Source organism: Ictalurus furcatus, chromosome 5 (genome assembly GCF_023375685.1).
Source record: "Ictalurus furcatus strain D&B chromosome 5, Billie_1.0, whole genome shotgun sequence".
In the NCBI taxonomy this organism is placed as follows: Eukaryota; Metazoa; Chordata; class Actinopteri; order Siluriformes; family Ictaluridae; genus Ictalurus; species Ictalurus furcatus.
Window position 1 is genome coordinate 2,266,001 of NC_071259.1, and position 127,045 is coordinate 2,393,045.

Sequence of the window (127,045 nt, forward strand, 5' to 3'; positions counted from 1 at the left end):
ACGCTCTATTGTGGCTGAACTGCTCAGGTGGCTGGATGCATAAGCGGGTCGTACGTGTGAACGACCCGTTGCGTATCAGAATTGAGCAGAGCACAAAAGTAAGGTGTATTGGCGTTAAATGTTCTGGCCTGAACTTGTTCCTAAGTGTTTTATTCCTTTACGGATAAGTTAAGACGGTGTTACGCACTAAGAATCTACTTGTACAACATAACTAGCAACACTTTAACTTGTGAGGTCCTCGAGGGTCTGCCTTAAACAGTAGCAGCGCCCGTTAATTGTAGCAGAAAAAAAAAAATCCCAGTGCGTTATAAATCATGTCAGTCATTTTGAAAACCGGTGTAAAGTCAGCGGAGGGTTTGTGCGGCGTGGAAGTGAGCGGCTTACACCCAGTGACCCTGTTATCCTCTACGCCGGCCCTGTATGCAACCCCCTGTCCCATGCGTGTTGTTTTTGTTGGATCTCAGCACTCTGTATCGGGAGAAAATAAAATACGCACACACACACACACACACACACACACACATATATAGAGCAGACGGTCTGGCAAAAACAACACAGTGCTTCCTGCTCAGTGGGGATGGCTGAGTGCCAGGACAGAGAACCCCCACTAGTGGATGGACATGTTGACATTTACACACATACACGCACATACACACAATTTTATACACACATAAACACACACCACATGTACTCAGGTACATGAGAGTGTAAGAACTTGCCACTCACTTTTTGGTCTCTTTCTCTTTCACACACACACACACACACACACACACACACACGTAGGTGGCTTCTGGTGCTATCTAACTCCCTGCAGTGTGGAGGGGACGCCTGCTGCTCACAGGGATCCTTTGGGCAAATAAATAAATTTGCTAATTTAAAAAAAATAAAAGGAGGTCTGATAAGAAACAGATGGTCAGATTAGCCAGACGACTCTCTAACACACACACACACACACACACACACACACACACACACACACACTTACTTCCACCTTCCAGATTAAGCAGATGAATTGGAAATCTCCAAAGAGAAGCCCCTTGTTATTACACACACACACACACACACACACCACTCCTTCAGCAACACTATTTACTAAAGTACCAGAAAAGAAACTGTAACACACACCACCTCACTCACAAGTCCACTGCACAACAGACACTTCAATATGGCCGCTCTGGAGTTAAAGATCACTTACGCGCCGCCAAAACCTCGACAGCGGTGCAAAGCAATGCGGATAAACGCAAAACAAACCTCTTCGTTCATTATGATGTGGGTTCTACAGAAAATGATCAAGATACATTTTATACTGTATTTTATATTTTATACTGTACATTTTATACTGTATATATTCCATGATGCAGTTCCACTCTGTTAAAGGTGATGAAGTTTCTATAACGCTAACGGTCCATATTTGGATTCTAATATGTTAAAATACACTTTAACCTATATGACTTACTGTACAGTCAGTACAGGATTTCACTGAGTTTTTTTGTGATTGTTGCAGCCAAAAATTCTTGATTGTGCGGCGACTTTTTTGGGGCTTTTATTGTGAAAAACTACTTAAATTGGCGAAATTGTTCTGCACGCTCTTCCACAATGATGTTTGTTGGTAAATGAGGCCTTTTAGCTGTACTCGTGTACGACGCACGTGAATCTGAGAGGGCTTTGGCTGAACGCGTCACATGATGCGTCTCGGCGTTCGTTTTGAAAAAAATCGCAAGCTCCTCTGAATATCTGCCCGATTTTGCGTTACGTTAATTTCTGCAATCACAAAATCATGAAATTCTAGAGGGACTGACTGTATGTAAGGAATCAAACACTGGGGGTTGTACTGTTCTAGGGAAATAATGAGCGACAAGGTGGTGTGAGGCATCCTAGTACATAGCAGTGCAGTCATTCTTTTGGAGTTAATAATAATAATAATAATAATAATAAAAACATTTAAACAAAACTTGCAGCTTGTCTTGTTACTTGTCTTGTCTGTCTACAGCTCGTCTTGTCTGAAGATTTTACTGTGGTGGAAAACTACCTCCGACACTGGAGACTCCTTCCATAAAATGTGATATAAACTTATCAAAGTAAGTAAATAAACCATCACGGCCATCAGAAAATTCATTCTTCCTCCAGTTGCGTGTGCAATTTAATACAAATTCGTCGAGAAACTACTTTACTATGGTGCAAGTCTTCAACTATATACTGAATCTAATGGATTTGCCCTCGGAAATACGAGACGGGGGTCTTCTCGCTTCTGTGTCTCCACGTGTTTTGTCTAGTCTTTTCAAACCCCATTTCTCCAGCTCAAGTGTGTTCCACTACAAAGTGTTTGTGTGTGTCGAGTTCCTCTCCATCGTAAAGCTAAATCGGCCAGTGTGAGAGGGCTAATGGTGTTTTGTTTTTCCCCCCGCATCACTTAAGAGCCTCTATATTGAGAGTGAGACCACACAAGTGAGAGAAACTGAAGTGTGTGTATGTGTGTGTATGGGGGGTTGGGGGGGAGAGTTAGAGAGAGAGAGAGAGAGAGAGAGAGAGAGAGAGAGAGATGGGGGTGTTCAGAGCAGCTGTCTTACTTCGAAGTAATCAAAGAAGATCTACATGCTACAAAACAGTGTTGAAGTGTAATCAGTGGGTGTTATTTAGTTTGAGTGGCAGTTTGAGTTCCAGCAAGACAGTAGCACATATAAGCGCAAACACACACACACACACACACACACACACACACACGCACACGGGTTCAGGTTCGGAGTGGAGTAAACCGTATGAGTTGAGGCATGCTAGGAGTCGGGGTTAGGTGACTCGAAACGTTAAGCTGTCAGACGGAGATGATCAGCCATCGTCGCTTGAATTGTGAGATCCTGAAGACTTGAATTAGTCAGTGGCATCGGAGTGTGTGTGTGTGTGTGTTTCGTAGGTAACACCTGAGTAGGCCCGCGGTGGGGTGAGACTCGGGGCATGTACCTGAAGGATCTTGGGGTTGAAAGATGCGCTACTGACAGGGAACCTCGAGCTCAAGTGTGTGTGTGTGTGTGTGTTTGAGATGGGGGGTTGTTTTAGTCTGCGGTCACCGGCATGTGTGTGTACACTGATGTGAGAAAGATAAATTTGGCTCGTAGGTGAAATCTGCAGCCTTTATCCTACGGTTGTTTTGTTTGTTTGTTTGTTTTTATCCCATAATTGTTGCTTTTAAACAAGCATGCTTATACATGTATCATGTAGAGTAATGACATGCCAACTGAAGTTTGTTTCCCCAAAAATGTCGAAAATTTGGACTTGACTATATCACCCTACCCCCTAACCAATCAAAGTCAAAAATGTAATTACGATCCTAAATCATTGCTCCTGATACTACAAAGGCTGCTGGAATGTAACCATGACAACGACCATGAATAATGGTTCAGGCTAAGTAATAATCGCACTAATAAATCACACAAGAAAAGTACATGACACAGGATAACAGTCACAACAAGCTACAACTGGGGATGTCAAAATCTCACATTTCAATAAGGCAGCAATTTTTAACTAGAGAGGTCAAGTGCGTCTCGACCAATTCTGATGTCGGCTTGAAAAGGTTCATACGCTGGAAGATAGGTTGAAGTTGAAAGACAAAGAAAGAAAGAAAGAAAGAAAGAGACAAAGAAACAAACAGAAAGAAAGACACAAAGAGAGAAAGAAAGAAAGCAAAGGAAGATAGAAAGAGACAGAAAGAAAGAAAGAAAAAGAAAGACAGAAAGAAAGGAAAAGAGAAAGAAAGAAAGAAAGAAATAGAAAGAAAGAAAAGAGAGAGAGAAAGAGAAAAGAGAGAGAGGGAAAGAAAGAAAAAGAGAGGGAAAGAAAGAAAAAGAGAGAGGGAGAGAGAAACAGTAAGAAAGAAACAGTGAAAGAAAGACAGAGAGAAACAGAAAGAAAGAAAGAAAGAAGGAAAGAAAGAAGGAAAGAGGGAGAGACAGAAAAAAGAAGGAGACAGAAATAAAGAGAAAGAAAGAACAAAAGAAAAAAGAAAGAAAGAAACTGAAAAAGAAAGAAGCAAAGAGAGAAAGAAAGAAAGCAAAGGAAGATAGGAAGAGACAGACAGAAAGAACGAAAAAGAGAAATAGAAAGAAAGAAAAGAGGGAGAGAAAGAGAAAGAGAGAGGGAAAGAAAGAAAAAGAGAGCGGGAGAGAGAAACAGTAAGAAAGAAACAGTGAAAGAAAGACAGAAATACAAACGGAGAGAAACAGAAAGAAAGAGAAAGAAAGAAGGAAAGAAAGAAAAAGAGAGCGGGAGAGAGAAACAGTAAGAAAGAAACAGTGAAAGAAAGACAGCGAGAAACAGAACGAAAGAAGGAAAGAGGGAGAGACAGAAAAAAGAAAGAGACAGAAAGAAAGAGAAAGAAAGAACAAAAGAAAAAAGAAAGAAAGAAACTGAAAAAGAAAGAAGCAAAGAGAGAAAGAGAGAAAGCAAAGGAAGATGGGAAGAGACAGACAGAAAGAAAGAGAAAGAGAGAAATAGAAAGAAAGAAAAGAGGGAGAGAAAGAGAAAGAGAGAGGGAAAGAAAGAAAAAGAGAGCGGGAGAGAGAAACTGAAGGCATTTGCTTTTGTACAGATCCTCTACTGACGGAGAAGGCGTGTGCGTTCCACAAACCAGCTCCACGTGAACCAGTGAAAGTGCGTGATTTTGGAGTGTAATATTTAGCATAGGTTAGGGTTGATCTGCCAAAAACGTCCCTACCAAAATCTGAAGAATAAAACACGATAGGTTTCCCTCAGTCCCTTAGGAGACAGGAACTGGTGAGGACGACCCCTGATCAGGAAAGAACAGGATGTAATAAACGCAGTGTGTCGAGCTGACCTGTTTAGAACCTGACTCAGAAATGACTTCATTTCTATTTAATGCTTTGTCTGTTACTTTTAAAAGGAAACATTTGGCACATTCCCTCATCAAATTACATTATCCTAGCGACATACTGTAGCTGTTAGCTAGGTCACTGTCTAGCTAGTAGTATTGTGCGTAAGAACCTTCATTAGCTAGATTTAGGAAAGGAATGAAAACAAAAAAAAGAAGTGTGTGGTGGGGGGTTTAATCAGACTTCGAGGCTACTCTATATAACCTCCCACAAACACACACACACACACACACACACACACACACACACACGGATCACCCTCTGATTGTTAGCTTATGCGAGCAGGCTAATTCCCTGCGATTTAAAAGGCAGTGATTTGAGCTTTATGGCGATCTGGCTTCAGCTTAGCCTTAGCACACTGATAACGGTTCTTTGATGTCGTTGATCCAGATCATCTGGTTCTCTAAACGTTATCTAGAACGGCTGAAAAAATAGAGACCGCCAGTTCGTTAAATAGACGATTAACTTGCAAGTACTGAAAAGGTGATGTAATGAGCACGCTCATGGCAGTCATAGATCTATTTTTAAGCTAGTCATTTATGTAGCTGCTGCCCACAAACACGTCTTTCCTAGAAATGTTCTGGAAAATGGATTACCATCATGGATATCAAATGATACGAAGAATTGAAGTTGAACCCCAAGTGCAGTCGATCAGCCAGGACATGTTGGATATCTGATGTTAGCCTTATTAGTTTTGAACTGGAGCTACGAGGCTAACGTAGCTAGCGAGTAGAAAAAGGTTACAGCGACCGGCATTGTAGCTTCATCCAAACTACTTACTAAATCCTCACACACACACACACCTCCAAACACCTTGTTTGGATCAGTAAGGTCATTAAACTGTTGTATAAAAAAAAAAACACGTTAATTTGATCATATAGATTATATGACTATGCTAATGCAGAGTGACGCGGCGTAAAGATGGCCGCCGCAACTGGATTTAGCTCGAAAATACGCCTTTTTTTTTTTTTTTTTTTGAAGAGGGTGATACAGTCTCTAAGGAAGTGTATTCATGATTTTTTAGCACCTTTAAGTATTTTTAGGGCAGGTGTGTGATAATTTAGCTAAACAATAGCCTACATGTTGCACGTGATTTATTTATTTATATATTTTTACAGATGATTTTTTTTAAAATTAATTTATTTATTTACAATTGTCTCATTTTTCACGTGATTTATTTCACAGGATAACTTTTTTCATAAATTTTTATGTATTAATTAATTTATTTGTTTTTATTTTTATTTTTTGACATGTATTGTAGTGATCCACTACATTTGAACATAAGATGAGAAGTTGTTTAAATTTGGTCTGAACTGAACGAGCATTCACACACTACTGTAAAAACACAGCTATGTTCATGTGGAAATCTTGGCACAGTGTGTGTGTGTGTGTGTGTGTGTGTGTGTGTGTGTGTGTGTCCTGGGTATATCTGGCCTAATCAGCATGAACAATAGGAAAGTGTCAAACACAACCCAAACATCACGTATTTTGGACTCCCGTTACTGTTACTAAGGAATATACTGGTGTGTTTACGTCTTATCTGTCTTCCTCACAGGATGGCCACGAAGACAATGCGATATTCAGACTCTTGGCTTTTATTGCAGGTTTATTGTGACTCTGAGCTCTTTTTTGACCTTAATCAGGCGATGATTAAGTCATGGTCACAACTTTTGGTTTCCTCAGTTAGATTACAGTAACCTCCACTATTATTGGCACCTTTGGTAAATATGAGCAATGAATTGTCTTTATTGTTTAACCCTTTGTTAAAACAATAATAAAAATACTTTGCTCTCGTGGATATCAAACAATTGTGAACAAAACACAGGTTTAAAAAAAAAGGTGTGAAAGAATTATTGGCACCCTTTTAGTCAATACTTTGTGCTAGCTCTGTTTGCCAAGATAACAGCTCTGAGTCTTCTCCTATAACGCCTGATGAGGTTGGAGAATACATGGCGAGGGATCTGAGAGCGTTCCTCCATACAGAATCTCTCCAGATCCTTCACATTTCGAGGTCCACGCTGGTGGACTCTCCTCTTCAGTTCACCCCACAGGTTTTCTATGGGGTTCAGGTCTGGGGACTGGGATGGTCATGGCAGGACCTTGATTTTGTGGTCAGTAAACCATTTTTGTGTTGATTTTGATGATGTTTTGGATCATCGTCCTGCTGGAAGATCCAACCGCGGCCCATTTGAAGCTTTCTGGCAGAGGCAGTCAGGTTTTCATTTAATATCTGTTGATATTTGATAGAGTCCATGATGCCATGTATCCTGACAAAATGTCCAGGTCCTCTGGCAGAAAAACAGCCCCAAAACATTAAAGATCCACCTCCATATTTAACCGTGGGCATGAGGTACGTGTTCCATATGTCTACCTCTCTGTGTGCTCCAAAACCACCTCTGGTGTTTATTACCAAAAAGCTTTATTCGATTCGATTCATGTAAGAATAGAGGAGTTTTATCTTCATATCTTCAGGATTTACATGATGTACAGGTGAAGATTTTTAGGTTGAACACGTAAAAGGAAATAGCCATTTTTTCTGCTGATAAAATAGGCACATAAATCTGGCTAAATAATTGTGCTAAGTAATTGTCCATCCATCCACCTTCAACCGCTTACTCCTTTTCAGGGTCGCGGGGGAACCTGGAGCCTATCCCAGGAAGCAGCGGGCACAAGGCGGGGTACACCCTGGACAGGGTTCCAGTCCATCGCAGGGCACAATCACACACACACACACTCACACACCCATTCATACAGCTAAGTAATTGTGATTTTTCATATTGAGAACAATTATTGCTATTAAACTCAGGCTGATTTTTAATCCCGCATGCTTTCTCCGTTTTAAATTCAGCAGTAAGGTGCAGAAAACTACTATGAAAAGCAATATTTCTTTCTTTGCACCTCTTGCTTTCCTCACACGCCCCACTCTCTGTCTCTCTCATCCGTAGTGGAGTTCCTTCCTGTAGTAATGCATTGTGCGTGACCATGTGTTTGTGTTTTTCTAAGTGTGTATGTGTGTGCATGTGTTTGAAAATTCAGGAAGAAGGCAGGGGTTCACAAGGTGTTTTCCCGCTCACGCCGAGGACCCGCTGACCTCTGACCTCGCTTTTCTCTCTCCTGACCTCTCTGCTCTTTAAGTGGTCAGAGCAGCAGGATGAAGGCTTAAGACTAAACACAGCAAGACACACTTCGAGTGTGTGACTGTTTGGATAGATGATTTTTCACTCCAGCATGTTTTTAGCTTTTTAGCTTTAAAAAAAAAAATCTGTAATGTCAGTATAGGTTTACATGTCTTAGTACTCCGGCACGATGTATACAATTTAATTAGCAAGAATAATTACACTATGTTAATCATTAATGAGACTTCACATATTACAAATGACACGATCACATTATTTTAAAAAAACACTCAAAACGTTCAGTGAATATGACACTTAACGAACGAGCTGTCCAAGTGGTTAAAGGCAGCACTAACATACTTTGAGCCCCAGTTCAATCAATTTTGTTTTAGAAATTGTATGACTCATTTTCAAAAAAACAATTAGCTCCTCATGTGGGTGTGTTTGATATTCAAGAGCTAAGTCTAAAGACTAACTCTGACAAGAGAGCATCATAACTCCGTACTATTTCATCCTACGCTGTAGCTAGTTGGCCTATTAGTGGGTCACATGACCATGAAGATGTACAGTATGTAGGCTGTACGCGTGCTGGGAGCTCAATAACTCACTTGAAACACCTGAAAGCGTTGCTTCTCTGACAGGTCCTGCCCTATATGTTATTGTTCTGGTTTAAACTTGGCCAGTATCTGCTGGGATGAGTTCTACTGGTCATTTAACAGAAGGTAAAATACGGCATGATACTTCCTGGGACATATACGCGCAGTCTTTTAAAAATTTACCGACATGACACATTTGGGCTGGAATAAAATTATATTACCCAATCTCCACATGTATAAACAATCCAGTCCGAATAGGGCTTAAGCGTTATAAAGCTTGGGTTGTTTCTTAAAATGGCCGCCGTTCTTATAAGACCACTGGCTGATACAAGATTTGACTTTTTTTTTTACGTGACGGTGGATTAAAGCAGCACTACGAGAAGCACTGTTTACTCTACTGAGGGTTTCTGTAGAGCCCTGAAGGAAGGCTAGACAAAATGACAAATGAGAGGAAACAGGAGGGAAAATGTGAGACAGCAAAACACAGAAGGGGAAAAAGAGGTAGAAGATAAAGGTGATGAGAGGCTGGAACGGATAATGAGGGGGATTAGAGAGCAAGGATGGACACACACAGGAGGGATAAAGGCTGAAAGCCACCTACCTACCACCTTTTCCTGGGGGGCCAGACAGGAATTTGGTGACATCTGGACCTAAAGCCCACTGAAGACAAAAGTTCTGCCAAAGCTTTGCAACACACACACACACACACACACACACACAATCTTTGTCACAAAGTAAATATAACAGCGCTATACAGGATTCTAACCAAAAGATCATGCTATAGAACCTGCAATACATCGCAACACTCAAAAACTATCGTCCATCCTAAAGGGCTGTTTCAATACTTTATTAGTGTAGTTTGTTAGATGACTCCTAGTCAGGAGGGATGTGGAGTACAGCGCAGAATTTTATCCAGAGGGCATTTCAATCCGATACTCCTCCCTTTTAAAAAGGGTTTAAAAAAAAAAAACAAATCTAAGCACGAGCAATGACCAAATTTAGGCTCGAGGCAGTTTTAAAATGAATTAACTCTATAACAGACAGAATGGGTCTTATCTTCTAGCGCGATTGCTATCTAAATAGCTAAGCTGCTAGCAAACTAGCTATCAGAAGCCATCAAAAGTTATTTATCACACAGTAAATACAACATGCAGGGTTGATTTAAATAGCAAGATGGCGATCTAGCTTTATGTACACAACTACTCCATGTATACAGAACAAACTGGACATTAGTACTTCATTTTGCTAGGTAGCTAGCAAACATGGCAGCTATGTGACTCAGCTAGTTTGTGCATGTTAGCTAGCTAGCTAGACTTAAATTTAGGATTTAATCTGAATTCACAAACTGATGGCGGCTGACGTGAAGTAATGATTTTAATCTGCTATTATGATCGTTTGGTATCTAAGATACTTAATCTATCCACTCTATAGTTTAGATAACTAGCAAACAATTTGAGCTTCAGTGGTTTATACTGGACAGTTAATGCAGGTTTACTATTTAAGTATGCTAGCTACAATATAGCTAGTTAATGAAACTGCAAGCTGAAATGATTACGAAGTGCAGTTATAGTTTCAATTACACAATATCTAGAGTAATCGCTTGATCTGAGGAAACGACTGAGGTATTTCTGATATTTAGAGATGTACGAAGCACGGGTTGGCCATGTGGTTCAAATCACATAAGAAGGATCAGATGAGTGAAGCATTCGGAAACCGAAACACCTTGCACCCATATGGTTTAGCAAAAGAATTCAACGCTTCTCTACAGTTCTGCTCTATAAAGTGCATTAAAAGGTTTCCCAGTCTAGACCGTGTGTTAGCAGCGAACAATTTGGCAAATCTAAGCGAAGACATTGTAGTTTAATTCCCAGCTTAAATGATTTTAATGATATCTAAGCTACCGGTTACCGATACACTGCAAACTCGTCCATCTTGAAGGCTTTCCAGTATCCGAAAACTTTACCTCTGATTGTCACAAAGCACTGACACTGGAGACTCCTTCCAAAACTTCACCACATCACCGATTACATGCGTTTTTAAAATTTTTTATTTATTTATTTTTTAAATCTGTGGAGCGTCCACCGTACAAGATGTCTAGAATGAATGCGTTAATACAAACCTTGCAGCCAGAACTACTATCAGAGCTGCCCTTATAAGTTATTCAACAGCAGTACAACATATTTTACGTCAGTAAGACATTTTTTAAAAAATGAAATAAAAGAAAAACTGCCTGTTTATCAGGTCCACTTTCAAGATGGGTCACACGGCTGGTGTACAGCTACTAACTGTGGGCCCCCATGATGCTATGCACAATGTATTGGCCCCCCTCTACGACATCCATCAATGAAACAGGACCACTTTTGGACCACCAGTGATCGTATTTAACTGGTGGACCAGACAGAGACGGATAGCTATAGATACGGCAACACATAGCTCATATTAACATACCAGAGTGGTGACAGACAAGAATCCCTAAGGGAATGATGTACTTCATAACCACTGCTTATTCCCACCAAAGATTCCCTAAACTCTGTGCGTGTGCGCGCGCATATTGCTCCCACGAAGGGTCGTGTCTATTAAAAGGAAATGGTAGCTCAGGAATGTTTTTGCACTCCATCAAAACTCTGTTCACCATATGGTATACAATCGTGGCTACTAGTGTGTGTGTGTGTGTGTGTGTGTGTTTTCAGTTAGACCCCTGTTGTTAAGTTCCACTGTGAGGTGGCTTGTCTAACTGTTGCAGTGACGGGCATGTGGTCCAAAACTAAACTGTGTCAGGAGGTAAGACAACACAAAGATGCACAAATAACAGGTTCGAGAAAAATCTAGAAGCTTTAAGGGTTCTTGAGTTATCTCTCTGGGTGGAAACCACTAAAGGGTTCTCCATACAACAGAATGTTTACATATCAGAAACAGGTCCAGGTCCAAAAAAAATATAGAACTCCTTGTAGGAAGCTAAACACTTGGAGCTAGGTTTAATGTGTTATTATTATTGCACTATTATTACACAAAATAATACACACTGTAATGGCCTGAGCCACTACACTGAATCACCTCTTTAATTTAACTTTAAACGTACATCTACAGTCTTAGGAAAAATGGTTCTTCAAGAGTTTTTTTTTAAAGGGTTAATCGGGTGATTAAGGGGACTTAGCTTCCTAAAATGGTTCTAATATGAAACACTCTGTTGTAGAGTTGTCTACATATAACCTTTAAGGGGTCCCCCAGAGAGACAACCAAAAGGTCAAACTTTATGTATAAGGGGTAAAACAAACTGCTATACACTGGGTTGCCAGGTTTTATTCCCAGTTAACAAACTGGTCTGTTATCTCAGAGGTCTGTTTCAAAAGTGTGTTGTTTTTATGTTTCAGGCTATGACCAGTGCTGCAGTTTATTTGGTGGACAGTTTTATCCAAAAGACACTCAGGCGTGAGACGCAATCCAATCCCAGCACAGAGCCGAGCATTCGAGAGCCCAACTTTGATGTTCTGACAGTTGATTTGAACTCATGACCTTCTAGAGTTTGTTTTATATGAGGGGAGGAAAAGAAAAGAAAAAAAAAAAAAAAAAACCCCAAACAGGATCAGCATGGAGTAATATAGTGGCAGTATTGAATCCCACTCTTAAAAAAAAAATAAATAAATAAATAAATAAGCCAGTGTGTATGTTAACAGGTCAAACAGGACATTAAAGCCTGACCATTTGGTCGGGTTATCATGTTACACAAGCAGTACGGCGAGCTAAGTTGACATTTCCTGTGCAATTACAGTGTACAAACATTGCTAAAAAGAAACTCCTAGCAGGCACAGAATTTTAATTTCACATGTGCTTCAACAAACAGTAAAAAAAATTTAAAAAAACAGAAAGCCAAAATTCCGAGTGTGAGCTACATCATCTAAATAGTTTAGATAGCTGTCACTTCATTTCATTGAAATGAAACAGTTCATCGAAATACTTGTCTTTCATCTGGTGCCCTTTCCCCTTCAGTGACTTAGCTTTTCTTCTGAAGGTGAATTTGAATGCTGTTTAGTCTGCTTTCGCTGAAAAGAGTAGTTTTCCGGTATCACAAGGGCCCATACGTTGAAAATACTGTGGCTAAACCATATATTGTGGCATCTCTGATTCTGTCACTTAAGAGTGAGACGGTCACATGAGCCAAAACTGTAACTGAAGATGCTACTTATGCAGCGAATGTATACTGTAGCTTTCAATTATGTCTTCATTTATGATATCCGAAATTCCCAAACTCAGATAGTCAGGTTTAGTTTATTCGCAGATACCAAACATCAGCATTAACGTCTGAGGCTGGAGTATTACTATAGCTTTAAGGAAGAGTACATGTACGCAAGATGGCCGCCGTGTACTGCAAAAGGCTTAATGACCATCTACATTGGTGCAGCTGACACAGTTTCATCACCATCAAAGCCACTTCAACTCCTGCCTTCTTTTGCAAAAGGGGGTCAAAGTAGGTCTATGCCGGTGAGGAATGATTCCACGCTGGCTTGCCCCCTAGTGGATAGAGCTTGTAATCCTCCAGCTGTAAGAAAGGTATGCAGGTGAGGATGTAAACAGTGTTGCTTGAGAAGCTGCGTATGTCATTTGGGTTTTAATCATTCAAAAATCCTTTATTGGTCATGAATTTAGAAAAAGAAAAAAAAGACCCTTATACAGCTCTAGTCTGGTGGTCCATTGGCCCAGTGTGTGCGCGCGTGTGTGTGTGTGTACGTGCATGTCTGCGTGTCCGTTCAATCCCTCAGCAAGTAGCTTGAAGCTGTGAAAGCTTAAAAACTCCATCAGCACATTTTGGTGACAGCAGCTTGCCCTGTGTTTTCTTTGGCTTTGTTTCTTTACCCCCATCCTTTCCGTCCTAGTGCGTTACTTAGTGTGCTTGGTTTTCAGAAGCAGGGGATGGGGAGTCCCTCTCTGTATCTATCTACTTCTCTCAAGTGTTCTACATACATAAATAAAAAATTAAAACTTTATGTATTAATGTAGCTGTGTGTAAAACATCAACACATCAGCAATGCAGATTACAACAAGTATAAAAAAAAGGTAATAAAAACCAAACGTAACTATATATTTCTGTAAAGCTGCTTTGGGACGATGTCCACGGAAAAGCGCTATACAAATAAAACCGAACTGAATAACAGTAACAATAACAAACACTAACAACAACAATAATAGTAACATTAATGACAACAGTAGGTCTGTACAAGATTTTGTTTTTGTGATTCTTGCGGCTAAAAATGCTCGATTTTGTTGTGGGTTTTGCTGGATTTGTGATGCAACTTGCATGACAAGAATTGGCGGAATCGCAATTGCAGGAAACTGTTCTACACGCTCGTTCACAGCGTTTTTCGTTCTTAAATGAAACCTTACAGCTGCGCTCATGTTCGACGCACGTGAATCGAAGGGGACTTTAGCCGAACGCACGTCGTGACGACGTCACAGGACGCGCCTTGGCTCAAATCTGCGGAAAATCTGTGGTAATCCTGCAAATATTGCAGGGTTTACGCTAATTTCTGCGAAATCCTGGAGGGACGGATTAGCAGTAACAAGAATAGCGTTAATAACAATCCGAGTAACAATAGTGGTAATTCAAAAATAATAATACATAAAAAAAATAATGTCACTGTTGTTAGAATTTTAAAGCATAGTCGTAATATTCGTAACAGTTATTCTCTCTATTAATCTCCATCACACTCTCTGTCTGTTTCTTTCTCGCACATTACATTACACCTCTTTATGGTTCACTTAGGCCATACACACCACACCACACATGTTTGGGTCATTATGATAATGATTATTATTATTACTACACCAGAAATCCTTTAAACAGGTGCACACTGAGGAAGTGGAAAACACACTCAGTCTTCTGCAAGCCATTAGCTTTTAGTCTGTGGATTTGAAAATGAGAAATAGTGGCACAACACATTCACCCACCCACCCACCCACACACACACACACACACACACATAACGACCTGTGGCACACACTGCTCTCTGCTCATGTGGGAAAATATGTGGACAAAGCTCATAATGACTCTCTGTTGGCCTACACAAACACACACAGGTTACAATATTTCATATTTTTCCATTCTTTGACATCAAGAAACAGACGAGTTATGTATATGTGTGTGTGTGTTTGAGTGACTCGAGTCACTTTCTGACCGAGTTGATTCACTTAAACGATTCTTTCAGAGACTCATTCAGTTGCACAGCCTGTCACTGTCTAAGGCAGACAACAAACACGTAACCTTCAGCGATCACATAATGAAATAAAGAGTGTGTGTGTGTGTGTGTGTGTGTGTGTGTTTAGTCGTGTTGTGTCGGTGTCCTCGGACAGACGGACGTCAGCAGTGTGCGCTGGTTTATCAGGAGCGTTCTCGTACAAATGTTAATTAAGCGAGTAACATGCAGCAACGCGTCCGCTTTTGTAGCGACGCAGTGTGTGGGCCGGACGTTGAGAAAACGTCTACGAAGATGTTGGAACGAACGCTAACAAACCCGAGGTAAAATTTTGCGATTTAATATTCACGTTAAAAAAAAATTAAAATTAAAAATGTTAATTAGCGACTAGCTCCTTTAATTATAAGTGAAGAAATAATTTGGTTTGTAATTATTTATACTTTTACAGTAGCACCATGGGAAACAAATCACGTTCACACAACTGTCTCTCACTCGTTATTTTCCTCTCTGCAGATGTGCGTGTGTGTCTTAGGTCTGTTGAAGTTTCCTGAAGTGCCTCGGTGTGATTACCCTGAACTTCATGCTCTCTCGCCTGTAAAACTGAGGTCTTGGGGATTTAACAAAAGATGCTGCTCCACCTTTCCTTCACACACTCACACAATCCACTTCATTGCCTACACACTCACACAAAACAGCCACACATCTACAAATATACACAAGCAAATTGAAATCTCACACAACTCACTAATACATACACACGAACATATGTAAACACACTGTATACATATCCATAGATGTGACCTTTCTCACACACACACGCATGTGCGCAAACACTAGTGTACGCCTAACCATCTAGTGCACGCACACCTACACAAACACACAGTGTAATCAGTACATCTCTGGTCATTCGCACAATAGCAGGATGGGCACTGACACATGATGCTTTGTTTTGGCTAGTTGTGGGTCCGGCTGGTAATGGGGTGTGTTTGTGTGTGTGTGTGTGTGTGTGTGTGTGTAAAACTGGCAAATGCACAGAACTTAAAACAGCCTCTAGCTAAAGACTGAGGTTAACGGTTGAGCCGGCTTGCACATCGCTAATAAAGCTGACGGGCATAACACCACTTTCCTCAGGTGTGTTTATAAATTACTGAAAGTCTCTCCGGCTGAAATTCCACCATGTTGAGGAACACCGACTACTCGTGACCTCAGACCAGACAGAACCGCAGTAAATCCCAGGAGTGAGTCGTTTATATGGCAGTCTCGTAAACACTGAACACACGAGCCCTAATAAACGCAGAAATGATCCAATTCTGAGTGACAGCTGCCTTCTAAAGCTGGATACACTTCACATAGTGAGTCATACTAAACACTGACTTATGGAATCGAATCATTTGGATGACTGAATCAGAATGAATCAGAAATTCACAGTGAATCGTATTCAGCATTCAAATCATTCAATACTGAATCACTGAGTCATACTGAATAATTGAACATCAGTTCTCTTCGAATTCTGTTTCCGGTGATGATGAAATCAAAGATAACCATAGCATCGGGGAAAGAATACGAGTCTGGGATCCACCTCGCTTTAGATGTATACGAAATGAAATCGATCTAGTCAGTTGATTTTTTTGGTTAAAAAGTCACCAAGTATTTAGAACTGTGTGTTTACACTAGCATGTGTGGTGAAGGTGTGTTTATTTAAAGAGCCATTAGAGCATTTGTCTCTTTAAGGTCTTTAATTGTGCGTTTGAGTAAAGTGATCTTTAAGCGCAGCAGGTTGAGACCTGCACTCGCCCCCCCCACCATCGTCCCACCCTCAGTGGAGAGCGCGGCTCAGCCTAACCTCTGACACGCTGTTTGACTCTCTGCGAGACACGGTGCCTACAGCTTACAGGCTCATCTAAACACACACACACTAAAGGTGATGCATTCTTTCCCCCAGCGTTGACCCCTCACCTGTAGGCTAATCTGTTAATAGAGGTCAGACAGAGACAAGCCTCAGCAACACACCTGCCACACACACACACACACACACACACACACACACACACTTTGGCCTGAGCTACTCCTGAAAGGCGCCATGAACGTGTGTGTACAGAACATGATTACATGATGACAAAAGTAATGAATTAGAATGAATGAGTCCTTCCTATATACCATGACAACTGGCTATTGTCTGCTATGCAACACACACACACACACACACACACGGGGTGGGGGGTTGTTGGCGGACTTCTGCTTGACAATTCTGTCATCACACTGCATCACCTAAGCGCAAAACTAAAAGAGAGTTTAATCTTTCTGCGTTCTTTTTTTTTTTTTTGCATTCTTTATTTCAAAATAATTTCTTACTTAAAATTGGAAAAAAAAAAAAAACTTTGTTCTACGTCAAGGCTTTTATTCGGTGTGACTACAGGATCAGGAGATTCGCGTACCAAGACGTCTACAGAATCATTTCTGTAATAAAACTGAACGGATGAAGCTGCAGTCATTAGGTTTGTGTGTTCCGAGTTAAAACACGGACCTCAGGGAGGACGTTGTCAGAGCACTGGATTAGGAAGACGTCCAGCGTCCAGGATCTAATCATCTGTCTGTTGCTTTCATCATGTCATCAAATGGGACTTAAAATCCCGTCACAGGAAATAAACGCTCACCTGTCGACCTGCTCCAAAACGGTGGATCGTACCGTGGGTGTGGATCCAGACGTCGTACTGGCTGTCTCTGCTGTGATGTGAGCCAGTACAACATCTGGATCCTGTGCAAGGCCAGAGCGAGACCGCCACTGTACACTTAAATCTTCACACACACGCTCAGAGGTAATTATTTTTCAGCTGTAGTAGGCCACATGTTAGCGTGTGCAGTGCTAAGGGCACTAATAGGGGTCTTAGAGAAATCCCCAGAGACCTGTTTGTGTGTGTGTGTGTGTGTGTGTGTATGTGTGTGCGCACACAAATGAAAGAAAAATGCTGTTTCAGTAACATCAGACAAATCTGTCGTCTTTGTTCGGTTGATTACAGGCTTGTGTGTGCACATACGTGTGTGTGTGTGTGTGTGTGTGTAAGTGTATGAACTAGCGTGGCTTGCTCTGTTTCTGAACACCAGATGACTCCACTTTATGGTCAGCTGAGCACAGGGGCTTAATCACACAAACCTATAATCAAGTTCTCTCTCTCTCGCTCGCTCGCTCACACACACTGTATAGGAGCCTGTATGTAGCATGTGTGTGTAATCAGGAGGAAAGAACGAATTAAGAACGTGATGAGAATAAATACAGGCAACGCTGAGAGAGAGAGAGAGAGAGAGAGAGAGAGAGAGAGTGTGTGGGAATGCACCTGTTAGAAGTTTACACTGATCTCCACATCACACATCTTCCTCTGAGGATAAAGGATGCATCTTGAATTAAATAATTACTCAGCATCTGTGTGTGGGAAAGATGCTAACAGGAAACACCTTCTCCTGGCTCATCATTAATGCTACACACACACACACACACACACACACACACACACACACACACACTAAACTCCAGATCATGTTCAACTTCGCACCCATGGCGTTAATAAAACGACATGTCTGGCATCTCAAGTTTGCGTCTTTAATTTCTTTCTTAATACACGATACTAAATATGCTAACGAATAAGGAAAGCCTAGAGCTACCAGTTCAGCACTGTTCAAAGTTCCTCAGTAACGCAGTTACAGTTTCATAAGAGCATGCGTCTATCAGAGTTTCCACGAAGACATTCTGGTGCCGGCCAAAATGCCAGCGTGGACGAGATTTCGGCTTCTTTACACGTGAATCGACAGACGGCTCGGCCGTCAGTCAAATTCCGAGAGAACGCAAAGCTTCTCGGGGGAACACAAAAGTATAGAAATATAAATTTTCCTCCCATAAAATCCCCCCGACCATGTCCCCTTAACGGTGTCTACATGATTACTAAAGGAACTTAAACATTAGGACGAGCAAACTGCTGTTATAGAAACTTAAAACCCCATCTGACCAATCAGAATCAAGAACCCAAGAATTCCACTGTGGTTATTTTAACCTCTTGATGTGCGATTGTTTTTAGGTCCTCGAACCTAAACTCGCGACTACAAGCTCCCATGCTACCTTACAAGCTACAGCTACATGATCATCCATTATAGTAACAGGACACGCAATAAACAGGATGTTCCCACCGATTCATCGTTAACAGAGACAAAAGCATCTTCATGAAGAAGACTCCTGGCCAACGGTCACCAATTACAGCCGTTCATTACACCATGCGCAAGCTGTTTCCTTTGGTCTTCGCTTATTGTCCCGGCTCACGACACACAACTCCATCTCACTGCACGTTCGACATCCGCTCGGTCATCCTACACAATGCCACCCGGATGACCTTTGACCCCCGGGATGTTTGAGCTGCGACGGAGTTTGATGCGACCGGTAGGAATCAATATCTCCCAGGTTGGGAACGGGCACCAACTGACCGGTTAAGTTAGGAAAGGTGAAAACGTGCATCCGGCAGGAAGAGGCTTTGAAGTGTGTGACTACCTCACACCCCCCCCCCCCACCCCCCCCCACACAAACACACACTTCCCTTTGAGTGCAACATTTATATTAAACTATAGAGCCAGAAATCAGGTAACGAACTCCAAAAACAGCAGGAGATGAGAGGACGGAGTAATGAGATGAGCAGATTGACGGGAAACTCCTCGCAGGATGTTTCTCAGTAAAGCTGCCCACGCGCCGAGTGTGTGCTCTGATTAAACTCACGCTGCCGACTTAGAGGTGTTGGATTCTTTAAAAATGTGTTCGATCTGCTTATACTACTACGGAACTGCGAACTCGATAACCAGTCACTGACTGCGATACACAATTACTGACATTCATCAGATCACGTGTCACAGCTTGAGAACCTCAAGTGCTTGTGTGAAAGCAAATGGGACACCCAAACTAACGCAACGTGACACTGTTCGGTCACACTTCTTATGCACCTGCTATATGACTTTTATGCATTTCAAGCCCCGACTTATTCAAGTCCATAAAAAGTAAAAGGCATAAATAATCGCTGCACAGGCTTCTCCGCTATATGAAGTAACAGCTCGTGGTACGCTACATCACGTCATCATAAACAAGGTGAGAAGGCAAACTCGGAAAAGATGTGTATAAAGAGCCTGGGGAAATGCACTATTCCTGCTGCCCGGTGGTGAATAAATCCCTTCCTCAAACATGTAAAGTTCTCTCGCAGCAGAGTTATCGGTTATCGCGTGTGCTTGCGAGTTCGTTCCTACACGATAGCGTGTCGAGAACATTCTAGCCAGGAAGCAAGTCTGATCTCCGAGGTATGAAGATTACGTGCACGAATATACTCGCGTTACTTCAACTTTAATTACCCACAATCCTCCAGAACAGATCGAATTGCGTGCACACGTACACCGATGTAATCATCGCGCCTAAAGCGTTGGGTTAGAAAAAAAAGGTATGATACCTGGCTGAGGAAAGCTGTTAGGAAAGACAAATTTCCTCATCTGATCTTTTTCCGCTCGACTGTACGCCTTCAGCCTCGGTTCCTCCATCTGATTCTACTTAAAGCCTCGCTGCTGGATCTTGATTAACCCAAATCAGGTGTGTTTGTGTAGGGAGCGAGCCAGGGCCTTCACCGATGCCTTTTTTTCCCCCGGAAAAACGTAAAGGTGAGATCATAGAGCAAAACCTTCCTGTGACCAAGAGGTTGTTTTTTTGGTTTTTTTTAAATGCAAATAAAATTTAAAAAAAAAAAAGCCAAATGTCACACACTGGACAAACAGAGTGCGCACACACTCGTACCTTCAACTCTGGATGACCTTGATTGCAGGAGAGACCGATTAGGAGCATGCAGAGATGCTGGAGGGAGAGAAACAAAATACATCTGAGGTTTGATTAATACCGGTACTGGTACCGTATCATCGTCTCGTACTCGTAAATATGTTCCGATACCAACATCGGCTACCACGTGATACCATGCGGCGTTAGCCTAGTGCGTGCTGTCAGATTAATAGCGTCTGGTCCGAGTCCACCTTTGTCGAGTTCGAGTCGAGACCAAGTCCTTAACCAATCGAGTCAGAGTGCAAAAAGGGCAGAGTCGGACTTAAGTCGGAGTCGAGTCCAGAAAGTAATTACGTTGAGGAGAAAGAAAAAAAAAAGATTCGAAATTGCAATTGTAAAAACTCAATGAGCTGTAAAATTAACATTTTAACCTTCACAAACCAATGGCAACATGAATATAACAAAACATACCACTATTGCATCCATTGCCATTTAATATTTTTATTTCATGTCATCAGCCATCAAAAAATGGTTTCAAAGAAAAAAAAATGGATAGAGGTATATGTTGAACTTTATATTACAAGTGAATGAAAATACAAATGAAACCATTTCATTATTGTATCACACTGCATTGTGACCTCCAGTACGAGTTACACATACGTTCGTACATACATACATACACCACCCCTGCAACCCCGTCACAACCACATATATATATAAGAATAAACTACGTAACCATCGCTGGCTTTTTGTTATTGATTACTGGGTAACCAATCAGAGTTGAGCTTTGCCTTAAACACCACCCCTATCCGCGGACGGGGAAGTCCGATAGATGGGAGTAGCGACCGTCAGACAGGCGTAGCCCCGGGAGGAACAAGGGGCCGCAATGTGCGTTCGAAGTGTCGATGATCAATGTGTTGTGGTGTTTAGGGCAAAGCTCAACTCTGATTGGTTACCCACTAATCAATAATGCAACGTTCACTGGCTTTTTGTTAAGTTTATTCTAATACTTTGTTGAACGCATGTGTACATGCACAAAAAGGTAAAGTATTTTTGGGGTAAAGTACTAGCTCCTAATCCGTACATGTGTGGGCTTCACCCCAATCGTAACTCAGTGATTTTACATGAAGTTTTGAAGCATGCAGTTCAGAAACATATAACTCGTCTTAACCGAACCACATTATCCACCCCCCTTGTTATTTCTTCAAACAACTGCTCCTGTATTCATTTTCCTTTACTTTGCCATTCACCATCCTCGCAGTTTTTTTGGGATTTTGTTTTTTTTTACAGCCCCTAAAACAGGATTCGGAGACGACAACTTCACGCGAATATTCACCACAGGGTGTTTGTGTACGTGTATAACTGTTCGATCGGACAACGCGGAGGGATGTCGGGACATTGTGCCAGTCACAGGCAGCGTTTTTAAAGGCTTACGCAAACACAAATGAGGCTAAACACAGCACCGTCTGGACAAGCATTCATATCAATAGCCCCAGTGTTAATATTACTGCTAATGTAAACAGAATTAAATGGCAGCTAGTGTCCTGATGGTTTGGGAAACCGCAAACCAGACATCTGGGAACAGGGACAGTCTTAAAGGAGGTGTTTACACTGGAGTATGGAAAGACAGAAATATAACAGGAAGTGGTGATCTGCAGGGTCCAGGCACACGTTGCAAAACAGCACCACCACAAGCCAGTTTGTGACGAGTTACACAGCAACGAACATACTTTTAAAAGTTGTGTGACTGTAGCGCAGTTCTAACCCTGTGAAATGCCGGCTAAAACCTGATCGGCTAACGGTGGGGTTTGTAGTCATTACTAGAAATATACTTCTAGAAATCGGACGTGCGATTCCTGAGATTCCCGTTGGTGTAACAGTGCCGGACAAATGAAGCATCTACCCGAGTGACACACGGGTGGGGTGGGTTCATGGACGTGAACGCTGAGACGGCAGACGTGAGGACGTCGTTGCTCACCAGGACGTTCCACTGCACCGGCGTGTGTTACAGGAGACAGAGGCATTGTGATGTACGTAGACACCTGTATGAAAACAAAAACACCTGGTTTTAGAAAAGTTAAATAAATACGCATACATTTTTACAAAAAATAAATAAATAAATCAGGATCACCTGTACCCGGGACCAAAGATCACAAAGCCATTCGTTTGCGGTTTTTGTTTCGAATATCTATATGAGCGGTATCTGTAAAATCCACTCCGGTGGGCAGTAAATGCGGACAACCGATTAATCGACAGATCGTTTTTATTGATATAAACACTCAAAGTGAAATATTGCTGAACTTTAAGCACAAAATAGAGTACTGACTGCATCATGAAAATGTACTGCACTTTAAATGAAATATAAATAGCAATATATAAAAGTAAATAAAATACACACCCCAGCTGAACCAAAACATAAACACTCCAAATAACTAATACAAACAGAGACATCCAAAATGAATAAAACACTTCAAATAACAACAAAGTGGGGTTTTTTTTATATAATCACTGGCAAATTATCACCTCTCGAGGCCGCTCTCGTACTGTATAATGACAGCGGACCCTTTTCAACCGCTCCCGATGCGCGCAAACAGGGAAAACTACCGAGAATTCCAGCGATCCGTTATCGGTGACAAAAACAATTAATCGGCCAACCTCTAATCTGTACTACCCATTTGATTTGAGGTTTTTTGTTTGTTTGTTTTTTTTAAAAAGAAAGATCACTGGTACCAGTTTGTTTCTTCAATTACAGTTTAAAGTTCACCAGTAGCTGTTTGATTGTTTGCAGGTTTCATTTAAAAAGCACCAGTACCACGCTTTTGCTTGTTTAAGGATCACCCATACACGTTATACCCAGAGGTGTTTGAGGAGAATATGTACCTGTTTGTGGGCGTGGCTATGGCACAGCTCTGAACGAGTACAGGTGTGGAGGCGTTACTGGATGCCAAGGACACAGTTGCACATGAGAGTAAATTCTGCTGGTGATGTTCACGCTCGCTGATAACGACTTAAACTGACACACACACACACACACACACACACACACACACACACACACACACACACACACACACGCACACACAGGAAGTCGTCATCATCTGCAAATAAATAAAGTAAAGCAATTACAATAAGTTCTAATCTTATCACATGGATAAGACACTGTTTCCTGAACCTACAAGAAAACCAAGCTGATGGGTGCATGTACTGTATTAAGGAAGGAATAAAAACAACGGGGCGTGCCGTTATAGAAAAATAAGCAACGACTTGGAGCGGAGGGCCATTATCACCCTGAAGCTGGCTATACACAGCAATTTGCCAACGCGAAATAATTTCATTATGAACACGCAACAGTTTGTGCATTAAAATAAAAAAAGCCTAGGCTTGTCTATATTTGCAAATAAAGCATTCTTGACCTCTTATTCAAATAGCTAAGTGCCCCATTATTGAATCATTATATTATCATATTAACCACAAAAAAAAAAGACTATTCATATTCAACACTTCAGTTTACAGGTACATTAATATTTTGGGGCACAACAATAGTTCTTTTACAAATAAATAAAATAAAACAATCTGGGTCTTCTTGTATACTTGGGGTTTTTTGTTGTCTTTTTTACGCGTACGCACAGCCTTTCAAAATATACTCCGGTTGACATGTACGCGTACGCAGGAGGTCGACGCATGCGCATTACAGCTTGCACTACCGCTCTTGGCCTACAAGAGTCAGTACAGAGCAGTAAAGCAGGTCTACTGGTGTGAAGGACGACAACGAAGAAGAGTCACAACAACGCGAATAATAATGCTTGGGCAATCTCTCGTCACGATTAGCACCCGTATACAAATCATTATACACGTTAAGATTAGAATTAGACAATCGCGGGGACTTTCTAACCTGACCTTCCGTCTCTTCAGTTTTTTTCTTCAACTACCATGAGAATCAACGAACCCTAGGTCACTGTTGCCACCTTGTGGAAGAAGTAAATAGTGCATGAGAATTAAATGCGCATGTGCAACCTGTGGTTCGTAAAATCGTGCGGCGCGTGTACTGTATGCTGTTCCTGGCGTGAAAGCATACTTTCCTCTTGCACACCGCGTGGGTGTGAACACCAAAAAAAAACGCCCCGGTGTGAACAGGCCTTAAAGCATGAAGAATAAAAAAAAGTATACTACTAAACGTTTTTTTTTTTTTAAAAAGTGAAGTTATTGAATTTAGTAAAAGACACATGCAAGCCCTTCTGCTTTATATGCAAATTCTACGTAATCTCCCACATAAAATAAACAACTTGATCTTTTAAAAACAAATATCAACTACTAAATACAGATTTAAATATAATAAACGTTGTTGTTTTTAGAGGTGGCGTTCATTTGGATGTTTTTTGTTTGGATAGAAGCGTCTGCTAAACGAATAATTGTAAATGTTTTAGAGGAACAGCCAAACATACACATAGATTTGACCTGATATTAAAGTGTAAAGTTTAAACAAATAGATAAATAAAACCGTTGAGCAGTACCTTCTAACCTCCTGCAGCAAGATGGCGGCATCTCTCCAGAGGAGCAGTAAACACCATTAACACTCTTCTACCTTCATCCCCCCCCGCCCCCCAGCGCCTTCTCTTCTTATTCTGTGCTGAATTGTACATTACCGCCACCTAGGGATCAGATGTTGCAATGATGATTGACGGAAGTGCGATTCCGCTGGATCTGTACCGCGCACGCGTTAACATTTTACGGCACGCATGCGCAAACAGCATCAGGATCCTGAATAGATCAATCAACACCTTCTGACCAATCAGAAATGAGAATTCAGTAGCGCTGTAGTCTAAAATTTCATTCAGTTATTTACCTTCAATAATGGATTTACCCAATGTACCTCGAACAGGGTGTGAAAATGGCAATTTGTGCTAATCTTCTTTGACCCCTGAACGCCAAACCCAACCCCGCTCTCACTGACACCTGAAACTCAAAGCTAAGCAGACTAAAATGCCCTCTAATTTTCCACTTAGTGTATAAAACTGCAATTAACCCCGTGACCTTCTGACCCTCATCATTTCCCGCAATGAGCACAGAGGAACGCAAACACTACTTAACGCACACTCGGACAACCAAAAAAAAAAACCCCAATTACTTCAGTCTGGTTATTGTTTTTATTAAGAGCCATCTGATTGGACAATCATCTACAGAACAGCACATTTTTTCAATTAGATGTTTTTAGATGTCATTGCGAAGATTCAAATGCCACGATTATGGAGGACATGTCCTGGTTAGTCAGCATTTCTAGTCCTGAGAGGAAGTCTGTTCTATTCAGAAGGCACTATAAAAGTTTAAACGCACAACCTCCTTATACTCTCAGCAAGGTCAGTTCAGTTAGTTCGTCCCACACAGAATCTCAGGAGGCCTTCCCGAAGAAGACGATATAATAATAATAATAATAATAATAATAATAATATTGCAAATCATTAAAGGCTTAGCAATATTGCAATGAAAGTATTAACAGCATATGCTCAGTTTTGACAAAAAAAAAAAAAGTAAGAAAACTGACCCAAAGCTTTAGGAATATTTACTAAATAATGTTCAGTTTTTGAGTAGTAAATTTAGACATAAATTCTTATAATTATTTCATAAAATTGTGTATTAAAATTCTCTGGAGAAAAAAACAAAAAACCAAACATACAAACTAGTGTCACAAAGCTCCAGCTATTATATAGAAATATATATATATATAAATACAAATAAAGTAACAGCTCCCGTTTACGTGTTGTTATTATGTAAGAATGAATGTAACTGGATGTAGCTGAATGTGAACAAAACAGTCTACAAATACATTTTATTTATTTTGCAGATTTTTTTTTCCCCCCTCTCAAAGCAACTTAACGACATGAAACCAAATCCAGGACTAATTAAGTAGCAGTTGGAGGTTTTATTTAAGACTTATCCCAAAATAGATCCCGATTATCTGGATGCTACAGCTTTGAACTAAGCCCTCCTAGAAAACCGTTTAAGAAAAGCAGATGTAACCGTTTACGTTGTGCGACGTTTGCGTTTTAAATGCAGCTTGCAACGTTACAACAAAACCGTAACGCAGCGTGAAGTCCTTTCCCCGGAGACGTTGGAGACTCTGGAGACTCCTTCCGTGAATTTGAAATACCACGTCGGCGATCATACGTTTTGCTTTTGTTAAATAAGACGCGTATCGTTAGTATCCGGTGCTGTAGGTCGTCCGCCATACAATTCCCTGTGTGCGTCGTTGCTATGGAAACGATAACGTATTCGAGCGTGTTACGGAGAATCCGACGGCGGTGTGGTATAAAGTGGATCAGCAATAAAGTTCTCAGCTTGAGTCGGTTTTTTCGTTTGCGCGTAAAGTATACAGAGAGTAGATATTTCGTCGAGATTACGTTAGTGGAAAGGATGTGCCTGTTGTATAGGATTGTTGTGATTATCGTGCAGCTCTTGTAAGATGTGGTAAGGAAATCTGTGGAATACAAAACACAAAGAAGTGGTGGTTGCTCTTGGATTAAGGAAAAAAAAAAAAAGATAATAAATCTGCCAGATGAATACGAGTGTAATATAAACAAATGTTTGTGATGCCCGTGAATGAAAGTCTTTCAAAAGCGAATCTGTAGGTAGTTTCCCTTCTGAAGGCTGGAGCGAGTAAACACTCCTCAGGCACTTGAGTGTTTGTGGAGAGTGTGTAAATCTTTGGACCAAGTCTGCCCTCTAGCAGCTCACGGGTTGCTCCCTTTCTCAGATTGTTTGCAGTTACACCGGAGTAAACTATAACACGTTAAAGACTTAACGATCCTTGCTATTCAGTAGACGTGTGCCAATAATCGATTCCTCAACGCATCACACTGTTTAAAAAAAAAAAATAAAAAATTTAAATCATCAATACAGCAAAAAGATATCTTATCATGGTAAAACATGTTTGTGTGTGTGTGTGTAACAAAATTATTACCTAACTTGGAATAAAAATAAGTTGGAATGAACTGAATGTAGCATTACAGGGTCTAGCATTAGTGCCATGTTTAAATATCTGATGATTAAATATGAATTAAGAACATAGTGTATAGTCGATTAATTTAAAAAACAAAACAGCGATCGGACTGGCTCAGAATTATGAAACCAGCGTCACTTATTATTAAATATACAGTTGTGCCTAGCTTTAGTTGCTCCCTAACGATACCATACCGACTTAAAATTGGCTAAATTCGTTCAAATAACGAGAAGATATTATTATAATCGCCTACTACCTAGGCAGCGTTTTTTAATTTGTTTTTAAAGCTGAGCTTCTAAGTAATCGTCACGTTTGGAAAGTTAAGGAAAAAGTCCACAATGTCATAAATGTCAATCCTACTAAAGAGGGATTTTTTAAAAAAGTTTCGCGCTGTTCGATATAATGTACCATATACATTAGCGATGTGAAACGTGAATATTGGCACACGCCCACTGTGCAGTTCTAACCAATCCCATTAATGTACAAACATAAAATGACCAAACAGAAAATGGTTAAAATGAGGTCTCGTTTGTGTTAGAATGACCTCACATGAAACAAATAAGACAGTAACAGAAAGCAGACTCAAAAGGAAGGGCCTCAGATGTAAAGCCTTGAACGCAGAGCCTCAGACGGACCGCCCCCACACCGCAGACGTGCACAGCCGCAAACGTAGATCCTCAGAAGCAGAGCCACAGATGTACAGTCCTAGACAGACCGCCTCAGAGGGAGATCCGCGGATGTACAGCTTCGGATATACAGCCTCAGATGCAGACACTCGGACATAGAGTCACAGATGCAGAGCTTTCAGAGGTAGATCCTCAGATGAGCAGCCTCAGATGTCAGAACCTCACGTTCTGCTCTGGATTTGAGCGTTAAGAGTTGGTCCTATAGTAGTGTGACTCTCCACTTCCCATCAGATTTAGGGACACACATGTCAAAGTTCCAGGAATGTATTTTGTTTGGTCCCATAAGGCGAGTCAGAGTGTAAGTCTACGTTACTGAAGTACACTGGTGACTGTAACTCGTCTGACGCTAGGCACAATTCGTTAGCCGTTCTCTACACCATCCACTAATGGAAAGGAAAACTGATTAGACCATTAGGGTTCATTAGGGTGGCGGAGCATTCTCGGCACCGCACTGACACTCAAGATGGCAGCGTGTGAGGTGCTGAGGATACAGTATTTTTCCGGGATTTTCTCTGACTCTCCACTGACCCTTAAGTGACTTCTCGGAGTTTCTTCCTGTAGAGAATGAAATACAAGTTCGCACATTTGCAAACCCCCTCCCCGTCCCCCCCTTACAGCCAAGGCATGTTTGGTAACTGACTTTCAAGTGCAAAACTAAAGAAGCAAAAACCAGAAACCAAATCTTGGATGCCTCTGGGGTGAATTGTGTAAATTTGATTTGAAGACAAATCATTTGTTTAAGAGTGAATAAGTGTGTAAATTGTCACAGATTAAGAACCAACGTGGGTTATGCAAAAACCCTGCTCTAACTCAAATTAGCTTCTGAATGTAAAAATAATGTAAATATTTCTCCCAGCACTGCAGCACCCTGTTCCTCCAAACCACCAGGTGGCGACAGTGAGCGAGTTACAGGTACGTGTCCTCTGAGCTGTTAATGCTCTGTCTGGAGTTTTTGTAATCTGAAGCAGCAGGTGAGTCGTGGGGGGCAGGTGCGTTGGGCGTAAGCAGAGGGCTTGAGTCTGTAGATGGATCCAAAATGGTGGCCGAGTTTTCTGTATTATTAGGGAGCTCATCATGGTCAGGTTCTCTGAATTGGACAGGAGGACATTCCAGCAGGTGAGGACGCCACGCTGAAGGTGATTCGTGTACAGGAGCAGTTAGGAGGGATAGATGTTGCAGAGGGATAGAGTCCGCCGGTTTCTTATCGATGGAGGAATTTGAGGACGACTGCACGAGTCGCACTGTAGAAGTGCTCGTCTCTTTGACCTGATTTTCCTGCATTGTAGGGAGCCGTGGTGGATGCGACGGTGGATTTGGAAGCACAAGATTTAGATTTTCCTGTTTCAGAGGCTGTATTTCCAATATCGGAGTAGGTTTAGACTCGTCAGGTAGGGCGTAGGGGTTAGGAATGAGGGCTTGGTTTTTCTTCAGGCTCCCTCTCTTCTTCCTGAGGCTCGGCTCGGACTTTTCCTCGGGGATCGACGGGTACTGGACGATGATGGTGGGTTTCTGGCGGAGGTCTTGGCATGTATGAGGCTCGGTGGCCATGATGGCGCGAGCACTGTGCATTCTCTGAGGGGGTCTGCGGGCGGGCTCGCCACGCTTCTTCTTCCAGCGCTTCAGCTGCCTGCGGTGCTCGCGTTCCACGTCCCGTGCTGATACCTGCAACTCCAGAACCTACAGCAAAAATCGAGTCATAAAATTTTTTTAAAAAACGTACTGTATAGAATGGGCTTCATTACAACGTCACGTAATAGACGATGATAAATATTTACGAACGCTAATTTTGTAGAAATACGAAGGTGATGATGGAAAAAACATGCTTGATCACCATGGCATGGACTGACAGATAGTTACAGTAATGACAGGAAATGTTACAGTAGTGAGAGACTCATCATCCTCCTCCTCTCTGTTGTGTTACCTGGTGCACTAAGAAGCCCTCCTGCATGTATCTGGGCTCGATCGCTCTGAGGACCTCCATGGTCTCATACTGACCCGGACAGGCCTTGAGCTTATCCCGAGTTCCCAGCATGGACTTCAACAACACCAAGCCCACTCGGAATATAATTTTCACTCCTACACAAAGAAAGAAAGAAAATATACATTTCAGGAACAACTCAACACAGAAAGAAAAGAAGGACAAGTGTATATTTGTGTTTGTGTCTGACCGTCACACAGGAACATGTCCCACACTCGGAGGACCGAGGCCCAGGGCAGAGTCCTGGAGAAGGCGCACATGAACCACTCCATCATGTAGAGCACCGGCTCGATCTTGTGCTTGTCCAGGTGCCGATACGCCACAGGACACACTCGCTTCAACAGCACATGCAGGATCTCTCCGTCCAGCTGAACCGCCTCCTGCACACACAGAACGGTTCACGATAAGCGCTATAACTTGCTGTTAAAAACTTCAAACTGCTACTCTCTTACACAGAGAAGCCACGTTTCCAATAATACACTGTGCAGTGCAGAAATCAGGGAGGAAGGGGGAAAAAAAAAAACACGTAAAATTACACCTGAGAAATAAGATTACAAAACTAAAGCTCACACTAAAATACATAAACACACACTCACAATAATCTAAAAAATCATTAAACCTTAAAGAAAACACTAAGCCTCATGAACACAGCAACACATACACACAAACACAAGATGGCGGTGTTGAGTCGCCTCGTACAGCGGAGCAGGGTGGGGTTTGTAGCTCTGATATATAATTTCTAACAGACCTTATGATCAGTGTGGCGTTACAAAACAACTAAATTACCCAGTGCGAATGTTTCCTCTCCAACTTCAGACTAAACTGAGCTACATTCGCTTCGGTCAGATTTCAGCTTTTCACTTCCTCACACCTGCAATCCACGGATACACAACTATAGCCGTTTTTAAAAACGTGCATTCAGTCCGGTTTCTCGTTTCTACTGTACTTCTTTATTCCGATTTATTTAACCAGGCCTGTAAAAAGAGAAAAAGAAAAACAAACACTTCAATTCTACACCGTGTGCATGATTATTAGGCAAATGGAAATACTTCTCAGCGTAATTTGATTGGTGAACAAATACAGTGGTCTCGGTTGATCCTAAATGTTTCTTTCCCAACAAAATAGAAGGTTTAACAGAGAATAAAAAATGAAATTTGTCTTTCTCAGAGGAAGTTATTCGAGTGCACAGTTATTGAGCTACAGAATTTCTAAATCGTGCCCGCCGATAAAGTATTATCGAATAAACAACTAACATAAAATAACATTTAACAATGAACTATTTTGGCCCTTCAAAACTATTCAGTGATGAATATAGCCACCCTTCTTCTGTGCTGAATCGTACATTACCGGAGATGTACGACAAATATAATCTAGAATGTAAACTCAGACACATTTTTAACCAGACAACATCACAGGCTGGCAAAATGGCTGACGTGGCCAGTTTTGTCCATATCGGGGCAGACGGTTATCGTAAACATAATGCAAAGTGTGAACGAGCGAGGAAACAAAATCACTGATTTAGACCGATTTGAAAAGTTTCCAGGCTAATTTTCTAACGAGCGCGCTTGACGTGCGTCGATCTGAGACTCCCAGCCTGCTATGGTACGAACAGAGAACTGGTGTTGTTCAACTCCCAGATGTGCCAACTCAACTTATCACTAATAGACTACACTCACTAACTGACTTCGATGGCCGAACAAACCATCGTTCACTGGAGGGAGTATGATCCGTTCGGCTTCGCTTCTCCAGCTGCACTTAATAAAAGCTCTTATGAAGCCTTGGCAAGGTGAAGTCCTGCGTTGTGCAAGCATGTGGAGGAAGCAGCATGGCCGCATTCCAGGGTATACATCTCATATTTGTGTTTCAGATGGGTTTTTTGGCACGGCTTTATCACACATCTTGTTGATTTAGCTGAAAGTCAAGTAAGGGTGGATTTATTTTTTTATTTTTTGTGTGTTAATAATATTTACAGTGCTTAAAAGGGGAAACAAAGCACCTCTATAGACGACGCCATGTAAATGGCCAAATATCATGCTGGGTTTTCTGGAATATGGGATTTTCTGCCCTCGGGCAGGTGCTGTTATTTAAACAGAAATGGATGTTTTACATACGATTTGCATTAGTTGAATAGTAATACAGCATTTTATGGTGGGTATGTAAATTTGCCTATTCATTAGTGCTTTTATAGCGAATGAACTATTTCAGTAGTTCGACATGAACCTCGACCAGGCCAGGTTTATCACAATGTTCATTTAATTAAAATAAAACAATGTCTATATAATATTTGGTGGAATTAAGATGGTCAAATAAAAATTTGTCTTGACTTTTTGAAAAGTATTGGTAGAAAACGTGTGTCCGCTTCCTGCGTGAAAATAAAACGAGTGGCGGGGTCATTTTGAAACCGCCGTTCTCCTACAGAGCAAAATCCCTGCTGCTTCTCCTAGAGCTCGGACGTCACGCGCCGACTGTCCGCCGTGCTGCCGTGTTCGGTCAGCGTTCAGTCAAATTCGATTTCGATCCCGCTTGATCTTTTGAAAATAACTAGTGAGATTATCCTCACAAATGAGCACAGGGCTGTAATTTTGGGTGATGGCCCGTGCACAAGCGGAGCCATTTATAGTCGGACTCACCAAGCCTGCACTGTAGTAACCGGGAAGGTATTTCTCACAGATCTGCACAAGACCCCAAAATGCATCCTACACACACACACACACACACACACACACAAACAGAGAGAAAAACAGACACGCTAAGATGATGAAGTCGGGGGAAAAAATTCTTACAACATGAATATCAAAGAACAGACGTAGTACATGAACAATTTAAAGAATATAAAATATTCATTGGAAATCTTGATGACAAGATTCTACAGAAAGACAAAAAAAAAAGTGTAGCAAATGTCATTTTCTTGCTTTGATAAACCTACATGTGTGTATGTATGATTTATATATATATAAATAAATAGTGTGTGAATTGAGACTGACCTCAGCAGGCATGTGCATGAGTAGCACGGCAGCAATAGGAGCCTGAGCCTGACAGTAACCTTCATCAGGACTGTAGAGTGTGTATGCTTTTAGCACCCGAAACAGATCCTGCTGCCTACACAGACACACACACACACACACACAGAGGGATGTACAACCACATCAGAGAACTACATTATGAGAAATGATTACTGAGGCTCTACAATATAAGAATGGTGTTAAGCTGTACATGTCCATATTCTCACTCACACACACACGCACACTTTAACAGACTCACCCGTGTCCTCCTCGTGATACAAACATCTCATGGAAAGGGAACTGCCTGTGTAAATCTCTCTCGATCACATCTATCCACTTTGGATCACCCTCCATGCTGTCCAGCTCCTAGAACCACCACACATGTTATAGCAGTTGTATAGTGCAGCAATATAAGAGAAATAATACACTCTGAGGTGCATTCAATTTCGCATTATCATTCAGAGAGAGAGAGAAAGTGTGTGAGAGTGCATGCGTGTTGGTCCGACCTTGAATTTTTCGCTGTTTCGCTCCTTCTTTACTTTCCCTCCTGACAGGTAAAGCCAGGCTCTGCCTCTTATCGATGGAGGGATTCCTTTCTGACATCGCAGCCTCACCTGTACGTGTGTGTGTGAGGGGAAATCATTAGCCATACAATCCACATTTGTGGGCAGGCGTGTGCACGCACACACACATCTTCAAAATGGCTACGACTGTCACTCCAGGTAGTTGGCGTAGCCGTACAGGCGGAGTTCCACGTTAGAAGTGATTCAAATGAGACGAGTCAAACGAAAACCTTTTTTGTTTATTGGTTTATTGCGAACTGGCTGTTACTCAAATGTGTCATCGTCAGTGTTGGGTGTAACGCGTTACTGTCATCGAATGCCTTTTTCCTGACGACGCAGTAATGTAACTCATTACATTTCAAATGTATGTAATTTGATTACAGTCAATGACGTCAATAAAACTGTTACTTGCGTTTTTTAAAATAAATCACGTTTTGCCCCGAAGAACTCTACGCTTGGAGCGTTTGGTCACTACGTAACTGAACGTCAGTAAAAGACGGCGGTTGTGCTGTAATCTGCGGTGAACGGAGGCGAGACCAATCAGACGGGGAGACGGCGCTCAATTCTGCCAAACGCTAGATCACACAGTCAGTATGAGGGAAAATGGATACACGCCGTTTTATTTCTTTAAACCAGTAATGGCGTTGAAACCGAACCACTAACGTCCTCTGATGCGGAGTAGGATAACCAGGTGTGTAAATATCTATACGAGCAGAGCACAAGGAAAGATAATGTACTCTGCATGGCACTGTAGCAGCTAAACCCATACAACGAGTACAATTTTAAAGTAGTAATAAGTAATCTGGAGTGGATTACTTTTACTTACCCAACACTGGTCATTGTTCTATTTTGTTCTGAGTGTGTCACCGCTAAACGAGTGCTTAATGAGAAACAAACAAACAAAAAAAAGGATTATATGTCTCACGTTTAAGGTTTGCATTTGACTCGTATATTATTTTTTAAAGAGATAACTCAGGAATTGCTTACGAATTGTATAAAAGCTGTAACAGAGCCAAACAAGATCCTTTGAGGCGACTGTGTGATGATTTTTGATGATTAACCATGCAGCTTGCATGCATGCAAATATTGGGGTAACTGACTATTTGGGGTTTAGGAGGACTTTACAACCATGCGAAAATGCGTTTAAAGAAATCGACCCACGTACACACACGCACTATAATGCATATGTTAGCGATAACACAAGTGCACACAGAGTTTTAAAAGAAATGCGTAACTCGCAATGCAAAACAGGAGTTACATACGAGTTCATGCACACGCTCCGTAATGCCGTTCTTCCTAAACAATAATCATGTTTTATTCATATTTTTTTATATATATATTTTTTAAAGAGCACTTGCTTGAATATAATAAACATAATAAATCTAGTATATACAGCTATTATATTCCTCATTGCCATTGCTCTTTGAATCCGATTACAATAATAAAAAGTCCCCGTGAAAATAAAATTGAAGTTTTCTAGCTTTCCGTACGAATAGGGCAGCCTTAAGGTGATCTATAAACTAGTGTGGCTCCAAAACAATGACAAAATTCGCATTCAGAAGACGTACGCGTCCATAATTTACAGTCGATCTCTACCGCCAACACAGATCAACAACTTTGATGACCTCATTCTGCACTTCAGCTTCTCATCAGGTTTTCTGTCCAATCAAACGTGCTCTAGAATTGGAAGTGTCCCGCCTCCGGCGTTATAAATATCACCTTGAGCAACTGGCGATTTAAAAAGGATGGGAGGAGCCACTGGATATGCCCCGCCCTGACCTCCTATTTCAGTGGAAATTACTTCAACGCATCGAGCGACGCTGTGCGCTTCAAGACACTTTAAATAAATAAATAAACAAAACAAACAAACAAATAAATAAATGTTTTAAAGATGGACCGTATACCTAAAATATGAATAAGTCCGTTAATAACCGAGTACGTTAACATTATTAAATAAATAAATCGGACTTTAAAAATATGAATTATTTATCAACAAATAATTAATTATTAATCTATTAAACCAACAAATGCTTAAAAAAATAAATTAATTAATAAAAAATAAAAAAGTCATAAATACACAGGATTGGTTCGCACAAGTCCTGACTGGTGTTATGCAGTGGTCTTTTATTCTTATTTGTATCTTTAATTTTCAATTATTAATGAAAAACTTCATGTTCTACTATTTACATATACTGTGTAATATTCCACTGCTAGGAGCATCTTTCCTGATTTCAAAGCAAAGAAAAAGCAGCGACAGAGACTGCTCTATTACGCAAACACATAGTGCACTAATCTAACACACACACACACACACACACACACACACACACACACACACAACACATCTGCAATCAGGACAGTTCAGGAAAGCCTGCAGCAGAGCACGAACCCTCCTCTTTACCTGAGATTTCACCAGTCCCAGCAGAAGCTTAAGAGAGCTTAGGAGAAGAGAGAGACACACACACACACACACACACACACACACACACACAAGCTGTGTGAGGACAGTTCAATGATATGCCGTACTTGTCCAGACACAACACGACTAATGAGGCAGTGAGGCAATGTGCATGTTTCTGAGTAATTAAATTCTCCAGAACAGAGAAATTACAAGGGAGATAAAGAGATGGTGCCGAATCGAGGGGAAATTTTGAAAATGTTTACGTGCATGTCGGTGTTTCGGGTACGGAAAACAGTTATCCAAGTGTTTATTTGGGAACTTGGAAAAGCCTCCTGTGTGAAACGCCCTCATGAGTCAGGATGAGAAGATGCAGAGAATGTGCACAGCTTCACTGGGAATACTGTTAAGAGTTTGGACTCTGTTTAACACTTGTGGTCATTATTATTATTATTATTTTAAACCAGCAGACACTATTCAAAATGAAGAAAACCCCTTCTATGAGCAGGTACGAGCTGTATATTAACCCATAGTGTATGTGCTGTACGTTTACCTTCTTAAATCTCTTGTTGATCCATTTGTCCCAGTTCTTCAGCATCTCTAACCATTTCAGCTCTCTCTGCCTCAACACCTCCGGGGGAACGTCCTGAGCCCTGACGAACAAACACGGACACAAACACGGTCAGCGAGACGTTAAAAGTAAGACACGTGATCCCTACGTAATACAGGTCTAACAATAAACCGATTAAAAAAAAAGCGTGTTTATCAAAAAAAAATAATAAATCGATCAAAATGATACGCTGAAAGCGGACGTCTGTTTTGGAAGGAGTCTCCAGTTTCAGCGCAGAGGGAACGGCTGTTTGTAGTTCTCATAGAGCAAGTTTCTTTTAGTAAAGTTGTGTGCAAACGTTCGCGCAAGTCAAAGGCAAACTATACGTTTCTGCCGGATTTATAAAAGTTTCGATGTTCTTGGTACTCGTGTACGCGTGTTGTTCTCCTCTAAAGTGCAAACCGTGTTCCTGACAGAGCTCATTTCCATGTAGCAACGCCCACAAAACTCCATAAAAGGAAGTGGAAGTTATTTTGACTCACTTCCATACCTTTGGGAAAACATTTAGCAGTGTAACAAAAAAAAGGTCAAAAACATTAGAGACAAATTATCCAATAATAAAATCCAATAAGATCAATGACTGGGTTTCACAAAATTTTCTCGATGTCCCTGCAACGGTGCTTCAGGGGTTTCCTCCCCCAGTCCAAAGACATGCGTTGTAGGTGGATTGGCATTTCCAAAACTGTCCATAGTGCGTGTGTGTGCGCACGAGTGATTGTGCCGTGTGATGGGTTGGCACCCCGTCCAGGGTGTCCCCTGCCTTGTGCCACGAATTCCCTGGGATAGACTCCAGGCTCCCCACAGCCCTGTGTAGGATGGATGGATGGATGGATGGAAGTGTGCTGTGACAAGAAAAATAAAACACTGTTATTGGAACTGTGCTGTTATTGGAAAACTTCAGCAGCTAGTTTGTAGCTGTATCTCGCCAGTTACTGATGATTATTTTTCTATAACGGCACACCCCAAAACGTTTTATTTCTTCCTCACTTCCATTTATTTTTCAGATTTTTTTTTTGTTGTCGTTGTTCATTGATTGTCAAACAACCGAACTTCAAACTGTATGCTCTGCTTTAATCAAGCATTTTCCTGAGTTTGACCACAAATTGTCGACGCGAAGCTTAAGAGTTTCAGAACGATTTAGCAATGCAACAACACAACCCAATTACACAATCTTTTCAAATTCAATACATATTGTATATCTGTCTCCGGACTAATCACCGACCCGTTTTCAAGAGTGTGAAACCGACGAGCTTCCGCACACACAATACATACACGGCTCAGATGGGGATTCGCGGCGCTACGGGAGCTCCACACGCTGTTATGTGGCGTAAAGTCGTCCTGCTGGTTTAGTTTGTTCTTCTTTATACTCGTTTGTAATACACTGGAAGCCTGTAACAAGTTTCAACAAAACTCACAAAGACGAGATTTAATCTTTGTTCCTCTTCGTTCTCTTTTCCTTCGGTTGAAAGCGGCTTGTTTTTGTTTCTATTCGTCTATAATCACAATTCTTCATAAAAAAATTTTAAAAATCCAGCTTTGCCACTGGGAAGATGTTTATGAAATGACGTTATGGTTGTTCGGTCTGCGAAAACGTTTACACGCACGTCTGCTGTCGAGTTCCTGTAATTATGGCATAGATGAAGATGGGATGGACGTTTTAGTTACATCTCCTCTCCTATAAATCAACAGCTTAGAGAGAAGAAAACAAATCCTCAGCTCATAAATCTGAACATCCAAGAAAGAGAAACCCGTTACAGGTTAAGTGATTTATTCGATTATAAAGGCAATCTTTTGATGAGTGTTTCCCTGTTCCTATCCAAATTAATTTCAAATGACACATTCGATCAATTTAATACCGTAAGATACTTGGACATTTCATGATGTTTATCTTTTTCTTTTAATTTAATCTACTAATCAGTCCCTCTAGGATTTCTCGATCGCAGAAATGAACGCAAAATCATGCAAAGAGCCACCGGGGGTTTCCTCCGGGTACTCCGGTTTCCTCCCCAGTCCAAAAACAAATTTCCAAATTGTCCGTAGGGCGTGAATGGTTGTGTGAACGTGTTGGGTTGTAGTGCCCTGTGATGGGTTGGCACCCTGCCCAAGATGTCCCCCGCCTTGTGCCCCGAGTTCCCTGGGATAGGTGCCAGGCTCCACACGACCCTTTGTAGGAGGAGCGGTATGGAAAATGGATGGATGGATGGATGGAAGTTTCACCACCATCTTCTCTGGTTTTAAACAGTTAATTAATCCATGACGTTTTCAGATTAGGCTCTCCTGCCGTGAACATTTCAAACTGCAACACTGCTAGTTCTCGCAATGCTAAACTGGTAGCTATAAGCTGCCCTTACTTGCGAACTACTATAGCGTTCAAACATGAGTACACTGAGCTACAATTCTGATAATAAAACACAACTTGGCCATAAAAAAAAAAAATAGTCATAAGAATGAACAAAAAGGTTCAGTTTTTTTATGTAAAATCTTGAAACAGTGTTTTCCTATTGGAGAGGGTTCTAAGTAGACAAGAACCCCCGAGAAACCTTTTCAAGGAGCGCACATTCGCAGTAATATAGAAACTCTAAGTCTTATTTTTAATGTTGTTTCAGGAACAAGAGTAACCCTAGTGTGGCAGGTTGAAAAGTATGAAATGCAATGTAAGTAGGGAGGAGAAAGTCAAATGGAGGCCAAAGTCTGTAAAATCAGAACTCGACTAATTCAGCGAGGACAAAAGGTGTCCAAACCAACAGCTCAATTCATCACCGAGCTCGAAGGTGAAAACTATGATTTTAGAAATAAACACTATAAACTTCTGCACAATTCATATTTACAGTTTTAGCCCCAAAAAATTGTTCCAAGCACAAGATAATCACACACACACACACACACACACACAGCCTCAGTCAAATCACTTCCCTTTTACGAAGCTAAACATACCGACCGGAATACAAATTGAAGCTTATGTTAGAGGCATGAAGCAAATTAAAGATATGAAACTCGCAGTTCCCTTTTTATCAATTCCAACTAAGTTTAAAAAAAAAAAAAAAAAGAAGTTTCCTTTCCCCCACCTTTTAACCAGCAAGTCCTGCCAACAAAAGTCGATCAGGTACTGAATGTTTAAAAAGTCAGGATGGGTTTTGAACCAGAGACTCACTTCTGCTTTCGTGCAGAGACGGTGTGTGTGTGTGTGTGACCTCTGGTCTTCGGAGTGCCCGTAAACCTGAGCAAACAGGAAGCCTGGTGTCCACTCAGCATAGCACAGAGCCGCTCGCCCACAATAAGCTATTTCACACTCCAACTACAAGACGTGTATGAAACTCCAGATTTGATTATTCTGCACTTAAAGTGTGATCACACTGCCACTGGAACCAACGAGAGCACCAAGAAGTACCCAGAAGCACCAAGAAGCACCATCTATAACCTTTCAGCCGATGTTAATGTCATTTGATTAGTCTTTTTTTTTTTTCTTCCAAGATGCGAGTTGGACATTTGTACGATTCCCACCCATGGAGCTCCGCCCCCCAGGATCTACGATGGCCTGTAAAGTAGAGTGTCAATAAAATCACCGACAGGAATCGCATCCAAACACAAACAAGGCACCATGGATTCGATGATGGTCACTGGGCTACAGAGCTCTGTAAGCGTGAGAGTTTGTGTTCAAGGTTTGGATCGTGATAAAAGCGCCACATGTTTCAGTTCTTCATTTATTACTGACACACTTGGTACAACACCCCGTGTTTCTCGCTCCCGGAGGGTGAGGCCAACGTGAGGTGTAAAGCGTGATTGTCGGCTTAGAAAAACACGGCCGGGTTTCCACTTGACTTCCTGTGATGAGTCAGAAGCTCAAATGGTCATCTTTGGCCCTCGAGGGCGTGTCTAGTGCTTAAACGGTTGAAGCGCTATAAACGAGGTGTCACGCAGCCGTTTAGGTAACGGATCAGTCTCTAATAGAAAACAGGCTCGACTTGAAAAACCGCCGAACTGTTAGTGATTTACAATCCTACACAAACACCTGGAGTCAAAATGTAGCTGCACAAACATACACCACGCTATCTACTTTCCACACAATGATCTAATCCTAACAAGGAACAGATTTATAAATAAGCTGTTAATTAACAACGAAAAACCCATAGTCATCGATATGGTGATGTTTTCCACGAGGAGATGTTTCTTCAACATTTTTGGAAGGAGTCTCCAGTGTCAGTACTTAGATAAAGCTTTAACTTTAAGATTTCCAGCACAGGAAAGTCTTCAGGATGAACGCCTTTAATGTAAGAGATGACAGGATCTAATCTGGTTTGTGGGCGTCATACAACTTCATATGTAACTATTAAGAAAACATACACTATACGACAAATCATTCTTAAAGAAAGAACTGCTGACCAGTTGACGCACCATACGGTCACTGATTACTTTCTTATAACACACTTGCACCATCGGGTCTTATTCAATACTTCAAAGGTAACTCATAAGGTATGAAAAACATGATTTAAAAAATATATATATATATATCCACTGGATAAAGTCGTCACCTTTGTGACAAAAGTGTATTAAGTCGCTGAAAAAACCCGTTTGGGAAACTGACTTCAAGTCTGGAATACTTGTTTGCTTTTTGTCGTGACTCCCATAGGCCATTTTAAAGACACTCTACAGGCCACCAGTGATTCTGGGGGCGGAGCTTCGTGAAAACGGGCGGGAATCATTCAAATGCTGAACCCACCGAACTGTTAGAGACCTAAGCTGCGTCCGAATATCCCTACTACCCTACTATAGTGGGTGAAAAGCAGTATGCCAAAAGAGTAGTATGTCCACATTCTCAGTTTTCCTAAAACGGTAGGCGAGAAATGCACGTGACGTCACGGTAACCGGAACTCAACGCGGTCGCGCCCACTGAGTGGCAAAAAGACTGAGCGGCAGCGTACAGCGTGAATTCCGCGAAAACACAGGAAAAAAAAAACGCATCTAAAATTAGACAAAGCTGCTGTGCGAGTAACTGTGCTAACAGACTCAACAAAAATTCAGAGCTATCTTTTACAGAGTCCCAAAAAACCATTCACTTCTTTTTTACTAAGTCAAGCAGTGTAAGTGAGAGTTTAAACGCTGCCTATTTCCATTGATGAATAATGGGGGCTCGTTCATTCTCTGACTGCATTTTATCTTCACAAATATATAACATTATAAGTGGAAGCAGTGTTAGCTACAAACAAACTAGGACTAGCTAGCTAGCTAGCTTACGGGTTACCAGATAAAATTGTATAGTAAAATATAAATATTTGTACATACAACCAGAATGTTTACTGGCATTCTTGTGACTTTAATTTCTCCAACAACTTGAAGTAGGACCAAGCGTCAAGGCTTTGCTTAGTGTATTTCCCCGGCATCGAAATCGGGTGCATGTAAACCGATTTCTGGCCACATGCCAATATCTATGGACCACAGGTTCTTGGGCAAGTTGTAAGGGTCACTGTCGAGTCCAACTGCCTTTAATTTAAGCTGATAGTCGTTAGTTATACTAGCCTTTTCGCAACTTCCCCTATTAAAACCAGCCATTTTGCTGTATGTTTTGCCACTCAGTCCGGCCGAGGGGGCGTGTTCCGACAGGAAATTGACGTCAATGCATACCCTCTATACCCGGACGACCTACTGCTTCCGCCGAGATTCTGCACTATGGAACCACTAGACACTGCGCTATCCCGTAAGGCAACGGGACTGGCGTGGAAGAGCTGTCAGAATCCAAAATAGCGGAAGGCAGTGCGTCAGCTCTTTTGTTGTGTAAGTGCTATAGGTATTAAACGTTGTCCCTTGTGGTAAACCGTACTTGTTTAACAACACCTGAGTAAACTGTTAAGTTGGTGAAGGTTGGTGGACTCTTAAGTTTTTAAAAAAAAAAAAAACACCCTACATTTATCACACCTTCAAACCCATAAAATTTGAATCAAGTGCCAGCGTTTAGAACCTTTGAAAAACTACAGCTTGCCAATGAGCATATAGGCAAAGGCCTTTTGGAAAATGTGTTCAGGACTGAGGAATGAAAGATAGAGTTGTTTGTCCACAGTAACAGCAGACATGTTTGGCGCAGTCCAAAGACAGCTTTTCAGGAGAAGCACCTCATACCAACTGTGAAGCACAGTGGTGGAAATGTTATGGTTTGGGGTTGGTTCTCTGCCTCAGGGACCGGACAGGTTGCATTCATTGATTCAACTATGAATATTCTAAATCAGAATATTAAATTGTTAGAAATTTACACTTTGTATTAGTATGTTAACAGAAGAAAAATACACATAGTTTATCTTTTTTAACCCCATAGAAAATGTGGAAGCAGCTCCAGCTAGTCTGTTTTGATGTAACTATGAAAAAACTGTGAAGCTGTAATAAAGCGCAGTAATATACCTATTAACTTACATGTAACCTGAGCAGTTGAAATAACGATGGTGTTAATCCCCACACCGCTGAAGTGACACTAAATACACAAGCGGTCAACAGACAGTCAGCGGCGTGTGTAGAGAAAGCAGGCATAACCACAACATCCGGCTCATGAAGAGAGAGAATGACCCGTAGTTGGTCTCCTGGGTGTTTCTGCACTTATCTCTGACTGCATGACTGCAATCTGTAAGCAACCAGCTCTCTCCCCCCCCCCCTTTTCTTCCTCCAGACCACACAGACATACAAAGGCCTGTGTTCATAATCATATCCTGATGAGAGTGTACTGTGATATTCAACTCCCTCCATAGTGTTACTGTGGAAAAGTTAACCACAACCCTGTGCCAAGCTCCATTTTGAGAACGCCTGATTACGTTTCCACCAAGAATTTCACATATTTCTTATCGCTTTCGCATTTTCTTGCTTGACTTCTCCGTCACTGATAAGGAAGATAAATACAGAGCAGATAAAAAGCAACCGTCAGCGAATCATGTTGGCCGGCTCCTTCTCATTCTGCTGTCTCGGCTAATCTCCACAGTGACCAACATCCAAAGACGACGGGGCAGGAATGAAGCAACTGACTGCAAGAAACCTCCTAGCAATTTTCTAGAACTCTAACAGGTCAACATCTTCAGGTAATGTTCACAAAAACCATCAGAATGAGGAAAAAAAATTAGATCTCAGTGATTGTCTGTGTAAGATGAGCTGGTCTGAGTATTTCTAGAACTGCTGATCTTCTGGGATTTCATGCACAACAGTCTCTAGAGTTTACTCAGAAGGGTGCAATAAAGAAAACACATCCAGTGAGCGGCAGTTCTGAGGACAGAAACGCCATGTGGATGCGAGAGGTCCAACGGAGGATGGTCAGACTGGTTCGAGCTGACAGAAAGGCTACAGTGACTCATAACTACTTACAATTGCGGTGAGCAGAAAAACATCTCGGAATGCACACCACGTCGAACCTTGAGGCAGACGGGCTACAACAGCAGAAGACCACGTCGGGTTCCACTTCGATCACCCGAGAACAGAAAGCTGACTCTGCAGTGGACACAGGCTCAGAAAGACACCGGCTCAGAAAAACACAGATGGCAGGGTCAGAATTTGGCACCAACTGCATGAATCCATGGGCCCAACCTAACTTGTGTCAACAGTCCAGGCTGGTGGAGGCGGTGTAATGGTGTGGGGAATTTTCTTAATTCATTAATAACAATCAATCATGGCTTGAATGCCACGGCCTATCTGAGTATTGTTGGATCACTTCATGGCCACAATTTACCCATCTTCTAATGACTACTTCCAGTATGATAATGCACCAAATCACAAAGCAAAACATGACCACGAGTTCAGTCTGCTTCAGTGGTCTTCCCAGTCACCGGATCTGAAGCCGATAGAGCTCCTTCAGGATGTGGTAGAACGGGAGATGTTTTGAGAACAAACGGAGGCTCTACCCAGTATCAGTAGTGAGTGTATGTGTTTACATTCCTACAAGTCACTTCCATTGTTTAACTTGGCTGACTAAATCAGAGAAGCAGCTACGCAACTTGCTATCTAGTAATGAAAATCAAAAATCTGGTGCAAATTGTATCTTAGCTGAGCAATTGAAAGTAAAAGAAAAAGCTGATGGTGACACGAGACAGAAACAGGAAATGTTTAGTAAATGTTTTCCATAATAATAGTGATTATCATAAACTAAGAAAAATCTGTGAAAATGTCTACAGAGTAAAAGTAATCAGATATTAAACACAGATATTCCTTAAGATAGTTTAAGATTTAAGTAATTTCACAAACATCACTACACAACCCCTGAGTTAGTGCATCAGTGCATCACTACACAACCACTGAATGCACGATTATTTGATAAGGAAACGAAAGCAAAGAGGGGAACAAGTTCCATTCGATTTGGTTTGACAGTTAAGTGAGAAATCCCAACTTGACTTGATATTTACAAATGACTACGTGTTCAGATTACACACAATCGTGTGATTTGTTTATTATAGATCGGATTGATATTGGAAAGGAAATGACATTTTTTTCATTCTGATCCACTGGTATGTCTTATGCAGAGAATGCATGGTATGTTGACTGACAACACACAACAGATCAGTATCGAGTATCGGGGATCCTCACAGCTACATTAATGCATGTTAAAATCAAGCGAACCGATTAATATTGATGAATGAACTGAATCATATCAGCGCTGAAACGAGTCATGTCGGGGCTGAACCGAATCATACTGGTGCTTAATTGAATCATATTGGTGCTGAAGTGAATCATATGTGCTGAATCAAACTGTATGTGATCAGTAGTGAGTTGAAGTATATCGAGTCATTACTACATATCGAGATGTGTATCGTATCATCTGAAAGGGGGAGATTTACACCCCTAACTACTTTGTGTCAAATTAAGAGACCACTTCTATTAATTGTTAATTCCACCACCAATATGACTGCAGATGTGCGAGAGGAACTTAAACATAAACACGTTTTCTCGGACGGTTTAAAAATAGCCGTGCTAGCACATCTCAATAAAAGGATATTAACTGGCCTTCCAAGACAGGATGCTAAAAAGAAAAGAAAAGATCTGGGCAAGTTGATGTGGAAAATCCCAAAGGCCTTCTGCATCTGATAAACAACACCTAAAGGTCATTTCCTCAAGGGGAAGAAACAAGCTTAGATAGGGGGGAAAAAAACATTAAGCATAACATGATTGAAAGCCTTTTGAGTCTAAATTTGAGATTTATGGACGAGAGAGCTTCTGGGACACTCACACTGAGATGAGTGCGAAAGTTTGCACACCCTGAGGGCAAAACTCAAAGAAACCAAACTGCATTTTGTCCCAAACAAGATGTTCATCACGCTTCAGTTGTGAGAAGAGAATAAACGAGCGTATGAAGGAATATTAATCGCTAAAATGATCAGTTTAGATGTTCTGAAAGCGATTTTCTGGACAGCTTTTTGGATAAACTGTTTTGTTTGTTACTGATTTGCTCAACGGCTCGCCAGAGGATGTGTCAAACTTTTCATCCATCAGTGCTTTTCAAATAACGTTCAAATTTGGGTTCAAATAATGTTATCTCTGCTGTGTGCATCAGATTAGATTAGATTGGGATGTAACGTCAATTCCGATCAAACCCGATCTGACGCTCGCTCAGTGATGCCCGTAACCCATATCAGACCGTACCGAGACTCCCATCTGTGGATGTGACGTGGTAGATATTTACTCACTATTCAGGTAAATACTTCTGCGTGGTTGAGCGGAAAAAGGCTCCAAGCCTCCAGGTGACATCTCATACTCACGATTCGGCCGAATACTTCTGCGCTCCTCCGATAAAGCCGTACTTGTCCGTCTCTCTGGAGCCTGGGAAGCCATTGAGCTCGGAGTCGGAGCCTAGAGAGCTTTCTTCATCATCTCCAAAATGACTGCCCACTGTCTGCAAACTCACAGTGTCCAAGCTCTGATCACCGTTCTCAACATCAGCCATCGTTACGCTCATCGTTTAGGCCATTAACAACTTCTTTTGGAGAAAAATTAACAGCAGTTTGAAACCCCAGAGACTGAATAAACCGCAAAACCCATGCTATGCGTACAGGAACATGGCTGATGTCCACCGCTTGCATGTGTTTACTGTGAAGAAATCACAGTGACAGTTTATTTCTTAATTACTTAGTACTTTATTTATAATAATATTTTTAACAATTATATTTAAATTAATTTAATTTTTTTTTTATGAAGCTACACTTGGAAAAGTCCACAACTTTGTCTCCTTTTTTTTTTTTTTTAAACTGTAGACTATTTTAGAAACCAGATTTACACTAATAACGTATATTAAACTAAATATATCAAAAAAGTCTCTGGTAAAAAGGAATGTCCAAACCAAAAGCCTTAATATTTTCACCCTTTAAAAGTTGAACACGAGGTTAAATACTACATAGCGACAGTTGAAGTTTAATTTAAACTTTTTCTTGTCACTTTTAGCAACTAGCTAACCAGACAAACTAGCATAGCGACGTGTCATTCAATGCAACGTTAACGTTAGCCAGCTAGCTAAGATGATTTCATTAGACAGCTACAGAATTATCATTTAAATACTATATAGATATATATATAACGCTGTAAATATTCAGCATGCAATATTTCCCCAGATATAAAAGCTATTTAAGTTGTCATGCTGTTATTTCCTGATATCTGGACACAGCTCTAGCTCGCGAGCTAACTTTAACTAGATGTTGAGCTCGATAACTTAGCCTGCTAACTAGTTTCATTCAACTATGAAAACTCAAACGGCGTCACCTCATCTCCAGACAAACACTTTTAGCGACCGAAAGTTGTTGTGCGACGCGAGAGTTTACTTTAATGTTCCCGTGGTGAGTATAAAATAAATCCCCAATTGGATTCCGTTAAGAGAATATACACCCGAAATGTCATATTCGCGATATACCACAACAAGACTTATTTTCTTCCCACCCACATTATGTAATAATCCCACCTCCTGCTTTAAGATTGGCCAGTGCGTTCCAGAGTTCTGGGTGCTGATTGGTTAACAACAAATGCGCTTTAACAAGACGGCAATCGGACAGTTCGCAAGCACCAATGCGAGGAGAAGAAGGCGGGACTTTCGGAATGTGGGTGGCAAACATAACCGTGCCAACAAATCCACAAGTATTTGACAGATCTGCGCATGCGTACTGCGTTGCTGCTTCCGTTAGTGGGTTGAATTGGGTGGAGGATGTTTTTATGGTATTCTTTTATTTTTTCATACACATTTTTTTTAAAATACTGAATAGACAAGTTCACAGTAGCTCAGATGTGTTCAGAAAATATTAAACCATCAGAAGTTGATATAAATCTGACTCACAGTTAATGTAATTGACTTGGCGGTCACGTGCTGCCATCTAGTGAATAGCAGAAAGCTTTCCATCCATCTTCTACTGTTTACTCCTTGTTCAGTGTCGCGGGGAACCTGGAGCCTGTCCCAGGGAGCATGGGGCACAAGGCGGGGTACACCCTGGACAAGGTGCCAGTCCATCGCAGGGCACAATCACATACACACTCACACACCCATTCATACACTACGGACAGTTTAGACATGCCAATCAGCCTACCATGCATGTCTTTGGACTGGGGGAGGAAACCAGAGTACCCGGAGGAAACCCCCGCAGCACGGGGAGAACATGCAAACTCCGCACACACATGGGAATCGAACCCCGGACCCGTGAGGCGAACGTGCTAACCACTAAGCCACCGTGCACCCCGCAGAAAGCTTTATGAAGATTAAAAGCGAAAATTTACATTATTCCCCTCTTCATAAATAATAACCCATCTATTGTGAGTTTAGTGTCCAAATTCCAGATATTTCTCCTTTATTTTTGCACTGGAAGTTCGAGGTTAAGTAATGGCACCAGTCATATTATCACTCTTTTATTAACACGCTTCAAACAACATTGTTTGATTCCCAAAACTATCATAAAAAGTATGTTTACACTTTTAAGAACATAAATCAAAACAAATTTAAACGGTTATTCTGCATTTTAGGCACAATGCATACAAAAATTCTAATATTTACTCAAAACTAGATGCCATTTAGTGTAACCAGTCCACCTACTGGTATGTGGGATGAGTAGGATGAAACCAGTGAAATTCAGTGTAAGAACAAAGCCTTTGAGTGCAACATTGCTTTTATACAACAGTTCTGTAAACAAGAAATGAATATCAAGACGACGGACATTTCTCAATAACTGAGAAGCAACTGGATAGCTCACAATGATTGGTACGTTCCTGTTAAAGGCGCTTCTGGTGAAATTGGCTTCCCTTCTTCCTTTTCATTTTCATTTGACAAGCTTTCATATTTTAAGTCGAAAGTTATATTCATGAAAATTGTATCGTCCAATGAGAATGTCACTAACACTACTGTAGTAACCTTTTCGAACTAGGAAGGGGAATTTTATATGGCGAACACAGACATGCGGAGTGATACACGCAGTGAAACGTTCCAGTGCCGTTATACTAAATATAAGCAGCTCAACCGATCAAACTAGTGGACCGGAACTAACTGTTGTACGATAAGGTATAACCACAAATGATTCACTCTGAAAAAGATGAAATCATCAGAAAGTACACGACTATATGTGTTTTGCATAAACGTTTATTGACAGAATACAACAACTGCCCTTAGACTTCCATTATAATTGAGTTTTGACCGAACTAGTGTTCTGCTCTTTTCTCAGTACGGGAAAACATCATGAAATTCTTGTCTGTAGTGATTATTGCATATAAACTACAGATGGGGTAGATAAAGTCGGAGTATTCCTTTAATGCTGATTATTATAATTGAAATACACCCCTCCACATACACACACACACACACACACAGATTTACAGTCTAATCTAAATTCACTTTTTTTTTTAAACCAATAATTTGTATCCAACAGCCAGTTCAACCTGTTCAAGTTATTTGCTTATTTTTTTTTAAATTTACGATTCCTCTTTCTCATCCCCGTGTGTGATAATATAACAAAGAGATTTGTAGTCGATATTCCCAGACACGTCGATCGGGGCCAAGGAAAAAGCCTGCTCCACCTGGACAAGACATGAAGAAGCACAAAAGGCATTATTTACTGTAATTCTATAGTAAAGTAGATACATCAATAATCCAAAATACCTCATTGAGTGTCTCTCCAGTCATGCTCTCTTTATATCTAGACTCTCTTTTGACCTTTTTAAACGTAAACCATTAGGCATCAAAGACACTTGCCATCTCAAGGTAAAGTTACTAGGCAAACTGGGACTTCAAGCATAAAGCCAGCAATTTAGCTAGCTACCATTGGCTACCGCAGCTGAGGAATCTTAAATTCTACCTTGTAAAAGCATAGCAACAGTGTAAACAAGGCAAACTTGTTAGGAATGTCTACTTTTCCCTCAGATATGCTGCTAAATCACATCAGGCAAAATAATATTAACGCTAGGGCCGACCTCGTCGAGATCCAAATGAGCTAGCGAGCTACGTGTCGACGTATGCACACAATTTGGGGTCGTAAAGATTGTTTTCACAGTAATTCACCAACATCTGAGGAAAACATCAATGTTCTCATGGGTTTTGTCTTATTTCACCCATCACTCTCTGTTTACATTTACTTAATGGCTTTGTGCTAGTCAAATTTTTTTCCACAGTTACAAACTTGCCATCGGGATCAACTTGGGGTTCAGTGTCTTGCCCAAGGACACGTTGGTATGTGGAGTCACGTGGGCCGGGAATCGAACCGCCAACCCTACGATTAGTTGACAACCCACTCTACCACCTGGTCCATAGCCGCCCCGCTATATACCATAATGTCTCAGTTGCCTAGCAACAGTGCTCTTGTAGCTTTAACCACTTAAGTGTTACGTGTCAAATGAACAATTGTCACTATGGATTCAATACTACAATGTCGTTAAACTTGTAACGTTGTCTGAATATTAGGACAGCCCGAAAGTGTGCTATGAAACCATGATCGTGACGTAACAAACCTCTTCTGCTGAGAACTTGTCTGCCTGGTTCATCAGAAGCCTTCTGAACCTGAGGTGGGGGAAATGATACCTTATGAAATCTTCACTTCAAAACTTTTTTTTTTTTTTAAAAAAACAAACAAAACAAAACCCCCTTCAAGTAGAAATAAAAACATCTATGCTTTGCACACTCACTCATCCTTATTGACAAAGCCAGTGCTATTGGGGTCGAATAGTTTGAATGCGTTGAGAATGGTGTCCTCTGGGTCGGTACCTGTACAGAGAAATGTTGGTTCAGGTTTAGACGAATTCTAATGGTAAATTATATACCAGAATAATCAACACTTCTAATGATCACTACTACATGGAGTTACATTCAGAGCAAAGTCATTTGTTGGTAGCTTTTGTGTTACTGAGGTAAAAAAAAACAGTGTCGCTGGTATAAAATATCTTGTACCACAGTACGGTTTCGAATCAAATCTGATTGTTCAGAAAGCATGCATTATTTATACTTATTTAAATTTATACTTAAAGCACGGCTCTAACGTAGTTCCGGCTGTAACCTGAACAATAGGTTCATATTAATGCGCTCGTTCTAATATGTTATTGTTTCTATAGTAACAGCTCGTACATAGGTGGATTCTCGATATAAACTAAAACTTTTAAACAACATGTTTTAAAAAAAAAAAATCTGTTTATTATTAAAGTAAAACATATAATTACTGATGTGGTGATGTGCTTTGTGAAGTTTATCAGCACGGGAAAGTCTTCAGGACGGAGGAGTTTACATATTCCAGTTTCTTGCTAAAATGACACGCTGCATTTTTAGAGCGAGAGCGCTGATTGAGTGAGCGAGAGAAAGCGCAAGCATGGTGAGTGAATGAGCTTTTATTGCTGCTAATGTAAATGAGAACAGGAACCGACTTGTCTCTCGGATGTTCGGCGACAATAAATCCAACTATAAACCGTTAAAATGTGGACGTTTCCTACATCACTAAATGAAACATTGTCGTCGTTGGCAGTCTGAGTGGTGTAAGTGGAAAAACACACTCCATACTGTGCTGTCATACAAAAATAATGCACTCTGTAGGAGAAGGGATGCATTAATTTTCTATAACAGCACAGTCTGGAGTGTGTTTTCCCATACTATTTTACTTTAACACCACTTTTAAATGTAATTCTCTTTGTGTATTCAGTCTAAAGTTAGCAGTTTTGTACATACCATTGAGTTTTTCTCCAAAGAGAGCGAGGAAGACCGTGAAGTTGATGGGTCCTTTACCCTCAGCCAACATGGCGTCTAGTTCCTCGTCGCTTACATTCAGTTTTCCTTAGACAGGCAGAAGAACAAGTGGGATACAAGGGGCAGGCTTATTATTGGCTAAATGATAAACCTTTTTTTTTTTTTTTAAATGATGAATCTGTCAAAAACCAGAGGTTATGTGCGTGTTGTGTGTTCAATTCATTCTTTATACTTAAAGGTGTAGTCAGTGAACGTAAAATCCAATTGCAATGGCCAGAACCCCTGAATGTGCGCTCTTAAGTTACAAAGTTCAAATATTCAGCCATTAAGAGTCTTTCTGGGGAACCTTCAAAAGTTCTAGACTGAGTCCTGCAACAGCGTGCAGTGCTTTTTTTTGTTGTTGTTGCTTTTTTATTATTATTTTTTTTTTTTTTTTTATAGAAAGTGATTCCAAACACCACTTTTTCCCCAAAGCTAATAACTCTACAAAACAACCTCTTGTAGCGCCCTTGAAGAAGCCTAAGGCCAGCTAGAGACACCTCATTGTCCTAATTGGTTGACTGTTGGTTGTTTGTTTGTTCTCCCATTTACAGAGCCTGAGGTGCCACAGAGAGCAGATATTTTATTGACAGCTGCCATAATTTGAGCTGCTTTACCAAATATTAGAAGAAGAAAAAAAAATCGACTTCAAAATCAGTGACCCCACCTTTAACAAACGCCAATGTCAAAGGTAACAATCCTAAAAAAAAAAAAAATGCAAGATTATGTAATCATACCTAATTGTGCATAAGTTTCCTTCAGGTCTGATTTCTTAATCACGCCATCTCGGTCCTGATCGATACAGCCAAACGCCTGTAAACGAACCCATGACGATATTATTATATATGATTTGTATGGCACAGTATAAAATGAATATAGTATACTATATACGTATTTATATAATTGATAGTTATCACGGTAAATATGCATCACCTCTTTGAATTCTTGAATCTGTGATTGCTCAAACATGGAGAAAACGTTAGAGGAGGCCCGCTGGGTGTTCTTTCTCTTCGCCGCTGTTTTCTTACTCGCCTGGGGAAAGAAACCAAACATTTAAAGCACGAATGTCATTCTAATTCTAATTATCATAGCTCTAGTGATCATTTTAGAACTTTGTACCACGGATTTAAATCACGGTATCTGTGTGTACAATTTCACATTTTGGAAGAGGACGATATTAAATGATGTATAAAATTATTTCGTCGGCAAAACTGCTAGTAGGCGCTTTTGAAGCTGGCTTGTTGAGAGTATCGCTTTTGGGCAGCAGTAGTTTATTAATATAATGTAGAAATGCACATTTTCTCATTTTCAGTTAGTTATCGATTCTGCTATAACACAGTTTGGGCATTTCACTGTATGCTAACCTAGTCTAAGTGAAAATGGTGCATACTCACCATGTCTGCTGGCTCCTTGTAGCTCTGTGTGTGTGAGTGTGTGTCCGGGTCAGTGGGAACTGATGGAGACTTTATGTATAGCTCACCTTATCACCGGGCTCTTTATAAAAAGAACTTGTTGCCTCTCTCTGTCCCCTAAAAAGGACCGTTAGAGGGCCCTAAAACAGGAGCGTTGATAAGGGCCTAAGTAGCTGGATTCCTGAGAGAGATTGGGAAGAGAGAGAGAAATAGAGAGAGAGAGAGAGAGAGAGAGAGAGAGAGAGAGAGAGTTAGTATTTATGTCCCACTTTATGCAATCTTTGATGCTATGTTATGAAATGAATGCGTTTTTAGTTTCTTTATTGTGTTCTAAGAAGGTGTTGATTCGTTTTCTATGACAGCAGCTTTGACAGTGGTGGCGGCTATAATTCAAATAAAAGTTTCATATTACTGCCCTCGTAATGTAATGTGGAGGGAGTCTCCAGTGTCAGCACATTGCAAGTGTCAATTTTTCGCCCCAGGTTAGCCTTCAGGAGAGAGGACATTTCCAGGATGCTTTCCAGTTTGTCTGTAACATCACAAGCTGTATTTTTCATCTTATTAACTTCAAGTAAGAGAGAAATGACGCGCTCAGGAAATGACTCTTTAAAGTATAACTATATATGGTTCAATAAAAAATGTAAAATTGTAATGGTTAGTAAATTTATTGGGTATAGGAGCTGTGTGGGTATATGTGCTGTTATTGGAAGATAATCAGCTCTGGGGTGGTAACAGAAACTCTGCTTCATGCCAGGCTGCATCATACCACACCGTCAGTGATTATTTTCCATAAGAGCATGCCCCCAATGGAACCAATGGAACCATAATGGGTCCATTGATTCATCCCATTTTGAAAAGGCTACATTTTTAGTCAAATGTTCCAAGCAGAACAGCAACTCGTTATGCGTGCGCCCATCAGTGTGACCAATCATGTGACCAATTCTGTGTAGCCTTTACCTCTTACTGTACTGTATATGTTGTCTGACCTGGTGAAGGGTTAAATATTGCTATTGTGAGATGTTATGGCCAAAGGGAAAAAAACCAAAATGTGTGATGTTGGTTCCTTTACTGGTTTCATAGTTATGAATCTCCCCTGTACTTCATGGAGATAAACCGTCATCGAGTTGGTTTCATCACATTACAAGACCCTGTGTTCCAGAGCTAAAAATAGGATTTGTTCTGGAAGACTCGATAGGTGTGGCTCAGCAGAGGAAATGGACAAACTGGGTGAAGAACTTGCTAGAACAAACCCTTCTGAAGAGAAACACATGCAGATTACAACAATCTCATGATGGAACGGGAGTGCTGGTCTTGGTTTGTTAGACCTCCTTAACCTGACCGTACAGTTGTGCTCATAAATTTACACACCCCTTGCAGAATCTGCCTAATGTTATTATTATTTTTTAATTATTAAGAGGGATCATTACAATTGCATTTATTTTTTTTATTTAGTTCTGCCCTGAATAAACGCTTTCACATGACGGACGTTAACATCTAGTCCGCAAGACACAATAATAACTGAATTTACGCAAACGATCCAGTTCAAAAGTTTACATACACTTGATTCTTAGTACTGTGTGTCGTTACCTGGATGATCAACAACTGTTTTTATGTATTGTGATAGTTGTTCATGAGTCCCTTGTTTGTCCTGAGCAGTTAAACTGCCCACTGTTCTTCAGAAAAAAATCAGAACATGCTGGAAAAGCAAATGATGTGCAGGACCTGGGGGATTTTTCTGAATTTTTCTTCAATCAGATGGGCCTGGCCAGATTTATAAATCTGGTTTAAAGCCAACTGTGAAATTTTCCACTAGAAAACTTGAAAAGAAACACCACAGCTTGTCAGAATTCTGATACTGTTATTAACTTATTTGTAAAACCTTCGATCTGGATGGAAATTCCAATTATCCATCAATTTCTTGGTTGATGCTGGTTGATGATCTGTTGTTGGTGACGGTAGAAAAAAAATTGTACACGTTTTGTTTTGGTTTTCTTCTAACCTTTCGTAAGTAAACCATAATTGGTTTCCGGACGTCACAGTTGCTCTATACGCTCACACACCCCTCCAGTGTTTTTCTTTGCCAATTTTGCCCCATTTAGCAAATCCAGCTGGCCACTTTACCCCAGGACGAGGTAAGTGTTTTCCACAAGCAGTGCGCAGATTCAAGCCTCAGCCTCGGCCGACGGGGTTGCCTAGGCGACAATAAAGGGGGCCAGGTCTGTGACGCTTTTGACAAATTCTTAGAAAAGGGTACTTTGGTGTTGGCATAGTGACTGAGGTGAAAATTTATGAATGAAACCCATTTATTTGAAGAAGTCTGATGAAAAATCGATGTCAGTAGTTACCAGCCAGATCATCAACAACAAGGATTACTGTAAATACGACGCCATGCGTGATGTAAAACGCTGATTCAACAACTGTTATTGAACTGAAATGTGTTGAGGAGTTTCTGAAGGCTGGAGCACGGGTCCTGCGCTGAAAGACGGTGTGAGAGAGGATCGACTGGAGCAGTGATGATGCACTGTTAGAAAATAGGCATAGGAAATCGCACCAAGTGGACTTTACTCTTGAATAAGAGGGACAGTAACGAGCGGGAAGTTCTCCACGTACCAGACAGCATGTTGAGTGTCACTATTTGTTGAAGATGACGACTGGAGCCAAATAACTGTCACAGTCATCACTAGACAAGTTTCAACCGTGAAACGTTTCAGTCGCCACGTGATGCATGGCTCAAAATGCACCCATGACTGTAGGGAGATGAACCTTCACACCATGGAGAAGGTAATGCAGAATTTCTCATCATGATGAATATGATCATTGAGTCGACAACAGTAGATTCACAATAATAGGCACAGTGAAGGCAGTGCTTCAATCGTAAACTCGTGTTATTGTCTGTGTGAAGTTTTGTATGTTTCACCCAGGGTTTCCTTTGCGTTCTCTGGTTTCCTCCAACCTCCCAAATACATGCCAGTATGCAGACTGGCGTTTCTAAATTGCTTCTATGGGTGCATGGTGAATTGGCATCCCATCCCGTCTGCACAGTCTGTATTTCCCACCCTATAGGATCCACCACAACCACAATGAACAAATGACCATAGATTCACTGCATGCCATATAAGTACAATGGACCAAATTATGAAGCTCAAACCTTCTAACAAGACAACAAAGCAGCTACCATAGGAAACATTTCTTTAAAAGCTTTTTTTTTTCTTTTCTGTTCTTTTTTTTTTTAAATTTGAAAACAACTTCCAAATGAAGCGAAACCCAAACCAAGCACAAAATGTTTAAAGGAGGTGGCAATGATATGCTGCGACACTGAATTCCCACCATCTGACTAGAAGCAGCTGTGAGACACTTGTAGGAAAAGAGAGTGAGACAAAACTCACTCACCTATTCACACACACATTTGTCTTACTAGACTTGCAAGAATCACTTTTAAAGAGACATGCACAATGTAAATCTTTTATATTCTCTGGTGTCTGGATGTGGACTCTCTTCATTTCAGACCACAGGTTTTTTACAAGGGTTCAAATCCAGAGACTGAGATACTGCAAATTATTTTGTTGAAAGCTACGGCCAGGTTTTGCAGCTAATATCTCATGGTACATGGCAAGTTTCAACAGTGCCCATAAACCATCAACCACAGCACATCACTAATCCATCATGAGTCAGAGCTAAGTTCTTGTCTGTATTACTTTTGGTGTTAAGTGTGAGAGCTCTGAAATATTCCCTCTTGTGTGCAGTGAAGGTGAAGCAACACAATGTTCTACTTTTGTGTCACTGAGTAATTCAGTGTCCTGATCCTGAGTCACTCCAACATTGCATAGTTATGGGTTTCCCCTGCTCTCCTTTAACACACACACGCACACACTTCACTTGAGTGTGTTCTCGGCTTATAAAACATCTCAATTAGCCGAATCTGATGACTGCTGGGACAATCGTGCAGTACATTTAAAGGAGGAGTTTAACTCAAAACATGAATTTTGCTTCTTTAGTTTGCGCTGGAGTGACTAGGCTAATGTAGCTAACAATTAAGCAGAAATTATAGCTACCAGATTACAGTACGAGTTCGTTATGGCGATTTAAGGCTTTTTCAGTGAGTCACAGGAATCGACTCGGCTCACTTACAAGAGTTGACTCTTTCAGTTCCCAAATGGCTCCGAATCTTACTCTACATTCTGATTAACACAACAACTCTACACCTTGCATTTTGAGTTATAAAATCGATTTGATTCATTTATAATTTGACCAAGGCACTCCATATTTGCATTAACAAATATACTAAGCATTCCTGTATTAACATTACTGTGCTGCTGTGTCTACGTTTAACTTCTTTTAAAGTCAAATCTGATACTGTAATATTCCCTTACCTCACTACACTACAGTACACAACACACTACACATCTTACTAGCCCTGAATCATTACACTCTGCCTGACAACTGTTAATAAGATTCACGTGATGCACTTTGGTCACTGTTTATAAATACAGAACATTTACGCAAAAGAGTCGACTCCCATAAAAGAGTCAGTTCAAGGATTCGACTCGTTTGTGAATGACGTGTCACTAATATACAGTAAATCTTTATATAATGTGTACTCTATTGAAGCAATACTCAAAATCAATTAACTTTTATTTCTTATTTACGTATATTTTATATCTCACAGTTCCACGGTTTTTTTTTGTATCCTAATTTAAAAACTAGCTGTCCTGTAAAAGTATGGCGTAATTATAATTTAAGTAGAAAATCTGACTTCTGGAACATTTCCCCAAACAATTTTCTGGTCTCTGATGTTTTGTCTCTGTAGTTTTGCACTAATTCTAAGCTCGTCTCTACTTACTGCCACGTACAAAGCGGGGGTCCGAATTTGTCCAATATTTGCAAATGAGTATTAAATTGAATAAAGCTGGGATTTAACATCTGATCCACCCCGCCATCAGCTGATCTTTTAGTTGAACAGATTTCAAATGTTCATGCGGTATGTCATCAGCCAGGCGAGCCACATGCAGGTCATGACACTACGGTCATGCTGTATTCGACTCTACCTGATATTTCAGTGGCTTTGACCTAGCAGTGAGTTCCACGGGGCTAATTATAGCTCCGTTTGTTTGTGACCCTGACCATGACACAACTATTTTTAAACATTTAGAAAAGATTAGTGCAGACGATCGTCAAGTAAATCATCACCAGAATAATTTGTGCTTGTATTGATGACACTCTCTTTCGCAACACAGGGTCACTCAGTTTACTTAGCTGTAAATGACTAGGCGAACACCAGTATATTTTTATTTAATCTGAGACAAGTACTTTAAAAAAAAAAAAAAAAAAATTATATATATTTTTTTAATAAATATAGTTGTATTGAATTTTCTTAAAATTTTATTTTCAAATTGAAGCGTTGTCTTATTGGCTATGTTATAATTAACTTGTGGTAAAATCTTTGTGTAAGTGAATATATTCAAGTAAATATATTATGCAGAATGAAACAGAAATCACGACTATAACCAAATGGAAAAGGCTCGTTTTGGATAGATTTATTTGGAAAATCATTCCGGTAGTGAGTGTCGGGTGTTTCTACGTAAAAATGTATCTTACGGATAGTTAACAACAATGTAAATGCACACTCAAGGGTGACTTTTACTGTTCAAATGATTCCCCTTAAATAAGTATCAAAGGCACACTATTCCTTTTAGTTGGCATGTGTATAACCCCAAAAACAACAGATTAGTATTTTCTACAGAAATCATGCTAAAATTATTACTTCTGTATGCTATTAGTAAAAAATAATAATAATAATAAAAATTCCAGCCAGCATATAACAGATGACATCAATATTAGCAATAGAAGTATGGCTTCAGTTTTTCATTCCAACCAAGCAAACCCGAATCCACTTCTTTAAGAAAAAATGGAATATAAATGATTATTTTTATATTACCGTGTGAATCCATTTAACATCTCGTACTTGAAACGCCCTTTTCTACGTCTCGTCCATTATAGGTTATGAAAAAAATGTAAATTTTTTTTCCCCCTAAAATATTTGGAATATCCTGAAGACCACGGGACGTTGAAAATAAACTTCTCTCGTTCTTTTTTTTCTTTCTTTAATTATTTTTTTTTTTTTAAATGATCTTGTGATATTGACTAATGAGTTCACTTTTAATTTACAACCCTCTTACCCAAATTAAATGTTGTACATACCATTTAAAAGATTTAAAAATGACGGTGAAATGTTTCTCTAGCTTGTTATTCAATATAATATAAATAAAGACTCCACTAAATAGATCTGATCTTAAAATTCTACTGATGTCCATTTAGTCATTTAGCGACCTAAAAAGGTCAGAATTTTCTGTGAAATCACATACGTTTATATAAAAAAAAAAAAAAAAAAGACCGTGTTAACATTGTTTTAAACAATTATACTAAGCAGGATGGTTCAAGATTCTCCGATTACAACATGCACTCATTCCTCTGTTGAAAATCCCAGTTTTAGCCAACTCTTATCTCTCCGATATCTTACGTTAGATGGTATGTGATTTGGACTTTAGCCTGAGTTATATTTACACCGGGGTTAGAAAAGTTGGTTCATGCAAACAAAGTTGTCTAAATTTAGGAAACTTTTGAGTTCAAGGTAACTTATTTCTAATTTTAGAACACATCCCAGAATATCTGCAAAGACTTTTTACTATAAAGTAAAGAATCAGAAGTGCAATGAGACCAAAATACAGAACATTTATATATATATATATATATACACACATAGTAAATTAATATTGAAATATTAAAGTATTAGTCATTTTGTATGTTGTCATTGGAAAAAAAAAACATAATGAACATGCATAGCAATATATATATACGTTTCCATCATATCTAAAATTAATTCTAGAGTTTAACCCTTGTGTGTCCTTATGGACCTTTTTGTCTTTATCATTTTTTAATATTTTTTTAAATCATTTTGTCTGTGTTAATGCAAACAGCATAAATTTAGCAAAAGGTGTGTATTTTTTATTGGAACTTTAATATTTCACACTAATTTGCTTTCATACATCTATTTTAAACTAGGTACACAAAACAGTTACACTCCGGACTTTAAAGACAAAACTGTCCCCCATTGAAACCCGTTCAATCTGCAATATTTAATCCCCAATATTTAATATTGAATTAAATCCCCGTGACGTTTAAGCGTGAAATCATGCGTTCCGTGTTAACAGGCTTTTATTTTGTTGGGAAGGTTTCAAAACCTCGAATTTCTTAAGAATATTCTGAAATGTGTAGTGCTTTCTCGGGTTTAGCTTGTGGGGGGGAAATAAATTTTCCTTTTGCTTTTTTCTGATCCTGCTGTATCATAGAGTGTGTGTGTACTGAGAAATTTTAGGTGTGTGTGTGTGTGTGAACAGTTTGAAAGAAAGAAATGATATTGTACTGGAAATCACGAACCGCACCCCGTATGTACGAGTCAAAGAAGATTCCTTCTTGAGCTTTTGCTTTTATGTAAAGAACCCGGCGTTTAAAGGGTTAAAATTCTGAAAATGAATGAACGCTTGGTAATTATGATCAGAACTGATTCTGGTTTAAAAAAAAAAAAAAAAAAAAGTCAGTGAAAGTGGAAAAAATATTAATATATAATATTTTTTGACATGGACATTTTTGTCCTTTATGGACCTGAGTGATAGGTTGTTTTTTTTCATTTTTTTTTTAATTTGACACTGCATAAAAAATATGAATGCATCAAAATGAATGTTGTTGTTAATCCTTGACATATCAAAGACTGTAGTGATCAAAGAAAAAAAAAATATGCTTAGCATTTAGTATATGGAAAATAATTACTGTTTTTCTTTTTTTTCATAGAGAAACATGTGCGGCATTACGTAAACAACCCGGCATTTAAAGGGTTGCAATTCTGAAAATGAATGAATGTTTGGTAATTATGATTAGAACTGATGCTGGTGAATAAAAATCAGTGAAAATGGAGAATAATATTAATATATAATCTTTTTGACAGTTTTTGGACCCTATGGACCTATGTGTAACTTTTTTCATTGACACACAAGGGTTAAAAACATTTCCAAGCCATATTCTGTGTCCTTGACTCCCAACATGATGGGTCAATGGTGTGAGTGTGTGTGTGTGTGTGTGTGTACGAGAGATGGGAGGGGTGTGTGTACACAGAGCACTAAGTACCTGGACCGCCTTTCCTTCTCTTGGGGCATAAAAAGAGTGGAGCGTCTCACTGGCCCCTCAGACACACTTTTACACGCTAAACACATTAACTCACTCGCGCACACATTTGCTGGGAAGCTTTCGCAAAGATGCCATGCCTCACTGCCGCCCGCCAACAGAGACTCAGAATGCCGAGCTCTTACAAGTCAATGGAGACGATTCACATGGTAATACTGGTTAAAGTTGTAAATGACAGCTTACAACTTTGCTACATTTTAGGCTTCATCAGTGTTAATCGGTGTACTGTATAAATTGTGTAAACCCGTTGTCTGTGTGTGTACGCAGGTGGACCAAATCCTGTCCGAGTTCCAGCTCAGTAAAGAGGAGCTGAAGGAGGTGATGAGACGGATGCAGAGGGAGATGAACCGAGGACTTCGTGTGGAAACACACGAGGAAGCCAGCGTTAAAATGCTGCCCACTTACGTCTGCTCCACTCCCGAAGGCTCTGGTCAGTGTCACAAGTTTCACTGTCGCACTGAAATTATGACAACAATAGAGCTAATAATTCCTTCAAGCCTATCTCACTCATTATTGGTTAACTGAAGCAATGTTGGGTTCTCAGTAAAGCACAATGTAATAGATGTAGTACTCTGATATTTTGAAGTTTGTGTGCAGCTTGAAAGATGCTACACTGCCTTCAATATCCAAGCTATATTTGCGTGCGTGTTCCTCCAGAGGTCGGAGACTTCCTGGCACTAGACCTAGGTGGCACTAATTTCCGCGTGATGCTGGTGGTGGTGGGCGAGGATGAGGAGAGAGGCTGGAAGATCGAGACCAAGCACCGCATGTACTCCATCCCCGAGGACGCCATGACTGGGACTGCGGAAATGGTAAATCAAAAAATATTCCCTCGTAGTTCTAATCTAAAAGGATGAGAATCTTTCCAGAAACTCTAACTTTCCTTTCCGTCCGTCCCGTTCAGCTCTTCGACTACATCTCAGAGTGCATATCCGACTTCCTGGATAAGCACAACATCAAACATAAGAAACTTCCTCTGGGATTCACGTTTTCATTTCCAGTCCGCCATGAGGACCTGGATAAGGTGAGTTCCTGCTCCCCAGACGAGTTAGAGGTGGAACTGTGTGGTAAATTTGCAATATGATAACGATCCAACACGGTTCTACGGGATTTATTTATTTATTTATTTATTTTCATGTTTGCTGATGTTTAATGATCTTTATTCACTTGTATCAGGGCATCCTACTGAACTGGACTAAAGGGTTCAAGGCCTCTGGCGCGGAAGGCAACAACGTCGTTGGTCTCCTTAGAGATGCCATAAAACGGAGAGGGGTCAGTATACACTTTGACGATTTGATGCGGAATTTTAAAAAAACGCCATCTGTAATGCCATCACTAAACCATTCTGAGCAGATTGAATATAAAGGTTACGACTTTTACTCACGAAATAATAAACAATGGGTAAATTTGTCTCTGTAGGACTTTGAGATGGACATAGTTGCGATGGTGAATGACACGGTGGCCACAATGATCTCCTGTTACTATGAGGACCGAAGCTGCGAGGTTGGCATGATAGTGGGTAAGCAGATAAAACACACACACACACACACACACACACCATTTATGACAGGAACATGGAATATTTTAATGGCTACAACAGGGGAGGGGAAACAAGTCATAAAGTCATTTCTTGCTCACTGTGTGCCTCAGGAACAGGATGCAATGTGTGCTACATGGAGGAGATGCACTCAGTGGAGCTGGTGGAAGGGGAGGAGGGGAGGATGTGCGTGAACACAGAGTGGGGAGCGTTCGGAGGGAATGGAGAGCTGGAAGACTTTCGTTTGGAATATGACCGAGTGGTGGACGAGGCATCGCTCAATCCAGGAAAACAGCTGTGAGTCACTTACTACAGATTCCCAAAGAATAGCAAATCGCACTGTACACAGAAACAGCTCAGCTACACTCGACTAATAAAACAAACGAATACAATCGCCATCCCATGAGAGAGATCCATCCATCCATCCATCCATCCACAATTATGAAATTACACACAGCAATCCAGACAGAAAGACAGACACTGAGACAGACAGACACACAGATAGACAGACACACAGATAAACAGAGAGAATGACTTACCAACACCTAAAAAAATTCAAACCCCCAGACAGAGAGAATGACGTACAGACACCCAGACGGACAGGTAGACAGACAGACCCACACATGCAGATAGACTGCTAAAAGACAGACAGTCAGACATTCAGACAGAAATACAGACAAACAGAAAGACAGACAGGTGCAGTGAGGGTTGTTGTTTTGTTGTGTTGCTGTAGACACAGACAGACAGACAAACATAAACACAGACAGACATGCAGGGAGACTATAATACTATCATTCTAGACAGTCAGACAGGTGCTATGAGGGCCATTGCTTTGGTGAAGTAGACAGAAAGACCCACAGACAAACAGACAGACAAACCCACATGGGCAGATGTGCTGTGGTGCATTAGACACACAGACAGGCAGACAGACAGACAGGTGCTGTAAGAATCCCAGCATCAAGTAGCAACCAACACAGTTTACGGTCCCTGTGATGTCGATGCAATGTGCCACGGTGTCTGTCACCATGCACCTGCCTTTATACCGTAACACAAACACAGCAGTTCCTCGAAACGCTGCAGCTCTGACGTCTGCAAGCGCGTTGTCAGGGAAAGGCTGATGCTCTTTTTTAAGAATTCCCACACTTACCTGTGTGTTACTGGATTAATCGAGACTCTCGACTTGCTCTTGACGGTTCTCCAGGTGACCGTGTTGTTTTTCTGTCAGCACTGAGACCACGTCAGAGCCAAACCATGTGCCAGGAGATTAATGGCTACCACAGCCGATCATTAGCGATGTAGCCGGCTTAATGGCTGTTTACAGTGCAGAGTTAAAATCACCTGTTATTAACTCATGCAGAGATACAGTGGATCAAACTTAACTCCTTAAGGAGTGTTAACTCATTTAACACTGACGGATTCACACACACACACACACACACACACACACACACACACGGATTTTATCCTGACTATTCTTGTGAGAACCTTCCATGCAGCAAATTAATGCTGTGCTACTCCTAAATCTAATGCTAATCTTAATCAAAAGGAAAGCTTTTGGCTCTTTTAGCTTTTTAAATAAAGTTTTCTTTGTGGGGACCAGCCAAATGTCCCCATAAGATATTCCTATCTTTGTGGGGAAATCTGGTCCCCACCAGGATATTAAAAACCTTCCCACACACACACATTACAATGACATTGTGAAGCCACACAACAACAAAAAATTCATTTACAAAATCATATTTCCAACGAACGCTGTGTTCTCTCCTTAGCTACGAGAAGCTGATCAGTGGGAAGTACATGGGCGAGCTGGTGCGTCTCGTTCTGATGAAGCTGGTGAATGAAGACTTGCTCTTCAACGGTGAAGCTTCAGACATGCTGAAGACACGGGGCAGCTTTGAGACTCGCTTTGTCTCCCAGATTGAGAGGTAGATTGAAAGATATGCATTTGAAATGATTATGGTTTAGAATCTGAGGCATCTTGAAGATATTATACCATTCCACAAAGTCACAGAACCAGAGCCACTCAGTGGTGAGGTAACAGCATAACAAGCAAGGCTACACAAGCAAAACCACAAGAAGAAAAAAAAAACAACCTAATTCCCTGAGCGAATAACCCGTATACCGACCCCATCTCTCCTATCATACGAGGAACCCAGCCAACATTTCTCTTGGTTTATAAATAATGGCATAACTCCCCACTGAGCTGTTAGCGTGTCATCCGGGTCACGGCACCACGTTGTTAGAACTTGATGTTTATGCACTTATCTGAGCGCCTTTAGATCAGATCAGTAATTTTTCAGACAGACACTACAGCCTCAGAAAGATGGTCAGTCTACACCGGTCAGTTCACCTCATTCAAGTTGCCTAGCGAAACTAGCAAGAATAATGATGAATAATGGTTTAAACTAATGATTAATGATAAATGAGCTGAACTGTTTTCAATCTAATTAGCATTGATAGCTTGAGTTAATATCGGCTATATGTGTGTGTTTTCAAGTTTTTATACGTTGAGTTCACATTCAAAGTTCAGAGTTCACGTTCGGCTGCATGTTTAGAGAAATCATTTCGCAATGAAGTAGGTTCTCGCTAACAAGAACACCGGTTATTTAGCCTGCTTGTTAAGGCAGTGAACCATCAAAATTTGTGTTTCTACACTCTGTATTTCAACATTGGCCAGTTGATGAAGATTGAAGGCAGCTAATTTAATTAAATTACAAGCTAAATTAAATTACATTTAAGTATTTACTAGCGCATTGTAATTTGTGGTTAGCCTGTACACTATACGGTTATTTTATGTTTAGCATGTTTACTACAGAGCTCATTTGTGTTTAACCTGTTTAATATAGTGCTAGCTCAAATTAGAATCAAATCCTGTTTTTCGTCCTTCAGTGACACAGGGGACAGGAAACAAATCTACAACATCCTGAGCTCACTTGGGGTACTGCCGAGCAAACTGGACTGCGACATTGTGCGTTTGGCCTGTGAGAGCGTGTCCACTCGCGCAGCGCAGATCTGTGGAGCTGGACTCGCCGGAGTGATTAACGTCATGAGAGAGCGGCGTTGCTTGGACGAGCTGAAGATCACTGTGGGAGTGGACGGCTCCGTCTACAAACTCCACCCATGGTGAGGAGAGCTGGAAAATGCTCAGAATCGTACACTACTGTTCTAAATAGTATGTCCTAGCACTGGTTTGATCACAGTATTTTGTTTAGTAGTCTGCTGTTTTGGACATACAATGTGGAAGGTTAAAACCATCCTTACATCGTAATCACAAAAGAATTTGAAATGTTTATATTTGTATTTTTATGCCAGTGTAACAGAATTAACAAGTACAAAGCTAGCAAGCTAACAGTCTGCGTGGTAATTGGATTGTTTGAAAGAAATCTGCCAGCACTTTGTATAGACAGAGTACTTCGCCTAGCTTTTAATTAAGCAGTTAATCAAGTTAAATTTATTTAAGGTTTATTAATGTAATGCTAGTTCTTAACTACCCTATTTACTATAAGGCTAGTTCTTAACTACCCTATTTACTATAATGCTAGTTCTTGATTACCATTTTTACTATAATGCTAGTTCTTAACTACCCTATTTACTATAATGCTAGTTCTTAACTACCCTTTTTTACTATAATGCTAGTTCTTAACTACCCCTTTTTACTATAATGCTAGTTCTTAACTACCCTTTTTTACTATAATGCTAGTTCTTAACTACCCCTTTTTACTATAATGTTAGTTCTTAACTACCCCTTTTTACTATAATGCTAGTTCTTAACTACCCCTTTTTACTATAATGCTAGTTCTTAACTACCCCTTTTTTAACTATAATGTTAGTTCTTAACTACCCCTTTTTACTATAATGCTAGTTCTTAACTACCCCTTTTTACTATAATGCTAGTTCTTAACTACCCCTTTTTTACTATAATGTTAGTTCTTAACTACCCCTTTTTACTATAATGCTAGTTCTTAACTACCCCTTTTTTACTCTAATGCTAGTTCTTAACTACCCCTTTTTACTATAATGCTAGTTCTTAACTACCCCTTTTTACTATAATGCTAGTTCTTAACTACCCCTTTTTTACTATAATGTTAGTTCTTAACTACCCCTTTTTACTATAATGCTAGTTCTTAACTACCCCTTTTTTACTCTAATGCTAGTTCTTAACTACCCCTTTTTACTCTAATGCTAGTTCTTAACTACCCTTTTTACTATAATGCTAGTTCTTAACTACCCCTTTTTACTATAATGCTAGTTCTTAACTACCCCTTTTTACTCTAATGCTAGTTCTTAACTACCCTTTTTACTCTAATGCTAGTTCTTAACTACCCCTTTTTACTCTAATGCTAGTTCTTAACTACCCCTTTTTACTCTAATGCTAGTTCTTAACTACCCTTTTTTACTCTAATGCTAGTTCTTAACTACCCTTTTTTACTATAATGCTAGTTCTTAACTACCCCAATTTTATCATTTGCTATTAGCTGTGGTTTTATTGAAGTTGTTCAACTCTGCTTGATTCAGTTGGAATTTCGATTCAGTTTGAAATCAGTGCAAAATATTGCTCCATGCCTAAAAATTGTTCAGTATGGTCCCACTTTTGAATAAAATAATCATGCCACTGTAGTACACGATACAGGAAGTTATCAGGACCAGACATATGGGTAGAATCAAATCTCGATGCCAAGTGCTGAGTTCATTTACCTCTCGTTCCAGGTTCAAAGAGCGGTTTCACAAAGTCGTCTGGGACATGACACCTAACTGCGACATTACCTTCATCCAGTCAGAAGAAGGCAGTGGCCGAGGAGCCGCGCTTATCTCCGCCGTGGCCAGCAAGATGGCCGCCTGCACGATAGAGCCATGATGGATGAGATCATGGACTGGCTCCTGAACTCACCTTAGCTGCAGGATCTCTGCGATGATGAAGGACGCTCATCTGGAGTGGCCTTGTAAGGCTCCGTTCGCACAGGATATCCGTTTCCCACTGTGGGATTTGTCATGCAGAGGCTATATTTTGGTCGGCCAGATCAGACCTTTATGTACATATCCAGTTGTTTTCTTATGCTTTCTGTGCAAAGAATATTAAATACACACATATTCATGCATACACATATTCACGCTAACAAGCGAATAAGATTGACCTTTGGGCGATACAGTAATCTTAACACAGACAGCAGTCTATGTAGACGTATTTAGTGTTTAATACATTGTGTGGTGGTTAGAGCATAATTCTGTTATTTGGTTTTAGCTTATTTTATTTATTTATTATTATTATAATTTTCCGTACTGTGTTTTCATTCTGTAATAAAACATGCTTAATTTAAATATGTTATACAGCTGAGGAATCAACAGTGTAAAAATGCTTCATTTATGTAAATAAAGTTCCTGAATTATACGTCACACTCTGACTATTGTGGAAAATTATTAGTTATGAACAATTCTGTTAATTAACCAATATTTATATATAAAGAATAAAACACATGGGGTAATGTAACACCCCGATGTTGATGTCGATTATTTTCCAATAACTACACATCCCCAACATGTTTCTACATCTCGTACCACGGCAGTTTGCCAACGATGGCCATTCTTAATTCGTTCATGAACGGCATGTTGTGCTTTTTATCCATTTAGAGTTGCATTTAACATAGGACCCATAAAGTGCAAACTCCTTTGTCTTGAATTGACATTCCCGTGGTAGTGTAGAAAACGTACCGACCTTTACAAAGCGCCGATATTGGAGAGTCCTTCCGTAAAAGCTCATTAAAAGTCTCCTTGCAGAAAACTTCAGCACATCAACCATTACCCATCGAAAATGAATCCACCTTCAGATTTGAGAATTGAACAGTGCAACAATGTAGTAATAATAATAATAATAACAATAATAGTTGTTCTTTTTTATTTGTTTGTTTGTTTTAAGATAGTAGGTGCCGGTTCTGCTTCTTAATTTAGAAACCCTGCCTTCTAAGACACTGTAGGCAGCAGGCAGGCAGTTCCCCTCAATTTGGGACACACCCTACTGCTCATACCTAAACCATGCCTAGTTCCACATATTGCCCCGCCTGCCGGCTCACAGGTCCCCTCTGGCACTTTGATGAAAGGCATGGCCGGTCTGTCAGAGCCTGGCGCTGTGTAAATGGAATAGAAACGTTCACACTCTTTTCCACTGCTGATGATCAGTCTGTCCTGGAGAGCGTCAGAAACCCTGCAGCATGAGAATGGAGGGGAGAAACATCACAGTGCTACAGCGTGGCAACTTCTCACAGGTACACATCCTGTACTTTTCTTAGCGATGAGCTTCAGTTTGACATAACTTCTGTGTTATTTTACTGCAGTGTTCATAAGGATATACAAATGTACTACTTACTGTATAAATGTTCCTTAGTGAGATGTTACTTTGCTGAATTCGCACTAATCACTGCAGGAAATCATAATCTCTCCATCTCTTCCATTGTTTTTTTTTTCCCCCCCTATTGATCTAATTTCCTGTTCTGCAGCATGTTTTGGAAACTCTAAGTCATGGCATACTTTCTTATCTTGGTCAAACAACCTTGCCTGGACGTGCTCTCTTATCCTCTAAGATTTTTTTGTTGTCGTTTCATATTAACCCCCTGATTTGGCAGGGTAACATTTGTTAAGTCATTAGTCTTGCTCACTCTTGCAGCCTGTTATTTCATATCGGCAGGATGATGAGGTGTTTTCTATGATGAAATCTAGCAGGGCTGCACAATTTATTGTTTGGTAATCGTATAGCGATATTAACCAGTGCGATACTGATGTATCGTGGAAAGCTGCCAAGTCCTCTGACTGATCACTTAATACCTTACAAGACGTTTCAGGTTATTCATTTGGCAGAGTAAATCGTGAGGTAGATAGCAATCCGTTGATTGAGAGTTTGAGAGGTAAGAGTCTTGCTCAAGAACTATAACCACTGAGCATATGTGGAATGGATGGATGGATAAATGGAATGGACAAATAAATAAGCATTGCCACTTCACTTATCCAGGACCCCTCGAGGTTCAACCCCGAGCTTAGGTTACTTGGGTTACCAGGATAAAGTGCTTACTGAAGACAAATGAATGATTTATAATGGAATATGGGACATAACAGATAGACTTTGTGGTCCCGTATACATGTATACATACAGTAGAATGAAATACTTTTCTGTGAATATCCTAGTTTATTAGGAGTCTGGGATCAGAGCACAGGGTGAAGCATGACAAGGCCAAGCAGACAGGGTTAAGGGCTTTTTGTTCAAGGGCCACAACTTGGTATTGTTGGGGCTTGACCTCATGACCTTCCGATCAGTAGCCCAAGGCCTTAAACAATGAGCCTCTACTGTCCAACTACAATTAAAACTATACATATTGTTCATATTTAAAACTGTAATATTTTCTTAAGCTGTTTTATGTGCGGCCAGGCAGCTCGGTTGGTAGAGCATGGAATCGATGGTTTGAGCCCCATGCTGGATGCCAACCCCAGGGCTGGCATTGGTGTACACAGGCTAGTACACTTACAGTTGCGGTCCCAAGCCCTGGTCAATGGGAAGGCTTGCATCAGGAAGGGCGTCTGGCATAAAACCTTTCCCAAATCAATATGCGGATGATGGAAGCCGATCCGCCGTGGTCCCCCTTTACAGGAGCAGCCGAAAGAACAACTCAAGTTATTTTATGAACCAGTTATTTCATGATTGTGATTTTAACAATATAGACAATTTGTTAAATAAATAAATAAATAACAATTCCTGACATAGCTGTTTAATATGTTATACACTGCTGTCTTCGGCTTTGGACCAAGAGAGTCAAGCCGTTACCCTATTACTTCTGTCAATATTTGTATTTTTCTCCTTCTTATTATTTAATTATTGTTATGTTTGTCTGTTTAATTTATGTTTTGTTGTCTTATATATTTGATTATTTACTATTACTATTATTATTGTGATTATTTTGTATATACAGTATAAATTGTAAAATAGGGATACTTTAATTCTTCTTCCGTTTAAGACTAATGACTGATGCAAACTTTTGTTCTCTACACAATGACTGATATACATATATATATATATATATATATATATATATATATATATATATATATATATATATATATATATATAAACTTTCCATTTCCAGCATTTAGCAGATCAACAGCAGATCTCCAGAGCGACTTAAGAAAGTAGAGGTAGTCTCGATCAAAAACACATCCTTATGCTAGTTCACGAGGACAGGGACTAAGAGTAGCATCAGCCTAAAAACCCTTTAGGAAGGATAGTATAGTATGACATGAAAATACAAGACTAATCCAGTGTGTTTACATCTGTTGCTAAGCTGTCGCATGTCAGAGTGTTTAGTGGTGATTAGATCGATAATGAGGTGGAGTACTGTGATGATTTAATCAGTGGGAAATCCTTTCTGTATAAACGAAATCGCAAGCAGCATTCCTTTTGTAGGACACCTTTCACCAAAACTTTAATCATGAGAGAGAGAGAGAGAGAGAGAACAACCTCCCTAAGAAAGTATGCCTGAAATGTGTTGGCATTAGTGAGCTGTACCTGGCTTAACTGGTTTTATCTGAGCTTGTTTGATTTTGTATGACTATTGAACTATTTCATCTTCTTCTATGTGTGTGTGTGTGTGTGTGTTGTCAGGTCATCCCTCCAGCCCCTGCATGGCTATCCCTTACTTCACAGAGAAACGGTAAACATTCATTAGTCTGATTTATTTTTTTTTAAATTCCCCCGTCATGATTATTCTCACTATACCTATGACTCCTCTATTCCTCTATTTCCATTCACCACATGTCCAGTTTTATTTTTGTATCAATCGTCGTTTTTATTTTCTCCGATTGTATGCATTTCTCTTGCTCCCAACATCTCCGGTAATTTATTTGAACAGGCTCGTTGGTGGCATCTCCGGCCCCGATCACCGAGAGACCCAAACGCAGTGGGATCGTACCAGGTAAAACTCATGCTCTCACCTTCAGAGTCTGCATAAAGCGACATATCTTCAACTTTCCCTGCTACCGGATCAGTGAGCAGCAGTTTCGTTGCCTCGAACAGTTTTGTTTCTACGCTGAACTGAAATGTTCCGCCGCTTTTGTATTTGTCTTGCGTAGAATTTTTGATTCTAATATGTTATGGTTTCTATAGTAACAGCTCGTTCATAGAGACTCGAATGGTGGCTGCTCCCGTTGGCTAAAAAACTAATCGTTGCTATGGTGACGTCATGTTTATTTTGCATTTATGGAAGGAGTCTCCAGTGTCAGCGCTTCGGACGTAGAGCTGCAACTTCTAAAGTCTTTAGGACAGAGGACTTTTGGGGCCTTTGCGGTTTATTGGTAACACGATAAGCTGCGATTTGTTTGTGTCTTCTTGACGCTGGACCGATAAAACTTGCGACATGTCATCCTTTAATCAATAAATAAATCGCTGTTGTACAAGAGAAGTGAAACACTTCAGATACGCTGTTACAGGACTTCCGCTTCGGCGTAGTGACAACACACCCTGTCGTGTTTTATTCCTTACATAGCATTCTAGACACAAGATGGAGTCGTGTGTGTGTGTGTGTGTGTGTGTGTGTGAGAGAGAGAGAGAGACTGCTGGGTATCAGTATGCAATCTACATATACACAGAGTCGTGTGTTTGTCATGGTTAAAAGATATTCCATCTTGCGGATTTTGCAAACGCTGATGTTTATCAGAATAAGGGATCCCATGGCAGTTCGGTTTTCATGTCATGCTAAGTGGAAAACAGTGTCATTTTAGTTGTTCTGAGACTTTTCGTGGTAATTTATGAACACATTTGAGGAAAATGTTGGTATTCTTGACCGTTTTGGCTCGTCTCCGCAGCCACCGTGTCTTCACATTGTCCAGATGAATGCATGTCTACGTGCTAGATGAGTTATTCATTAGGTAACGGATTGAGATTTGATTCTGTTTCAGCTGCAGACTTCCTCAGGGACAGAGGGGTAAATGTATATTGGCAAAAATTTCTACTTAACGAAGACAATTTCAGGTTTAACTGTTTGCAAAGTCTCAGGATCAAGTTTTTTTTTAAATAAATAAATAAATAAATAAACTTTGAATCCCATAAAATAGTTTTTTTTTTTTTTAATCCAATCTAATAAAGGTATGCAGGGAGTTTAGGCACGCAGGTTTACTGTTAATTTGTCCAGCAAAACTCTATCGATTTGTCTTTTGATGGATTTAATTTTAAACACGCTTTAACAACGTTAAGTGTTGTTTTTCCTTTCATTCTCTCCGCCTTTAAATGTTCATCGCATTTATATGGACATAATTAGAGTTACAATAAATCTATCGTGGTTTTTTTTCCCCCCCAGCTCTCTGTCGTCGTCCTTTTGTGTTTAGTGTCGTCTGTAATTCGGTGACCTCCGTCTGACCTCCAGACCTGACACTTTCCAGCTCTGATAATCATCTGCTTTTTCGTTCCCATTCTGTTGTAGCAACACACTTTTTCCTAAAGTCTTTTAGTGGTTGGTTTTGAGTGTAATATTACCAGTCTAACAGGTACCATGTATACAGTGTAACACCCATACTGGCGTTGGTTCTGATTCAGTAGCGGAGTTCATGGAGGCTTTTCCGCTGCTGTGTATTATCACCCGTCATATTGCCTTTGAAATGTTTGAATGGGATGAACAATGAAACATGAGAAGCATTTGGCTTTTCATAGTTTTGGCCTCGTGTTCTTAAGACCAGACAGCGGAATGTTTTACTCAGACATTTCTAATGAGCTCTTAGGAGCAGGATGTGGGCACAGAAGTGTAGCTGCTGGTCTTCATCAGCTGTTCCAGAAGATGACGTATCATCCATTTTCAGAGCTGGTCTGGAAGATCATAGCATCTTTCTATTTAATGAGAGAGAGAGAGAGAGAGAGAGAGAGAGAGAGGTGTATATACATGTACATCTGATGTAATAATAGTTTGCTTCGCAGAATATATTTTACACAACATTCCAGGTTATATAAAATCCTACTTTACTTCCTGCAATTAAAAAAAAAAAATAAAAGAAATCCATCACTGTTGTAGAAATATTACAGAAAACTTTCGCAGAACACACCAGAACATTCTTAAAACCAAAAGAACAGCAATGTTCATGGAATGCCCTGCTATCCTAAACTTAGCCGGTTTAAAGAGATGTAAACGTTGTTGCTAGGCAACTGGGAGATGGAGAGAAGCTAGCTAAGGATGAGACAAAACCATCAAGAATGTCAACATTTTCCTCAGAAGTGTTGGTAAATTGGGGCGCACGGTGGTTTAGTGGTTAGTACGTTCGCCTCACGCCTCCTGATTGGTGTGTCTAAAGTGTCCGTAGTGTATGAATGGGTGTGTGAGTGTGTATGTGATTGTGATGGACTGGAAGCACCCCGATGCTTCCCGGGATACGCTCCAGGTTTCGCCGTGACCCTGAAAAGGATAAGCGGTCTAGATTGTGTCAATGAAAACAAAACAAATCTGTCAAGAATATCAACATTTCCCTCAGAAGTGTTGGTAAATTATTAAATAAGCCACTAAATACTAAAGTAGCCTTTCAATTACACTTAGCATGGCCCTCGAACTGAATTTCCATGGGATTAAATAGAGCTAACACTGGGTCTCAACTTGAGAACTCTGTGATGAAGCTGTATTATAATCTCAAGTTAGTCATATTTCCTGGTGAACAGCATTTCGCTTGGTAACTGGAAAATAGGTGGCCGTAGGTGACAGGTGTTTTATTTCTATCTCTCTCACAACTTACAAGTCCCAGCAGGTTCCCAGCATCATGACTGGAATGTTTTCCCATCTTTCTTTCATGACTCGATTGTGTCACCGTGTGCTTTTTTATTGATTGATTGATTTATTTATTTATTTTTTAAGTCTAGGAGATATATTACACCTAGCATGTTGTATGTGCAACTTCTCCTTGACATGAAAAAAAAAAAAAAAAACACATCTGACATGTTACAAACTTGCATAGAAGAAAAACATCACACTGAACTTCTGTCAAGTCTGCGGAAAAAAAAAGAAAAAAAAAACCCACACATTCCCAGCAAACCTCCCCAGAGCCTGTTTCGTGTTACAGCATGTCAGGGAGTTGTGATTTTCCATCACACTTATTATGAGCAGTATAGGAATGTATGCCAAGTTTATTGTACTAAAGTATATCACTGAGCTGAACTCATTTATTAAGCTCAATACATCAGGTGGTTCTAATTTCTAATGTGATCAGATGTAGCAAGCCAACAACAACAACAACAACAACACAGTTGTGTGTCAGATCATTATCATTAAGAACAGCATTAATTCGTGTGTTTGTTCATTCCCAGGTCTCATAGCTGCAGGGATCTTTATAATGTTGCTGCTGGCTCTCTACACCGCTCTGTGGAAATGCATGGTGTCTCCACCCAAAAGGTGAAAAAAGAGAGAGACGTTTCCTTACAACTGACTTAAAATACATGTGTGTCTTAATTTGACTGATTGATTCAACGTCCTATCATCTTTTTTTTAACTCTCATCTTTGTTTCTCAGGGGAAAAAGGAAACGGATCTTAAAGGGAACCAACGCAACAGTGTGACCTCACAGGTGTCAGGCTTTTCCAGGAGCCGTCTTTTTTTTATTACGAGCAGGCGTCTTTAACGAACAGGTGTTTTAGGCGTGGCTCTTTAAAAACCCTCTGGTGACCTGCACTGTTCTGTTGGACAATAAAAGGGTTCTTTTAGACTGTATGAAGCCACTATTCTGCAGACTGTGGACTAATCGGAAAGAAGGAGAAAAAAAAAAAAAAAAGAACTGTGCTATCATGCCCACTAGTTGGCAGTACAGTGTATGTTTTGGTGGCATTCCCTGGCATCCAGGATTTAAAAAAAAACAAAACTGCATGTATAGACTTGATGAACTAAAATGAAAGCTCTTTATTTCAAGGGAAATCTGAGTAATTGTAATCACACCTTTGTTGCTTCCTCAATCAATGCCTTGAAAGTGTTTATCTTCTATATGAAGTGTCAGATCAACAGCACAACAGTTAGGGTGTGTCGAAGAGCATGGACTCTTCCTGTGTGGACTTTCCCTTGGCAGCAAAAACAATGCATTTAAATGATTTCCATGGCTAGAATCTTAATTAGTGGTATAAATGGCCTGGCAGGGATACGTACAAAAAGGTCAAAACGTCAGTGTAGTATAAGGCTTCATTTGTCGGTTGTCTCACGTTAGTCTTATTAAGCCAGTGGTTTTCAAAGTGAGGGCCGCCAGGGGGCGCCCGGGGGCCTCAACAATTTGGTGTGGAAAAATAAATAAATAAATGATTTTCTCTTTCTCACTCTCATACGACCACACACACACACACACACACACACACACACACACAATCAATTCCTAATGTAATGTAAAGATGTAAGATGTAATTATTAATTAAAATTTAAAAAAAAGGGGGGGATATATTCAGAAGTCTGTATTTTTAATGTGTTTTAAAGACATCTTGTGAAAGGGCGGCCTCGGTCAAATGATAATGCCATTTGGGGGGCCTTACACTGGAAAGGTTTGGGAACCCCTGTATTAAGCCATCGATGAGATCAACCCTAATAGCTTCATTGTTGAGCTATTGATAGATATTAGATTTTAGACATTAACTGATCAGGACCAGTTCTCACTGGTTATTGGGTATTTTGCTGTTTACGTATAAACATCTCTAAATAACACTTTATATGCTATTTTTTTTATTAAAAAAAAATAGAAATGGCATCAGATGCTTTCTGAATACGATTTGAGCTGAACTGATGAAAGTTATAAAAGTTACAGTCCCTAAGATGGTGGTGGGGATTTGACTGAGGGGAAGTCTTGTATAAGGACACAGGGGTATTTTCTCCCAAATGTCCCCTTTGGCCTGTGTGAACTTTGTACTACAAAGAGGGACATTGTGTGTGTGTGTGTGTGTGTGTGTGTGTGTGTGTGTGTGTGTCTGTGTGTGTGATCCTTCAGAATTCTTACCGGCTCAAAGTGTGTGTGCCTTAGACATGTTGAGAGGTTGGTTTTCCATTTGTATTTGATTGCATTTAATGCATTTTATTCCGCGTTAACGTCGTTTTAACGTGTGCTCACGTCACTAATAAAAACGTAGACACATGAATCACAATTATGTTGAAAAGCTTTTAATAACGAGTCAGTTTCATTAAGCGTGGCTGTCTTCCTTTCATCACATTATGCCTTGATTTACTGCTTTTCCAAATAAGCCAAACGGGTGTGTGCAATCTGATAAACCGTGTGGGGAGAGTGGGCGTGCTGTGGCTTACGCACAAGTAATAGGCACGCATTCATGTTTCCACGTCAAGTATAACGCAGCTTAAAGGTGACAAAAATAAAAAAAAACTGTTCCAAATACGATCAGAACATTAATTAATGATAATGAGTGCAGATGTGAGTCTGCACAGTGTTGAAAAGGTCAACGTAAATGAAAACCTTTTCACATGTTTATATACTGCACGTATAAATAGACTCTAATAGAAAAATTGTTGTCATGTGCTTTTGTTTACATTTATGTGCCTTTGTTTGTTTGTTTGTTTTAGCCCTGTCTCTGTTCCTGTCTTTTCACTGCATTGTTGCCCTATTGTGTTCACCTGTTCTGTGTTTAGTAATCGATTGTCTATGTCATGGGTGTCCAAGCAAAAGTCGAGCATTCGTCCAAGTTGTGCATTTTTTACTTTAGATCCAAGCCTCTGATACGTCAACGTTTCAACGTTTGTGCAGTTTGTTATTTTTTTTACTCTTGCCCGTGTCTGGATATTTGATTATGGATTACCCTTGTGTGATGTCGCCCGCCTTTGTTGTGGCACTGTCTACGGACTTGGATTAGTTTCAATTAGGTCAATGTTGATGACTTAAGATAGCAAAACATATTTATCGAGTAATTGTTTTTTTCCCCCCTTTTTCAAATGGCAGAAACAGGTTTCCACAAATTTAATACTTTCCCTTTGGTCGTATTCATTTACACACGCTGTCTCCACAATCACTTCTCCTGCTGAAGTGAATAATTTGGTTAAATTAATATTATTGGTTCAGCATTTTGTTAGATGTCGGGGGTCCGAACAAATACCTTTTATTCTTTCCTGTTTAAAGTGCGCTCACCTTTAGATTTGTGCAAGACATGTCCTTCAATTGGAGGGTTTTATTGTTTTTAAAAATACATATATTTTTGTTTAACTTTTGTTTTACTGATTAAAAATGCGAGATTTGTGAGGTTACAGTTCACAAAAACCCAATATCTATTTCACATCCACAACTGGTCCAGTCCGGTTATGTCGTTTATTGGATCTCGTTCTTAACGACTTGCAGGTATCGCTACATCGGCAGTTTGATGATTTTGCAAACACGCACACAGACGAACAAATACACCGAGTGCACTTCTTATTGCACTAATGTATCACATGACACAAACAGCAAGCACTTTTCACTGGAGTGTATGGCAGCAGTAGAGTTTCAACAAAAAGACATTGTAGGCAAATGTAATGGAATTAAATAAAATACAGTACAACGAACAAAAAAACAAATGAAAATGTTAGCCTATAACGAAGTGTGAGTGCAGGCTGACACGAGAAGGCAAGCTTCGACATTCAAGAAGACGTTAACAACTTTACAGCGGCGTAAGACAGTTTGTTTGCAGTTTGTCCCGTTCTTTAATAAGCAGAATTAGGCCTAGCGAGTTTTGTGAATAATACCAATTACTCAAGTAATACCATATTCAATTCACACTATATTCTTAACATTGACAATACATTGTATCTTGATAGTTTATTTATGGAGAAAACTGCCTTGGTGTGTAGCAGGTAATTATTTTTAGCTAAGCTAATTAGCTCCCTCTGAGTCTAAGCTATGTTTTTATGTGAGATGTAATATGTCAGATATGGGTCATTCCAGCTCAAGTGGTCCAATTATAAGTTTTTAAAATATTTTTGCGTGATTATATCTATATATCGGCATTGCAAAACCATGAGTTCTTTTTTTTTACATTTTTATTAGGTTTACATGCAACGGCCATCTTTGCTTGGCATACCACAAATTTAGGTTATATAGCTGTTTGCGGAAACCTCGATACCTCGGCTCAGGATGGGCCTAGCTCCTTGAAACAAAAACTGATCTCTAGAGCACATTACAAGATATAAATATAGAGAGAGACCACATTCTTGTTTCGTAGACTAGATAAGTCCGAATGTAATGCTCGAGATTGCTCACGGTTCCACTTATAGGCTCAGTTATAACTCACAATTTTTCAAGCAGAATGCTACTAGAGAGGACTTACTTCCGTCCAAATTTCAGGTTCGTCTCTGGTCCGCCACGGCTATTTTTGTTTTTTGTGTCTAAATGATTTACTGAGTTACTAGCCGGTAACAACTGGTAGCTCCTTTTGAATAGCTGTTATTTGTAAATAGTAAGACCAGATTTAGAAATACAGTTCAAGCGATGACTCTTTTATACAACATTCGTCATGTGTACATCTGTGCATGGAAATTTAAGCCTAATGCGTCATGTCTTGGCTGTGTGACTACTTTCGATGGTTCGTTTACAAGTTAATATATAAAAACATGTCCAGCAGGTGTTTTAACTTCTATGATCAAGCGATGTTTCCATCGCCAAGCCCAAGTTCTGCTTAGTGTGTTAGAGCAGGTAAAACACACGACTGTGTTGCTGAGGTGGAAAAAAAAAAAAAACCTTTATCCCTATAAAGCAGGTCTCCTGACCCTTATATTGCACTAGTGTGTATAATGAAAGGGTCCTATTGTTAATGAACCATCCTTTTCTCTCTCTGCCAATGATCTCGTAGCAGGAGATCAGAAGCGCAGCAGAAGAGGAAGGTCACCCCAGAACTACTGAAACGTGTTACTCTGGATATGGTTGGTGTCCTCCTCTGTACTTGGTTCTAGCGTTATCTCCTGCTCCAACTTTCCTGGGACTACTGGAGCACTGTTGTGCGGCGTTGTGGAGTTTTCGGTTTCTGAACTGATGCGATTCTCCTGCTTTGCAAAGCCATCGTTGTCGTAAACTGCTGTGCTGCGCTGCTGCATTTCCACGGCTTTTTTATTCTGCAGCTCCAGCAGCAAGGCCTTGTTTACAGATGGGCCTGAAGAAAAATGCAACAGAGGTTTCAGTGAACATGTGGAGTTTACAGAGGTACTATGTGTTTGTCCATGTCCATTTAGTTACACAGAGGCTTGCATAAGTATTCACCCCCCCGCCTTGAACTTTTCCTATATATGGTAGTGAAACAACTTAATGAAATGGACACAACCGGGATTAAAAGTCATGAATCTACACAAAGAAGCCCATAGTATTGAACCTGGGGGAAATTCATATAGATTGCAAAAAAATATTTACAGAAAAGTTGACATTAATGAACAATGTAAGTGGAAGAATTGGGTAAATGTCCATGGTAGAACAGATCATCCCGGTATACCACCACGCCAGGAATATCATCTCACCCTAAGTCTAGAGTAGCAGAGTTTAAAATCATTTTTAAAAAGCTTCCTTGAAATTAGTGATGCAAGAAAAAGAGATCGAACCGAAAGTGTGTGTGTGTGTGTGTGTCATACCAAAGTAGCTGAGCAGCACAGGCAGGAAGATGAGGCCGTGCGCCATTCCCAGCAGCGTGATGACCAGATTCAGCCGGAAGAAGAAGATCTGAATGAGCTGAGCTTTAGCAAATGCCAGCACGATGATTCCAGGCAGGTTGGTCATAGCGACGCCGGCAAACACCTATCGGACACGACACACAGTACCTGAATCAGCCAAAGCACCCTCACGCATACGTCACAGGAAGAACGCTACTTTATCACTAAACACGCCACAGATATTTCAATATAAATATAATTCATGTGTTTCAGGGTTAGGGTTAAGTTTTTCTTTAAGGCCCTATATATATATACTTATATATAAGTAAGCACTTACCGCACTGCCCATCTTAGCAGTAGCATCTTTGGCTCTCTGCACCTTAGTGGGCAAAGTGCTCAGGGCGAAAGAGCGCGTTAGATGAGACACAAATTCCACGGAAATCCCCACGGCCTGGAGAAAGAGAGACGGGAGACACCATGATGGACAAGTAATAGCACAACACCATCGTCCAGCTCAGTTCATTATCAAGGTACTGGGCCTAATGTGTAGTGTTAAAATATAATCTATAGCTACAGTGCTGTTGAAGCAATTTCTCAAATCTGACTGGTCAGAAGGTGCCGATTATTTATTTATTTATTTATTTTAAACAGCAGCAGCTCTGACAATACATTGCTGTGGTATAAGAGGAATAGAACACTTCAGGATGTGCTGTTACGGGAAAATAATCAACTTCTGTATGGTCCCAATTAAATCGGATTCGCGTCAGTCCGTATCACAGCACCATATCTTTCATTCTTTTCCTATAACAGCACACCCCAAAGTGTATCTATATATAGATAGATAATATAGATGTATAGATATATATACGTAGAGTGAATTTGATGTTCTTGATACTGTGCTATAAGCCTGCTGCAAAAGCCTTTATTTCCTTTGCACTCACCGTGACGAGGTTGATTAGCGACACGGCATTGTAGTCGATGCCCCACAGCGTCATGACACCCACCGTATCCACGGTGATCATCACTATGGTGAGGAGGTTGAGGAGACCCGAGCGCAGGTCCATACCGAGCAGGATACAGCACACCACGAAGGTGGGTAACAAACAGAGCGAGAGGTTCATCAGGCCCTCGTTCACAATGCTAATGTACTGCTCGTAGTACACGTACGTCACACTGCAGAGGAGATAAATTAATACTCAGTTCATCGTTATTTCATGATTAGTATTCATAACGATTTATTTAAAGCTGAGACGAATTCATGTACTTCATTAACCCGCAGTGAGAATTGTTGACCGTATTAAAGCCTCACAACTAAATGGTCAATATGTTCAATATGGTACCGCTAACCTACTTTATATTGTTGAATACATGTCCAGAATACAATATTTATGCGTCCGAAGGTACTACTTTTAGTCTACAGAAACGTTTTGTTTCAAATGATCCTTGCCACTTGACATAGACAAAAACGGTGCTGTTAGTAGGGGGCGATATAGTTCCAGATTCATGTTTGCCATAGTTTTTACATTTGTTCTTCACCTAGCAAATTAAACAATAAATATGACCACAGCGCTGCTGAATTCTCTGCCTCTGATTGGTCAGACGGTGTTGATTAATCTTCTGTAACAACAGCTCTGACAATCATTGATTAACTTAATGTAATACATTATCGTTTCTATACTTTAAAAATGTCGTCCTTCATAGCTACAAATTACTTCATGAAAAATGTCATCACTAACCCAATCCATGCATCTCAATACGAAAGTAATGTAATCTGATCATATTTGGATTACGTCAAGGTAACACATGTAAATAAACTCAAGAGAAAAGCAATGTGATCTACAATACTTTTATTTAGCGCTTATTTTAGAGCTTAGAAACATGTTCACTATTTGGATTTGTTTTAAGAAAATAAATGAATCAATAACTGATCCCTGTCCCTGGTGCGGATAACATTACATCACAAAAGTCGAGGTTGACCGTATCCTGGTTTTCCAAAAAGAGGACACCTGAATGCAGATGTTAATACACTGTAAAAGACACACTATTAGCACTATTAGCATCACATAACTTTATATAACTTCCTGCATTCTTTTGAATGTCCGTGGAATGAAATAAACTATTAGATGCCACGAGTTAACCTTCTGCCCCTTCTGCCATCATTTACACATTTGAAGGGCGACACAATGTTATACAATAACATGAAATTTAAAATGACCTTATATGGCCATGCAGAACAGCGCTCCGTCTTCGCGTGTCCGCTGAGAGTAGGCTAACGGTCGAGAGGCAGGAATTTGGCCAATAGTTGGTGCAAGCTTTTTATAATCGACCAGTTGGTGTGTGTGTGTGTGTGTGTGTGTGAAGGCGGGAATTACAGAACGGGGTGAAAGCAATGCAAACATGCGCACACATCATGCAGCATTAGACCATAAGCACATCATAATGAAACTAAAGCCGAATCCCGGACATTTTGTAAAATTTACGTGACTTACGGTCACCCTAACAAAGGCATTTCAGAGAACGATTTGTGTTCATTTCTACCAAATTATCTTTGCACACAATTTATGAAACGCGTGCTCCAGGAGGTTGCTCATATGAGTCACGACTGGCAAGCGAGAACCAGAACTATAATCAATCCGCTGTCTATAATTGTGTTATGTCAAAAGATTCATTTCTTTGGATTTAAATGAAAAAAAAAAATGTATCCTGGTAGTATTCCCATTTTTTTTTTTTTCTTACAAAATGTACCTGTAATCTGATTACTTTGTTTTTTGATGGATTACAGTTTTTTTGTGTCCTGATTACGTAACGGCGTTACGTTATGTATTCCGTCACTCCCCGAGCCTGCAAAGCTGTATATGAACCGAGCGGATTCTGCACACAAAAACTTTTTTTTTTTCCCCATAACTAATGCTGGTAACAGACTCGTCCTTGCATATCTTAGCTTTCTAAAATAGCTCTAGCTTATCGTTTGTATAATGCCATAATCAAATAATCATGTCATGTCTTATCACAGAGTGACTGTGTCATGGTCAGAGATATAGAGATAGAGATAGACATGCAAAAGGGTGAAAGGTAGAAATGAGTTGCTCACGTATAGGGGAAGACCTCGAAGTCAGGAGCCGTGCCTGGCACATTTCTCAAAGCCATGGTGATGTCGTGGGCGATTTCTCTCGCCATGAGTAGAGCCGCTGTAAACTCCTGCGAGTTAGTGAGCGGAGTGTGATACGCCATGAACCGAGATGCTGCAGACACATACAGAGAGAGAGAGATTTATTATTAGAGTTATCTTTATAGTTCATCACTCCATCATTATTTCTGATGCTATGGAAATGTCGTGGTACATACAGTCATGCTAAAAATTCTACACTGAACCTAAGAGAGAATGAGAGCTTGAGCGAGAAATGAGTGACATAGAAATACAGATAAAGGCTGAGAGAAAGTTTAGTTTAGTTTAATTATTGTTTCTTAATGTTAGTTCCTAGTGAGTTACTTTACAATAATGCTAGGTTTATTTATTTATTTATTTATTGCTAATCGTTTTACTCTAATGCTAATGTTTAGGTTAGTCAGTTTACTTTACTGCTATTTTTTGGGTTAATCTACTTACTCTAATGCTAATGTTAGGGGTTAGTCTGTTTACTGTAATGCTAATTCTTAGGTTAGTCTGTTTACTATAATATCAGACTTTGGGTTAGTCTGTTTACTATAATGTTAATTCTTAGGTTAGTCTGTTTACTGTAATGCTAATTCTTAGGTTAGTCTGTTTACTATAATATCAGACTTTGGGTTAGTCTGTTTACTATAATGTTAATTCTTAGGTTAGTCTGTTTACGCTAATGCTAATATTTAGGTTAGTCTGTTTACTATAATATTAGTCTTTGGGTTAGTCTGTTTACTATAATGTTAATTCTTAGGTTAGTCTGTTTACGCTAATGCTAATATTTAGGTTAGTCTGTTTAATATTAGACTTTGGGTTAGTCTGTTTACTATAATGTTAATTCTTAGGTTAGTCTGTTTACTCTAATGCTAATTTTTAGGTTAGTCTGTTTACTATAATATTAGTCTTTGGGTTAGTCTGTTTACTATAATGTTAATTCTTAGGTTAGTCTGTTTACTCTAATGCTAATTTTTAGGTTAGTCTGTTTACTCTAATGCTAATTTTTAGGTTAGTCTGTTTACTATAATATTAGTCTTTGGGTTAGTCTGTTTACTATAATGTTAATTCTTAGGTTAGTCTGTTTACTCTAATGCTAATTTTTAGGTTAGTCTGTTTACTATAATATTAGTCTTTGGGTTAGTCTGTTTACTATAATGTTAATTCTTAGGTTAGTCTGTTTACGCTAATGCTAATATTTAGGTTAGTCTGTTTAATATTAGACTTTGGGTTAGTCTGTTTACTATAATGTTAATTCTTAGGTTAGTCTGTTTACTCTAATGCTAATTTTTAGCTTAGACTGTTTAATGCTAGGTTGTTTTTTGTTTGTTTGTTTGGGGGGGGTTAGTCTGTTTATTCTAATGCTAATTTTAGCTTAGACTGTTTAATGCTAGGTTGTTTTTTGTTTGGTTGGTTTTTTTTGGGGGGGGGGGGTTAGTCTGTTTACTCTAATGCTAATTTTTAGGTTAGTCTGTTTAATGCTAGGTTGTTTTTTTTTTGTTTGTTTGTTTTTTGGGGGGGGGGGGGGTTAGTCTGTTTACTCTAATGCTAATTTTAAGGTTAGTCTGTTTAATGCTAGGTTGTTTTTTGTTTGTTTGGTTTTTTTGGGGGGGGGGTTAGTCTGTTTACTCTAATGCTAATTTTTAGGTTAGTCTGAATAAATGCTAGGTTGTTTTTTTTGTTTGTTTGGTTGTTTTTTTTTTTAGTCTGTTTACTCTAATGCTACTTTTTAGGTTAGACTGTTTAATGCTAGGGGTTTTTTTGTTTGTTTGTTTGTTTGTTTTTTTGGGGGGGGGTGTAGTCTGTTCACTGTAATGCTAATTGTTGGGATAGTCTGTTTAACCTAATCCTAGGGGTTTTTTTTTTATTAGTCTTTTCACTATAGTACTATTTTTTAAGTTAGTGTTTACTGTATACATTTAGCGCTTGGACTTAATTTATTAGGTAAGTTTTTGTCACCTCACCTAATATTTCTCCCGTCACATTGTCCCGGACCACAGATGTGTCGTAAGCCCCCAAACCACTATGAGGGGAAAAAAAACCCAACAATTATAAAATCACAAAAGCTTGGCACGAATGTTCTTTCCTAAGCATTCTCTTTAGAATCCAACCTGAGAAACAAGAAGTATGCTAATGCAGTGTTGTTCATGAAACAGAAATAAAACTAACGAGTACTTTAGCAAAGACAAAGTTAATGAATTAATGGTTTAATTTAAATCACCATTTTTATATAAAATAATAATAATAATAATAATTTGCCCTGAATGATGCTTCAAGTAGCTTACGAATAAGGGAAGCTCATAGCCAAATCATAAATCTACAGTGATACCAAAGGATGCGGTTCTGTTCAATAATGGAATAATAATTATACACATAAAAAAAATAATAATAACTACCAGAATAAATATGCAGTATTTAAATAGATTTGTATATATTTCAAACATATAAATAAAGTTGGAACTTTATTTGCATCCAAATCAGTTCTAATGTACTGAAGCACTTATAGATTTTAGCACTTCTGTGTCCTTTTGTCGATCACAAACCACATAAGCAGAACAATTTAAGACGACTCAACAACTAAACAGCGTTTGAGGCGAGTGTATGATTGTATTGTACAGAACAAATCAATGTTTTTATTCATAGATTTAGTGTTTTCAGCACCACCCACCCTTTGGGACACTGTAAGTCTGGCCGGTTGGTGAGAAAGCTGGGGAGATACTTGTTAAACTCCTCTACGGTTGGACGCAGGAGGCCATTGGATGGGGACTTCATACACTTCGACAAACACATGAGGGCACCTTGAGATAAAACAGTACAGTAACTTTATAAATTATATAGTATATCGATCAAACACCAACACTACTGCAAATCCAAATACTGTGTGTTATTCCAGTGTGTGCTGTGAGCTGATACACACTCTCACTAGAGGGACAGAATTTCCCTGCGTTGGGTCCGAAGGAGTAAATCCGACAGCATCGAGTCTGAGGATTCAGCCAGTCGATGAAATCGTCTACCCAAGAGGATGCTGGGATAGCTATGTAGGATCTGCAAAAAAAAAAAAAAAGCATTTTGTTCAACAATCAGAAAATTTAATACAAACAAATGATTGCAAATACATAATTGAGCTTTTTGAGGAAACACTGTATGAAATGAAAATCTATTTTAATATTTAAATGTCTTTTTTGTTGTTGTTGTCGTTTTTATGTCTGTTTCTGTTTTTAATTTTCGGTCAACACTTAATGTTTAATGCTTTCAGTCATTGAGAGCACGTTTTTCAGCTTTATATTAGTGAAGAATGAGTCTTGAGTCTTGGTTGAGAAATATACTTCTAACACGAACAATACATAATATAATAAATAATAATAAAAACAAATGTCATAGATAATAATAATTAAATAAATAAAAAGAAAACATAACTACATTTGAAGAAACGAGAAGAAATCTTCCAGGAAATCGACAATTACAAAGTTCTGAGGAACTATTTTACAGACTCTGTAGGTTACACTTATCTCCTTACGCAACAGCTGTTAAAATTTATTAGCTATACCTTAACAACGCTATGTTCATTGGCATCTTTCAAAAATGACCAAAGCAGCAAAAATTCCAGGTCTAAGAGCAGAAACAGGTACGTGATGAAAAACTGAAGAGAAAAACCTCACACGCTAGCTAAATGCATAAGCTTAATACGGCTACAGTAACTGACTTCGATTTCTACCGTCTTCACATCAGAACATTAAATGTAATAATACATGTCTCTGTTAATTTGGACCTTTTTTTGGCTCTTGCCCAGAGCAACATCTTTTAACACTGCTATAAATGAAGAAGATAAAGCTCCTGTCAGAAAGATAAAGTACCTTATTAAGCCCAAGGTCAGAATTATAACTTAAATGGTCAAAGGTAGAAATGTGTATCAGTGAGGATAACTTCCAAACTAGCATTAGTAAACAGGTGAATTCAGCAGTTGGCATTACGGTAACAAGAATAACCTCCAAATTAGCGTTATAGTAAACAGGTGAATTCAGCAGTTGGCATTACGGTAACGAGAATAACCTCCAAATTAGCGTTATAGTAAACAGGTGAATTCAGCAGTTGGCATTACGGTAACGAGAATAACCTCCAAATTAGCGTTATAGTAAACAGGTGAATTCAGCTGCTAGCATTACGGTAACGAGAATAACCTCCAAATTAGCGTTACAGTAAACAGGTGAATTCAGCAGTTGGCATTACGGTAACGAGAATAACCTCCAAATTAGCGTTATAGTAAACAGGTGAATTCAGCAGCTAGCATTACGGTAACGAGAATAACCTCCAAATTAGCGTTATAGTAAACAGGTGAATTCAGCAGCTAGCATTACGGTAAAGAGAATAACCTCCAAATTAGCATCATAGTAAACAGGTGAATTCAGCAGCTAGCATTACGGTAACGAGAATAACCTCCAAATTAGCATTATAGTAAACAGGTGAATTCAGCTGCTAGCATTACGGTAACGAGAATAACCTCCAAATTAGCGTTATAGTAAACAGGTGAATTCAGCTGCTAGCATTACGGTAACGAGAATAACCTCCAAATTAGCGTTACAGTAAACAGGTGAATTCAGCAGTTGGCATTACGGTAACGAGAATAACCTCCAAATTAGCGTTATAGTAAACAGGTGAATTCAGCAGCTAGCATTACGGTAACGAGAATAACCTCCAAATTAGCGTTATAGTAAACAGGTGAATTCAGCAGCTAGCATTACGGTAAAGAGAATAACCTCCAAATTAGCATCATAGTAAACAGGTGAATTCAGCAGCTAGCATTACGGTAACGAGAATAACCTCCAAATTAGCATTATAGTAAACAGGTTAAGACAACTGTTAGGACTGCTGTAAAGGGAATAACCTGCAAGCTAATATTAATCAGGGAAACCTAGAACTGGCACTGTAGTATACTGGCTAACTCTTAAATTAGCATAATAGTAAACTGTCTAATCTGACATGTAGAAATGTATTTTTAAAAAATCTATTAAAATCAACCCAAAAACACGCATCTTGCTTAAATAGAACGACCACTTTCACATTTTAATTAGGCTAAAGTGATTTAAATTTAACAAACAATATCCTGCTAGCTTGATATCCTAAATATCTCAAGAAATTGCCTGCTAGGTGCTGTTAGCTGAATGAGGGAAATTAATGGATATATCTAATCAAAGGCCTCTTTTTATCAAGGCCCTCTTTGCTTATATACTATACTACCATAGTATGAAACACTGTGGGAGCACTGCATTTAATTCAATACAAAACTATGTGATTAGCTTTATTTTCAGTCTCCCACATCCTGCTATGACTATTTTTATTTTTTTATTTGAATTATTATTCTTCTATAATACACTCGGATGAAAAGCGCTAGCCGCGTACTTATGCATGCGTGAGCTCACAGACGGCCATCGTTGGCTAGTGTTGTTGTGTTTGATAGGGGAGAGAGAGTATAGCCTCCCTGAGAGCATGGCCAATTTTGCTCTCTTGGACTCCCAACCACGGATGGCTGTGGCATCGTGATCTCCGGACTACAGTGTGCCACTCGAGAACCCCTGCTCTCTCCGTATTAAGCAAACCATGAGAAAAATTCTCAACCGAATGGAGCACGTTCAAATATTAATCGTGGTCACTCACCTGTCAGGAAACGCCGTGGCGTACTGGATCTTCTGGGTGAGGGAGAACTGGTCACAGCCGACGCTGGAACACACTGCGTTCATGCCAGTGACATTTTCGAATTTGAAGCCTCTTGTTGTGACAAAATATACGGGAACCCCCACCTCAAAGTACTTGTACAAGTATGCAAAGTATGTCAACATGTAGGAGTCCTGTGAAAGTGGACAGGGCAACAGGAATGGTGAGCTCCAGTTTCGGATATCTCATTAAGACTGGCTTCAAACTTACCGACTTGTAAGAAAAGCTAGAACAGCTAACCCCCCCACAGTCCAGCGAGCTAAATTTTTACATGAAACCGCAAGCAGTCAGCTAACAGAGAACGTTACGAAAGTATTCCACAGATTTAATGAAGGCTAGACGCCAACATTTAAACAATAAATCCCTTGGGGGATAAGTGCTCTTATAGGAAACGTCTCTTCATCACGTACACGATTGTATATACGATTTTCTTTGTTAAATAAACATCATTTGGAACGTCCACCGCACAGGTCCACGTTTAAGTTGTTACTTATTGATTTGAACTTACTGATGGCATGGCCAGCTCCTGATCCAAGCCCACCTTCACATGGAACAAAAGGAAGATGGAGGCGCAGAACATGAAGAGGAATAGAATGATCTGCACAGGGGAGCAAAGTAGAGCATGTGAACCTTATATACTATAGTATACATCAACATGTACGGCAGTGTAAGGCAATGTTTGTTCTTGTGAAGGGATTTTAACTTTAACTTAAAGGTTCAGTATGTTCCATCTACATTCGATCCATAAGCTGAAAGGGTTTTTTTTGTGTATCAGTGTAATAGGTCATACCACTACTATCCTGGAGATGGGGTGGAGCAGTACTGGGGCATAATATTTCCGCATTAGAGGGAGGAGGAAGCCCTCGTTGGGTTTGGAAGGACGTGGTTTCTTTACAGTCACACAGCAAGCTATTTCACAGCGATTGGCATCTTGTCGGCGAGCGTCGAGAGACAGCAGTGCCACGAACGCAGTCATCTGCAGCACAAAGTCCATGAGGATGGCTAAAGCAGCGTAGAGCGCAAAAGACTTCACGGCAGGCATTGTACTCAAAGCACCTGGAATCACACACACACACACACACACATGCTATTGAGTATTAGGAGAATACTGGGAGAGTGTATGTGACACGGTATATGTAACCCCTGTGTATACTTCATTATCATCTAATACGGGCACTAAAACAATATGCACGGATCATGATAACCTCCTGAGCAACAGATGTAAATCATATTACTAGTGATACTAGATCATATCAGTTGGTTGATTCTGGCTGCTGCCAGAATGGCAGAATGGTTTTGTCTGGGATTAGATTTGTGCCAAAACGTATTGAACGTAACTCTGTGGCGAAAAAAAAAAAAAAACGTAACACGATCTTCAAATAAACAGCATTCTTTGTTAAAGGTTTTCTAAGCTTCGTTTCCGCTAATCATGGTTCATGAATATGCCTTCCTGAGTTGAAGTGGGTGTGAAGGTACAGTAGTGTCCATGACCAGGGTTGAGAACCTGTGCACCTGTGTGGATTGTTTTTCACACACCGCTCATATCTCTTGGGATAACTTACCAAAAAAGAAGCAGACTGATTCTGACATGCTGCAAAGGAGCATGCTGGGAGCGACATTGCCAAGGACTCGACCAATCTGCTCCTCCCGCTGCTCTCCTGGTCGGCGTATGTCTCTCTGAAAATACAGAAGGAGATACCGCAAAATTCCCTCAGTGTCATGGGAAAGGAGATAAGGATTATAAGGTAGAGATTTTTTTAAAAAAAACTGAAAATGACTGATAATGGTGAGATAAAGCTATGCAAGGAGAAGATAAACCTGATAGTGCTCGGCTACACCGTTCAAGAAATACAAATGGACAAATCAAGCACTAAAGATCGGCAGTTACAAACTGATTTGAGAGAGATACCTGATACTCCAGAACAAAGATGAAGATGTTGTCAGCTCCAACAGCCAGGACTAGAAAGGGGACAACCTGCAGAATGACTAGCGAGGACTGGACTCCTATCCAAGCATAGAAACCCATGGAGGCCAGGACCGAGCAGCCTACTACCAATATACCCCCCAGGCCAACAAGGAACTTGGAGTCCACCTGGTAATTGGCACAAATATGACGACAAGGAAATCAGTTCAATAAAAGAAATCAAATCAGTGCTTCCCTGTACGTCATTCGAGTCCCGCTATATTTCTTCTTTAGAAGGTGTTAGGTTATTTATTAAGACATTAACCAACTGTATAACCACTTAAGCAATTTTAGTATAATCAGTGCAGTGTTATGATTAGATATGTTGGTACTTCCCATCCATTCATTATTCATTTTTCCACTTTCAGTATGTGGTTGAGACTGAGGGACTTTCCACTAAGGGGAATCTGTAACTCACACGGGGCTGTTGCATTGACAGCAATGAGTTGATGGGAATTACACCAAGTAATTGTGATTTTGTTCGACTGTTTGAAAATCAAGAGCGCTAACCTCACCCCGGGCCTCACCTTAAACGTTTAACCACAGATCCTACGAATATGAATGAATGAGAACCTGCTGACTCACCAGAATGCGTTTGAAGGATGAGTATTCCCCCAGAGCCACGGCGATGTACAAAAAGATGACTGCGTAGCTGATCATAAAGATGGGGATATCCTCTATTGTAGTTCTGTTGATTTCATCCTCTAAAGATCTCTACGGGGCGGGCAGTAAAGTATTTGGAATTAGGAAAACAAAGTATACATTGAGAGACTTGAGAAGGAGAAAGTTGGTTATCTTGGTTGGTATCTAAGTTGGGTTTTGTTTTTTTTTGTTTTTAAAGAAATGCAATGACTAAACCTTGGTTCAGTGCAAAATTCATGTTCATGAGAATTGTGTGGAGATGAATTTATAATACATTCAGCGTATAAATGCAACATTTCTAAGCTCACCTCAGCCATGTAGGCGAACGTAAAGTTTGTGCTGGGATCTTTTTGGTACGCCTGTACAATGTCTAAGAATCTGGATTCCCATTCTTGCACCACTTTGAACTTTGGGTGATCGCGTGGATAGTTATTCAGAGAAAAAGTGACGATGAACGCTTCAGCATTTGTGTAGTCTTCATCTGAAAGCAAGTCATAGCTCATAAAATCAATTACCCATTGAACGACCCATGTGACAATGACCATGTGTCTCGCTGTCTGTCTTACTATTGTATCCTCCCACAGCCAAGAAGGGAAACACAGGTCCTCCGTAGTCAGCCATGCAGCTCATGCCAAGCGCAGTGATGTCTTTAAAAGACAACGGAGAGCTGTGCAGAAGACAAATCAAGGTTAAATCCATTGGCAAGATATCGGCAACATGCAGAGTCTTCCAATACTATGTGAGACTGTTAATCAGTTGCAACCGAAATGAGACTTACTTGACGCAGTAGATGAAATGATCTCTCCAGTCAACTTCTTTAGTCACACCTAGCTCGGTCATGTTAACCTTCGCGTTCAGATTATCGATGCTGTTTTGGAAGTATTGAGGAAGACTGTTGACAGCACAGTCAGAAAGAGCGGGGTTTTCTGGATTGAGCGGAGCATAGCACACGTCCTTAAGGCTAGCGGTTTTGTTAAGATCGTCAGACCAGAACTCGATTGCCTGAATTCTCTCTTGAAGCGCCAATAGTTGAACGATGAGGTCTGGGAAAAGAGCAAGACTTTTAGTGTTACAGAATCGCTTAAAAGAGGTTTTTGTATTAATTGTATCTACTGTAAGATGTTATAGTATTAAGGTACCAGCCGTGTTTTATTTCTCTTATACATTTATTTACGTTTACATTTATTCATTTAGCGGACGCTTTTATCCAAAGCGACGTACCAACGGGGAAATACAATTATACTACAGCAATTTGTTAATATCGCACTTCCTTCGCCACTTTCTCTTTTCTCTCCGTTATGAAGTTAGTTAATACAAAAAAACTGCAGGTTGTCAAGTCCTCTGACATGATGAGTTTCCCATGGTGGAAAACTACAAAGTGCTGACACTGGTGACTCCTTCCGTAATGTTAAACAAACGTTGTTTTTTTTGTTGTTGTTGTTGTTGTTTTTTACAGAAAACTTTACATTACCGATTAAGATGGTTTTCTTTGTTAAATAACAAAACATTTTTAAAAATTGGTTTATTATTAGACTAGTCCCTGTTGATTAGCTGTTACTATGGAAATGATAACATATTAGACCGGGTGCATTGATATAAACCTGTGATTTGCATTACAGCCAGCACGACTAGCTGTTATAGGACATTTTTCAACACTTCCTGCCCAATCAGAATCAAGAACACGCCAGCGCTGTGGTATAAGTTAGATTCGAATGTTTATAGAATGTAGCGGCCCTCGGGACTGGCACTGAAAACCACTGTGTTGTGTTACTGTGATAAGTATCTCTAAGCTTCATAGCTGACATAACCAAAGCCATTTTAATTCAGCTCTGAGACGCTTGAATTGAATACTAACCTTTAGAGATGAGGCCACTGAAGTTTGTTTTGCCAAATAGCAAGGAATCGTACACATAGCCTTTTCTCCCTGGAGCTGTCAGAATCAGTTGGTTGGTACGAAAGAAGGGGGCAAAATGTCGGTCATGGAAGTCCTTCTCACGCATAGCACGGCTGTCGGGAGCCGACCAAAGCTGAACAGGATCTGTGGTCAGTTCTATGTACATCAGCCCACTTGAAAATGCAACCACTGCTACTAGACATACAATGATCACGGTCTTTGGGTATCTAGCCATTATAGTTCCCCAAATCTGAAAGTGTGAACCCAGGAATTCTTGAGTGGCCAGACTTGCACGATCGGAGCATGTGACGTCTTTGGGCTCCACTGTTTGGTTAAGGTCTACTTCATTTGCATTTTTGTCCTTGCCCAATGTTGACATCTTACTCTTGCGGGTCTGGAAAACTAACTTAGCCAGAAGGAAACCGAAGAACAGGAGGGACAAAAATATAAAGAAAAGGAGGCATATGAAGAGGATGCCATTCATTTCACCGACCATGAAGCTGGTCTCCTCAGGTATAGGTTGAGGTGGAGGAACTGAAGGGCAGGCATCCAGACAGTCCTGGCAAGAGCACTCTTCTTCCCCAGTGGGTGATGTTTCATTACAGCCTATAGCCAAGCCCGCATATGGAACCATTCCTGCTGGTACCTGTGACATCTCGCCAGGTGGTATGAGTCTAAAATCAATATCAAGTGGAGCCAGACCGTTGCTTGTGTCACCTTGGAAATCTAACCAGCGCTGAGGCGTGCACAGCTTATGACCATATCGGCCACACATGGTAGCGATAGCGTATCCACCTGTTGATGGAATACGTACATTCTGGCAGGACCTGAAGGATGCATCGGAGAACCTGGTGGAAACGTAGGCCTGGTATGCAACCACGGCATCTTTCGGCACTCCGTTAACTGTGACGTTCACAGTTTTGGTGATGTTGATTATCTGGCTTTGGTTGGGGCTGCAGGTGGTGATGCAGTGCAGGTGGGCAAAATTATAAGCACAGGATGGGCAGCGGAGCAGCAGAGCTTTGGATAGCGACAGGCTGCTTTGCAGGGCGTGCAGTTGAGTACTGGTGCAGCAGGCAAATGTTTCCCCCTCACCTCTGTCCAACATAGGACAGATTTCCTTCAATAGCTGGTAGTGTTGACCTACCACTGAACTTGCTTGCTGATAACTTTTGCAGGGTATTCTTGCAGGGATCAGGGACCCTTCTACGTTGGGGTTTAGACCACATTCGTCATACATCACACAGAAACCGGGTTGAGGCTGAGCATCACAAAGCACCTGCAACAGATGTGATGAGAAGGATTTGAAATAGGTCTAATTTTTACGCATTACGTATCGACCACTAATTGTGTGTTTGGGTGTGTGGAGGTTGTGTCAGTGTCGCGCAGCCAAACAAATCTGTTTGCACAAATTTTTACAGATTTTTACAACGACATGTAGCAAATCACTCCAATCTTTACTGATCGATAAACACCAAAGTAGAAACAAAACTTGGCAAAGCAAGGAAATATGCATATATTATTTTGTGTATACTGTATACTGTGTGTATATAGGCTAGAGGGTTTGAGATGACTTTTGCAGCTATTGAAACTTTGTTTCATGCCAACTCATTTGTTTTCCTTGTTCCGACGGGTGCTCCCTACAAGGAGTCATAAATAAGTAGCAATGATAAGATACACCAGGTCATATAATGAAATAAAACTTGTATGATGTTAAATAGATTAGCATGCAGTGAATTTCAGGGATTAGCTTTTTTTTTTTTTTGTCAATTTAAGTTGTCTTCATTTATATTTATTCCCAAAATTTCAGCATTTATAGTAAATATAGTGTCCTCTGCTAATATTTGCACCCTTGGTAAATATGAGCAAAGAAGGCTGTGAAAATTTGTTTTTATTGTTTAACCTTTTGATCTTTTGTTAAATTTTTTTTTTTTTACTCTTTTTGTGTTAATAACTTCCAGAGAGAAAAATTGCTGTGGTATAAGAGGCAACCACTTTGGGACATGTAGTTGTTCTCTCCAGATCCTTCACATCTCGAGGTCCATGCTGGTGGACTCTCCTCTTCAGTTCACCCCACAGGTTTTCACTGGGTTTCAAGTCAGTGGACTGGGATGGTCATGGCAGGACCTTTATTTTTTGTCAGTAAACCATTTTTTTGTTGATTTTGATGTATGTTTTGGATCATTGTTGTGCGGGAAGATCCACGGCCCATTTGAAGCTTTCTGGCAGAAGCAGTCAGGTTTTCATTTAATATCTGTTGATATTTGATAGAGTCCATGATGCCATGTATCCTAACAAAATGTCCAGGTCCTCTAAAGAGGCACCACCATATTTAACCGTGGGCATGAGGTACTTTTCCATATGGCTACCTCTCTGTGTGCGCCAAAACCTCCTCTACTGCCAAAAAGCTCTATTTTGGTTTCATCTGACCGTAGAACCCGATCCCATTTGAAGTTCCAGTAGTGTCTGGCACACTGAAGACGCTCGAGTTTGTTTTTGGATGAGTGTAGAGGCTTTTTTTCTTGAAACCCTTCCAAACAACTGGTGGTGATGTAGGTGACTTCAGATTGTAGTTTTGGAGACTTTCTGACCCCAAGACACGACTAATTTCTGCAATTCTCCAGCTGTGATCCTTGGAGATGTTTTATCCACTCGAACCGTCCTCTTCACAGTGCGTTGAGACGATATAGACACGCGTCCAACTCCAGGTCGATTCATAACATTTCCAGTTGACTGGAACGTCTTAATTATTGCCCTGATGGTGGAAATGGGCGTTTTCAACGCTTGTGCTATTTTCTTATAGACACGCCCCATTTTGTGAAGCTCAACAACCTTTTGCCGCACATCACAGCTATATTCCTTTGTCATACCCATTGTTATGAATGACTAAGGGAATTTGGCCTGTGTGTTACTTCATATTTATACCCCTGTGAAACAGGAAGTCATGGTTGAGCAATTTCCTGTTCGTAGTCACCCAGGTGTACAATTTTTTTTTTTTTTTTTAAATATCAATGGGAATATACTTCAAATATATTTTTCTCATATAAATTCATAGTGGTGCCAATAATTGTGGCATACCTATATTTAACAAAAAAAAGTTTTTGGATAAACCTGTGTTGTGTTTGCAATTATTTGGTATCCATGACAGCAGAGTATTCTTGTGATCAGACTCGGTAGCTGTAATAGTGACAGATAAATCAGATTGGAAATTTAAGGAGAAAAATTATGTGCTTAATACTATTTAACATTAAACAAAAAGTCTACTTAAAAATAAATAAATAAATAAATAAATAAGACAAAGAAATGTTTGCAATTAATGACTTATTAACTGTCTACTCTTCAATCCTATAGTCCATAAAAATGTATAAATGTATACTCTATTAAAGGCAGATGCAGTTTGAGAGTAAAACACTTAAGCCTGTACATAAATAGAGTAAATTTTAATTCAAACATACTACATTCTACAAATTCCAGATTAAAATGATTAACGTTTCTGCCTTTTTTTTTTTAGTAACGCTGAAATTTCCAAAACAGTCAAACGTAGCAAATATTCCCATTCACTTGTTCCTTTCATAGATTTACTTTGAATTTCCTACCACATAGCTTTAAGTTTCCCCAAAAAAGTTAACACATGGTGTTAAAATGAAAGTCTTTCACCTGCACAGTACAGACATATATATATATATTTTCAAGAAGACATACCCAATATGCAGCCAGTGTTAGAAAGATAAATCCGTCGTCCCACTTCTTTGCGAGGACCCCCATTCTGTCACGTTCTGAAAGTAAATGGAGTGTTACATCCAACAGAGAGAGAACCAACAGAGATAAGAGGGATGGGATAAACCGGTATCCACGGATACGTGATAAATTAGGAATAAATAATGAGGTGGTACTTTCAGCCCTCTTCAGTGGCGTATGAGACATCGACTATGACCTGTTTCTTATCTGGCCTGATTTGTTCAGTGCCAATCACAACGCACAAACCTAATGCACACGTTTGATAATTAACTTGTGGGTGGACACTGAAAGCCAGGCATCAGTGAAGCAAACAAAAAAACATCTGCTGTCCAAAAAAAATTGAAAAAAAGAAAAAGAGAATTCCACAACACTCGTATATTCCCCTGTTCCAGAAAAAAAAAGTTTGGTTGTTTATTTTTCTGGTGATGATGAACGCAACCCCGATACTCAAATCCTCGAAACTGATACTCAGAGCTGAAAAAGAAAATTTATGCATTTAAACGCATTTAAATACACAGTGCCTTGTTCTATCGTTTTCATTTAGAAGAAATCTTTATACCCAATAAAAAATGTTATAAGCCATAAAATTGGTTATAACCATTAAACAACAAACTAGGATATGCTGTCTCTCAGCATTTGGAAAACTGAGGGAAGACTTCCCAATAAATGATATATCATACATGCTAATAGGTGAACGGTTAATATATTATTATCATAAATTAAAATCATCATAATTTGATCATAGTTTGATTAAAATGATAAATGAATCTTTTTAAAAGTTCCAACTAGAGGCGATACCCAGGATCAGCTCAGAATAAAAAAAATAATAAATTTTTAAAAATAAAATAATAATAATAATAATAATAATAATATATCTGTCTAAATGCGAGCCCAACAGTACAGACGTAGAAAAAAAAAAAACAGATACTTTTTTATCTAATGTTTCTTTGCCTGCTAGTTTGCTTTTTTATTTGTATATTTGTGCTAATTTGTACTCTATAAAATACATATATTCTAAAATTGTAATGCAATGCCACAATCTGTATCTGTTTAGAGCTCAGATAGTTGTGTCTGTATGAAACTGAAGTGGGTGTGGCCTTTTTTTGTGTGTCTGTAAATTCATATTTTTAACCTCAGCTACATCATTCCAGTTCATAATTAGGCTCAACTAGAGATCTGTGCATAACTAACACATTTAGTTGGTTTAATTTCCCAAAATAGAAACACGGCAGTATAAATAAGGATAAATGAATGAACACTGTGAATTCATGTTAATAAACATCATCTTTGCTTGTCCTGCAAGCTTCATATCTGATCTCAAGTGTCAACCTTTCTGGACAAGGTCTGGTCGAACCTCCTATTCATATCTGTATCCGTGTCCATTCAGAACACATTGTCCACTGTTCATTCTGAATATTTCACTCGTATTCTAGAAGGCAAACATAAATATCAGAATTTCAATTTGAATCTTTGAATGAATCATGAATATCAGCCTTTAAAATGACTCAAAAAGACAACAGAGGGTGGAGATCATTTTGTTGTATAGTACCTTCTCAAAATATAACAACCATATGTTCAGTAAGGATTAAAACATGACGCGGCGTGCTGTTATACGGCGATAACGGTGGTGTGATGAAGCAGAGTTACTGTTACTACACCAAAATGTTGATTCTTTTCTGATAACTGCATGTGGTAATGCTTTGCAGCTGCACTGTTGTCAGAGCTGCTGGTATAGAAAATTACTCAGGATAGAGAATTCAACAGAAACATTGTATGAAGCTCTATAAATAATTGTAATGTTGGGGGATAGGGTTGTTTCGAGATTTATATTTATATCAAGCCAAGTCACCTTTAGTTATATAGCACGTTTAATAGACAAAGTGCTGTGCACCAATTCAAATGAAACACGAATAAAATGAAAGAAAAGAATAGAACAAAAGTAAACCAAAAGAGAAATTAAAACATTAAAAGATCAAATTAAAAGACAAGACAAAAACAGGAGACCCAAAAGGACAGACCATCAAGAAATTCAAATTCCTGCAAGAATAAATATCTTTTTAAATTGGATTTAAAAATATCGAAGATGTTCCAGAATTTTGGAGCTTCAACAGAAAAGGCCTGGTCTCTTTTGATGTTAGATGATCTTAAAGCTTTTGAGTTATTCATAACACAGACGAGGTCAAAGATTTAACTTGGTGCCAAGCTATAAGAGATTTAAAATTGAATAATAAAACTTTAAATCCATAATATACTGAATATGTGTTCTTGTCTATCGTTCTTGTTTAACAGAGCTACACTGATGATTATCCTATGAAACAAACATGTTTTCTTCACCGCGTGCTATTGGGGAATTGGGCACTGGGCCTAATTCATATTCTTCACCACACCCATCTGAACCAAAGACCATGTCCTTGAACAGTTGCACTCCTTTGCATAAACATGGCCACTATTAGGGGAAAAAAATACTAAAATAATAACCATTAATATCAATTTCTATTATTCCTTGTTTAACACTTACTGTGGTTTGTACATGATATTGGGACGAGGCACATCATCACAAGAACTAAGCTACATTACGGGTTCTTGATGTTGGGACACCAACAAGTGCTGCTTAGGAGAAATTATCAAAGATCTTATCATTCAAGGACACTTGCTGGCATAGGGAACCTTAGACTATCACCTTTGCAAAGGGTGTACTTCCACCATGCAGAAAGGTCAACTGGAGCGGATCTGGCTGAGGAAATACTGATTATGGTAGACCTGGTACTTTAAAATCCTACAGCAATTATATGTAAACAAAAATAAACAAATAAATAAAAATCTCCTGCTTATTATGAGGAGATTATAATATCCTTTCATTTTCATTGTCAAAATGGTGTTGTAGTATTGTACATTGCAGTAGGCTGCAAATCTAGTACTACGGGCGATTCATAATTTTCTTTATTATGTGTATAGATATATTTTAACATCACACATACTGTACTGTTTCCTAGTTTTCCAAGTGTCCAAACTACAAACTTTATATCTTTATTTCGCGTATCTTTGTCATCCTAGTGTCCTTCTTTCCAGCAGTTTCATATTCGTACATGGTGATCATGGTTATGGTTGAGTTCAAATTCCAGCATCACCAGACTTTAGTCCTTGACCAAAGCCCTTAACCCTTGACTGCTGAGACTTCTTGTGTCTTGTCTCAGTTATAAGTCACTAAATGAATATATATATATAAATGGTTGAAGCATTTATTTCTGTTTTTCACCTTAGAGAGTGTGTTTTAAGACAACATTGAACACATTGTATTTTGTACCCATTTGTAGTTATATTTAATGTTGTGGAACGTCCTAGAAACAAGTTATCACTTACGTTATAGCAGCTATAAACAGTCATTCCCTCAACAGCCTCTCTCTCTCTCTCTCTCTCTCTCTCTCTCTCTCTCTCTCTCTCTCCCTGGGGTGTTAGGGTTACTACACACAGCAAAGAGAAAAACTTTGGATTTTGAAAATCTTCTACAACTGAAAACACAAATACAAAGAACAAGGGACAAAACGAAGAACGCTTTAAAAAAAAAAACCCTCTTTTCTCGGAGTGGATGTAGTTTAATATTTAGCCCTTGAGTATAAAATATTTCAAATGAAAGCTGTGAAAGTAAAGATACTTTACTGTATCTTACAACTTTTTCAAGGAAGACATAATTATATAATGTATATCGATGCAGCATCATTGTGAAGCTGAAATGAGAATACTGTTTAAAGAAAACCAGGCAGAAATTTAGTTTTAGTTTTTTACCTTTACACGATTCCGTGTGGCTTCATTGTCTATAACAACACGTCGTAACATTAATTGTATAACTATTTCATTTTTCCTGTTCCTGTGTATAATTAAAGTGTACCATGTGAAGTGATACATATTTTACATTTTGTATCTGCAACAACATACACAGCTATCTCCTATCAGCATTGTTTTAACATGTCCGAGACGACTACGTCAGTGTCATTTTGTAGTATTTCAGAGTACCAGACTGAAAAGCTGAAGTATTGGGTCAGAAAGGCTGATTAGTCTCAGCCCGACAACGGAGGTGTTACTTCATGGCTATGCTTAAATAATCCAAGGCTTTGTTTCATTTTATCACCATCAAGAAAGATAAACATTGCTCTAATAACTGAAATTCTTTTGGTGAACATTGTGTTCAGAGAAAAGGAATTCACCAGCGTAGAACCGCTATATGAATTTTATGATAAGCAATATCAACTTAACTACTGGACTTACAGAACACCACTGATTGGGCAACATAAGAAAAACAAGAATACAATAATATGTTTTCATATATTTTTTGTTATGTAAACTACAGGCATTAAACCAGCTATTTTAACCTTGTGCTTATACAGTATGGTGGAAAGAAACACCAATACTTGTGTGCAGATTGATTCTTTGTATTGCCTGTTCAAATTGCCTGTAATTTGCTCAATGTTCAACCGATTTCCATGCAACTGCTTCAGTCATAATCATCTCCTTGTCACGGGTGATGCAAAAGTAAATATCGCTGTAATGTTAATATTCTGATTGAGCCTAATTGTTGAAAAGGATCATCAAAACAATGTTGCTCTGGTGTACTCCCACCTGGAAGGGGCTCTGGATCGACCATAAGTCTGACCAGAATGAAGCGGTTACTGAAGATGAATGAATAAAAATCAACAAACAAACAAATAAACTCGAATAAACAAACTTAAATGTAAAAAAAAAAATACACAAAATAAATACATCTTTGTTTTTTCTTGTCTTGAGCATAGTGATATTCCTGGATAAAATCACAGTTCGCGCGGTTAATTGAATTCAAGTCAATGAGCTCAACTTGAAAAGTTGTCCTATTCAAGATGGCGGCGCCGTTGACCTGCTTAGCTTTTGGCGCAAGATTAAACTAGGAAAGTTGCCCTATCCGACATGGCGGCGTTGGTGACGTGATCACTTTTGGGCCAATGAGAAATCGCGAATAACTTCTCACAGGATGTTACGCTAGGCTAGCTACCGACAGGACTCGCGGGCTCGTGCGCTTCTCGTTGCTTCTCGTTGCTGTGGTAACGACGTCCATCTCTCTCACATACAAGCACTATTTATATATTTTTTTTAGTTCGGGTTAATTATATTTCTAAAGATTTTCAGACGATTTTCGATGTTAGGGTGAGTAAACAAAATATTCAGAAAGTAAACAACAACAACCGTTCAGCTTTCTTTCCCATACAGAAGTACATAAAGTGTGCCATAATCTCATTTTTAAATAATAACAACAACATCATCATCATTAACAACAACAATAATAATAATAATAATTTAGGGATTTCACAGAGTTTTTTTCTATTTGTAAATAATTTTGCAAACTATATTGATTTAACCGCACTTCAGTATTATGAACTACTTTGTGTAAATTCATGACATATACGTTCATTTCAGTTTCAGGTTGTAAAATGACAAAGGTGGAAAAGTTCAGGGGGGCGAATACTTTCACAAGGCACGTAATCGTCTGTGGGGTGAAGGCTTATACAAGACACGTTATCATCTATCAACTGTACGTTATCATCCCATTCAATCTCAGATCCCTCCATTTTATATTTCCCATTCCGTACTGAGCCACTATCGTGCCTTATCATTGGCTGTTTGACTTTAATGATGCTTTGACTTCAGCAAACGCCATTTAATAGTTTCACTGCATAATCAGCGACCTGTAAATGACTGGCATTTTCTGTCCCTGAGAATCCTCTTAATTCGAATTAGGATAAATAGCAGCAGATGAGCTGATGAAGGTTGGAGGTCCCGTTTACACCCCCGGCTTGTCTCTCTGGGTGAGACGGTAAAATCTCACACGACTTTCTATAACAGTAACGTGTTCTACATGACAGATTATTAAGATCATTAAGATCCTCTAACCATAGACCTGCGATTAAAGAAAATAACTACGTTCTGCTGAACACTGACATTCTTTGTTTTTCTGAGTTTTATTTACGACGTTTGATGCATAAACAAACAGCTTCTCTTCCTCGATGATCAACATACGGATATATAAATACCCTGCCGAAAACAAACTGTAGAAACCATCACAGGAATTCTAATGGTTTCCACTACAGATACCATTACAAACCATCAGTTGTTAACTATTAAAACCATTTCCAAATGGTTTCCATTACATAGTAGGACGTATTAAGGACATGGGTCCTTAATGGTATCCACTAGACATAACATGACCCCTATAGAATGCAACAAATTACCAGTAGAGACCCCATTACAGTTTCCATTAAAACCATTACATGAGGGTTACTAATGTTTTTCTGTTTTGTTTTTTTCAGCAGTGTATACACAGCCATGCAAATGAAAGTGCAGTTATAATTTCTGTATTATTATTCTGTGCTCTCACCTGAGATCAATATACAGCAGTTCCAACGTAAACATTTTTCAAAGTGAGCTTGAGATAATAAGGATATTTTCGCTGTTTATTAGCATGTTTTGTTTCGCCATCGCCACTAGCGTGTTTGTAGCTGTTTGTAGACATCTTGTAAGATGTCCTCTTGACACGGACAGAACTTTCTCGTCGGCTGTCTTAGGTCATAATGGCACCAAATCGGCCACCGGTGAGCACGTCACATGACCACCGATCTCAACACACGCCCAAAGAATTCTTTTATGGTGTGTGATTTTTGTCTGTGACTTTTAATATTCTCAGCTGACAAAATGCATTATGTTCAAGCACAAAGATTCATGTTTTTGTTTAGCTGAACTGTTCCTGTGCCGTTACACACACACACACACACACACACACACACACACACACACACACACACCATATACCCTGATTAAATAAACACCCCTCTCGCTCTCCCTCCTGTCCAGAAACTCAAACAAAGCATGCCACACACAAACACTCGCTCTCTCTTACGCTACATTTCAAGACTTTCTTGACTCTTTTTATAGTACTGACCCCCCAAAAATACTCAAGGATACGACTCTAGCAAATGCTAAATGCTCGAACACATAGAAAAAGAGCTACGTTATCTGCAATGTATAACCTAGAAGTGCACATCTATGTCTACAGTAGGTGTCCCAGTACCCTCGTCCAGGCTGACCTCAATATTTACCTCATATTTTGCTTAGATAGAAGGCTATTAGTTAGTTCAGGGGTTCCCAAACTTTCCCAAGGCAAGCCCCCCCCCCCCCCCCCAAATGGCATTAACATTTGACTGAGGCCCCCCTTTTGCAAGATGTCTTTAAAATACATAAAAAATACAGACTTCTGAATATATCCCCCTTTTTTATTAATAATTACATCTTACATATTTACATTACATTACGTTAGGAATTGATTATGTATGTGTGTGGTTGTCTGAGAAAGAGAAAACATACTAGTGGAAGGGATGGGCACACCAAATTGTTGAGGCCCCCCGGGGCCCCCTGGTGGCCCCTACTTTGAAAACCACTGAGCTAGTTAACATCTACAATAGTGGAATCTATTCATTTTAAAAAATAAAAAAAAAACACTTTTTAATGAGTACTAGTAAGAAGCATTACTTTGGTGTGAGTAGTGTGAGCAAGATGTAGCGTTCAATTCATAAACCTACTCTAGGAGTGGGAGGAGTTGCTGTAGTTTGAATTTCCCTTCCTTCCTTCCCACCAAGGGAAGACCCAGACCTTTCAAACCAGGATGGCCATGATGATGGTCCGGTGACTTATTGGGGTAGTGATCTAGGGTGGGGTAAAATACTAATTCACACATATATAAATGCAGAAAATGACCTAAAATGGGCGCCCTGTCTGTGTACTGACTAAGTAGGATCGCTATCGGACATGAAAGGCACCCGCCTAACCAACATTTGTTTGTGGTCAAGCAGTCTACAAAGGAGTCATAGCGAACATAACGCTACAGTAGGCTACATCTTAGGAAATACACTAGTGTTACAAATTTAATATCATTAGGTAATGGTAGCTAATAAAGTACTGAAGAAATCCAGTGGTATAATTAATATCTTTAAAGCACAAATAAGTAAAAATGTTTGTTTCCAGGGAGTATTTTCCTTGTAAGTTCATGCTAGGGTGGCACTGACCACCCCTGCGCCCACCACTCTGCTTAGCTCCGCCCATGCTTCCCCCTCAATACGTTTACTCAAACCTTAAATTAAAGTGTACTCTCACAGTACGCTAGTGCTAGTTTGGGTCCTGGGTGAATATCTGAAATCGCATTTAAAAACACCCAGGTGAGTTGTTACGGGATGTTCTATCGTCTCTTAGGCAGTTATTTTAAAAGTTGGATGTACGCTGTAGACTAATGGTCACCAAGCCTCTTCCTTGAGATCTACCTTCCTGCAGGTTTCATCTCCAACCAAAATCGAACACACCTGTTTTAGTCGATCCCAAACTTCTTAAGCTAACGATTAGATGGTCAGGTGGTCAGGATTATGCTTGGAGCTAAAGTCTTCAGGAAGATAGATCTCCAGGAACAGGGTTGGTGACCACTGCGTGTAGACTGTCATAGTTCTGAGTTTGGGTTACTGCCAGTGTGTCTGCATGCGGTTTTCCTCCCACCTCAAGTGCTTTGCAATGGCCTGGCATCCCATCCAGAGCCTCACAGCCAGTGTTTCTGGGATAGGCTCCGGATCCACCATTACTAAACATGAATCATTTGATAACTGAGATCACACCACCAGACAGTGACTAAGTGCCCTACACCCACTCTGAAGCACTACAAATAACCAAGTTTATGGTCTTACCTTTATGATTTTAGGTGGGGCACGGTTATAAGCAGCTATTGGAGCGATATGTCTTATATTTGCTTGGTTGTCACATCTCCTTTTTAATTGGCTGCTAAGCAGTTTTACACAACAGTACAATTCGGAGACTTTCTGTGGTTTTCACAGTGACGGACTCGCACACAGCTTGCGTCATGACTTGAAATCACGTTTATTCAGTCTGCTCCCCCAGAGAGCACAGTGCGAGCTCTTTCAGAACCTGAGTTATGAAATCATGTCAGGCGACTGAAGTAAGTAATATGGACCAAAAAATCTAAAGTAAAATAATTATTAATCATGATACTGCGCGTAGCTTCGTCAAAAAGCCACAAGCTTCTTTTTGGAGAAATAATATAGAAAATTTCTTGCTGCTTGAATTGAGTTCAAACGTGAACACGATGACACTTTGACCACCTTTGAGGTGGGTATGGGATTGCACTGTTTAGCCTGCAGATCAAGTACAGGTTATCTGAACAGTGTGCTCCAGTACCACGCGCAAAAATGTTCCAATGAAATGATGTTGTTTTAGTTCCTGGTGGTTGTGTAATGGTTTGTATTGGTTGTGCTTCCCATAGAGGTTGATAAGTAGGCAGTGCGACACATGGGGGTGTGCTGTTATAGGAAAATAAGCCAGGACAGGGTGGTGTGATGTGGCCTGGTGCAAAGTAGAGTTACCTCTACCACTGCAAAGTTCCTATAACAGCACATCCTGAACTATTTCATTCCTCGTACACCACAGCAGTTTGCCCACGACTTCAAATTCTTTTCTTTTTATTATTATTATTGAACAGCACACTGTACATCTTACAGATGGAAGATTGTAAGAAACTCTCAGGCCAACAAAACCATTTGAAACCGTCTTGTAAGGACATATTTGAACGGGAACCATTAGGGAATAGAACTAAAGAATATCATTAAAAGTTAAATCCTAATGGATGAGGAAAATTTGATTTTCATCACCGTTACACAGTAATGAAGAACACGTCAAGGGAATCAATACAACAAAACAACAATTAATAGTTTTAATTAGGGCAATTTCCATAATGGTAACTTCTGATGGAGTAGTCCTAATTAGTTAAAGCAATTAGCATTATTAGCATATATCATTATATCATTATATCTATCATTATATATATCATTAACAAATTATGATCTATGAATGAACTCAGCATGAATCTTAAATAGAGAGAGATAGAGAGAGAGAGAGAGAGAGAGAGTTTCCTTTTCTCATTGCACAATATGACCTGGGTTCTTACGTCAGTGTGTGTAGGGCGCATGGTGGGCACGTTTAAAACTTCTGGTTAACCACTGAGTGGGCTCGCAGCATGCTGATGTTGCTCTGAGCGATTGAGGGGGAAGCAGCTAAAATCCCCTCTTTGGCTCAAATATGGCTACCAAGCTCATTAAACCCCACCACTAGATCGAGTAAACTTACACATCAGAACTGTGAATAAATAGAGACTTAACTAACAGTGTGACTAATAGCTAAATAAAGCACTGACTAATAAACCTACCTAACAGTTTGGGGACTTTTTTTGGGAAAGTAAATCATTAAGGATTACATTCAAAATGGTTATTTATGAGTATATAAAGTTTTCAGTTCAGAATTCACGAGTTGTGAAGTTTAATTTCTTAAAATGGCAGAACGAATCAATTTCAGTTAGCAGTCAATGCTAAGTGTAGTGGTATTTTGTAAATTTAGTTGTACAAGGTAAGGTTTTGATAGTAATCTACCAAGATATGTGAGGAAAATGTCGATACTTCCAAATGTTTTGTCTCGTTTCCGTGGTTACTAAACAGATAAAAATACGATTTAAGAATGAGGATTTTTCTGTAGTTATCCTACAGATGACCTAGATTGTGCTGCAGTGCAGAACAGCGTATTCTCTGACTAGAATATGCCGTAACCTTTTCTTGCACACAACGCATTTGAAGAAAATATTAAAACACGCCCAGATCAAATGTTCATCATCACAGTCTATTATTCACATTGTTGTATAATTTTTACCAGTCTATTTTATGCTACATTCAAGGAGCAACAGCAATGACACACACGTCATCATCGTCATCACTGATGAAACGTTGTGACATCACGAAAAAGCTCCAAACGGGTCTCGGGCGTTTTTCTGTCTGTTGGCTCGTCCTGGTGTGTGTGATCCCCAGTGTGAGGTTGTGCCTGCAGTGTGACCTCGCCGTCCGCCACATGCACGAGGACTTCATGGCTTCAAAGCACGAAGTGACTGTACAAGAGCAGATGGATCTGACGAAAATCATCGATCATGCCTACATCACCTACCAGGACACCAGCACACAGCTCTCCGGGGTCATCGGTGTGTATGGTTTCATATATATATACATATACATGTACCTCTTTTCAATAATTAAGCCTCTATTTCTATCATTTCAGATGTAAACATAGAAATATGCAGAATTTGGCAGGATATAGCTAAATATAGTAAGACATAACATTTGTTGTTTTTTTTAGCAAGCACACGTCACAGAGATCCGATCTTTCTCTATCTTTTAGCTAGCTATACGGCGCCAATAGAAATAATCTCAACACAATCAGCAACAAGTGACAAAAAAAGAACGAAACACAGTCTCAGCTGTAAAATCCAGTGCACAAGAAACCCGGCTGTTTCAGATGATTTTATAGACTATTTATATAGACTTTGTCAGCTTAGCTTAGCTTTAGTTAACTCCGCCTGCTTGTTTTTGTTGTTGTTTTTGTTGCGGCTTTTTCTGTTTATGTTTACCAGTAGATTCTGCTAGAAGCTCCAATTTAACAAGTTATGATTTTACATAATGTGAGAATGTGTGAACATGGGGATTGGTAGGTGGTTTGCGACTCATGCTGTGTGATTATTGTGTAATTTCAGTTTCCTTTCTGAGTAATTTACCAACACGTCTGAGGTAAATATTTTTCCAGGTAGTTTTGTCTCATTTCCTCGTCTGTATGCCTTTGCATCGTTTATATGTAAACATGCTAGTTACTGACATGCAGTTTTTGCCAGTTAGTGTTCTCAGGACATTAATAGTGATGGTGTTGTGTGTTTGGCTTCCCATTTTATAATCAGAAATTCACAAGTACCATTTGAATGAACTGTTTGTTAACTCAGCTCACTTAGCTCTGTAACCTTCATTACCTCAGAGTGTTCAGTTACTACATAACCTTCATTACCTCAGAGTGTTCAGTTACTACATAACCTTCATTACCTCAGAGTGTTCGGTTACTACATAACCTTCATTACCTCAGAGTCTTCGGTTACTACATAACCTTCATTACCTCAGAGTGTTCAGTTAGTACATAACCTTCATTACCTCAGAGTGTTCAGTTACTACATAACCTTCATTACCTCAGAGTGTTCAGTTACTACATAACCTTCATTACCTCAGAGTGTTCAGTTACTACATAACCTTCATTACCTCAGAGTCTTTGGTTACTACATAACCTTCATTACCTCACAGTGTTCGGTTACTACATAACCTTCATTACCTCAGAGTGTTCAGTTAGTACATAACCTTCATTACCTCAGAGTGTTCAGTTAGTACATAACCTTCATTACCTCAGAGTGTTCAGTTACTACATAACCTTCATTACCTCAGAGTGTTCAGTTACTACATAACCTTCATTACCTCAGAGTGTTCAGTTACTACATAACCTTCATTACCTCAGAGTGTTCAGTTACTACATAACCTTCATTACCTCAGAGTGTTCGGTTACTACATAACCTTCATTACCTCAGAGTGTTCAGTTACTACATAACCTTCATTACCTCAGAGTGTTCAGTTACTACATAACCTTCATTACCTCAGAGTGTTCAGTTACTACATAACCTTCATTACCTCAGAGTGTTCGGTTACTACATAACCTTCATTACCTCAGAGTGTTCAGTTAGTACATAACCTTCATTACCTCAGAGTGTTCAGTTAGTACATAACCTTCATTACCTCAGAGTGTTCAGTTACTACATAACCTTCATTACCTCAGAGTGTTCAGTTACTACATAACCTTCATTACCTCAGAGAGTTCAGTTACTACATAACCTTCATTACCTCAGAGTGTTCAGTTAGTACATTACTCTCCCAAAGCCATTAGGCTATTAATTTGGTGATAGTTCACATCAAAGGCTGAAGAGTGAATATTTTACAGCATGTCTCCCTTCTTTTCTGCAGATCTGACTACTTTGTACCGAGCACAAACTGAGTATGAGAGCGAGTTCAGGAGACACTGGCAGGAGTTGAGCACCGGTGAGGATCTTGTCTGTCCTGTGTGTGTGTGTGTTTGTGTGTGTGTGTGTGTACGCATTAAAGTGCTGCGTCTGCACATCTGCAAATCTGCAAATACGTGCTAGTGCTTGTTCACAGATGTGCATGCAATGTGAACGTTCACTCGGGGCAATACATGTCAAGCCAGAATTTAGAGAGGACAAAAAAATAACAAAGGAAAGCCGTCAGTTTCACCGTAGTAGAGGAAGACGCGTCGTTCCGAATGCGATTAAGAAGACTTTACTTAAAAGATTTGCGTGGTCCTGCTTTGAAAATGGTTGTATAAGGCTGCTTTCACACCAAGAGGAAGCTGTCTCTTTCACTTTTTCCAGAATTGGTTTTGTCTCAGCAGCAGAACGTTCAACAAGCAAAGTTGAAAACAGAACCCAGATCAAAAGAGAGTGACGAAACATCGAACCTGGAGCCAGTACAAACTTCGACGTTAGTGAGGGAATATAACGAGAGGAGTTGCAATTGAACTAAAAACAACTTGTGTGTATTTGGGACATTCACCAGTATGCAATTTACCTAGGACTGGTTGCTATGGTTACAGTGTGCATGTCACATGAGTCACAATTTTTTCAGATCTGACTAGGGTTTGTTTTTTTTCTGGGGGGGAAAAAAAAAAAGTGTAGCAGCACCGTAAATGCTTTGAAAATGATCCTCAGTGCTCAGTTTACGTTCCTATGTTACTTTTGTTTTGGTATTGCTTCGGTTTATTTCCAACCCCAACTCTGCTGGATACACCTTCCTTCTTAACCAATCAACATTTACCTGACACACCTTTAAGGCATCCATAGTAGAGATTTTGGAGATGTGATGTACATCTATGAGCTCTGCTTACCCACAAACCCTTTCTCAGTGTGCTGTATTGATAAAGATACGTACTGTACACACGCATTAAATCACGTACTGCCCCTTTAAAGAGCTCCCTCGCTAAGTTCTCTAAACTTATTAGCCTCACCTTTAAAGGAGCCACTTTTCTGTGAATAATTGATTTCTTCCTCCTGATTAAATAAATTCCTGAATGTATAAACTTCCTTGTTCCTTCTCGGGGCCTGTATGCAGGTTCTATCCAGTGGGATATGATAAGGATCCTGGAGAAAGGGAAGAGTATCTTGAAGAAGCATCTACAAGTTTTCGTTGCTGAAGGTTCGAGGGGAAAAGAAGAATTTAGTGATTCTAAAAAAGAAATTTTGTCTGTGTGTGTGTGTGTGTGTGTGTGTGTGTGTGTGTGTGTTCCAATGGTTCTGCCTTTATCTTTTCAGGACTGTGTCCAAATAAATGCGGTAAGGTCAAATTCAGTCTCTCTAGCTCTTATAGCTCTTTAATAGATGCCGATACTTGTTTTGAACCATTCTCATTTTGTAATTAACTGTATTTATGTGCGTGTGTGTGCGTGTGTGCGTGTGTGTGCGTGTGTGTGTGTGTTTGTGTGAGTGTGAGACAGGTTTACTCTTTCAGAGTGTAATGAACTGCTCTTCCTGCCAGTATGGGCTGCACATATGTCAATCTGATACACCCCCTAAGGATTGCGGAGGTGACAAACATTCCACACACACACACACACACACACACACACACACACACACTCATACAAACACCCACACACATACATACGCACAAAATTATTTATTTTCCTGTGTCTCTCACTCTATCTCTCTCTCTCTCTTCTCTCTCTCTCTCTCTCTCTCTCTCTCTCTCTCTCTCTCTCTCTCCCTCTCAGAGCATAAGTTGGTGGCACATGAAGGCGAGCAGACGGTGTTGGATTGTTTTCTCCCGTGGCACAGTTTGGTAGTAGGCCATGCTAAGTATCAATACTCATGGAAACGGGGAGCCACAAATGTACACACACACACACACACACTCTGACACATTTAATTCTTTTCAATAATTTGGATTTGGGCTCACAAAAAGTGGGTCCAAGACATGTACAGATGTTAAGAAAGGAATAAAACATCTGGGGTCATGCTCTTATAGGAAAATAATCAACGCTGTGTTATTGTTACTACCCCAAAGTGGTTTGTTAAATAACTGTTTACAACAGATCGAATTTTGTACAACAAACCTTTCGAGTTTTAAACGTATTACCATTGAATCAGTACAGTGAGATATTTGTGATTATCCGTGTATTATTATTATTATTATTATTATTATTCAAATTGTTATACATTGTTAGAAATGACAAACGGTTTGTCATTAACATTTGCACAATTCTGTCACGAAAACTTGGGACAATAAGAATGTAAATATTTATGCCTACAGATTTTTCCAGAAAGCCAAGTGTTTTGTGTCTGTTTAACCCGTCACACGTCACTAACGCTTCACGTCCCCGTTCGCTCCTGTTTTACACGTGGTTAGTTTTCAGCCGAGGACGAGTTTGAGGTTCTGGTGGTGACGAAGGACTCCAAAATCGTCCTGAACCAGCTGAGTGTGAGCGAGCAGGGAGTGTATCGCTGCATCCTGCTGGATCAACACGGCACTACACTCTCACACACACACTTCATCCTCACCGGTGAGAGACACAGCACTTCTGTTCCTGATAACAACTGAATTTATTTAATCACTTATGAAATATTAAAATTGAATTTAGCAAATGATATTGTTTAAACAAGATTCCATCATTTTTACTGATAGGCTATACGATATGTTAAAACTCTGTTTTCTTCTATGTGTTGCCTAATTACTCTTTATTATTTTATTTTAATGACATATTTATTTATGGTTTCTAAATTATGTTTCGAATGATTTTTTTTTCCTTCTTTTTTTGCCTTTTTTTCTCTCTAAAGCACTTTGAGTTGAATTCTTTAAATGAAAGGCTCTGTAAACAAAGTCATTTAATTAATTACTTATACATATAATAATAATAATAATAATAATAATAATAATAATAATAGAAAATGATTAAGAATAATTTAAAAAATCATAAAAAAACTGATATGGTTTAAGTCAATAAGAGTCAATGATTATTAACACTGTCTGAAATCACACCATTTTCAGGAGATAGTGTGCTACTTGGTGGGTTTTATCCTCTCATAGTCATGCGCAGAAGCATAGTGGAAAACATCTAACCCATAATGTCCCATAATGCATTGGGGATAGGGACTCGGACTCCGTTTTTGATACAGAGTTTTAAAAACTATAGATAATATTCAGATAGATTTAGTGCTGTATAAAAAATTGTGTCTCTTTTTTGTCTCTGTCTCTCTCTCTTTCTCTCTCTCTCTCTCTCTCTCTCTCTCTCTCAGTCATCCCCATGCCTACTTCACCGCCGAAACAGATCCCTACACTTCCTTCCGTCCCTGATGTCGATGCGAGACGTGTCCAGCCCCCCAAGGACATTCTGATCATTGCTGTCGCTTTTCTCACAGTCCTGAGCTTGTTTGGCAGCCTGGCCGTCGTTATGCATCTCGGGTAAGTCTGAGAGGAGTATAAGAAAACAAGGCACACTGGGAAGACTTTCCTTTGGTGGAAAACCTACTCGCTCTTACAAAGCGCTGAAACTGGAGACTCCTTCCATGAATGTCAAATGAGTGTCTCCTTACAGAAAACCTCATCATATCAGCGACTGTACTGTAGGTTTTGTCTTTGCTAAGTAACAACATTTTATTTATAGATTATGCAGGTTATTTGGAGCATCTCTCACAAATTCCTGGGAGTTAGCTGTTACTATAGCAACGATAATGTGATAGAGTGAGTGCATTGATATTAACCTGTGATTTGAGTTACAGCCAGTCAGAGCTGCTGTTAGAGAAAATTAATCAGCAGTCTCAATTAGCGGGTCACTGACATGTGATGGATGGATGGATGAATAGATGGATGGAGGGATGAATGGATGGATGGATGGATAGATAGTTAGATGAATGGATAGATGGATGGAGGGATGAATGGATGTATAGATGGATAGATGGCTGAATAGATGGATGGAGGTATGAATGGATGTATAGATGGATGGATGAATGGATGGGTGGATAGATAGATGAATGGATAGATGGATGGGTGGATGAATGGGTGTATAGATGGATGAATAGATGAATGGATGCATGAATAGATGAGTGAATGGATGGATGGATGAATAAATAGATGAATAGTTGGATGGATGAATAGATGGATGGAGGGATGAATGGACATATAGATGGATGGATGAATGGATAGATACATGGATGGATGAATAGATGGATGGATAGATGAATGGATGGATAGATGGACATGTGAATGGACGAATAGTTGGATGGCTGGATGAATAGTTAAATGGATGGATGAATGGATGGATGGATGGATTAATGGATGTATAGATGGATGGATGAATAGATGGAGGGATGGATAGATATATGAATGGATGAATATATGAATAGATATATGGATGGATGAATGGATGGATAGATGGGCATATGAATGGATGAATAGTTGAATAGATGGATGGATGGATGAATAGTTAAGTGGATGGATGGATGGATGGATGGATGAATATATGAATGGATGGATGGATGAATAGTTAAATGGATGGATGGATGGATGAATATATGAATGGATGGATGGATGGATATATGAATGGATGGATGGATAGATGGCACCCTGCACATTAGAAAAGCACGCCACTGTGGTTCCAACCTACGATGAGTAAGCTGTGAGTCAACGTTGATGCAGCAGCCACACACTGTGATAACTCTGTCACTGCTCTAATACGTGCTTCTATTTCGGGGTAATTCTCTCACAGCTCGAATGACTCGTATCTAACGCTCGCATTTCTTACACGAGTGTGACCTTCAGCATTTTAACAGACTTTATTCGTGTTTCATTATGACTTTGGTTCACTCTGTTTGTTTTCACGCCTCGCCGGCAGGATGGCGGTGAGACGGCAGAGGAAAGCCGAAGAGGAAGAAAGAGGAGAGAACCCAAGATGGAGGAGAAGAGACTAATGAAGAGGATTCTACATAATATGTGAAAAAGGCAAGAAAAGACACAAGCAGTAAAGATTTTCAGCGTTTATTCTTTTTATTAAAATTTCCTCCCTTCGTTCTATCACTGCAGATTTTATAGCACAGATATAGAACAAAATTTGAAATCCCTGAAATATTTCATTGTTATTTTATGATCAATACAAACAATATTGATGCTGAAATAAATATTTGTAAAATGGCAGGAAAGTCATATTTACTTTTAAGTTTTAACTAAAGAATAAAACGCTTCAGGCTTGTGTTGTTATAATAAAATAAGCACCGACAGGGCGGTGATGCGGCCCAACACCAAACAGAGTCACTATGAAGTGTTTTATTCTATGTTTATGTTCTATGTTCTCTGTTTTATTTTATTTGCCCAAGTTGTTGAAGACAAAATTTGCAGCATCGTAATATAATCTTTTCTGAAGATGTCCCAGTGGACTGTTACAAAAGCGCTGACACTGGAGACTCCTTCCATAAACGTTACATAAACGACTCCTTACAGAAAATCAATTACGTTACACGTTTACTTTTTAAAAAAAAAAATAGCAACACATTCTAATCTGTTTAGTATTAACCTTAGCTTTTGTGGAAAATGAATGAACACATTCTGACCAATCAGATTTGGAGAATGACATAAAGTGCTCTCCATTAATATTGGCACCCTTGGTAAATATGAGCAAAGAAGGCTGTGATAAATTTATTTTTCTTTGTCTTTATTGTTTAACTTTTTGTTTAAAAAAAAAAAATGACAAAAATACTCTGCACTCGTGGATATCAAACAATTTGATCAATCAATCAATCGATCACATTTATTTCTATAGCACATTTAAAAACACCACAAGTTGGCCAAAGAGCTTTACATACCAGGACCAAACAAATTCATACAACCTAAAAACATGAGACCAAATCCAGATCAAATACAAAAAATACTGTAAATAGGTACGACAAAGGAATATCGCTGTGATGTGCGGCAAAAGGTTGTTGAGCTTCACAAAATGGGGCGTGTCTATAAGAAACTAGCACAAGCATTGAAAATGCCCATTTCCACCATCAGGGCAATAATTAAGATTATTATGAATCAACCTGGAATTGGACGTGTGTCTATATCGTCTCAACGCACTGTGAAGAGGACGGTTCGAGTGGATAAAAAATCTCCCAGGATCACAGCTGGAGAATCGCAGATGTTAGATGCGTCTTGGGGTCAGAAAGTCTCCAAAACTACAATCTGAAGTCACCGACATCACCACAAGCTGTTTGGAAGGGTTTCAAGAAAAAAGCCTCTACTCTCATCCAAAAACAAACTCGAGCGTCTTCAGTGTGCCAGACACTACTGGAACTTCAAATGGGATCGGGTTCTACGGTCCCAAAATATGAAACCAAAATAGAGCTTTTTGGTAATAAACACCAGAGGTGGTTTTGGAGCACACAGAGAGGTAGCCGTATGGAACACGTACCTCATGCCCACGGTTAAATATGGAGGTGGATTGAAAAAGAAAACATGGCACATCAAACACGTCGGGTTTGAAATTGCTTTAAATACACTTTCTCATATCTTTAAAAAGTAAACATCCTGTAGCATGTTCCAAAACACATGAAGCACATGGCTATTTTATATTTGTGGCATTTATTCTAACATACATAGACAATATTAAAAAATGTTTTCCCCTCACACCATTAATCAGAATAAGTGAAAAACACTGGCTGATGTTTTTGGATTCACGTGCCAGGGAGTGAGTAGCAGGAACTGGAGGGTAAATTTGGTACTTTAGGTTTTTTTTGGTTTTTTTTAGAATTAGGATTCCCAGGCCCCTGGTTAATCCCGGGGATTGTCCACTCTTTAAAGCCGCTGCAGATCAAACTCTAAATCGCTTGGTTTTCCCCAGAACTCCCCCCCACACCCGCTTTTTTTTTTTGTGTGTGTGTGTGTGCAAATCAGCATACATAACCGCCAGACTGTGGCTGTAGCACTTCCTGTTTTATCACAGCCGATTTACAGAGCCAGATTAAGATCTGACTCGGTCTGATTGTTGCTGAGTTAGGGTCACGGTTTACGGACATCCGGTCTGCAGAATATTTCCTGACTGATCTGAAATCGGAACTGGACCTCCTTCTTGTCCTCATCCGACTGGAATGTGTCCTGTTGAATTAGTGCATATTTGGGCCCGTGGAATGAGGTATGAATGATTCATGAAACTGCCGAAGGACATAAAATAAAGATGACACCATTTGAGCGCAACTGATGAATCAGATTCAGCTACATGGACACACTTGCTGCCCACTAGTGCCTCATTTACATCAGATGCATTTGCATATACATTTACAGCATCTTGCGGATGCCCTTATCCAGAGCGACTTACAGAAGAGCTTTGAAAGCTCGATCAATAAATACATCCCGATACTGGTTGACTACGTCTTGGGCTAAGAGTACTTTCAGTCTAGAAACTCTGTTAGGGAAATAATATTGTAAAGAAAGCACACGGACAACACGATTTTGTTCGTTTAAGCCCTTTAGGAAGACGTAGGTCTTTAGACGTGGTTTGAAGACTGCCAGAGACTCGTCTGTTCGGACGTCTAGGGGAAGTTCGTTCCACCACCTAGGTGTCAGAACAGAGAAGAGTCTTGATGCAGGTCTTCCTTGTACCCTGAGAGATGATTTGACCAGTCGAGCAGTGCTAGAGGATCGGTGGGAGCGTGGTATGAAAAACCTCTTGTATGTAAATTCATGTGCTACAGAAATGAAGTCAATTTAGCACATGGTACTTGTTCAAACGCTTCACTGAAATGCATTTTTTCCCCTGATCTTCATTGACTTATTTCCTCGGTTCTTATTTCCGGATAACGGTCATCCACCGAATGTTCCCCTTTGATTGGCTCACTATCGCAACACTGACATAAATTTGCGGTGTGTTAATGAGATGAGATGAATATGAGGATAAACCGGGATGTGTCGTATGCATACGACCTGTAAATTAGGGATTAGTGGGTGGGAGCTTGCGTCAACGCAGCTGAAGCTGATTCGTCGTCTGCGCTCGGGTTTCACAAACCAGACGAAGGCTTGCGCGTATGTAATTCTGTGCGGTCAAATCTGACCGCTTCTACATGACTTTATTCTGTGTGACAATGAATCAGTGAAGAACTGGATGCTCTTGGAGGCCCAAAATATTTTGGTCGAGAGAGAAAGAGAGAGAGAGAGAGAGAGAGAGAGAGAGACATCCATGACTTAGAGCTAGATTTGAGCTCGGGTTACTGTCCGTGTGGAGCATGCGCGTATTGTCCACGTGTCCTCCGCTGCTTTCCTCTCCAGGTCTGAACGGTAGTGTGGGGTCCCATCCAGGGTGTATTATTCCTGCCTCACTACTCCCAGTGTTCCAGCCCAGGATAAAGCGCTTACTGAAAATGAGTGTCTGAGACAGAGCGTTTATTTAAAACGACCCTCGAACATGTCCAAATGAGTCAGGAAAGAGTGATCAACTGATTTCCGTCCTGAAAACACACACTCGCAGATTTTTCAGCCAAGATAAAGGCTCTATTTTGGGTACAGTGTAGTGACCTGTATCTGCGCCCAGTCATTTCAACTATTAATAAATTTAAAAAAAAAATAACCAAAACCCACGTATAGCTCGTTCCACACGACACGGCTATTTCAGCTACAGCTGTGAGAAAAAAGGTTTGTGAACTCTCTGGAACTATTCATATTTACTGTATGCAGATATAATCTGACACTGAGTCACGGAAGGATTATTTAGGCTTATTTGGTGTGGGCAGGGATAAACAGAAAGTTTTATTTAAGCACTCAGGGTCATTGAGAGAAGAACTTTACAAACCTCTGGGACAGGACTTCGGGAACGTTTCGGCGTTCAGAGCTGAATTTAACTAAAGAAAATGTCTGTTTCTTATATATACATGATCCATAACGTACAGATGTGTCGTCCGGTGAAAATTTAGCTTTGAGGGATTCGTTCAACGCGCAAACATGACTCTGAGTGCTTTTGATAGGATAAATGTGTGAATGGTATTTTATCACGGAATAACCCATTCAACTGGATAAAGCTGATCAATCAGATGGACTGCAGTACTGATTTGCAGTTACACCTCCCTCTTTCCTCACAACACACCAGCGAAATCCCCAGCGCAGGGGGGATTTTTCCTTTCATTTCTCCGTGTACGTGTACGTACAGTACTTGCTAAACATGACTTTGATTTTTAACTGGTTTATTGATGTAACCAGATCACCGCACGGTTATATTTTAATTATTTCTCTTTGATCTATTCAATACTAAGTGTAAGTATATGGTACATCTATTCTAAGTTATTACCTGCATCATGTTGCGTCGCCTGAAAAAAATAAATGCGATCTAAAAGGAAATACACATGAACATATACATACACATGAAGTATTGATACACGGCTGTATATCATAATCCGTACATGACTCTTATGATGATTATATTATAAAAGTGGGATCGATTAAACAGCCAATAAAATTCCGTTGTGACTCACAGCCGTACCGTGGAGCTGCTGGATTCTCAATTCTGATTGGTCAGACGATGTGGAGTAATTTAAATACATATAAATGAGTAAATATTTGTTTTATTTATTTATTTTTAACTTGATTTATACGCTAATATTAGTGAGCTGTATGGAATTCATTACGAAGTCAGAAAATACACGGGAGTATATACGACCCGAGTGTTTGTATCTTAGAAGCATAGTTTAATACGTTTTTTTTCTAAGAGTTGTGGACGTTTTATTAACTAAACCCACGATTTATTCAAGCCTAAATACAAGGGTTCGCAAACTTTCTCCCACGATACAGGAACTTTCTCTCACAAATACATTGCAGCGTGTACTCTCACTTAACCAACGCCGTATTAGCAATCTGACGTTATCTGATGTCACCTGTTGGAAAGTTCCTCTGACTATTTTAAGTGTTCCTGTGTTATCGGCTTCATAGGATGTGAGGGCACAGTGTTGCTGTAGGCCTTCAACGCTCTGTGTATGCGTGTGTGTGTGTGTATACTTTCCATCACCGGCTCAACAGGAAGTCATGAAGCTATACACTTCCTGTCATACTAACCACATGAACGGCCCACATCTCCATCGTCACATTACACCCAAACACACAGACACACACTCATCCGAAGCTACTCACCGACGCAAACGCTTACGCAAATGTATGTATGTCTCCTCACAACAGACACACCTGCTTCATCCGATCACGCACACTCTCCAGCAGCCCACACACACACACACACACGCTACAGTTATAAATGACACATATAGTCGTTTGAGTTTGAGCTTGTTGAACTTGGCTGTAATTGTGTGTGTATTCATTCACACACAAACGCAGGACATCTATGATGATGAAATGTTAGGCAGGATGTGTGTGTGTGTGTTGGTGATTATGAAGCTCAGTATTAATCCCTCACCATCATTTTTTCATGTCGAAATGACCTGTTTCGCATTCTTGCCCACAATGGTGGAAAAAAAAAAGGCAGAATAATTCAATGTCATATTTAAAGTGATGGCGTTCGGGTCAGTAAGACGGACGAGGACCCTCAGCTGTATAAGAACCTCCGGACCACCATTTCCAGCACGTGCTTCTGCAGTCGCTGTGGTCAGCAGCACAAATCTTAGAAAATCTACTCCCTATGAGTAACTCAGCGTTACTAATATGAAAGCATTATGGTTGAGCCTTATGACTATTGCGCATGAACTAGAGATGTAACCGGATGTGTATATAATATTCGAAATGAACAGATAATGTCTTCTAAATGTACATGGATATCCAGCACTATTGAGGTTGAGAGTAGACACAGGACTTCTGATTTATTCATTAGCCAAAGTATGTAGTGTCGCATATGACAAGCAAACATTAAGAGATGACGTTTTCAGGCAAAACAGTTCTACAGTTCCAACGGTTTCACACTTACAGTAGGATTCTGACATATTATCTGTACTTTCACTGAAGTAGAAGTTTTCCATTCCTGCTATTGATGATGCCGTTGTTCCCAGCTTCACAAAGGTTCAACACTTTAAGACCTTTTTTTTTTTTTTTTTTTTTTTTTAACAGCAAATATCGTGACACGAATGCCAAAAACTGAACCTTCATTATATTTTATTGTATCGCTCTTCGTAGCGCTCATCAGTTAGGCCTGCTGCGTACACCTGGTGAGTAAGGTTCATTTCTGTACTTCCCACTCAGTGCATCATCTCATCCTTTTTTCTTTTTATTTTCTTCTCACTTTTTTAAAATCACACTCACAGTAGGTGAGTGTGAATTGCATCAGTTTTTCAGCGAGCGGAGAGTTTCAGGGAAAGCACACGCCGGAGGAGGGAGTGAATGAGTGTGTCTGTCTGACGCTGAGCTCAGCTGTATCTCGCAGATGGGATGAGGGGAAAAGCACACTCCGTGGGAGGATCCTCCTCCTCCTCCTCTTCCTTGAAAAGCAGCTCTTTTTGTTTTGGTTCGTCCCTTTTACTCAGAAAGCGGATGTGATTTACAGGAGCGCGATTAAATCACTCGGGCGTTGTACGGATGATTTGGTGTTTTAAACGCAGATGACTGTGTGACAGCTCGTCCGAACGGCATCGGGTTTTCGCCTCCACGCGGTGTGGGATAGTCATCACTCTGTCCGCTATACGCTCACATGGCCTACCGTGCTTATGCATGTCACTGCCTCAGAATGACCTCAGTGTGTTTTTACAACTCGTGACCCAACAAGCCTTAGCTTCAGGTGGTTTTGAGGCCAAATATAAAGCAGAGAGAAAGAAGAACTGGGCTTCAAAAGGAAAGCTTTGTACATAATTTCCTCCTTTGTCGCAAAAAGTCGATCGACCGAGAGATGTTTAATGCCTAACGTTTGCTTCTTGAGTTCTGCACTGTTATGAGGTATGAGGCTCATAACACTCAAGATCGTTTATGTAAATGCGCAGTCGGGAACTGCTTGATGGCAGTGGCAATCGCAAAAAAATGAGCTGGATGGTGGATTTTTTTCAGGGATTCCACAGTAATGTGCCGTAAACAGTACAAATCATAACAATATATCCATCCATCTTCTATACCGCTTATCCTTTCTTCAGGGTCACGGGGAAACATGGAGCCTATCCCAGGGAGCATCGGGAACAAGGCGGGGTACACCCTGGACAGGGTGCCAGTCCATCGCAGGCCACACAATCACATACACACTCACACACTCCAGACACTTTGGACACACCAATCACCAATTTGGACTGGGGGAGGACCCGGAGGAAACCCCCGCAGCACGGGGAGAACATGCAAACTCCGCACACGCAGGGCCACGGCGGGAATCCGACCCCCGACCCTGGAGGCGTGAGGTGAACGTGCTGACCTCTAAGCCACCGTAACAGTATATTTACTTTTACAAGGTAAACGGTGGAGTCCAGAGAGCTCTGACAGCATGTAAGATGGAGGCGAAGGGGGCGGGGCTTCCAGGAAGTGTCAGTTAATATCGGCGAGCTCAAAACAGCCGCGCGAATCATTCCAGATTCGTATGTCCGTCGGCTCGTCTGGGTTTATTTTTTAATCAGGAAGAAACGGACTGCTCCTTTGGTGTGTTTTGGAGTGATAACTCATACTGGCGTACTCTTGTATTCCACTGGCAGACCAGTTTGCTTGTTTCAACCATTTATTTCCTGAAACAAGCCATTCTTCTTTAACAGTTTCATAATTATTTCCTAATAACGTTCTAATGAGTAACATTAAAAACAGTGTCTACAGTATATTTACAACGTTTGCATTCGCACAGTGGATAGAAACCATCGTTAGAAGTTTGGAGTTTGTTTGTTTTTTGACTTGGCACAACTGGTCCGGATATTAAAGCCCTACTGTGTTGCGTAACGCGTAAGCATGAGGTAACGTTGATGTTACTATAACTCATCAGTCATCAGTTTGCTGAAATGATGGTGTTTTGTTGTAATCCGGGGGTGTTTATTTGCAGCGATGACCTATCAGCCTTTCAGCCGGGCAGAGTTCCTCAAAAGTTCCTCTGCTGCAACACTCAGCATCACTTCCTTTCTTACACCTCTTCCGACCCCTAGCTCGCCTTTCCTCCCAGCCTTCAGTGCACGAGGGATCTCAAGCGTGTCCGTTTGAGCTCCTGAAGCTAAGTTACGACTCGGTGAAGAAGAGTGGCAGGGAAGTTAAACGTGACGGATATTACCCAATAAGAACATGTGAGAAAGTGAACTGAAGAACCGAACCGAAAACCTGAACGAATCCTGCATGTGCGAAGTGACGTGAAACAATCCGAGAGAGCTCTACAGCTGGACATCTGCCCTGATTTACTCGAATAGACGTGCAATATACGGTACACTTTTTAAAAAATAAATAAATAAATCATATCATAGCAAGCCATAGTATGTTAAATAAAAATAAAATAAATCATGAGATTCTGATAGAGCAGATATAAGATGACGTAAACTGTGATATGATGATGGACGCTTGATGATGGAGTGTTTTTATTTTGGAGCGTCGTTCTGTTCTCTGGGCATTTTGTGGAGTTTTGCTGAGCGAGAGTTCAGCTGGAGACCGCACGCTGGGTCATGAGTGTGACCTCAGATTATTAAACAGATTAGCCAATCCGATCTGGCTGGGTGTTTTATTCTGAACTTCCCCTGACTTGGAATGAACTTCCCCCTGGTCTGTGTGAAGAGATGAGTCACTGGCTGTATTACAACCAAAGACTAACGACCTACCTCTTCACCGAGCACTTGAAAAAGCACTTGTTTCATTTCTTTAAAAACCCCTTTCGCTCGTGTGTCCATGCTGTACTCGCCTCCCTGTAACAGGGTTTTATCTTGATGGTGTTCTTATGTTGCGTCTCAATCCGCTCGCTAGCCCAGTAGTTCGGCGCACCGATCAGGGAGGCGGCCATTTTAAGTGCTGTCTCGATCGCACGGTCTTTCCGGTGCACGGACGAAAAAACTTTCGCTCCTGAAAAAGTCCCACAGTGCACCGCATAAACCATGGAGCGTTGACGCTGAACTTGTGTACACAATGTACTGGTTCGCCAACTAGGGAGCTTGGGAGCGGTTTGAGACGCACCCTTATATAATGTGATCTAAATGTTTAATTCCTGTCATGTTTACAGCTCACAATTAAGTCGCTTTTCCGTCCCGAAACGTCCTGACTGACCTGGTGTTCGGTGTTCTCTCGAGTACAAGCCCGTGTGTGTGTGTGTGTGTGTGTGTGTGTGTGTGGACAGTGCAAGGACAATGAGGATTATTGTTGTGTAAATCCAGTAAGTCATTTTCAGCCTCATGGTTATCGAGTGAGCTGATGATTCATTCAGCTGATCTTTTTTTTTTTTTTTTTTTTTTTTACCTCCGTGCGCCTTATTCTTAGCTTTTTTTGGTGTGTGTGTGTGTGTGTTTCATTTTTCACCCCTTACAGACATTTGAAGTTCATTTCTGTGTTATTATTATTATGTCGTTATGAACACCGAGCTCATCTAAACGCTATTGATCTTATTCCTTATTCCTTTTGCTTTGTGTTATTGTTGGGTTTTTTTTTCTTCTTCTATTGTGCCCTTCTTTATTCAGCCCTCATGTTTTTACACCTGGATGGAAAGTCTCTGCATATTGCACTGTGCCCACACACACACACACACACACACATACACACACAGAGAGAAGCATGACCCATACTTGTTTGCGTCACACCTTCAAACACAGTGATTCATACGTGATCCAGGGATTTACTTACAACTTTCATTTAGTGTAGTGTGTGTGTGTGTGTGTAGTGTAGTGTAGTGTACTGTAATATGCGTGCTGAAGATTCAACAAATCGTCAGAGGTTTAAAAAGCACACGAAAAACCCGAGGGTAACCCCGGAGAGCGCGCCTAAACGCCTGTGGGAACCAGGGGAGGTCACATGCTCGCGTCAACATTCCAAATATGGAGCGCCGGTTAAAGCCGAGCGCCCAAATATGGCGTTTCCGCCCGTGACGTCGCTTCCTTCAACGGAAACAAAAAAGAGGGCGGTGCCGCAGCGGCACAAATAACAGCTTGACACTTCCGCCTCCGCTGTTACAAAACACAGCTGCTGAAGTGAGAGTACTTAAAAATAAAAAAAAAGCGCGCGCGACATGACATGAAGAAGTCAGTGTAGAGGGTTTATTACCGCAGGAACTGGAAAGGAAAGAAACTCGAGGACATTTTTATGACTTTTTTTTTTTTTTTGAGCTGCCTGATATTTTTTGTTCAAAATATAGTTAGTTTGTTTATTCTACATTTCAAATAAACTTTTTGCGCAGAATTTATTTTTATTTATTTATTGACTTTCTTACTTACTTACTTACTTAGGCTACTTATTTAGTAGTTTAGTAGTTGTATCTTTTGTAAAAAAAAAAAAATTATAAATAAATTTTTACATTTACAAATCAATAAATAAAACGTTAGGCTTGTTCGTTAATTGATTTTTTGTTTGTTTGTTTAAATTAATAATAATAATAATAATAATAATAATAATAATAATAATATAATGGGGGTTATCGGAGAGCCAGTAGAGATCTCAAGCGAAGAGCTCGTGCAGATGCTCGTGACCCCGGAGAGCAGAGGCGCGCTGCTGCTGCTGGACTGCCGGCCGTTCCTCGCCTTCTCGCGCGCGCACATCTGCCGCGCGCAGAACGCCGCGTGGAACTCGCTGCTGCGGCGCAGGTGCAGCAGGGGGGCCACGGAGTCCGGCGCGCGCCTCGACTGCCTGCTGGCCGACCGGTCCCTGCTGGCGCGCGTGCGGAGCGGCGACTTCCGCCACATCGTGGTGCTGGACGACAAGAGCCGCGCGGCCGCCGAGCTCGAGCGCGAGAGCCTGACGGGGCTGCTGCTGTGCGCGCTCCAGAGAGAGGTGCACGCGGGCACGGCGCGGATCTGCTTCCTGCAAGGTAACGCACCATCATGTGAAAAAGTCTCCAGTCTGATTCAGTCACATATTATCTAATCTAATCTAATCTAATCTAATCTAACATACACACATTAACAGCTCATTTTACATACACATCATATAATAAACTATATTCATATCATGTGTTTATATGTCACATTATATATTAATAAAACACAAGTTACAGTTGAGCAGAATCTACATTAAATATAGAGTATTAATACATGTAATGAACAATATTTATTTTTTTTATTATTTATATTAATAACAGTATTAATACATGTAATGAACAATACACTTATTAATATGCTTCATTATTATTAATTATGAGT

General features: G+C 39.9%; 7 protein-coding genes and 1 long non-coding RNA gene across 10 annotated transcripts in view; 4 read left to right on the forward strand and 4 right to left on the reverse strand.

The window, feature by feature from the left end:
- Nucleotides 1-25,697: 25,697 nt before the first annotated feature.
- Nucleotides 25,698-47,698, reverse strand: tbc1d10aa (TBC1 domain family, member 10Aa). The gene is made up of 9 exons (XM_053624139.1): nucleotides 46,510-47,698; nucleotides 36,740-36,839; nucleotides 33,732-33,839; nucleotides 33,485-33,591; nucleotides 33,208-33,322; nucleotides 32,854-32,919; nucleotides 30,414-30,603; nucleotides 30,167-30,321; nucleotides 25,698-29,922 (listed from the first exon to the last, which is right to left on the reverse strand). The coding sequence occupies exons 1-9, from the start codon at nucleotides 46,704-46,706 to the stop codon at nucleotides 29,152-29,154; spliced, it is 1,809 nt and encodes a 602-aa protein (XP_053480114.1). The 5' UTR covers nucleotides 46,707-47,698; the 3' UTR covers nucleotides 25,698-29,151.
- Nucleotides 47,699-49,339: 1,641 nt separating this feature from the next.
- Nucleotides 49,340-53,580, reverse strand: myl7 (myosin, light chain 7, regulatory). Of its 2 annotated transcripts, none has more exons than XM_053624141.1 (7): nucleotides 53,455-53,580; nucleotides 52,908-53,006; nucleotides 52,712-52,787; nucleotides 51,918-52,022; nucleotides 50,891-50,969; nucleotides 50,717-50,765; nucleotides 49,340-49,789 (listed from the first exon to the last, which is right to left on the reverse strand). In XM_053624141.1, exons 2-7 carry the CDS (start codon nucleotides 52,941-52,943, stop codon nucleotides 49,685-49,687), a joined length of 450 nt encoding a protein of 149 aa, XP_053480116.1. In that variant the 5' UTR covers nucleotides 52,944-53,006; nucleotides 53,455-53,580; the 3' UTR covers nucleotides 49,340-49,684. The 2 variants fall into 2 exon arrangements, with proteins under 2 accessions (XP_053480116.1, XP_053480115.1); XM_053624140.1 differs by having other exon boundaries at nucleotides 53,369-53,474.
- Nucleotides 53,581-61,538: 7,958 nt separating this feature from the next.
- On the forward strand, nucleotides 61,539-68,442 carry gck (glucokinase (hexokinase 4)). Its single transcript, XM_053624143.1, has 10 exons — nucleotides 61,539-61,770; nucleotides 61,889-62,051; nucleotides 62,279-62,433; nucleotides 62,526-62,645; nucleotides 62,798-62,893; nucleotides 63,041-63,140; nucleotides 63,272-63,455; nucleotides 64,928-65,083; nucleotides 66,048-66,281; nucleotides 67,866-68,442. The coding sequence occupies exons 1-10, from the start codon at nucleotides 61,693-61,695 to the stop codon at nucleotides 68,011-68,013; spliced, it is 1,434 nt and encodes a 477-aa protein (XP_053480118.1). The 5' UTR covers nucleotides 61,539-61,692; the 3' UTR covers nucleotides 68,014-68,442.
- Nucleotides 68,443-69,230: 788 nt separating this feature from the next.
- Nucleotides 69,231-72,844, reverse strand: LOC128607374 (uncharacterized). Its single transcript, XR_008385854.1, has 3 exons — nucleotides 72,126-72,844; nucleotides 70,667-70,780; nucleotides 69,231-69,354 (listed from the first exon to the last, which is right to left on the reverse strand). It is a non-coding gene; the product is annotated as an uncharacterized LOC128607374 (long non-coding RNA).
- Nucleotides 69,287-76,015, forward strand: sb:cb288 (uncharacterized). 2 transcript variants are annotated; one of them, XM_053624146.1, is made up of 5 exons: nucleotides 69,287-69,415; nucleotides 71,797-71,845; nucleotides 72,044-72,106; nucleotides 75,469-75,553; nucleotides 75,671-76,015. In XM_053624146.1, the coding sequence occupies exons 1-5, from the start codon at nucleotides 69,362-69,364 to the stop codon at nucleotides 75,714-75,716; spliced, it is 297 nt and encodes a 98-aa protein (XP_053480121.1). In that variant the 5' UTR covers nucleotides 69,287-69,361; the 3' UTR covers nucleotides 75,717-76,015. The 2 variants fall into 2 exon arrangements, with proteins under 2 accessions (XP_053480121.1, XP_053480119.1); XM_053624144.1 differs by lacking the exon at nucleotides 69,287-69,415 and having other exon boundaries at nucleotides 71,292-71,845.
- A 1,197-nt stretch (nucleotides 76,016-77,212) lies between these two features.
- Nucleotides 77,213-98,355, reverse strand: npc1l1 (NPC1-like 1). The gene is made up of 19 exons (XM_053624142.1): nucleotides 97,801-98,355; nucleotides 94,060-95,377; nucleotides 92,983-93,247; nucleotides 92,771-92,871; nucleotides 92,513-92,685; nucleotides 92,148-92,276; nucleotides 91,509-91,691; nucleotides 91,162-91,276; nucleotides 90,390-90,655; nucleotides 90,108-90,197; nucleotides 89,543-89,733; nucleotides 86,808-86,935; nucleotides 86,559-86,688; nucleotides 85,855-85,913; nucleotides 83,828-83,978; nucleotides 81,678-81,909; nucleotides 81,074-81,187; nucleotides 80,719-80,881; nucleotides 77,213-80,249 (listed from the first exon to the last, which is right to left on the reverse strand). Exons 1-19 carry the CDS (start codon nucleotides 98,020-98,022, stop codon nucleotides 79,996-79,998), a joined length of 4,284 nt encoding a protein of 1,427 aa, XP_053480117.1. The 5' UTR covers nucleotides 98,023-98,355; the 3' UTR covers nucleotides 77,213-79,995.
- A 4,566-nt stretch (nucleotides 98,356-102,921) lies between these two features.
- On the forward strand, nucleotides 102,922-116,908 carry LOC128607376 (izumo sperm-egg fusion protein 1). The gene is made up of 10 exons (XM_053624148.1): nucleotides 102,922-103,008; nucleotides 108,632-108,928; nucleotides 110,775-110,849; nucleotides 111,936-112,019; nucleotides 112,136-112,156; nucleotides 112,318-112,407; nucleotides 112,594-112,712; nucleotides 113,229-113,382; nucleotides 114,116-114,281; nucleotides 115,711-116,908. The coding sequence occupies exons 2-10, from the start codon at nucleotides 108,643-108,645 to the stop codon at nucleotides 115,784-115,786; spliced, it is 1,071 nt and encodes a 356-aa protein (XP_053480123.1). The 5' UTR covers nucleotides 102,922-103,008; nucleotides 108,632-108,642; the 3' UTR covers nucleotides 115,787-116,908.
- A 7,271-nt stretch (nucleotides 116,909-124,179) lies between these two features.
- The window catches only part of dusp2 (dual specificity phosphatase 2), an 8,581-nt gene continuing 5,715 nt past the window's right edge, over nucleotides 124,180-127,045 (forward strand). Inside the window, exon 1 of the mRNA XM_053624149.1 lies at nucleotides 124,180-126,714. Within this exon, the coding sequence (XP_053480124.1) occupies nucleotides 126,315-126,714 (400 nt within the window). The 5' untranslated portion in view covers nucleotides 124,180-126,314. The remainder of the gene's footprint in view (nucleotides 126,715-127,045) is intronic.

Excerpts from the sequence above, each read along its gene's own strand:
- sb:cb288 (XM_053624144.1), top strand. The coding sequence starts at position 71,740 with ATGACTATTGAACTATTTCATCTTCTTCTATGTGTGTGTGTGTGTGTG. Across the intron at positions 71,846-72,043 it reads CCTTACTTCACAGAGAAACG|GCTCGTTGGTGGCATCTCCG; the intron begins GTAAACATTCAT and ends TTATTTGAACAG. Across the intron at positions 72,107-75,468 it reads ACGCAGTGGGATCGTACCAG|GTCTCATAGCTGCAGGGATC; the intron begins GTAAAACTCATG and ends GTTCATTCCCAG.
- LOC128607376 (XM_053624148.1), top strand. The coding sequence starts at position 108,643 with ATGACACACACGTCATCATCGTCATCACTGATGAAACGTTGTGACATC. Across the intron at positions 108,929-110,774 it reads ACAGCTCTCCGGGGTCATCG|ATCTGACTACTTTGTACCGA; the intron begins GTGTGTATGGTT and ends TCTTTTCTGCAG. Across the intron at positions 113,383-114,115 it reads CACACACTTCATCCTCACCG|TCATCCCCATGCCTACTTCA; the intron begins GTGAGAGACACA and ends TCTCTCTCTCAG.
- gck (XM_053624143.1), top strand. The coding sequence starts at position 61,693 with ATGCCATGCCTCACTGCCGCCCGCCAACAGAGACTCAGAATGCCGAGC. Across the intron at positions 62,052-62,278 it reads CTCCACTCCCGAAGGCTCTG|AGGTCGGAGACTTCCTGGCA; the intron begins GTCAGTGTCACA and ends GTGTTCCTCCAG. Across the intron at positions 66,282-67,865 it reads GTCTACAAACTCCACCCATG|GTTCAAAGAGCGGTTTCACA; the intron begins GTGAGGAGAGCT and ends CTCTCGTTCCAG.
- tbc1d10aa (XM_053624139.1), bottom strand. The coding sequence starts at position 46,706 with ATGAGCGTAACGATGGCTGATGTTGAGAACGGTGATCAGAGCTTGGAC. Across the intron at positions 30,604-32,853 it reads GTTACTACAGTGCAGGCTTG|GAGGCGGTTCAGCTGGACGG; the intron begins GTGAGTCCGACT and ends CTGTGTGTGCAG. Across the intron at positions 29,923-30,166 it reads AGGGCTTCTTAGTGCACCAG|GTTCTGGAGTTGCAGGTATC; the intron begins GTAACACAACAG and ends TTTTTGCTGTAG.
- npc1l1 (XM_053624142.1), bottom strand. The coding sequence starts at position 98,022 with ATGTCTCATACGCCACTGAAGAGGGCTGAAAGTACCACCTCATTATTT. Across the intron at positions 91,692-92,147 it reads CATCCTTCAAACGCATTCTG|GTGGACTCCAAGTTCCTTGT; the intron begins GTGAGTCAGCAG and ends GCCAATTACCAG. Across the intron at positions 86,936-89,542 it reads GCCACGGCGTTTCCTGACAG|ATCCTACATAGCTATCCCAG; the intron begins GTGAGTGACCAC and ends TTTTTTTTGCAG.
- myl7 (XM_053624140.1), bottom strand. Across the intron at positions 52,788-52,907 it reads AGATTCAAGAATTCAAAGAG|GCGTTTGGCTGTATCGATCA; the intron begins GTGATGCATATT and ends GTTCGTTTACAG. Across the intron at positions 52,023-52,711 it reads GGAAACTTATGCACAATTAG|GAAAACTGAATGTAAGCGAC; the intron begins GTATGATTACAT and ends TGCCTGTCTAAG.